This window comes from Eleutherodactylus coqui, chromosome 9 (assembly GCF_035609145.1).
Source record: "Eleutherodactylus coqui strain aEleCoq1 chromosome 9, aEleCoq1.hap1, whole genome shotgun sequence".
NCBI classification, from domain to species: domain Eukaryota; kingdom Metazoa; phylum Chordata; class Amphibia; order Anura; family Eleutherodactylidae; genus Eleutherodactylus; species Eleutherodactylus coqui.
The window spans coordinates 143,619,834-143,764,012 of NC_089845.1; the positions used below are offsets into that span (position 1 = coordinate 143,619,834).

Below are 144,179 nucleotides of genomic sequence, written 5' to 3' on the forward strand. Positions count from 1 at the left end.
ATCCGTTGCGGCAAAGCTGGGCGGAGCTAGCGATGTGGTGCAGAATTGACAGCTGCAGTATGTCAATTCTTTTTTTTTCCGTTGTGGCTCTTTGTAGGGAGAGAAAGCGGCAACGGAATGCCGGCGGCCGAACTGCTCCAAAACCCGCGGCAAAATGTAGCGGGTTTTGAAGCTGCGGCTCTTCCCTGGAAATCTTGCAGCTTTTTGGTGCGGCTAAGCCACGAGATTCCTGCAGAATTTCCGTCCTGTGGGAACCCAGCCTAAGGGAGATTTCATACGGCCAAAATAACTTCACTGGGACACAGCAGAATGTGCCGTTGTGGAATTCTGCACCCAAATCTGCAGGGTTAACTGGAACTGGGAGCCATTTTCTTTTTTTACTAAAATGCGCACGGCGACGGGCAGATTTCGGTGCAGAATTTACCGCAACTTGCAATACGGAAAATTCCGCCTGTGTGAAAGGTCCCTAAAAAGTGAGTCAAAATTGGTACCAAATGATGCGTTTTTTAAAATCTGGATTTATGCTTCAGATCTGCTGTGGACGCTGCGAAAACTCCACCCCATCTGGACATTCCCTAAGAACCTTTTTCACGAGAGATTCGCGCAAGTTCTGTCTGATTGCGGCATAGACAAAAGTAGCCCGAGAAAATGCGTCATTACCTTCCAGATTTTTATACACAGCATGTCTAATTTTTTGGGTGATATCGCCCATTCATTCCTACGGCTTCGTGAAAAAAAACGACATCAGGGCTCCTTCACACGGCGTATTTTTCACAGTATTTTGTGAACCAGGACATGCAAATCTTTCCATTATATTCCTCTTTATACGTTCCATTCCTGATTTTGGCTCAATACTGATGAAAAATACGCCAATGTGAAGCCACCCTCCCGCTCACAGGTGACGCGTGTGAAAGATTGCGGGTGGCGAAACGTGATTTATTTTTTCACAAAAGGTAATGAGTCTGCTAGAAAACTGAAGGTTTAAGAATGCAATATTGGTCCCAGTTTCTCAGATGGATATCACACTCGCCCATGCATATACAGGGTTCCCGTCCACAGGTGATCTTGCATTGCGTTACTCGCGGCAATAAGCCAACCGCAAGTAATGCAGTGCACACTTTCCATGGCGTTGCTATGGAAAACGCAGCCCCCTGCCCACGGGCGGAGAATCATAGCGATTCTCCTCTCACGGAACTCAAATCGCCGCATGCTGCCATTTGCCACAATTCTCAATGATGAGCCCATCTGTCAGCCAATTCTCTCCCCTGCTCCCCAATATCGCTAGCGATATCCTGCCTTGCCTGTGGACAGGGGGACTAAGGCCTCCCTCACACAGCAGTGCTGCGATTTCAATCGAGGCACTTTGCTGCGACTTTACTTTTGTTTTCGGGCACCAGCTCCATGCGGCTGACAGCTAGGTTTAGCATACCACATCATTGATGAGGTGCGCTAAGCGCAAAAAAATGAAGCCTCCTACAAACGCCTCCCATCGCTTCTGTGAATTAGCACTTTCAGGCGCGTTAGAGAATAGGTAAGTATTTCCTATTGTTTTCAATGGGAAACATCCCATCACACGGCTTGCGATGTGTTTCACTGTCCCATTGAGAACAATGGGCGCTGCGTACCGAGGAACGCGAAAAGATAGGACATGCCGCGATTTTTTTCCATCGCTGCAACACGGGAAGAAAAACGCTCATGCATATGACCCCATTCAATAGAATAGAGTTCATCTTCCCACGAGTTTTGTGCCTCCCCAAGGCCGCTTTCACACAGCTGAGAAAGTCGCGCAAATTTTGTGCGTTGTGAGATATGAACCCCATTCTTTTGAATGTGTGTTTTTTTTCCCCACATCGCATCATGGTGCTGGAAAAAAATCGCGGCACGTCCTATGTTTGTCAGAACTCATCGCCCATTTGTCTTCAATGGGGCCGACCACAACTTTACGCAGCGAGGCAAGTGCGATGCGGGGCTTTCCATTGAAAACAATGGGCTATGCCTGCGCACTGGGGGATTCAAACAAAAACACCTCACACCCCCGGGGAAATCGCATGTTGCAGAGCGCGATATTCACGGCCTGATATCGCGCTCACCTGTCTGAAATTATGGATGTTTTTCCATCCGATTTTCAGAACAAACTATTTTAGGTCTGCGTCACACGAATGTACTTCAATACGCAGCGAATAGAATACATTGATTTCAGTGGGATTGTTCACATAAACACGTTTTCCGTGCCTACATTCTTTGCGCAAACGAAAATGCAGCATGATCAATTTTCCTCTGCAATTGTGCAGGAAAGTAGCACATATTTAATGAACTTAATTGCCAATTTCAATGAATGGCAGCATGGTGGCGTGTTTCTTTGCACGCACAAATGCGCATGATTTTCACGTGCTAAAAGTACAGAGAAATACACACATCCGCCAGCAAATCCACAACGCCCAGAGCGCAAATGTACTTACCCTGTGTTACAGCAGCCTCACTTGTTCAACTAAAAATGTTTGCAGCATGCGCTATTTTTGTCTGATTCTCGGACAAAAATAGTACCTGTCAACGTGTGGCGCCCGTAGATCAGACAGCGCACGGACAGAAGGATGTCCACGTGAATGCCCCATCCAAGTGGTGCCTGAGGATCTCTGGAGCGATATTTTAATTGTCCATCTGCAAGTACACTGAAGATATGTATGGCTGCATTTACATGGGACTGATTTCCAGCAGAATGTCCATAGTGATCAGCCGTTGAATGCCTGCCTCCAAACTCCTGCGCAGAATTCGCCCCCTCATTGAGAGACTGCGATTCAATTGGCATGTCACGGATTTGAATTATGTGCCGAAAGGAAGTTCCGTCTTTTTGCGGGTTATTTCCGCAGCATGTCAATGAGATTTTCAAAAATCTCGTCCACTTTGCTGCTACTATAAATTCTGTGGCAATTCCGCTCCTTTTGAGCCCAGCACTAGGGCCCATTTACACGGCCGTAGGTGGTCTATGTGCGCCTGCCGACGCCATAAAAAAAGCACCCGAATGGCAAAGGGCCCAGCGCACATACGCCGAGGCCGCAATGCTGTGGGGCCTGGGAAGACATTCCCCCTTCCCTACCCCTTGCCAGCTCACCTCCTCTCTCCTTTCCTCCATCTGTTTGCAATGGGGGAGGCGGGAGCAGAGCTAAGCTTCCAGGCCCTTGTCTGCAGCCAGCAATGGGAGGTGCGGAGCTTAGCTCTTCCCCTGTACTGCCCAGTCTCATAGCAAACAGCATCAAGAGATGGAGAGGAGAAGAGAAGGGGGAGGGAGTTTAGCAGTCACGCTGCTAAACTCCCTTTCACCTCCGGCAGCTAGCATATTCTCCAATAGGGATCTTTGCAGCTGCCGCCCGTGTGAAAGATTGGGCGCTTTTACGCTGTGGAAATACGCCCCTGTGCACTGATGCATTGTAAGCCAATGCATCAGAGGGGCGGTGTATATCGGCCGGACATGAAAACCCGGCCGATATACGCCCGTCAGAATAAGCCCACAAAGTGAGCTTTCATACTAGCCTGAGGCTTTATTCACACAGCTGGTTTATCATGGTAATAAGACGCCGTGCTGGAAATTGTGAGCGTCTGAAGCATTGGATTACAATTAGAGATGAGCGAGCGTACTCGGAAAAACACTACTCGCTCGAGTAATGTGCTTTATCCGAGTATCGCTGTGCTCGTCCCTGAAAATTCGGGTGCCGCTGCGGCTGACAGGTGAGTCGCAGCGGGGAGCAGGGGAGAGCGGGCGGGAGAGAAGGAGAGAAAGATCTCCCCTCCGTTCCTCCCCGCTCTCCCCTGCAGCTCCCCGCTCCGTGCCGGCACCCGAATCTTCAGGGACGAGCACAGCGATACTCGGATAAAGCAAATTACTCGAGCGAGTAGTGCTTATCCGAGTACGCTCGCTCATCTCTAATTACAATGCATTTGCTCAGATTTTCAAATTGTCAATGGGACTTTCTAATGTTAAAATCGCAACGCACCAAAAATGCAAGTTGCCCCACAGCTATTAGGTTCTATTGAACCTAACAGCGCAATGCACATGGTGCGGATTTCCGCCCCGTGAAATAACCCGTAATCACCAGCAGCATGTTCTATTTGCCATGAGCATACAAGCAGACAGCTTCCATTCAACGGAAGCCACCCGTCACGCTATCTTCTGCTGTAGCACAGCGGAAGATAGCGTGAAACGCTTCCCGACCACCGACGCCCATGTCATATGATGCGGCCGGCACATCATGTGATGCTGCAGGCGTGTCACGTGACACTGCCAGAACGTCATGCGCGGCACAGGATGCAGGACGTCGGGCAGTGGATCCGGAGGTGAGTATGGGGTCTCTGGGGGAGCACTGTGACGGACTCTGCTGCGGAATTCCGCTTGCGGAGCCCGTCAAAGCTGTGGGCACTACGCCTTAGGCTGCATTCACACCTAGCTGATTACTGTGGCTTTTGTCACAGATCTGCAGCAGATTTCACTCTTTGAATTCAAACTGAAAAGTGAAATCTGTTGCAGATCCGCACCAAAGTCTGACGTGTGAACGCACCCAAGTTCAATGTAACAAAATGTGGCAAATGTATTAAAAGGCAGTTTCTGAGTTTGGCTCAAAAAATGCCTAAAAAGCTACAAAAATTCCAACTTCTTTCCTCTAAAAAAAAGTGTGCAATCACACTTGAACTCAGAAGGAGGGAACTGCTTTCTTGCAAACATGCTCACATCCACAATACCATCAAACCAGAGCAAAAAAAAGCTCAACACCAAGACTGTGCAGAAACTACACACTTTAATCCAGTGCTTCCAGCAGAATCGACCACCCACCTGAACACTTGCACATAAAGCACATGACAATCAAGAGGAGGGTAGAGCTCCATGCACTTTCCCCAGACTCCTCCTCCATAGCTGGGGTCTGCTTTGAAAGCCCCGCTCTCTGATCTGCTGCGATTACTGAGTGACAGACTCTGCTGGTGCGAGAAGCCACACAGCAGCGCAGAGTCCCTGGCACGAAGTCGCTGCACAGCCTTGCACTTGCTTCCCACACTCAGCAGTAAGTATTCACATACTTCTTTAATATTTTACTCTTCTCTGTACAGGACTAAGACTGTACTCTATACTCAGGAGCATGTGAAGGATTGCCACTTATCTATAGGCTTCATACTCCTATACTACATTAATTCTGCATTGCATGTGTGAAGTTTGCAATAGTTGAGAAAGTTTCTACAAAAGGTGCAAGGAAAGTATGCAGCCGGAATTCATTGAATTCTTGAAAGTTGTCTATAAACGGTTCTATTCCGAACAGCTAAATCTGTCCAGTCAGCATTTTGTGGTTGGGTTGTACAATGCAGCACTTGGCACTGCAGACTTTCTACTTCCAAGACAAGTATAAAAACTTAGATTGACCTAAAGCTGGTGTTACCCATGCCACAATAAAGATGCAGAAATGTCTATACTAAAATCATTTTTGCCATGGTGGCAGCGGATATCAAAACGATTTCTGTAATTTATGACCAAAAGATACAATTGCACAAGAGAATTGATATACATTGATCAGAAAAAAGTAAAACTACTGGTGTATATGCACTGCTGATTGTTATGTATGGTTCCTAGTTTGGAGAAAATATTGCATCTGACTAATCAGAAAATAAGTAATGTATGAAAGTTTTAGAGGCAATGCTAAAAGTACAAGTCAGGGACAGGTTTGAACTGGGGAATAAATCCCACTCTGCAAATCTGTTGCAGGCATTTCTGCTACTGCCCCATTTGTATGAATGGGGTTTGCAGAAATCTGAGCACATGCTGCAGATACAACCTCTTTCGGATGAATGGAACAGATTTTCCTGCCACAGAATTTCTGCTATGAATGTGAACATATTCTGAAATCCATCCCTGTGCCAATCTGTCAGTGTGACACAAGGAATACAATTCCTTGAACATTTCTCACTGGTACATTATGTCTTGGATATAGGCTTCTTGGATAATCATAAGTTTAATGTTTATTGAAAGTATTTGTCAACATGCCAAAGTGTATCAATCTATTAAAATAAACAGCCAGGAATAATGAAATGTTAATGAAATGTTGCAATAGAACAATTCATTGTTTTACAGATGTAGCAAGGGTGAATTTGTCAGGTATACAGAGCTGAGTTTGTTACTTGGCACAACATATTAGATATTTAGAAGCGTCATCTGTGGCTTTACATATGGCAGCATGAACACATACTGCATTGGCTGCCTTTTCACATGGTGGAAGCGCTGTGGGTATTCTGCAACAGAATACCCACAGCAATTCCACAAGAATGGTGCGAACTTGGCTTTGTTTTTACTCGTGGAACAACCGCACAATTCAGCATTTTTGGGCGCTTCTGTGCATATTTTACTGTATTTTTTTTCGCACGCATGCCCCGTGTATTTGCACTTGGAAAAAAACATGCAAGCATGCTCCCTTTGATTTCAATGAGAAATAAGTTTAATATGTGCTAATTTTGCACGCGCAAATGCGTTCATGGGAATCAACCCTACGGGTGCTTTCAGATGTCACTGATTTGCTGAGGGTTTTGTCACAGATTTAGGTGTAGATCTGCAGCAGATTTCACCGCTTTAATTTGAATTCAATTGTAAGGTTGAGATCTGCTTAATATCTGCAGCAATTCAGTTTTTATGGTGTCCTGATAAAAGAATTCAACTTATTGTAAACTGTGTTGTTAATTTTGATTGGCATTGAATGGGTTTAAAAAGCGAGTACGTGAGGATATATAAATAGTAAATCGCATTTAACCAGGAGAGCCCTGATGAAGGGGTAAGCTGAAACGTTGGGAATTCCTGCTGACCTGCAGAGGTCATGCTTTGATGGGTTATCTGTGGAGATTTAGAATGCTCTCATTTTTCTTGTATCCAGCGAGTGGCTTTTTTTTTTTTTTTGTATTGGTTTATTAATGAGTCTGCAGTATGTGAGTTGCTCCCTATTTGCATTTCCTGTGGTGCAGAGTATTTAATGAGCTGCTGTAAGAGCCTGTGGAGAGCTGGTGTAATTATGAGTATGCAGGGACAGCTCTGATTGACATCCTCACTGTGTGGCTATGGGGGGAGCGCACTGGGGTCTTGGGAGAGCGGAGTAGTATGTGAACTCACACCAGGATTAGCAGCAGTGTTCGGCGTGGGATTCAAGTCTCATCTGGTGGGATTATGTTATGTTTTGTTATAATATCTTCCCAACATTCAGGTAAGCAGCAAAGATGAACTTGTCAGTACAGTTGAGCTATACTTGTCCAACTATAGCTAAGCTAGCCAATGGCAGAAATCACTCACCCATTTAAGAGTCTACATAACTATTTTATGTTACTTTGTACGCTTTGATGTTTTCCTTTGGATCAGTTTTACTACTGGTTGACTCATATTCTTGGTTGCTTTCTTGGAAACGTTATTTCTACTTTCCATATTGAGTACTACAGGCTGATATAATTTGTCTTGTTGATTTTTATTTTTTGTTTTGTTTTTATACAGATAACATTTTGGGCATAGATACAAAAAAGTTAGATTGAAGTTCATTCTAAGAAGAGTTTTGTGAGCCTCTCATCATGGATTGTGCAGCACAAGAATGGCTCAGGCTGACAGTTTTGCTATTCATAGTTCAAACAGTTGCTACAATGTTCATTCCTAATGCCACCCAATTAGAGGGCCTCTTGGACAAATATATGGACGAGGATGGAGAGTGGTGGGTTGCCAAACAGAGGGGTAAAAGAGCCATTACTGATAGTGACATGAAGCTCATCCTGGATATACACAATAAACTGAGAGGTGAAGTTTACCCTCCGGCCTCCAATATGGAGTATATGGTAAGATATCTTTCCTTTTTTTAAGACCTTGAAAACCTATTGTTGTATAAAAAATGTGAAACAGTTGAGCATGACAACCAATTGGTAGGCAAATAGGACATGGAACAATGCCTCTACAGCACCACCTATTAGAAGACAGCATTCCTGCAAGAAAACGTCTTGTCTCATGACTGGGAATAGACATCCAAGCCAGAGTCTTCCTCAGAAGGAAGACCTAACCATGTGTGGTGCGCACCAGGGATGTGAGGGGTCGGTGGTAATGGCAGCGGTGGCTCCGTAGCTTTTCCTCACAACCGGCGGCACGTGACAGACTATAAAATAATATATGCCTTTAGCTTGGCATGACTTTAGTGCTACTCGTTGGTTGGGCCTGGTATGGTGGTAAAAATTATTAATTTGTTCATGATGCCAGCTCAAATACAGGCCTACACCTGTTCCAGGCAAAAATAAATTAAAAGGAAAACTAAAATAAAAACGGGGAATGGTCTTTTCACCTGGAGGGTGGTGTGATACTTCAGCGCAGGTGTTAATTGGTGAGAAGGGACTCCAGGAGACAGGATAAATGATAAAACAGTAAAACTATTTATTTGTAGATAGAGATCCTTAACTAGTTTATATTTTTCACCATGGACATTACTTCCTTTCTGGAGGTAGATAAATTTCGTATGATTATAGGAACCACATCTGTACACTATGCTTTTTCTTTCTGTTTCCTGCTCTTTTTTGACTCTGAATCACCCCTTATAGCTATTTCTCTTTCTTCCTGTCAATTCCTCTTTCTTCTAGCGTTTTCTTTCTAGACAAACTGTCTTGCCAGTTTCTTGCTCTCTTAAACACCTGTCTCTTTTTGTCAGTACTCACACCTCTGCCTTCTCACCGCACTGTATGTCTTTCTCTTTGCTTACTGTCTTCTCGCTGTCCTCTCTCTAACTGCCTGGCCTTTCTCTAACTGCCTTCTCTGTCCCTAGCAGGAATCAAATCCCCCAATCACAGGCCTGTTGCTGGGTGGTGAAATGCCCAACCAGAGTAGGACTACTGACAGCCAATTAGAAACGCTGCAGGCAAAATACATAGTGAGCAACAAACATACAATGAACATTTTAAAGGCATATACACACATTTTAAGTAAAAGTAACCACATTTAATTTTGTAGTGCCCATCTCTGGGCCATTGCACATGACAGCTTTCTCAGGGGTTTTTTCCTCTCATCAGTTTGCAGTTAGTTGCTGGGTGAGAGGCTATGACGTGGATCAGGAAGAGCACCTAGATGGTATGATGAGACTTGTAGGTGCTCTCTAAGGAGAAACGCTACCCTTTCTGACCCACATCATAGGCTAAAACCCCAAAACAGCCATGTACAGGCAAAACTGTTTTCAGAGTCCCATGAACATACTCTCCCATAGACTTGTATAGAACTTTGAAAAGAGTCAAATTTCCATGTTGTTTGCCCACTTCACCGGGTGAGAGCACTGGATCGCAGGAGCTAGTGAATATAAAAAATACCTCTCCCGACTCCGTCACATCCCCTAACAGCAACTCAACTTAGTTTATGGTGTTATGGGGATGTGAAAGGTTTCTTTTCAGTAATTACTTAAGATCTTGCCATATTATTGTTGTGTTTAATTCAGGATTTTGACCAGGCTAGCTTCGTAGCCATTGGATGATTGTATAACTGCATACATATATTCCAATGACCCTTCAGCTACAAATGATGCACAGGAGGTAAGATCCTCTTATATGGACACTTCTTGGTGCATAATGGATGGTTCCTTCAGTAAGGACAAGTTGCTGAAGACTTGTTCAAAAACCTCTTCACCACCTTGCTGGACTGTTGGTATGACCTTAATGCGGAAAGTTATGTGATTGTAGCCATATAAAACAGAGATCATGTTGTCCAACGAGTTCCATATCTCCCCGATTCATGTGATTGTAGCACATTATTACAAACTACAGTTTCCATCTTGTATTCTTTCATTCCATATTTGTGCAGTCTTTCTTATTGTGTAGTCAAGAACATTGACCTTACTGAAGCTAGAGAGACTCGCAGTTTTTCAGATGTTCACTGGGGATATTTCGTAGCTTCCTGGATGGATTTGTTGCTGCGACTTTGGACCACTCCTGGGTATATCATCTAGCATTGTGCCAAGTATTCTTCATGTATGTATGGCTTGTACTGTAGTTTGATGGTGTAGAGTAGAAGAGCAATATAAATGGCTTTGCAACTCTTTCCAGGTGGATATGTTTCATCTACTTTTCTCAAATCACTCCAGGAATGTTCTTCTGGCAGAATGTTATTTTAGAAGGTTTGTGGTGATTACTTCACTCTAATGGCACTTTATAGTGTGAGAGAGGAGTACCCAAGTGAAACCCACACAGCCATATTGAGAACATACAAACTCCATACAGATGTTGTGGTTGGTCATATCATCTGCAAGGCAACAATGCTAACCACTGAGCCATCATGTTGCCAATTTGCTAGATGACTTTCTTACATTTTTTTTTTTAAAACTGATTCAAGTTCCCTTTTTTGGAATCCTTTTGTGGTGACACACGGAGTCCCATTGTGGGGTTGTAGACACTCCTTGTGCTCCTCTATGGTGTTTCTGTGGCATACCATATTATCTTTTTGCTTCTAGAGGATACAACCTCCATTCCACTCAATTTGATGAAGCATCCTGGTATCTTTAAGCATATACAATTTGATATACAGTATGCCAATAGACTTTATTTGTGCATTATTTAGAGTGAACACCAACTTGCGTTTTTCTTGCGCGTTTTTTTTCACGACTGTCAATGGGACTTTCTAATGTTTAAAACGCATCGCAATTTGGTGCTTTGCAATTTTTGTGCGATGCGTTTTTTAACATTAGAAAGTCCCATTGATAATCGCGTGAAAAAAACGCGCAAGAAAAATGCAAGTGTGCAGGAGCCCTAACTCTGGCTAGTTAACATAGTAACATAGTACGTTAGGCTGAATGAAGATAATGTCCATCTGGTTCAGCTGGTTTCGACCCCCTAGTTAATCCAGAGGAAGGCAGTTATGCAATTTGTATCATAAAGTGCAGTGGTGGAAATACGGAGGCCAGGGGCGAATGGTGGAAGAAGCAAAGTATTATAGCTGATCTAAATTACAGTGTGAGTGTCATGTGAAACTAATCTAGAAATTCATTACATTGTCCTTCGTTCTGATAAATATTTGTCATTAAAGAGAATGTCCCATGATTAAATATTGCTGATACATGATTGTTATGGCACCCCCACATGTCCTTTTTGGTTTTCAGTCAGAATGTCTATCTACCGCGTTTCCCCGAAAATACGATCATGTCTTATATTAAATTTTGCCCCGAAAGAGGCACGGGATCTTATTATACTTACCTAGCAGACGCCGTCCAGGCCCCTCACGCTGGTCACTGCAGTTCTGGCATGCTTCCTTGCCATTCTCAGCCGTGTTTATAAACCCCGCCTCCATCAAGCGATTGCTCTAATTTGGCTGAGCCATGGCGCTCAAGAACCAGTCAATGCAGCGTTTGATGAACCAATCACAGCCATCGCTTGCTGGAGGCAGGGTTTACAAACCCCATTACCAGCAAGCAATCTTCTGTCGGCAACTGAGAATTGCAAGCAAGCCTGCTGGAACTGTGGAGACCAGCGGCAGGGATCAAGACAGCGTCTGCTAGATAGTGTATTGCTTTTTTTTTTATGTATTGAGCTAGGGCTTATTTTGGGGTAGGGCTTATTTGGGGGGAAACACAGTATTTTGTCCAGTCCTGATGAGAACAAGTTTCTTCTAGTACATGTCAGGGTCATCAGGTGGGCCAGGGGGAAGAAGACTGGTAATACTGCTATGCCTGGCCTAATTCCTCTCTCCCCTGGGTTTCATTAAGTCATAGCAGTCATATGTTGTGTCTCATGGTGTGAAAAGTGGCAGAGGTGGAGAGAATGCCACATTTATTGTGATAACGTGACCATTGGTTAGTCCAGCGGGAGGTCATAAGCTTTTATTCAAGCTCCGCTGTGGATAGGCCTTTTAATAAAAAAGACTGAAATACCCCTTTCAGGTCCATATTTCTGGTGGTTTATGGCAGTTAGAGGGTAATCACAGCATCCATAATGGTCTCTGATACTAAATGGATTAAAGCAACCCTTCGATCCTGGACAAACAAAGATGGCCAAAGCACTTCTCTGACTACCTGATGCATATTGTGTATTACTATGCATCATTAGTCCAATACACTACACGCTGCTCCTACTGGCCAGTGCTGCTCAGATGGGAAGCACTGATCAATCATAGTGCATTAGACAAATGATACAAACTTGGGGTTTATTCACACTACCGTATATTGGCCAGCCGATATATATGCTACCATCTGATACACAGGCTTGGCATATTTGCCGTCAGGTGGGGGGAGATGCCAGATGGCATATACTGCTGGTAGAGTCACTGTGCCCCCCCCCCCTTCCCTCCCCCTCGCCAGCTCACCTCCTCTCTCCTCCCCTTCGGCTGTTTGAAATGGGAGTGGGCGGGGGCAGAGCTAAGCTCCCACTCCTTGTTTGCAGCCAGCAATAAATTCATGGATGGGTGAGTGCTGCCTCTGATTGGCTGAGCACTTTGACCAATCAGAGGCAGCTCTCAGCTATTAAATGACAGCTGAGAGCTGCCTCTGATTGGTCACAGTGCTCAGCCAATCAGAGGCAGCCCTTTCCGCAGGCAGTGATTTTTAAATCCCCGCCTGCTGAAAAATCCTCAGAGTAGTGCAGGACAAGAGCTGGCTGGACGCGGCTGAGCCTTGGCAGCTACAGAGAGGTGAGTATAGATTTTTTTTTTTTTAATTCTTTACACATTTTTGAATTGATTTTCAGGGAAAGGCTTATATTTGAAGCCCTTCCCCCGAAAATCACTGCAGTGCTTGCCAGCAGCCCATTGCTTTATTGCCAGCAGCTGCATTGAATTCAATGGGAGAACAACGCTCTCCTCTGCGACAGCTGTAGCAAAGAATTTCTTCATCTCTGCGGGGAGTCCCATGGGACTCTCCGCGGAGATGAATAAATCCTCTGTCACAGCTGTAGCAGAGGATCACGATGTTCTCTGTATGTCAATGGACCCGCCACAGCTGCCACCGGCCCCATTGACCACAGCTGAAACTCCTGGATGTGCAAAAATCCAGGGGTTTCACATCCAAGGAATCCCCTCCTGCAGCTGTCACAGCCGTAGCAGGGGATAGCGGGCAGCATTCTTTTCGAGCAAAAAAACGCTGCTAGCAGAATTTTTTTTCCTCCGGTGCGCCCGCTTCGGTCACGCGAATCTTTGAACACTTAACTGATGCGTTCAAAAATATGTGCATCAAAACGCCCGTGTGACTGAGGCCTTAAAAGAGAACCTGTCAGCATTTATGTATCACTTTGAACCAATAACAGCGGTAGATTAATGTAGCATTTATCTTTCCAGCAATCTTTTAGCTATGCCCGTGGGTGCAAGCATGCATGAGAATTGAAACTTTGAAAAAGTCCTGCATGTAAATCAGGCAGAGCGATCTGGTGGGCAAGTTGGACCAATTTTGCTAGCTACATGTAAAACCAAAAGACCCGCCCCTCCAGCCTCCTCTAACTTGGATGACATAAACATCATCTATGCATTGCTGTGAAATCTCACACCTGCAGAATCGGCACATATGCAGATAATCTCCATTATTCATCATTATTACACAGAAGAGAGTTTATCTATGCGTCCACCGATATCTGTCCTCATGGCACAGGCACAAGGCTTTACAGTGATGTGAGGATGACTCTTATGTCCTCCACATCAGAGGAAGGTAGTGAGGTGAACTTTTTTGGTTTTACATATAGCTAGCAGAGATGGTCCAGCTCACCCTCCATGGCTAAAACACAGTTGGAAAGATAGATGATACATTAACCCACCACTGTTATTGGTTCATTGATAAAAATGCTGACCGGTTCCCTTTAGTACGGAAGGAAATAAAATGCCAGCGCTCTAGGCGAATGGTTAGTCGATGAAAAAATAAAGTTGACTTTCTTCATAGAGTAGTCCACTGTGCAATCAGACTCCTCTAAGATCCAGAATGGCCTGTAGTGAATCCAAGTAGATGTGCAGAAATCCAGTTTTATCTTTATTATTCTGAATCAGACAGAAACAAAACAATGAATAAAATAAGAAATCAGATTGGACTGGGGACCGTCACCGTAAGGTCCCCTGCACAGGGGCGGGCGGACACCGCATGCGGGATTCCCACAGTGGAGTTCTACCCGGTGACGCCCTCTTGCCTGTCCGGCGGCTTCTGCACACGCTGCAGATGTGCCGTCTGTCTCTGTCTCATATGCGCAGTAGCCGCCGGTGCTGGAGGAGTGACACGTTTCCCGCAATACTTCCACAGCGCTCACAGCAGAAGTGCCGTGGGACAAACGGCTTCCATTTACTTCAAGCCGCACAAATCGCAGTCGATTTCCGCTCGTTGAGATGAAATGGCGTTTTGCCATTGAAAACTGTGGGCTGTATTTGCTGCGGAGGCCCGCCGCAGACTCTGCCATGCAAATACGCCCGTGTGCAGGAGGCCTTAGTGGGGTAAGCAACACGTTTCAGAGATCCTGTGAATGTCCCTTTTATCAAGCTTTAGGGAGTATATACAGAGTGGGTTCTTTTATAGTAGATTTGGAAAGTAAAAAGAGGATTTTCCCGCCAAGTATGCACGCCCCTGGAGGTGGAGCAACCAGCAGGACACGCCCCTGTGACTAGAAAGTCATCCCGCTGGGGTGAAATAATTGCAATTTGCATGGGTACATCATGTGCATTGCTGCCACACACCTAGTAGTATTAAGGCCTTGTTCACATGGGCAACAAAGTCGCGTTATTTTGTTGCGCTGCTACAATGCTACAAATCGCATGTGTGAAAAGCCCATGCTTTCCTATGGGTTAATTCACACATGAGATGTTTTGCAGCATGCGACATCACGATACAAAAACCTTGCAGGTCCTGCGATATGCCCGAGACTCATGAGGTTTTGTAGCCTATGTTTCCCTATGGAGCCTTCCTTTGTTGCATTGCACAAAAACGGGATTTGTTTTTTTTTGTAGTGTGCGATGCAACTTTGACAGTAGGAAATCCTACTGTCAAAGCCTAACCTAAGCCCTAACTGCAGGGGAAAAAAAAACAAAATAACAGTATACATCCCCTTAGAAGCGCTGTCAGCTTGGCCACAGCTTTTCTCTGGGTCCCGTCACTGTTTCTCTTCATCATCTTCTGGCCGGGGATTGAAAAATCCCCACCTCCTGGAAGCGCTGGCTGTGATTAGCTAACGCTTAGCCAATCACAGTCAGCACTCGATGAACCAATCGCAGCCATTCATCAAGCGCTGGCTGTGACTGGCTAAGTGTCAAACAATCACAGCCAGCGTTTCCAGGAGGCAGGGATTTTTCAATCCCCGGCCAGAAGAGAAGTTTAGTGTCGGGAACCCAGGGAGAAGCCGCAGCGGAGCCAGCACTTGTAGGTGATGTATACTTTTTTTTTTTCTTCAGCTATGGCTTATTTTCGGGGGAAGGGCTGTATTTCAAGCACCCCTCTTCCCCCCCCCCCCCTCCAAAAAAAATTAAACAAATCCTTGCATGTGGTGCTACAAAGTCGCACAACTTTGTAGCACCACATGCGACTTTGTAGCGCTACAAAGTCGCGGTATTACCGAGAAAAACTGCAGTGATATCGCACGGACCAGCAATGCGATATCGCTGCGATTTTTCTTGCGGCAATGCTGTGTTGTCCGTGTGAAAGAAGGCATAAATAAAATGAAGTTCCAATGTGTGTACTTATCAAACAAGTGTGACGAAGGCTCTTGCACACAGCTGTGCAATTAACTTTTTTATATGGTGCATACATATTCCACAGCACTGTACAGAGGTTAGCGTCGCTTACAGCAGTCTCAATCCCCATTGGGACTCACAATTTGAATTTCAGACTAGCTTATTACAAATGATTCTGGAGTGTGTGGAAAGTGGAGTACTCAAGGACAATCTATGTAATCCATGTTGTTCTTGGTCAGGCATGAACCCATGACTGGAGTGAGGCAGAGCTGACCAGTGAGCTCCCACATTGGCTGTAAGGTATATACCAAAGTGTTACAGAGACGTAATAAAGACGTAATGTTAGATACATCTGTGTGCCACAATATGCTTGTAAGGGTTTTTGTACACTTTGTATATGCATGTTGTTGTGGCACACCGACTGCAATTGGGAAGTAGAGCTAGGAGGTTGTCTCAATGGCAGTGCTGGTTCATGTGATTATGCTTTCGACACATAGACCCTATCATTTGGCACCGAGTGCCTTCTTTCTATCACTGCTGGGTGTTGTCTGGCTAAAATCCCTCAGTGGGCCCAGTGTATAATGTACCCTATTTCATAACCCTGCTGTAACATCTATGGTGTATAAACTGATTGTCCGGCAGGGAAGGGTTTCCACCTAGCTATCCAATCAACCATAGTGTAAGTGTGTTTATTCCAGGCCTGCCTTTACATAGGCGCCAGTTATTCTCCTGCCTGAGATGTTTGGTGAAGCAATGAACTCCTGACGGCTAAGTAACTGTGGTTATTTGTTCTCTGTGGGGCTTTTTAACTTTTGCCTTATACTGTTATATACATAGATCTTTCCATCTGCATTAAACCTCTTTCCTATCCTGCATCCAGGGACAGACTATGCCCCTTAGGTTCCTGATGTTGAGCTACCCCTATTGAGGCAATTGCCCTGCTTCTAGGCATGTTCTGCCACACTAAATTTGGTTAGGGATAGTATTTTCCCTCGTCATCCTGACAGCATACACCTGGAGGTTGTCCGCTGGACACCTGTTGGGACAGGAAGCGGAAAATACAAAAGGTAACTCCCACCACCGGCTCACCAGTGTCTTCCTGTCCCTACAGGACAGTCCAAGCGGAGCCTCCAGGTGTATGCTGGAGGTAAAAGGAAGAAAGAAGACTCCCATGCAGCCTGTCCGCCCGTGGGGGGACGACTATCTGTTTGGGCTGGCAGGGCTTGTGCGGGTGAGACCCTATGAGGGGACCCTCACCCGCAGGATCTACCCAGCACTGTTCCCCCTGTGGGAAAATCCTCCCCCAGTACGCTGCCCAGTGGGGTAGTCGTACTGGTAGGAAGCAGCCCCAGTACCTGCAGGGCTCGGACGCCGGCGTCTCCAGCGGGGATCCACATCTAGACAGGTATGCCAGCGTGGATAGAGGCGCTCGGGTGCGGGTCCGGTCGGCGTGTGCGCAGCAGCGTCTCCACGTGTGTCCTAGTCGGCGGCGGCCCGGTGTATGCGACGTATCCCTTGGCTCCGGCGCGACGGCACTGACGTTACGCGGGGGGTGGGGCCTCGCTTAAAGGGGGCGTGTCGGCGCCAAATTTGAAAATTTAAAAGGCTGGATTCCTCTGCATGTCTCCTGTCTGCACCTTACTGAAGATGTCAGCCAGAGAGGACGCTGAAAGCAGCCTGCTGGTGAGTAGACCACTTTTGGGTCTGTACCAGGGGGGGGGGGAATTGAGAAAACAAGTATCAGGTGCTGGAAGTCCTTTTTGCTGTCTCCATCTCTTAGGACAGAGAGGCTCAAAAGGTTAGAGAGGCCAAAAAGCGAGTGCGCAAATGTCCGGTTTGCTTGCGGCGGCTAGAAGAGGGCCACACCAAGCCACTATGTGCGAACTGTACGGAGAAAGTGGTCCGTGAAGAGGGCTTCTCGGGCATGGCGGACATCCGATCCATGATCCGTGAGGAGATTGAAGCCTCTCTCTCATCTCTTTCTCTACCGCCCCCCACGAAAAGGGTAAGGCGGTCACGAATGGAAGAGTCGGACTCTGAGGAGGGACTCCTAGAAGATTCTCCCTCAGAATCCATGCCGCCCATGGAGGATGCAGGGAAGTATTTCTTTTTATCGGCGGACCTGGGTCAGCTGTTAACCGCGATCCGGCGCACCATGCAGGTGGAGGAAGAGGTGCCGCAGCAGCCATCCTTTCAGGATAGCCTGTTCCGGGGGCTCCTACCACAGCCAAAACCGTTGTTTCCAGTTAATGACATCTTAAAACAGCTGATCCTGACAGAGTGGAAGCAGGCAGATTAGAAATTCTTCCTGTCCAAGGAATTTAAGGATCGGATGGTCTTCACACCAGAAGATATCGAGTTCCTGGAAACCGTCCCTAAGGTAGATCTGGCGGTCACCAGGGTCTCAAAGAAAGCAGCCCTCCCCTTTGAGGACATTTCCCAACTGCGGGATCCACTAGATACCAGAGTGGATTCCGCAATGAAAAAGGCCTGGGAGACTGCGGCCCTGACCGTTAAAGCCAACATCACTGCCACATCTGTGGCGAGATCTATGACGGTCTGGTTGGACCAACTCCAGACGCTGATTGCTCAGAGGGGCTCTAGGGAAGACATCTCCAACTGCCTTCCCCTCCTCCAGCAGGCAACCAGCTTTCTGGCAGACTCCTCTATGGAGTCGGTGAGGTTCGGGGCCCGCTCAGCAGCCCTCTCGAACACAGCTAGGAGGGCTGTCTGGGTTAAGGCCTGGACAGGGGATAACGCTTCCAAGAACAGGCTCTGTTCCCTGCCCTTCCAAGGACACAGAATCTTTGGGCCTTCCTTGGATACACTCCTAGAGAAGGCATCGGATAAGAGCCAGGGACTACCGTCGGAGAAATCCTTCAAGCGGCCTCCCTCCTCCTACTGTCCTCCCTTTGTTCCATATAGAACATACAAGGGGAAAGGAAAAACCGGACGCTGGTCCTATCCCAAAGGCGGAAAGGGTGAGAATCCGCCTTCCAGGATCCTACAAGTAGGGGGTAGGCTGAGGGGGTTTGCCCTTAGATGGAGTGAGGTGACCTCCAATCCCTGGACCTTACGCCTAGTCTCGGAAGGTTATAAAATTGAATTTTCCTCCCCTCCTCCCCGGAGGTTCGTGGTCACCCCCTGCCAGTCACCTTCGTCTGCTCAGGCCCTCCAGTTGGGGGTGCAGGAGCTGTTGTCCCTAGGGGCCATCACTCGGGTTCCCGCAGAAGAACTGTTCAAGGGGTGCTACTCCCCCTTGTTCCTCGTCAAAAAACCTAACGGGTCCTATAGAACCATAATTAATCTGAAATTCCTGAATAAATCTATCTCCTATCAAAGATTTAAAATGGAATCGGTGCGGTCAGCAATCCCCTTAATTGCGCCAGATAGTGTTATGGCCACCGTGGACTTAAAGGACGCCTACTACCATGTCCCTATACACACAGATTCCCAGCAATTTCTGCCATTTGCCCTGGTGATAGATGGGTCTGTCTCTCACTTTCAATTTACGTGTCTGCCGTTCGGGATTTCCTCCGCACCCCGGGTGTTCTCCAAACTGGTGTTAGAGATGGTGGCGGCACTAAGGACTGACAAGGTGTTGATTGTCCCATACCTCGACGATTTCCTGATCATAGCAGGATCGGCTTCAGAACTCTGGTTCCAGGTCAACCTCACACTCCGTCTGTTCGAGTCATTAGGCTGGATCATCAACTCCGCTAAATCCAGTCTTCTGCCCGAGCAAAAGAAAAAATATCTGGGAGTGATTCTGGACTCACACCGCCAGTGCTCATCCCTTCCCCTAGAAAGGCAAAAAGCGATCCAGGACGAGTGTCGGGCACTTTCTCTAACCACCAAAGTCTCCCTTAGGAGAGGCATGAGGGTCCTCGGCCTCATGACATCTTGCATCGGGGTAGTCCCTTGGGCCCAGTTACATTGTAGAACTCTCCAAGACTTTATCCTAAGCAACTGGGATAAATCCCCCGCCTCCCTGGATCGGAGCGTCGTCCTTACCCACAAGATAAAGCCCTCCTTGGAGTGGTGGATGTCTATCTCTGGCCTTGCCAGAGCTACAGTTTGGTACCCCGCATCCCCAGTATCCATCTTTACTGACGCAAGTGCAACTGGCTGGGGGGCCCGCTTAGGCCGTCATTACGTCCAAGGGGGCTGGAACCAGGAGGAAACTACTCAATCCTCCAACTACAAAGAACTTTGCGCTGTCTGGAAGGCCATTCGGGGCTTCGAGACAGAGATCAGGGGTAGACACATTAAGATCTTTTCGGATAACATAACAACTGTGTCCCTCATTCGCCACCAGGGATCCACGTGGAACCCTCGACTCCAAGACCTGGCGGCGAAAGTTCTTGGGTGGATAGAGCAGCGGACACCTTCTGTCGCAGCGGACACCTTCCGTCACAGCGTACCACGTAAGGGGCCCAGAGAACTGCATGGCAGACCATCTCAGTCGCAGGAAGATAGACCCCGGGGAGTGGACTCTACATCCACACGCATTCCAGCTAATTATAGAAAGATGGGGGACACCAAAGGTGGACTTGTTCGCCTCCCGGGAGAACACCAAGTGTCCCCGGTTTTTCTCCAGGGGAGCAGACGGGGACTCCCTGGGAATAGACACACTATCCCAGGCTTGGGATTGGGACCTTGCATACGCCTTCCCACCTATCCCCCTGATTCCTCTGGTCCTAAGGAAAATTCAGGGGTCCCCAGGCTCCGTTATCCTGGTGGTCCCATTCTGGTCCAAGAGACCCTGGTTCCCGCTCCTAGCCGCTCTCTCGACACAGGATCCTCTACATCTGCCACAGAGAGACGACCTCCTTCAGCAGGGTCCCCTGATATGCCCAAAGGTCCGACAGTTCAGACTGGCGGCCTGGAAGCTGAGCGGGTAAAATACCTGAGCCAGGGCCTATCAGGGAGGGTGACCACTACTTTATGTGAGAGCCTCAAAAAATCCACCAGAAATATATACTCTAGGGTGTGGGATACCTTCTCTAGGTGGTTGGGGCATAGTATACATGACCTCCAACAGCCCGACATTAACAAGATATTGGAGTTCCTACAGGATGGATTGGACATGGGGCTAAGACCTGGTACCCTTAAGGTCCAGGTGGCCGCTCTTGGGGCCTTCTTTGACTTCCCCTTAGGCGACCATAGGCTAGTTAAGAAATTTCTGAAAGGGGCAGTTAGACTCCACCCCTTCATAAGGGAAACCATGCCCCCATGGGACCTGAACCTTGTTTTGCAGGCCCTCTGCGCACACCCCTTTGAGCCCCTGGAAGATCTATGAGTGAAGATCCTCACCTATAAGGTTGCCTTTCTTGTTGCCATCACATCCGCCAGACGGATCGGGGAGATCCAATCCCTCTCTATTAGGACCCCGTACATGACCACCTTCCCAGATAAAATAGAGTTCAGGCCTGACCCCTTTTTCCAACCGAAAGTTCTCACAGACTTCCACAGAGAACAGCGAATAGTACTTCCCTCCTTCTGCCAGGAACCCCGTAACACCACGGAGCAGAGGTTCCATAATCTAGATGTTAGACGGGCAGTCCTGAAGTATTTGGAGGTCACACATTCCTTCAGGAAGTCTAACAATCTCTTTATTCAATTTCAGGATCCACGCAGAGGAGGGGCCGCTACTAAGGACTCCTTAGCGCGTTGGGTCAGGAGGGCCATAGAAGAGGCATACAGATCCCAGGGGATCCCACTCCCGGGCGACGTTAGAGCCCATTCCACTAGGGCGGTCGCCTGTTCCTGGGCGGAGAGCCCAGGCGACAACCGACCAGATCTGCAGAGCTGCCACATGGTCGAGCACTCATACCTTCACTAAACACTATCGCCTAGACCTGGGGGCCAGCCGTGATATGGCCTTTGGGCGGAAGGTGCTACAGGCAGTGGTCCCTCCCTAAAGCCCTTGGTTGTTGGCACTTCTCCAGGTGTATGCTGTCAGGATGACGAGGGGAAGAAAGGAATTAGGTCCTACCTGTTAATTCCTTTTCTTGAAGTCATCCTGACAGCATAGGGGCTTTTCCCTCCCCTTGAGTTATTTTTACGTGAAGTAACGTATTGTACTATGGTTTCTGTATTAAAAATGATTGGTTAAGCAAAGCCGGGTCACTGTAGTTATTTGGTACACACTGGTGAGCCGGTGGTGGGGGTTACCTTTTGTATTTTCCGCTTCCTGTCCCAACAGGTGTCCAGTGGACAACCTCCAGGTGTATGCGGTCAGGATGACTTCAAGAAAAGGAATTAACAGGTAGGACCTAATTCCTGTCTTTTCCATACCTTTGTTTCTGTTACCGTTATATGCCCTATTTGGTGTTCCTCACGTTTTAGTGATATAATACATGTCCATATTGGTCCATTATGGACATTAATTAAGTCTTGGTCTGATGTATTTGGTGATGTCCATGGAGGATACCGTACTTGTGCCTTGCACAAATGTAACACATATAAGGAAATCATGCCTACGACCTGAAGGTTGCAAGTTCAATCCCCGCGTGATTCAGGTAGCCGGCTCAAAGTTGACTCAGCCTTCCATCCTTCCGAGGTCGGTAAAATGAGAACCCAGCTTGGTGGGGGGTAATAAATAATAATTACCTGAAAGCGCTGTGGAATAAGTTGGCGCTATACAAATAACAAGATTTTTTTTATTTATGGATCCATACAAGAAACTCCATACAAGTACCATTATTCTCCCTGCACTATAGGCAAGAATGATTGTTTTTGGAACACACACAGTACCCCTTTAAAATCGTAATGGAACTAGAGTAAGTATGCAAAGCTCATATGATAGATTACCGAATGGAACATCTCAAGGAAACCTACAGACAAAATCACAGTACTATAAAGAATTTTGCAAGTGCCATTTGAGCCAATTGGCACCAATTTTTCACATGTCCATAAAGCCTAATTCTCTCAAAGGAAAAGAAAACCCATCGAGAAAATATAAAATATCCTCTTCCCCTTTCATTTAGACTGCAAACAGACATTCCACTGATTCGGATATCTTCCAGCTGACATGTTCGAGACAAGAATTTAATTCCTCTTTAAATTTGGAGCATTTCAGTCGCCCCTCCAAGCTGTTAATGAATGAGAGAAGACGCGGACATGGATGAATTAACCATGGCATGTACATACACTGGTTAAAACCCATTTATTTGTCATCCTCCCCATTCGGTTACATTTTCCAGTAGATGCGTGTGGGTGGGACAGATGTTCAGCATTTGAAAGTTGTTTATGGCAATATTGAGGAGGGGAAAAAAATCTTAATTCTGCTCACTTGTTTAAAGTTTGGCTAAAAATGAGCAAATATGTGGAGTGTGGATAGAATTTCATTTCCTTAAAAAATGGTCCTGGGGACGTTCAGCCTTGGAGTCTTGTAATTCTATATCCCTTTTTTCATATGGTTTCTGGCTTTGTAATAAACTGAAGTAAAAATATTATGGTGGTATTTCCATGAATTGAGCGCAGAACAAAATATTGTGGCAGTATTTCCATGAAATGAGTTACGCCTCTGCTTACATTTTCATATGGCTAACAATCATTTATTATAACTAGTTTTGGCAACTGCTTTTTTTTTTTACCACTTTGTTCTCTGCCTATTGAATTCTTATCTTTGAGTCTTAGAGACCAATGCGTAGGTTTATTACATCACATTAAAAAAAGTTCATAGCTTTGTCAGCCTCTATTAACTCTCTACTTAAAAGGGTTTTCTACCGAAATACTATTGATGACCTGTCATCAATAGTCAATGGGTTGGGGTCACGGGCGATAGACCCCAGCCAATCAGCTGCCTGCGCCGCAATGACACAGAAGTTGGAGCGGAAGCCTCCACTTGTAATTGCAGGCACGGCTCTCATTGAAATCAATAAGAGCCTGCAGTTACAAGCGCCTGCCACTATAAGAGAGGTTTGCGCGGAGACCTCCACTCCCAATACACAGAGGTTGGAATGGAAGCCGCTGCGCCGACCTCCTTATAGTGGCCGGCACTAGTAATTGCAAGCGCGGTTCCCATTGATTTCAAGTGACAGACCGAACCTTTTAGGTAAGCATTTCCTTTTTTTTTTCTCTCAGGAAATGCAGTTAGGGCTAATTCTAGGGGTAGGGCTTAACCTTCTTGCAATAAAATCGTGCAAGTTTATTACACAATTTTATCGCGGGCAGCAGCGAAGCGATGCACAATTTTTCACAAGAAAAATGCATCACTAATGCTACAAAATCGCGGTAACACAGCTGCGATATTGCCCCAATTTTGTAGCATTGATATTGCTGACGCCCGTGTGAAAGAGGCCTAGCATATCTCCTGACCGGAAGAACCAGTATCAAAGGGATGTATGATGCTCTCAGTCTGCGTCAGGACACCCGCTGTCAGGCCTGGACACTCTTCCGTATTACAGACTCTAAATGGAGGCCAAAATTTGGCAATCACCTGCTTTATCATACAAGATACAGGTAACACTTTAAAACTACCATAATGCCTTGACAGCTCCAGACTTTCAGGGCATGCTGAAAGTTTTAGTACTATAAAAATCTCAACAGACGAAGGACCTATAGTTTGATAGAACCACAACTCCCAGCATGCCATGACGGTTGCAAACCCATGGCATGCTAGGAGTTGTAGTAGGTTGATCTCCTCCTAATCATCCCTCTTCCACTGGCATTATCTTTCACTCCCCTCCCTATATGTGATGCTGGAGGGGCTCCTGTCTTACTGCCATTGTAGACTGCCGATGAATTAGATGAAGGACCTGCGTTGGTCATGTGGCTTTAATGCACTGAGGAAGTTGGGGAGGGGGCGAGACATGCCTCCTGGGATCGCGGACTGGGTCGCAAAATTGGAACTGTTCCACTGAATCCGGGATGGTTGGGAGGTTTGATTTCACTGCTAGATAATTTTGATAAATGAGGCATTTTTGTCTCCTTTTGAAGTTCTTTCTCCACTATGCAGCAACACAGTTTCATGAAGCAAAATCCCAACTTCGCAATAGCTTGTGTAGTGTACAGAAGTTGTGCATACGTTCTGGAAGTTTCTGAATAATTTATGTAGTTTTGTGCTTATGTGTATTTTCACTGTCTTCTATGGGTATGAATATGATGTGTATTGCACCTTTGCAGCACTGAATGGGTTACTGTCTGGGTCATGTCTGGAAAAGTATCTATTTGTCTGTCATGTGACTTTATTTTATATATGCAGATGCAAAGTGCATGAAAGTGGTTCTTGTCCTGCATTCCCTGCGAAGAGAGTTAGTGAGTGTGAGCTAAGACTGGACTGGGCCTGTACCTAGACACCTTTTAGGCCTTATGTCCACAGGGAAAATCAGGTCAGCGCGGGTTTCTGCTGCGGATGCACTATAATTGTCTTTTTTTATGCAGAAGATCAGTTGAGATATGAGGTCTATGAGCTCCCGCACGCGTGATCCGCACTAAAATGGAGCATGTAACGTTTTTTGTTTTTTTTTCAGGTGCGTGAAATTCGCAAATCACTTAAAATACCATCTGCAGCTATTTAATTATCTGTAGGTGGTCAATGCTTTCCTATGGGATGCGGATTTGCATTTTTTTCACGCGCAGATTTGCTAAATCTAATTACCCAGTGGACACGATGCCTTAGTCTGAATACTAGAAGAGATGGAAGAGGCTGAACGGATACACTGTTAATACCGTTAGCCCCTTCTTCTTTCCCCATGTGGAGTGGAGTATATGGGGAGTGCCACAATAAGTGCGAGTTTCCCACTGTGCAGTATGAAGTTCAATTCTACAAAATTCTGTGAGATTGGACCAGTAGAGTGTTGGCGGAGTTGTTCAGGAGACTGTGTCTGGGACCAGAGAAGCAAAGATAACTAGGCCTGTGTAAGTCACTCTGTTTCCCATGTTTTCCTCCCTGTCGCATCACGTGTTCCTCTGCACTACTGTACTGCCGTTGGATGTAATGTGGACTGTAATTGTTGGAACTGTTATACATTGATTTTCAGTAAACGGCTTCTCTGACTATTACCGGTTTAGTTTTTAAACTTTGTCCTGTGTGTGCATACTTTTATTTGTTCCTCTGAGAGATCACCGTGGAGGAAGGAACGGTGGCGTCACCCATGACAAAAGGACTAGGGTAATCCACCAGTGGGTTTCCTTATTTAAAATGGCCTGCCCTCGCCCCTTGGACGTGTCCCTGGTTACCCTCTAGATGGGAGACGGTAGAGCCACCGTGGCAAGTGAACTACTCTGAATGTCTGATGTTGTGTCATGAACAGGATTATCGGTCCGTTTTTCACTTTGGTGAGCCTACAGTAACCGGCCTCGTATACCTTGACATGATAGGACAGGTCTTGTATTCCCATGTAGCCATTCTGTATCTTAACCTCTTCTAGTAAAATGTGGCTCCTCCACATTGGATTATGGATGTTCAGGTTGGATCACCTTTCCAGATCACTGGATTGGACGCAGTGGATCTAGTTGATGGCCACCCCATTTATCAGATTTTACTCTGCTGGATTTCTTCCTCCGGGGCTATGTGAGTACAGTGAATGATCTCCCAGATTTGCAAACCCGCATCATGACATGATTGCTATTCTAACATGTGTACATGTTGGAGAGAACATGGCAAGAAGTTGAGTCCAGACTAGATATTGTTTCTGCTACCAATTGGGCAAATGTACCAGTTTAGTAGTTTGTGCCAAAAAAATGTGAGTTCTTAGATTTCCTGTAGTTTCATTTTCCTACTGTTGATACATCCTGCTCTGCGAACTGATAAACGTTGAAGGTTTGACCAGAACAACTGTGTACCTTCAAGTCTTTTAGAACACACAGCTGTTTAAGGCCTCATGTCCACCGGCGGGATGATTCCACATGCCGGAGCCTGCAGCAGAATTCGACACTGCCTGTAGCCAGTGACCCTGCATACCTGCCTTTTTGTTTTCGGTACTGCGGATGTCTGCGGAAGTGCCAGATGGCATGCCGGGGGACATACGCAGTACAGTTTGGTGGAGGTTTTTTTTTTTTTTTTGGAACTCCTACTGGTGTAGAGAAAGTATTCAAAAATTATGTGGAAATTGAACTATTGTGCGGATTTTAAATGTGTAGTCTATCAATTTATGCTGCGGATTGGTTGTGGATTTGTTGAAAATTTTCCCCATTGAGTTGCATGGGGAAGTCAAAATTTGCAACAAATCCCAATTGTCGTGAATTTTGCTGCAGATGGTTCACAAGAAAATTCGGACGTACGGACACCTGTGTAAATTAAAACAAAAAGTTAAATACTGTGTGTATATATAATGTATATTATGAAAGATGTACTAATCTGCTCCCCACTGCTGACAGAGGTTTACCCGATCTTGCGCCGGTCTCCCTGGGCCTCCTGCAGTGAAGTATTGTGCAGCCATCACATTGGTTGAGATGTCAATGCACAAGACTCACACGAGTATTTCGAATGGGTTTATTCACAAGAGTGATTTTTTTTTTTATCTTTTACTCGCAGTGATGCTGCACGGAATGGGAGATCGCAGCACGTTCTGTAGGATCTTGAAAAAAATCGCATTGAAGTTGCATGCTATCCAATGTGATTTTTTTTTTTGTTTTTTGTTTTTTTCTCCATTGAAGTAAATGTGAAACACTTGAGATCTTTTCACTCATGTGAAAATCGCAATTTCACCGAAGCAATGCAATTTGTAAGCACAAACGCATCGTCTCATAGTGCAAAAAACACAGGTTGCCAAGTGTGATATCGTGTTTGCCCGTGTGAATGTAGCCGTTCAGCTTTTTTTTTTTTTTTCCTCCAGTCGAAGCCTGCCACTTCCTGTTATATTGACCTCCCTTCTGGAGAGATTGAAATGGTCTCCCGTTCATCACGCATCCACTCTCAGCTACAACCTTAAAGCGTATACCATCAACAAAATAGACAACAAATGGTTAACTTGCGCAACTACCCCCCACCTCCTTACATTTATATACCCTAGTGAACTTTCCAAACCCGCTCTAAACCAGAATTTTTCAAACTCCTTTATTTGCCAAATCCTGATGCCCTCTCACCAGCATTAAAGAGCAACCAACCGCCTTGACATCACTTTGAGTAGTGCCCAATAGGCTGAATTGCTAACTAACAAAGCCGTAGCATATTGCTGTCGGTCGAGTGTGCATGCCATTGTCAGATATTGGAGGGCGCACACTGTCTTACTTAATAGAGTCGAGAACTCGTTAGTGAGGCCCACCTCATAGTTGGAGAGCAGCTGGTCTAGACAGTTCAGCCACTTCCTTATGTATGCTATGCTGTAATTATGGAAAGTACACTAAAAAGCCTTCGTAAGAACTGCCATAAGGTTAAGGTAATAATGGTACCATATTTCATGTTATCCATGCGTTCATCTAATTTGGCACTGCAGATCAAGCATAGTATCATTTTTCTGACATCAGAACAGCATGCAATGAGGCAATAAGTTGGTGTAGTCCAATTAATTGATGTGATGGTACTGGAATGCGAATGATCTCAAACACATGTGAAACTGTAAAACTCATTAGATGAAAATGACGAGCCGGGAACAGTGCTACTAAAAGAAAAAAAACAAGGTTAAGGCCAGGGGCAGGAAAAAAAGTCATATACACGTCATGTTCTTTGGTAGAAGCTGGAAGATAATTACCAAAGCTTTTTAATATATCTAGAGCCTTACTTGAGGGGAAAAATGTATGAAATAGTTAACTTTTTTTCTTTAATCACAAGGTCACAGACAAAAAGACATGGAGGTCTAGAATGCCAAAGATGATCCTTACATCACAAGCTGTTAGTTTAGCACAGGGTTTTCCTTTTTAAAGGGGTTGTCCAGAGAAAAATTCAAAACTTGACAAATTCTCACCATGCTGTACAAACTTTTTTGCTAATGGGTGTTTCGCATTTCAGCAGTCATCTGCTCAAGTGTTTTTGGTTTCTCCGCATCACCGAAGGAAGCATTTTTGCTATTGAATGTTCTCCTGTCCTACAGACCAGAGACTTCTAAATATAATCTCATCCCCCTCTAATTTGGCAAGGGTGTGGATTTTGACTGTGTCTTGGATGTGGAAATGCTACAAAATTTGCAGCATTTCCACTATGTGTAAATTTACCTTGACAGAGGCAAGACTAACCAAGACAATCCCTTTAATAAACAGGTGTAATTGAAAATGTCATAATACACATCCAACTTCTCCTACAAGACTGTTTTATTTATTGCATTTTTAATCTGGGAATGAAATATTGATGATCTATGTTCAGGATAGGCCCTCAATAAGAGATTGATGGGGGACCGACAGCTGTTTTGTAGATGCCATTGTGCTGTGCTGGTGTACAGTGAAGAGGCCACAGTGCTCACTTAAATGCCATTGTACCTTCAAACCGCTACTGAGGTGCCCTCCCCCACCCACCAAAAAAATATGATATTGATAACTGATTTTGAGAATAGGTCACCAATGTTTTACTTCCAGAAAACCCATTTAACTAGCCATAAGAGTAACAATTAATTACAGGATCAGATAGCAAAAGTTGGTAAGAGGCTACTGTTGGCTACGCCCATCATTTTTAGCAAGTTATATGAGGGGGGTGTTAAGTCATTGGCTTTGACCACAAAAAAATTATATACAACAATAACATTTCAGTTATTCTGCATAGTCCCTTGAGATATCTGTGCAGTCCTGACAGCAGTGTTGCAACATCTTCAAACCATCCATATAGAATTCCTTTGGTTCGGCAACAGACCTGGAGTCAGCCGCTGCAATTGTGTCAGAAATGGAGGCAAATTTTGTTCCATGAAGGTGTTTCTTCCAATTTAGAAACTAGATCATATTCTGAGGATGCCAGATCAGGCAAATAAAACAATCCTGCTATCAAGTCCAAAACCGATCCCCTGTCCTTGAAGTGAAATCAGAGCCACTTCTTCCTTTTCCTTAGAGTTAAGGATGCAAAGTACAGTCCTGTCATTGAAACCACTTCAGGGATGAACAAGGACAGAAGACCTTTGTTGTAAGAAAGGAGGCTTTATTGGTTATGATAGTGAGCATATCACCTCCATTCATTGCAAACTTTGTTTTTTTGTTGAATGTAAATTATATGATTGGCGTTTTTTTTAAACCTGAACGTCAACCAGAATTGACATAATGTGCAATGTCTTCTGAGGACGTTGTTCTGCAATCAAGTGTGCATTATCTTATTTGTGTTTTTACCTATATTTATACCAATAGCAAATTCTGCAGGTTATAATCTTTCACATTGTGGTTTGATGTACACCCAGCTCTTTAGCAATGCTTTTATTGCCTTTTCCAGCTTCATGCATCTCTATAATATATCCTCTGAGGTCTTCTAAAAATTGTCTGCATTGAGGCATGGTTCACAGTTACCATTTTTTCCTGAAATGCACGTATTTGCCAGTAACCAGGCTTTATGTACCTTTATTTAATGGGCAAAGCACCTGTGAAAAGCACACTTCCAATCTCCTTTCCTTTTTAAAGGGACTCAGTGAGCTACTTTTGAGCCCTATAAACTAAGCCTATGAACTACGGATCCACAGAGTCTGATGATGTAAGTTTTATACCTGCCTTCCCCTCCGTTCCACCGGTGTCGGCACTCAAACCGGTTGCTGCAGTGCATTAAGTGGAATACTAAGTAGTCCTCCCTTTCAATGAGTGGCTAAACGTGAGTGATTCCTTCTAAACAAGTTGCCCCACAAAAAATATTTATAGTTATAATACATTTGGAAAGTTTATTCAGACCCTTTTTTCTATATTTTTTTCTTTCTTTTTTATGTTGTGACCTTGTGCAAATTTAAAAAAAATTCAAGTTTCTCCCTAGCATTCTGCACTTAATACCCCATAATAACAAGGTGAAAACAAAATGAGCAATATCTTTGTACAGTTTTAAAAAGTGAAACACTAACTGGGAAGTATTTACACTCATTAGTACGATACTTGAAATTTTGCTCTTTGGTGCCTCCCATTTCTCTTGATCATCTTTTGAGATGTTTCTACACCTTAACTGAAGTCCACCTGTGGTAACTTCAGTTGATTGGACATCATTTTAAAATACACACCCCTGTCTATATAAGTTCTCATAGCTCACAATGCATACCAAAGTCAAAGCTATGAGGAGGAAAGAACTGCCTATAGAGCTCAGACAGGAGTGTGTGAAACCACAGATGTGTAGAAGGCTACAAAAAAAATTCTCCTACACTGAAAGTTCACACGAGCAGATTATCCTCCAAATTTGTTAAGTGAAAGATGCTTGGTACAACGAGGACTCTTCCTAGAGCTGGATGACCAACGAAACGAAGTAATCGAGGAATGGGGGAAAGGGCCTTGGTATGAGAGGCTACTCTGACTGAGGTCCAAAGATCCTGTGTGCAGATGGGAGAAACTTCCAGATGGTCAACCATCACTGTAGCACTCCATCAATCTGAGTTTTATGGCAAAGTGGCTATAAAGAAGCCTCTCCTCAGTAAGAGACATGTGAATGCTCACCTAGGATTTGCCAAAAAGCATTTACAGGACTTAGACTAGAGAAATAAGATTGTCTGGTCTGATGAAACCAATACTGACCTTTTTGGCCTCTTTTCTAAGTATAATATCTGGAGGAAGCCAGGCACTGCACATCTGCCCAATACCATGCTTACAGTGAAGCATGGTCATTGCAGAATTCTGGGGAAGGGCGGGTAGTCAGTGGCTAGAACATCACAACTGGTCAGGGTTGGTGGAAAGCTGAGTGTCGCAAAGTACTGAGATATTCTTAGTGAAAACCTGATCCAGAGAGGAATGAACCTCTGACTCGGCAGAAGGTTGACCTTCCAACAAGACAATGACCCTAAACACTTAGCCAAAAAAACACAGGAGTGGCTTGGGGACAGCTCTTTGAATGTCTTTGAGTGGCCCAGTCAGAGCCCTGACACACATCCAAACGATCATTGCTGGAAAGACCTAAAAATGTCTGTCCACAGACAGTCCCCTATCCAATCTGAGGGCTTGAGAGGATCACCAGAGAAGAATGGCAGAAAATCCCCAAATCCAGGTGTGAAAACCTCATCACATCATATCCCAGAAGTCTGTAGGCTGTAATCGCTGCGAAAGGTCCTTCAGCCTAGCACAGGGTCTTATATCAATGCAAAATGTTAGTTATCATTTTTAGGAAATTTACAAAGATTTCTAACATTCCATTTTCCCTTTGTCATTATGGGGTATTAACTGCTGAAATATTGGGGAAAAAATTCACTTTTTCAGCCCATAATTAAAAACCTTTTTTTCCCCAATTACTCATATTAAAAGAAATGTATCCCCCCAGATATTCCCGGACGGATGTTAGAATAGCGTCACCTGCTGCTTTTATTCTGTGCCCACCTTGGTAAATGTTCCAAGGTGGTCAGACATTCTCAGACTTGCTACTCGCTCTACTTCCCTGCGAATGTGTAACGAGCAGCTGTTTCTGAAACTGCGGCGTCTTCTCGATTTTTTTGGCAGAAACCAAGCCGTCTCTGGGACCCCAAATGCAGCCAGTTGAATATACCATGGATCTCTCCACATACCCAGTGGAACAGATAGAGAAGAAAACTGAGCAGGTGGAACAATTACTGAGGTGGACACAGTGTATAAACAGCAGGGGTTTTTTTCTTCGGTGCAGATACAAAAGCTTATAATTTTATACTCTGGATTTACCGATACACTATTTTTTTTTTTTCATGTGACAACCCCTTTAATTGAACTTTCTTTCTTTTTTTTTTTTTTTTGCAAATTAGTTCTTGAAGTCCAATAACATTAGTGGTTCACTTACTCTTCTCCCTACATTGCTGATGGTTACTGAATGTGTTGAGCAAAAGACATTAACGGTAAAACTCTCTGCGTGTTATTAGTTTAGATTATATTTGTCTAGGATTGTTACTTGGATACCATTCAGACCATGTTTTATTAATATATCAATGCAGAAAACGAGGTAACTCCAAGGGGTTTGTTTACTTTATTATGCAACAGTACATGGATCAAACCTTTCCAAAGCTAATTTGCACATAAATATACTTTTGCAGTAAGAGAGGACAGGAAGAACCAACATGTAATGGATGCACCCCAGTGGAACTGACAGACTGTGGGGATTAAGCAAATAACTTTCATTCTTCATCAATACTGACTTGACTCTCCTAAGTAGTCCTTACACTGGGCCTGAGGACCTTGGTTGCACCAAAAAGACTACCATCATTGACCTATGTTATTGTGCTGCGAGGAGTCTTTAAGAGGCCTACGCCACCTATATTCAGGTGGTAGCTTTCATGGAATAAGGTGGAACAGAAAATTACAGGCCTGTGAGCCTGACTTCCATACCAGGAAAGCTCTTTGAGCAAATTATTAAGCAGCATGTATGTAAGTACTTGGATGAGAATGGTGTAGTTAAACAGAGTCAGCATGGGTTTGTAACAAGCAAGTCTTGCTAGACTAGGCTCATTTCCTTCTATAACAGAATCGTGGACTGGGTTGATTGCGGTGGATGTAGTATATCTTAACTTTAGTAAAGCATTTGACAAAGTGTCTTATTCTATCCTTGAAAAAAATAACAAAGGCAACTGCTAGGTGGATTCACAACTGGCTGACTGATTGCACCCAGAGTGGTCCTAAATATCTGCACATCCAAGTGGAAGAATATGGCAAATGGGGTCCCACAAGGCTCTGTCCTGGGCCTAGTGTTGTTCAGCATTTTTATAAATGATCTAGATGAGGGAATTGGATGGCAACTGATTATATTAGCTGACGTCACAAAGCTAAAAGTGATAGCTAACACTAGGGAAGAGAGAGAGGATTCAAAAAGATCTAATCAAGCTTGAACAGTGGGCAGCGACTAACAGAATGGTATTTAACAGGGAGAAATACAAAGTCCTACATCTGGGCAAGAAAAATGAAAAAAGCCAATACAGAATGGGAGGAATTGGGCTAAGCAGCACATGTGAAACAGACTTGCAAATACTAATATATCACAGATTGAACATGAGTCAACAGTATGATGCAGCAGTAAAAAAGGCTAACCTAATTCTGGGATATATTTAAAAAAGCATAGAGTCTAGATCACGTGAGGTAATTGTCTTCCTCTGCTCTTCCTTAGTCAGACCTCATCTGGAATACTGTGTCCAGTTCTGGTCACCCAAATTGTAAAAAAGACATCAACGAACGGGAACAAATTCAGAGAAAAGTTACCAGGAAGGTGAGCGGTCTGCAAACCATGCCCTATGCAAGCTAAATATTCCCAGATCCTCGAACCATTCCTCAAATAAGAAGGCTAAGGGGAGACTTAATAGATGTCTACAACTATCTGAAGGGCTGTTGCAGTGCAGAGGGATCAGCCCTATTCTCATTTGTACAAGGAAAGACTAAAAGCAATGGGATGAAACTGAAAGGGAGGAGACACAGATTAGATATTAGACAGTCAGGGTGATCAATGAGTGGAACTGGTTACCACGGGAGGTGGTAAGTTCTCCTTTAATGGAAGTGTTCAAACAAAGGCTGGACAGACCTCTGTCTGGGATGATTTAGTGATCCTGCACTGAGCAGGGGTATTGGACCAGATGACTTTGGAGGTCACATAACAACTCTACCATTCTACGATTCATAACATTTTTTACTCTGAGATTTTCGTGATGTTGGCCTTTTATTGTTGTAGCTTTCTCCATATTAGTTAATGTAGAAACCTGTGCCATAGCAATGACTAAGGCTAGGCTCATATGAATATATGCGCATGTGTATATTCTCATAGTGTACTATGCGTGCAGGTTCTGCATGCGTAATATGCTGTGCTAATCTGCTCCCGTGGGCTCCCATGTTGCTGCTCACACATATTGCGTGAAATATGTGTGCAAAAAAAAAAAAAAAAAATCACAGCATGTTCTATCTTGGCACTAGAGATGAGCGAACGCGTTCGTCCGAGCTTGATATTCGTGCGAATATTAGGGTGTTCGGGATGTTCGTTATTCGTGACGAACACCATGCGGTGTTCTGGTTACTTTCACTTCCTTCCCTGAGACGTTAGCGCGCTTTTCTGGCCAATTGAAAGACAGGGAAGGCATTACAACTTCCCCCTGCAACGTTTAAGCCCTATACCACCCCCCTGCTGTGAGTGGCTGGCGAGATCAGGTGTTCGCCTAATATAAAAGTCGGCCCCTCCCGCGGCTCGCCTCAGATGCGGTGTGAGTTAGATGAGGGACAGTGCTGTTTATACCGGAGCTGCTGTAGGGAAAGAATTGGTAGTTAGTGTAGGCTTCAAGACCCCCCAAAGGTCCTTATTAGGGCCACTGATAGCTGTGTGTTGGCTGCTGTTAGCAGTGGGATTTTTTTTTTTTTCTCAAAATCGCCTCTGCAGACCGTTGCACCTGGCATTAGGGACAGAAGTGCTGCATAGGCAGGGAGAGTGTTAGGAGTGAGTGTAGCCTTCAAGAACCTCAACGGTCCTTTCTAGGGCCATATTTATCCGTGTGCAGTACTGTCCAGGCTGCTGTTGGCTGTGCTGCATTTTTTTTGGGCTTCTCAAAATCGCCTCTGCAGAGCATTGCACCCTCCATTGATACTGCAGGGAAAGAATTGTATAGGCAGGGCCACAACACAGTTATTATTCATAGAATATACGCAGTGCTGCCTGTTGGTGGGAAAAAACTGAAAACAAATCTATTTGTCCAGCCTGTGTCCGTCCTTACGCCTGTGTAGACGTGTGAGCTGCGTGAAAAACATTGCTAAATCATACGCAGCCAGCTACGGTTTACTGCTGGGTTCGCCATTTGCTTTCCTTAATTGGGAAAAAAAATACCTGCTCTCCAAGAGTTATAATAACTCTGCTACCCTCACGTTCTGTGACACATAAGCAGGGACACAGCGCAGTTATTAAACTTCGCAGGTTCATTGAATATACGCAGTGCTGCCTGTTGGTGGGAAAAAACTGAAAAGAAATCTATTTGTCCAGCCTGTGTCCGTCCTTACGCCTGTGGAGACGTGTGAGCTGCGTGAAAAACATTGCTAAATCATACGCAGCCAGCTACGCTTTACTGCTGGCTTCGCCATTTGCTTTCCTTAATTGGGAAAAAAAATACCTGCTCTGCCACAGTTAATAACTCTGCTACCCTCACGTTCTGTGACACATAAGCAGGGACACAGCGCAGTTATTAAACTTAGATAATTCATTCACTAGAGGCAGTGGGGCCTTTCGTTTTCCAAAAAGGGCAAAAATTATATTTGGCCTGCAGTCTTGCGCCAATTTATTTCCTGCCTGGGAAATCTAATCACTGGTAATACAGCATGCTGAGGGGTAGGGGTAAGCCTAGAGGACGTGGACGTGGACGTGGCCGAGGACGCGGAGGGCCAAGTGAGGGTGTGGGCACAGGCCAAGCTCCTGATCCAGGTGTGTCGCAGCTGTCTGCTGCGCGATTAGGAGAGAGGCACGTTTCTGGCGTCCCCACATTCATCGCCCAATTAATGGGTCCACGCGGGAGACGGTTATTAGAAAATGAGCAGTGTGAGCAGGTCCTGTCCTGGATGGCAGAAAGTGCTTCGAGCAACCTATCGTCTACCCGCAGTTCTGCGCCGTCCACTGCTGCCAATCCGAATCCTCTGTCTGCTGCTCCTCCTTCCTCCCAGCCTCCTCACTCCACTACAATGACACCTGCTCAGGAGCGGGAACACTCCCAGGAACTGTTCTCGGGCCCCTGCTTAGATTGGGCAGCAGCGGTTCCTCTCCCACCAGAGGAGTTTATCGTCACTGATGCCCAACCATTCGAAAGTTCCCGGGGTCCGGGGGAAGAGGCTGGGGACTTCCGCCAACTGTCTCAACAACTTTCTGTGGGTGAGGAGGACGATGACGATCAGACACAGTTGTCTTGCAGTGAGGTAGTAGTAAGGGCAGTAAGTCCCAGGGAGCAGCGCACAGAGGATTCGGAGGAAGAGCAGCAGGACGATGAGGTGACTGACCCCACCTGGTGTGCAACGCTTACTCAGGAGGACAGGTCTTCAGAGGGGGAGTCAAGGGCATCAGCAGGGCAGGTTGCAAGAGGCAGTGCGGTGGCCAGGGCCAGGGGTAGAGGCAGGGCCAGACCGAATAATCCACCAAGTGTTTCCCAAAGCGCCCCCCCGCGCCATGCCACCCTGCAGAGGCCGAGGTGCTCTAAGGTCTGGCAGTTTTTCACAGAGACGCCTGACGACCGACGAACAGTGGTGTGCAACCTTTGTTGCGCAAAGCTCAGCCGGGGAGCCAACACCAACAGCCTCACCACCACCACCATGCGCAGACATATGATGGCCAAGCACCCCACAAGGTGGGACGAAGGCCGTTCACCGCCTCCGGTTTGCACCCCTGCCTCTCCCCCTGTGCCCCAACCTGCCACTGAGATGCAACCCCCCTCTCAGGACACAGGCACTACCGCCTCATGGCCTGCACCCACACCCTCATCTCCGCTGTCCTCGGCCCCATCCAGCAGTGTAGTTCAGCGCACCGTTCAGCCGTCGCTTGCGCAAGTGTTCGAGCGCAAGCGCAAGTACGCCGCCACGCACCCGCACGCTCAAACGTTAACCGTCCGCATCGCAAAATTCATCAGCCTTGAGATGCTGCCGTATAGGGTTGTGGAAACGGAGTCCTTCAAAAGTATCATGGAGGCGGCGGCCCCGCGCTACTCAGTTCCCAGTCGCCACTACTTTTCCCGATGTGCCGTCCCAGCCCTGCACGACCACGTCTCCCGCAACATTGTGCGCGCCCTCACCAACGCGGTTACTGCCACGGTCCACTTAACTACGGACACGTGGACAAGCACAGGCGGGCAGGGCCACTACATCTCCCTGACGGCACATTGGGTGAATTTAGTGGAGGCTGGGACAGAGTCAGAGCCTGGGACCGCTCACGTCCTACCCACCCCCAGAATTGCGGGCCCCAGCTCGGTGGTGGTATCTGCGGAGGTGTATGCTTCCTCCACTAAAGCACCCTCCTCCTCCTCCTCCTCCTCTGTCTCACAATCAAGATGTGTTAGCAGCAGCATGTCGCCAGCAGTCGGTGTCGCGCGGTGTGGCAGCACAGCGGTGGGCAAGCGTCAGCAGGCCGTGCTGAAACTACTCAGCTTAGGCGATAAGAGGCACACGGCCCACGAACTGCTGCAGGGTCTGACACAGCAGACCGACCGCTGGCTTGCGCCGCTGAGCCTCCAACCGGGCATGGTCGTGTGTGACAACGGCCGTAACCTGGTGGCGGCTCTGCAGCTCGGCAGCCTCACGCACGTGCCATGCCTGGCCCACGTCTTTAATTTGGTGGTTCAGCGGTTTCTGAAAAGCTACCCACGCTTGTCAGACCTGCTCGTAAAGGCGCGCCGGCTCTGCGCACATTTCCGCAAGTCCCACACGGACGCTGCCACCCTGCGCACCCTGCAACATCACTTTAAGCTGCCAGTGCACCGACTGCTGTGCGACGTGCCCACACGGTGGAACTCTACGCTCCACATGTTGGCCAGGCTCTATGAACAGCGTAGAGCTATAGTCGAATACCAACTCCAACATGGGCGGCGCAGTGGGAGTCAGCCTCCTCAATTCCTTTCAGAAGAGTGGGCCTGGTTGGCAGACATCTGCCATGTCCTTGGTAATTTTGAGGAGTCTACCCAGGTGGTGAGCGGCGATGCTACAATCATTAGCGTCACCATTCCTCTGCTATGCATCTTGAGAAATTCCCTGCAAACCATAAAGGCAGCTGCTTTGCGCTCGGAAACGGGGGCGGGGGAAGACAGTATGCCGCTGGATAGTCAGGGCACCCTCCTGTCTATTTCACAGCGCGTACAGGAGGAGGAGGAGGATGAGGAGGAGGGGGAAGAGACAGCTTGGCCCGCTGCTGACGGTACACCGGCTGATTGCCTGTCATCCTTTCAGCGTGTATGGCCTGAGGAGGAGGAGGAGGAGGAGGATCCTGAAAGTGATCTTCCTAGTGAAGACAGCCATGTGTTGCGTACAGGTACCCTGGCACACATGGCTGACTTCATGTTAGGATGCCTTTCTCGTGACCCTCGCGTTGCACGCATTCTGGCCACTACGGATTACTGGGTGTACACACTGCTCGATCCACGGTATAAGGAGAACCTGCCCACTCTGATTCCCGAAGAGGAAAGGGGTTCGAGAGTGTTGCTATACCACAGGACCCTTGCGGACAAGCTGATGGTAAAATTCCCAGCCGACAGCGCTAGTGGCAGAAGGCGCAGTTCCGAGGGCCATGTTGCAGGGGATGTGCGTAGATCGAGCAGCATGTACATCCCAGGCAGTGCAACAGTCTTTAAGGGCCTGGCCAGCTTTATGGCTCCCCACCAAGACTGTGTCACCGCTCCCCAGTCACGGCTGAGTCGGCGGGAGCACTGCAAAAGTATGGTGAGGGAGTACGTAGCGGATCGCACGACCATCCTTGGTGACGCCTCTGCCCCCTACAACTACTGGGTGTCGAAGCTGGACACGTGGCCTGAACTAGCCCTGTATGCCCTTGAGGTGCTTGCTTGTCCTGCGGCTAGCGTGTTGTCGGAGAGGGTGTTTAGTGCGGCTGGGGGAATCATCACCGATAAGCGTAGCCGCTTGTCAACCGACAGTGCCGACAGGCTAACACTCATCAAGATGAACAAAGGCTGGATTTCGCCAGACTTCTGTTCTCCACCAGCGGACAGCAGCGATACGTAAGCAATACGTAGGCTGCACCCGCGGATGGAAGCTACGTTCTCTCTCACCATCCAAAACGGGGACATTTGTGCTTCATCAATCTGTGTCTAATATTCCTCCTCCTCCTCCTCCTGCTCCTCCTCCTGAAACCTCACGTAATCACGCTGAACGGGCAATTTTTCTTAGGGCCACAAGGCTCACTCAAATAATTTTTCAGAACAATTTTTATAAGTTTCAATTAGCTTAAAAGCGTTGGAACTTTAACTTGAACCAATTTTTCGTTACACTGGGCTGCCTCCAGGCCTAGTTACCACTTAAGCCACATTAACCAAAGCGATTAATGGGTTTCACCTGCCCTCTTGGCTGGCCATGGCCAATTTTTGGGATGTACATTAGTACTGTTGATACAGCAATTTTTGTGGGCCCTCGCCTACAGTGTAATCAAATTAATTTTTAGCCCACCTGCATTACAGCTGACGTTACCTCAGCTGTGTTGGGCAATGCAATGGGATATTTCTATGTACCGCCGGTGGCTTCCTGGCACCCACCCAGGCAGTGGGTCCACAGGGAGTTAAACCTACATGTGTCCACTTGTAAAGAACCCCAGTCTGACTGGGGCATGCAGTGTGGGCCGAAGCCCACCTGTATTACGCACGACATTACTACCTCAGCTGTGTTGGGCAATGCAATGGGATATTTTTGTGTACCGCCGGTGGGTTCCAGGGAGCCACCCATGCTGTAGGTGCACACTGAGTTTTTAATACATCTGTACACTTCTAAAGAACCCGTCTGACTGGGGCATGCAGTGTGGGCCGAAGCCCACCTGTATTACGCACGACATTACTACCTCAGCTGTGTTGGGCAATGCAATGGGATATTTTTGTGTACCGCCGGTGGGTTCCAGGGAGCCACCCATGCTGTAGGTGCACACTGAGTTTTTAATACATCTGTACACTTCTAAAGAACCCGTCTGACTGGGGCATGCAGTGTGGGCCGAAGCCCACCTGTATTACGCACGACATTACTACCTCAGCTGTGTTGGGCAATGCAATGGGATATTTCTATGTACCGCCGGTGGCTTCCTGGCACCCACCCAGGCAGTGGGTCCACAGGGAGTTAAACCTACATGTGTCCACTTGTAAAGAACCCCAGTCTGACTGGGGCATGCAGTGTGGGCCGAAGCCCACCTGTATTACGCACGACATTACTACCTCAGCTGTGTTGGGCAATGCAATGGGATATTTCTATGTACCGCCGGTGGCTTCCTGGCACCCACCCAGGCAGTGGGTCCACAGGGAGTTAAACCTACATGTGTCCACTTGTAAAGAACCCCAGTCTGACTGGGGCATGCAGTGTGGGCCGAAGCCCACCTGTATTACGCACGACATTACTACCTCAGCTGTGTTGGGCAATGCAATGGGATATTTTTGTGTACCGCCGGTGGGTTCCAGGGAGCCACCCATGCTGTGGGTCGACAGGGACTTCACAATAGGGAGTTGTACCTGCCTGTGTCTATGAATTAAAAAGCCCGGTCTGACTGGGGCATGCAGACACCTTGACAGAATGAATAGTGTGTGGCACATAGGTTCCCCATTGCTATGCCCACGTGTGCAGCTCCTGATGGCGGTGGCACAGGATTCTATTTCTCATTGCTTCTGTACAGCATTGTGGGCTATCGCTCCGCCACTTTTAAAGAGGGTCGCTGCCTAGCCGTGCCAACCTCTGCAGTGTATGCCTGAGGTCCCTCGTCATGGCAGACGCAATTCTAAATAGACATGAGCGTGGTGTGGCATGAGGGCAGCTGAAGGCTGCGCAGGGACACTTTGGTGTGCGCTGTGGGGGGGAGGGGGTGCGGTTGGGCAGCATGTAACTCAGGAGAAGTGGCAGTGGAGTGTCATGCAGGCAGTGATTGTGCTTTGTTGGAGGTAGTGTGGTGCTTAGCAAAGGTATGCCATGCTAATGAGGGCTTTTCAGAAGTAAAAGTTGTTGGGAGGGGGGGGGGCCCACTCTTGCCGCTATTGTGGCTTAATAGTGGGACCTGTGAACTTAGGATGCAGCCCAACATGTAGCCCCTCGCCTGCCCTATCCGTCACTGTGTCATTCCCATCACTTTCCTGAATTGCCCAGATTTTCACACATGAAAACCTTAGCGAGCATCGGCGAAATACAAAAATGTTCTGGTCGCCCATTGACTTCAATGGGGTTCGTTGTTCGAAACGAACCCTCGAGCATCACGGGAAGTTCGTTACGAATAACGAACACCCGAACATTTTGGTGTTCGCTCATCTCTACTTGGCACGTATTACATGCACCATCCAAGCCAAGATAGTGCATGGGGACTGACATCACGCAGCAAGTACACAAGCCAATGAGTACTAGATGTGCGCATAACGCTGCAAATTACAACCGTGTGAGCCTGGCCTTTATAAGGCAGGTGTATTGTATATTTTTTGGAGGGGTTTAGTTGCATAGTATCAGTAGGATCTTATACAATCCTATTCACTGTAGTGCAACATCTGGCTGCTGCACCCAAACTGTCCCCTTAATATGTATTCGCTTGATTGGGAGATTCCGTGCATCCTATAGGTGATTGAGGTGTGTAGTAGTGTCATTCAGTGACCACAAAGGACCTTCAGAAGAGAAGACTCGGCCTTGACTTCACTCATAAATCTTTGTAGATAAATAAAATGAAGTTGCGAATCTCAACTGGATTTGGCTAAGTAAAGAAACATTTGAGGTCAGTGAAGATTGAAAGGCATTAGTATTAAAATAAACAGCTAAAAGGCCTGAAAAAATATAAAAAGATCACTACAGTAAATTAACGATTCTGAAAATAAAAACAAGGCTTCCTTCCTCCGGCTTAGATCCAGGGAGATGGCTGTAGACAGGATCCCATTCATTGCAGGAACATGTACAGTCATTGTTTCGGATGCTTGGTTCTGCAGCTTTTATATTTCTGTCTGTCAGTCTGCTACTAGAGCCTGAATCCGTTTAAAGAAACTACATTTGCTTCCAATGCGACTCGCACAGACAGAGCGCTCCACAGTACTTGTTTGGAATGGATACAGACCTCCCTTTGAAAGACTTTGGCTTGATTAATTATTCATAGCTTTTGTTCATTATTTTTGTCTGTTTGCTTTACTGGGTCCAGGGTGTCTTTTAAAGGGACAATTATAGACCGCAAACACATGGTGTATATTTTTGTTTTGCTTTGTGGCATTCAGAGTCAGAATTTGAACATTTGTAGCTTTTTCATGCAAAAAAAAAAAAGTCGCTTTCACATGAGTGTATTTTATACTTCCGTGTTTGGTCCGTAATACGGAGCTAATGTACATCTATGTATCTATTTGCATGGGTGTATTTTTCACGGCCCTTTTTTTTTTTTTTTTAAATAAGGGGAATGGAACATTACCTCTGCAGCGCCACCTACTGGATGGCAGCATTCCTTCAAATCAATGCTTAAAGGGGTTGTCCCGCGAAAGCAAGTGGGGTTATACACTTCTGTATGGCCATATTAATGCACTTTGTAATATACATCGTGCATTAAATATGAGCCATACAGAAGTTATTCACTTACCTGCTCCGTTGCTAGCGTCCTCGTCTCCATGGTGCCGTCTAATTTCAGCGTCTAATCGCCCGATTAGACGCGCTTGCGCAGTCCGGTCTTCTCCCTGGTGAATGGGGCCGCTCGTGCCGGAGAGCTGGTCCTCGTAGCTCCGCCCCGTCACGTGCCGATTTCCAGCCAATCAGGAGGCTGGAATCGGCAATGGACCGCACAGAGCCCACGGTGCACCATGGGAGAAGACCCGCGGTGCATCGTGGGGGGAAGATCCCGGCGGCCATCTTGCTAAGGTAAGGAAGAAGTCGCCGCAGCGCGGGGATTCGGGTAAGTACTAAACGGTTTTTTTTTTTAAACACATGCATTGGGTTTGTCTCGCGCCGAACGGGGGGCCTATTGAATAAAAAAAAAAAACGTTTCGGCGCGGGACAACCCCTTTAACCCTTTTATACAGGTCTGAGAAGCAATAATTGGGAATTGAAAACCAAGCCAGAATCCATACACAGACAGCTGTTTTTAGGGTGTTTGCCTCTCATCAGTGTCTAGTAGGTTTCTGGCTTGGCTAGTGAGGGGCCTATGATTTGGGTCATCACTAATTAAGGAGAGCACCTAAAAATGCAGAATGACCTATTTTTGTCAGTTTTTTTTTTTTTGCCTCTGTGTTTGGTATTATTTTCTTTTGGGCAAATACATATTTCTCATTTGACCGACCCAACAATGTGTCTGCCTGTATGAACAGTCTGCCCGAGCGAATGAGCGGACTCTGACATCATTCACTCGTTCAAACGAGAAATTAGCATGTCTAAACAGACCCTAAAGATACTTTTACATGGTCCTACAGTCGCCCAAATAATCACTCAATCGAACGATTATGAGCATCTGTCGGCCCCTGCCGTGAGCGAGAAGTCACTTAGTAGTCGCTAGTCGTTCCATTGACGTGGAAATGCTGCTGGATTTTCTTCTGCTTCATCTGAACGTACCCTTAGAGTCCAGCTAAAGTAAAATAGATCTGTAGATAATAAGCACTTTTCTGTGGTTGCTGGACATTGGAGTATTTCCTATTGATACACTGAGATTAGGCAAGACAAGATTTCTAATTTATAATCATGTAATTATGGGATGGAGTCGACAGTTGCTGACTCCCAATTTCTTCATGTCCAATTACAGAATTGTTGGTCTCCATTTGACTAATGAAAGTCCATAGTTTTGTCTGAATCTCATTTCTGGGGATGCAGATGGAAACCAAGGGACATTAAACTAAACATTGTGCTAATAGCCCCTTCGTGGCTACAAAAGCATTCCACAGAGGCACGCCATGCCATCTGGTTTGCACTTACTCTTTCCGTCATTTTGTCTTTGAAAGGACATTGGCAAAAGTATTTGACAAAGAAAAGCTGGCATACCGGTAGAGGTTGAAAGGGTTGCAATTGCTACCCAGCCCCTTAGCGAGTGACGGCCCACCGGCCTCCGTCATATGATGATCCAATCTACCACCACAGACCAGCTGTGGGTGATGCTCAGGGATAGGAGGGCTGTTACCTGGGACAGCCAGCAGCCAATTCCATGCTGCACACTAACCCAGTACTGCACAGTCCTCCCTATCACTGAGTCATCCCACCTGCTGTATATCCGTACACTGCCGTCAGTGATTGGTCCAGCGGGTGGTGGCTGAAAATGAGGAGGGGAGCGGACAATGCGGTGCAGTGTAACCAGGTATATGCAGTATATAATAATTATAGATGTATAGCTGGTATAAGTTATACTGTATAACTCATCTCAGCTGTATATGTATAACATGGGTATTTGCTGTATATATGTATATTAGAACGCTCCATATCACAATATACAGGGAGATGTATAATTTACACCAGCTGTACATTATCAAACTTCTAACGACTACTTGTCCGTCAAATTTGTGTGTGTGTGACAAGTGAGTCAGGGCTCTCTCACACTGTTGCAGGTGTTTTACGTGCGCCCGCCGGCTTAGCTTAGCTCTGTCACTGTCTCGCACCCTCCCATTGCAGGGGAGGAGAGAGGAGGAGAGAAGAGGGAGGAAGTTAAGCAGTCACTTTGCTAAACTCCCTCCCACCTCCCTTCTCCGGCTGCTGTTATTGGCTCCCATAGGAGCCCATGCAGCGGCCGACATATTCCGGTCTGAAAGATAGTTCCAGGACTATCTCTGCTGGCGCCTATATTGGCCCGACCGGGTGCTTTCACGCTGTGGGAATACAGTCATGTGATCTGATGCATTGGAATCCAATGCATCAGATCGTAGCGTATATCGGCAAGCCGTGAAAGCAGCGGCCAATATACGCTCGTGTGAAAGAGGCCTTACATGGAGAGCCTGACAGCACCTGTGATGTCAGTTACTGGCTCTTAGCTTGGCCCCCTGATCACATGACGGTGACGTCATCACAGGTCCTTTATCCTCCTTCTGCAGTGAATGAGAAACTATGGGCAGACAACATCCCCCACAAACCCACAAACCCCTAGAGCTTCGGTTGCTATGGATACAGCAGTATGCAGTCTGGCAGTTTTTATGTTGTGAGACAGCTGCACACCTGTGTGGAGACTCCAAAAAATGACACCTTATAAATGACCACATACATACCTGGCGCTGCATATTACCCAAAAACATTGAAGTATAGTTCTTCCCCATTATCTTTACATCTCATGAACATCTTATATTTTCATCTCAAGTGCTAATGCCGCCAACACCAGTCCAGCCTTCATCTAATCGTCAACCGTTGTCCAGTGTTGAAACAAACTGTCGCTGTCGTGCAAACATGTCACCACAGAGGGTTCACCAGCACCGTGAAGCTAATGCAGCTTACATGACATCGCGACAAGACAAGCCGCGATTTCACCTCAGCTACCAGCTAAAGTTTGTAAAACACATGCAGCTCATATGTGAAAGCTAAGAGCCAACATGTCTCCTCAGCGAGCTGCTGAAGTTCGTAAAACACGTGCAGCTCATATGCGAAAGCAACGTAGCAAGGCTGTGTGGGTGTGTGGGACGTGCATGTAGCAGAGCTGTGTGGCGAATTGCACCACCAGAAACACTGGTACTATAGTTTCCTGATAATTAGTATTTTAATTATATACAGGAGATGCCCAGGTTACACCAGCATGTTCCATATCACTATATACAGGAGATGTGTATACATCTCCCTTTTATATATAGTATTATGGACCATACTGGTGTAACCTGGGTATCTCCTTTATATAATTATGTATGTACAGGTGGTATAAAGTTAGAAATCTCCGTATATATAGTGATATGGACCATGCTGATATAACTTGGGTATCTCCTATATATGATTACATACTTAACACACAATTTAAAAATGCATGAGGCTTAGAAAACCCTAAAAAACCCATTCATTGTTTAAATCCACATGCAGTTTTTAACAGTCTATGCCGTTTCTTAAAAACTCATGTTTTTGAATACCACATGTAGTTTTTTTTTTTTTTTTTAAAGTTGTTCAAAAATGCAACAGAAAACAAGTTTTCACATAGTCCAGGAAATGAGTCATGTTTACAAAGCTTATGCCAAAGGGCTAGATCCTATATGTAAATTTGTTTTGCAGCTGTATGCAGCACTGTCTAGGTATGGGTACAGGTGGAGGGCGAGCTGAACTTTTGCACCCAGGCCCATGAATCTTGTAGCTATACCTTAGCAAAGAATGACTCAGTTCTGTATCTGTTGGCCTGTCCTCCAGTTACCTGACTTGAACTGAAAATTATGTTTTAGAATAAGATCAAGTAGAGGGTGAAGGATCAAAGCGGTCAACAATCTGCTACCAAGTACTCAGCATATATGGGAACTCTTTCAAGAATTTGCAAAAGTATGCCAGGTCGTTATCTAATGAAGCCAATTCAGAGACTCCCAAGAGTGTGCAAAAATGTTTATAATGCAAAGGCTGCTACCTTGAAGAATCTAGAATCTGAAATGGTTGTTACACTTTTTTTTTTCCATATTTTACAAAACAATATTTTTCTTGTTTTGTTCCTTACTAATACCTGCCATATTTCTATTGCCTTTTATGTTATATGTGATAGTCCGTCATTAATGTGTTTAAGCTGTATACTTTTTATTAAGTGGGAAAAAAAATACAAAATTTATTTTTTGGGTTATGGCATAGTTTTGGTCACTGCATTATCCTAGGATGGTGAAAATATAGATTTTTCTAGGAGTCAGAAACTAGTACTGCATACATGTTGAGGTAAAAAAGTATACATGTCATGATTACACAGGCACAGTCAATAAAAGCTTGTAAAACATAACTAACGTTTCAAAACCTAAAGGTAAGAAACACTATCTTTTCTCTTTAGGGAGAGCACCTAGACGGTGAGTGAGGAGACTTAAAGGCCGTTTACGCTCCTCTGGGAAATACGCAAATAAGGGAAATGAATCAATACCTCCACAGTGCCACCTATTGGAAGGCAGGTGGCAGGACTCCTCATAGGCCTCTCTCTAGCAAAGTCCGAATCCTACTGCACACTGATGAAGGGCAAAAACCTTGAAACAGCTGTGTCTGCATGGGCTCTGCCTTTGCTTTCAATTCTAGGTCATTGTTACAAGGTTTGTATAAGGAGTCTAACATTGACTTTTAGGTATTGCTGCCTTCCAATAGGTGGCACTGTGGAGGTATTGTTTTATCTCCCTTATTCGAAACATAAATGGATGTTAACTAACTAAGGGAATGTATAGGAAATAGTAGGTAACATAAGAGTCTTGAATGGATCAGCATTATAGACATTCGATGCAAACTTTTTTTCTCTTTTTAGATCCAGAGGAGCATTGTACTACAGAAGTGTAGCAATGTTTCAGGCCTCCATTTGTCATCCAGCTTTGATGTGATGCTGTGTAGTGGCTGCATGGCTCCTGAACCATGGTATACCAGATGATAGACTTTGGTCCAGGAGCCCTGCAGCCATTGCACTGTGCCGCATAACAGCTGGATAAAGGACAAAGCTCGAAATGTTGGTACACTTCTGTACTACCATGTTTTCTCGAAAATAAGACCCTATCTTATATTCATTTTTTCCCCCAAAAGAGGCACTGGGTCTTATAATGCTTACCTAGCAGGTTCGGTCCAAGTCCCTCCTACTGCTCTCCACATCTCAGACGCACTTCCTACAGTCCTCGGCCACTCATACAGCAACACTTCCTGCTTACAGGATTCATAGATCCTGCCTCCAGGAAGCAATGGTTGTGATTTGTTCTTCCACCACTGCTCAGCCTATCAATGCAGCACTGGATAAACCAAAAAACAGCCATCGCGTTGTAGAGGTGGGATTTATGAATTGTTTGAGCCGTGGCCAATCACAGCCATCGCAGCATTAAAAGAACCAATCACAGCCATCACCCTGAAGCAGCAGGAGGGACCTGGACCAACCTGGCTCAACCAAGCCTCTAGAGAGCAGCAGGAGGGACTTGGATCGAGCCTGCTAGGTAACGTATTCTTTTTTTTTTATAGTGTAACTAGGGCTTATCTTCAGGGTAGGGCTTATATTTCAAGCCTCCCCAAAAATTAGGCTAGGGCTGATTTTCGGGGAAACTAGGTACTGTGCTTCATTGGATCTAATAAGAAAATTGCATCAAAAGTCTGTAGTTCTGTTCCATTCAAGATTGTTATGTAAATATACCATCCCTTGGCAGTGGGAATAAGGATCAGCATCTCCTATACAGGTAAATGGGTGTGTTCTACTAGATATGGTAGTTGACTATACTTTTCAATTAAAAGGGACTCCACAAAAACACTATGCTGCGTGGGATACATTTTCATAAAATGCAGTAATGTCTGACTGCAAGCATAAGGTATAACATTGCAGACATCAGGGCCATAGATTTAGTATATGCAATATTTCGGGAGCTTTTCAAAATGCATGTATTCCGATCATATGTAACCATGTAACCGCATTAGATTTGTGACAAGGCACATTGTCTTGTTGGAAGTATTGCTGACCATTCCCAGATTATTTCCACATTGCTGGAAGCACATTGTCTAGGATATCAGGGAACACATCAGTGTTTATAGTTCTTGTCACTACAACCAGTGGACCAAGACCATGCCACAAAAAAATCCCCAGACCTTAACAGAACCTCCACTGTACTTAACTGTTGGCACAACACACTCGGGCAAAAAAGGTTCCCCAGACATCATCCCCATTCAGATGCCTCCATCTGATTTGAAAATGGATTAGCATTATTCGTGACTCCATAGAATGTTCTTACATTGCTCAACTGTCCAATAGTGATGCTCCCTACACCATTGTTGACAGGTGATGCATTGTGCTTCGTGATGAGCAGCTTGTGTGCAGAGGCATAATTTGTATATCCTTTAGCGTGTAGTTCCTATGAAAACAAAGATCTGGTACCGTGTTAGCCAGTAGAGCAAAATGTGATTGTTCCCAGCAAGAGAAATCACATAATCTTGTAGATATGATACCTTTTAGTTCAAAACGTTTATATTGGGACAGAGAAAGCAAGATACATAATGCATTCCACACTGTTTTACATTAAGGCTGGGTTCACATGGGGCGGATTCCCAGCGGAAATCTCGCGGTTTGGCCGCAGCGAAAAACGGCAAGGTTTTCGCCGGGTGAAGCACTGCTTCCAAACCCGTGGCACTTAGCCGCGGGTTTTGAAGCGGCCCGGCCGCTCGCTCTTCTGCTGCGGCCAGCGCTCCCATAGAGGAGAGCGCGGTCGCAGTGGAAGAAGAAGAAAAAAAATGAACATGTTGCGGCCGGCGAACCCGCGCCACAGCGTCGGCTTCTGCCGGCTTTGCCGCGGTGGATTTGCCGTCCCGTGTGGACGAGATTTCTGAGAAATCTCGTCCACATGGCTGGCTAATCCCGGGATTAGCCGCCGCAGCGAAATTCCAGACAGAATTTCCGCGGCAAATCCACCCCGTGTGAACCCAGCCTAATGGTACATATGCGCTTTACAATGCACTGACTAATACGCTCGTTACTAGCAATTCTCCACCCATAATTTTAAGGAGAAATTCTGCCCAACCACGAAGTAAAGAATCCAAGTGGGGGCAGGTGGACAGACATATAAAGGAGAGAGAAAAAGAAAAGAGAGAAAATGTAGAAGACGTTAAACAAAAGACGGTGCTCGTTAGAGCATGGGCGAGGTAGGTAGGGGCTGGGGTCGGGGTGCGAGTGAATAGGGGATGAGTCCTTGGCACAGTTATATGATACTACCAGCGAATACAATCATCCATATTGGGGGCCCCGAGACAGAGAGGAGAAAAAAAAACAAAAAACACTATACCAGTAAGTCAAGGAAGATGGTTCCACCCCTCCCAGGGAAAAGGAGCCCCCTCCCCGCCCCCACTCTTGAAGAGACACCGGGGGGCGGCTGGCCTATGTCATGATTGATCCCTGTTCGATATGATACCTTTTAATGGCCAGCAAAAATACATGAAGTAAACGAGAGCTTGTGAACCTCTCGGCTTCTTCTTCAGGCTGAAAATGGAATAGATCTATTCCATTTTAATAAGACCTGCTCCATTCTACTGATTGAGGTGTCAAAATACTTTTGGTTGGATGGTATATATTTTTTTTTGCATGCCACTATTATCAGTTCACAGAACAAATACCTGCCGGTACTAGACCTTACTGTTTTGCTGAGTCAGTCTATGCATGGCTGAGATATCAGCAAGTTATCCCAACCAATTTAAATTTTTTTTTTGTTTGTTCCTTTTTACTTTTACTTGGAAAATCTGTGCACTTAAAATGATTTATTTTTCCTGTGCCATGAATAAAACCTATTGGGTGGGGTTGGCAGCACACAAGGGGTTGAATATAAAGCCTGGCATGGTGTTTGTAATGTTTCTGCTGTGTAGCTCTGCTTTTTGTTGTGTAAATAATGTGTTTCATTTCAACTTAATAGCCAATGGTTTATCTTATAAATGGACAATGAGACAGCAAGTGGAAGCCAAGCTGTTAAATTTCTACAAAACCGGAGCCCTTGTTTTTACATCTCCAATTTAATGCAATTTAAGAGTGGACAGATACTTTTTCAGGTTACAGAAACTGCTGAAGAGGTGAGAAAAGTTTCTCAGAGGCCAAAAGGACAGGTCTGGTGTAAGGCACAAGGGCCAAAATAAGTATAAAACAAAATATAAAACCTCTTCCTGGATCTAGGGGGAAGAAAAAATCAGTGAGCGGGAAATTGCATAAGTCAAATATATTGGTGAAAGAACAAGAGGGTATACTTTTATTAGATGCTGCCTCTACAAGCAAAGTGGTAACACTGCATACACTATGTTATATGTTACTGTAATGTAACAGCTTGTCAGAGCCTCTCACAAAATCCTTTTCATAAAGCAGATGTTCCAGTAAATATAAAAGTATCAGGTTCTTTTGTATGTATGCCAACTTCCAACTTTTGGAAGAAGGCACAATAAATTTTTTTTTCAGATGGTAGAATATTCCCATAACAATGTCAAATATATTTTCTTGAGTTTCACCATAAGAAGAATTTTAATTCTAGGTGAGATAACATACATCTATATTTTTGGGAGGTGATTTGCTTAAAATTAAGGTAAGGATTCCTAAACGCACAAGGCTGTTTTTTTTGTGGGTTTTATTTATTTTTGTTCATAAACACCCGGGCACTTTTTTAAATTCAAAAAATACATTTTTTTCATACATTTTTTTAAATTCCCTTAGAGAATCCTATGGGAAATAACATGAAAACAAAATGCCACACCTAGAACATGCGGAGTCTTGTTTCAAAAAGTGGGCAGGCCCGTCGCATTTTCTCCACTCCCTGCTAGATTATAGCAAAAACGCTTTTCATCTTTTTTTCTCTTCATTTACTTCTAGATTTTCCATTTTTGTTTAATTATTGTTCAGCAAACAAATGATATCTGAGTGAAGACATTGCAGGATTTTATGAAGCTTGAACGATGATCGTTTAGTGTAAACAGCAGTCATTCAGTACTGACTGACCGCTGTGTTAAGTGAATGGAGAGGAGTAGGGGACAACAAGGAGTGAACTCTCCTCCAGCCTCCCTGCCCCACTGCTGGCCGCTCTGTCAGAGAGCCAGTGATACTCGCTCCTGTGATAGCATGGGAGCGAGTACATGCAGGGACCAGTGTCGGGCATCATTTGCCCGACATTCGTCCAGTGTAAATGGGCCTTAAGGCTCAATACTTATCAGAATCCCCTCGTATTAGGGAATATGTTTAGTTTTATAATCCAAATTCAAGTATATTTTATCTTCAGAATAAACATAAAATTGTTAAAAAAATAACTGAGCACAATCAGTAGGAACTTACCAGAATTGTGATTGCACAGGATAGAAAAAATACATTTGTGACCTCTTAACTCTACTGATCCCCTTATTTTGGTTAAATGTCTGACCACCAACTCTTTAGTCTGAAGACTTTGGCAATTGATGCCCAATTCACCTGCTGTACCCTGGAGTAGGATATTTTCATGAATTCATTCTAGTCATGCCTAGTTTTTCCAAATATTGAGCGGAAAGGAGCTATAAAAGCGTATTAGGTATTTTCAATAGTTATCTGTTCCATAACATTTCTCCGTACAAAGACTGAAAAGTGAAATAGAAGTAAAGTTTGCTCTAGTAACCACATTCTGTTCTGTAGTTTGCATTCCATAGAGGTTCTGTTTGTTTTCCCTTCTCTCTTTCCTTATAACTGTTGAGGCGCTGACAATGCCTATTGAGACAGTAGAAGGGTTTCTAATTTTGGAGCGCTCGGGAAGGCAGACAGTTCTAGTATACTTGGAGTGCAGTAGATACCATTGAGAACAATTTGTTACATACGAAAGTAGAGATTGCTGCTTCATACACTTGAATTTGGATTGTCATTTGCATGTCATTGAGTGTCCCTGTTTTGGATTCATTGTAGTAACATATTGTAAGAGCGAATATACACATAAAATTGGAGATCTATGTTCTTTGTGTTAAGTTGTTAAACATTCTTACAACCATCTATTACACTTTTCTTTTTAACTTAGTGGCGTATGCAGTAGAAAAAAAACTTGGTGCAAATACTCAACAAATCCATAGTCTCCTTTTTATATACCAAAACAGTGTTGGTATGCATCAACATACTGTGTGTGTTTCACTGTATAGGAAATGATTGTCTACCATGCTTTCCTATATAGGATATACAGTAAGAAATGTGTACTGGGCAATATACACTACCGTTCAAAAGTTTGGGGTCACCCAAACAATTTTGTGTTTTCCATGAAAAGTCACACTTATTCACCACCATGCGTTGTGAAATGAATAGAAAATAGAGTCAAGACATTGACAAGGTTAGAAATAATGATTTGTATTTGAAATAACATTGTTTTTACATCAAACTTTGCTTTCGTCAAAGAATCCTCCTTTTGCAGCAATTACAGCATTGCACACCTTTGACATTCTAGCTGCTAATTTGTTCAGGTAAGCTTGTGAAATTGCACCCCACGCTTCTAGAAGCATCTCCCACAAGTTGGATTGGTTGGATGGGCACTTCTGGCGTACCATACGGTCAAGCTGCTCCCACAACAGCTCAATGGGGTTCAGATCTGGTGACTGCGCTGGCCACTCCATTACCGATAGAATACCAGCTGCCTGCTTCTGCTGTAAATAGTTCTTGCACAATTTGGAGGTGTGTTTAGGGTCATTGTGCTGTTGTAGGATGAAATTGGTTCCAATCAAGCGCTGTGCACTGGGTATGGCATGGCGTTGCAAAATGGAGTGATAGCCTTCCTTATTCAGAATCCCTTTTACCCTGTACAAATCTCCCACCTTACCAGCACCAAAGCAACCCCAGACCATCACATTACCTCCACCATGCTTAACAGATGGCGTCAGGCATTCTTCCTGCATCTTTTCATTTGTTCTGCGTCTCACAAACGTTCTTCTTTGTGATCCAAACACCTCAAACTTGGATTCATCCGTCCACAACACTTTTTTCCAGTCTTCCTCTGTCCAATGTCTGTGTTCTTTTGCCCATCTTAATCTTTTTCTTTTATTGGCCAGTCTCAGATATGGCTTTTTCTTTGCCACTCTGCCCTGAAGCCCAAAATCCCGCAGCCGCCTCTTCACTGTAGATGTTGACACTGGTGTTTTGCGGGTACTATTTAATGAAGATGCCAGTTGGGTACCTGTGAGGCGTCTGTTTCTCAAACTAGAGACTCTAATGTGCTTATCTTCTTGCTTAGTTGTGCAACGCGGCCTCCCACTTCTTTTTCTACTCTGGTTAGAGCCTGTTTGTGCTGTCCTCTGAAGGGAGTAGTACACACCGTTGTAGGAAATCTTCAATTTCTTAGCAATTTCTCGCATGGAATAGCCTTCATTTCTAAGAACAAGAATAGACTGTCGAGTTTCAGATGAAAGTTCTCTTTTTCTGGCCATTTTGAGCGTTTAATTGACCCCACAAATGTGATGCTCCAGAAACTCAATCTGCTCACAGGAAGGTCAGTTTTGTAGCTTCTGTAACGAGCTAGACTGTTTTCAGATGTGTGAACATGATTGCACAAGGGTTTTCTAATCATCAATTAGCCTTCTGAGCCAATGAGCAAACACATTGTACCATTAGAACACTGGAGTGATAGTTGCTGGAAATGGGCCTCTATTCACCTTTGTAGATTTTGCACAAAAAAACAGACATTTGCAGCTAGAATAGTCATTTACCACATTAGCAATGTATAGAGTGCATTTGTTTAAAGTTAGGACTAGTTTAAAGTTATCTTCATTGAAAAGTGCAGTGCTTTTCCTTCAAAAATAAGGACATTTCAATGTGACCCCAAACTTTTGAACGGTAGTGTATGTTTACAAGTGAAGCCCATAGATGACACATGGCACTGTATGCCTATACACAGTGACATGCCTTCCAGACTTTTGCCAGAGGCATATGTTGGGATATATGTTTTACATATACTGTCAATGGAAACTAAAAACTAAGTGGGAAAAGAGTTAATTATTAGAGATGAGTGAGTATACTCGCTAAGGCACATTACTCGAGCGAGTAGGGCCGGCGCGGGTGACAGGTGAGTTGCGTGGCGGGGGGGAGAGGGGGAGAGAGAGATCTCCCCGCCGCCCCCCGCCGGCCCCGAATCTTTAGAGACAAGCGGGGAGATACTCGGCTAAGGCACTACTTGCTCGAGTAATGTGCCTTAGCGAGTATACTCGCTCATCTCTATTAATTATACCTGTTAGGGTGGCTTCACATTGGCCAATAATTCCTTGAGTAATTACTTAAAAGCGCGATTATGGATGACTGCCATTCCGTGTAAACAAGGGACCCAACAGGGCAAGTGAGTGGGAATCGCTCACATGTTTGAGTCACTTGGTTTTCAATGCACCTAATAACCAAGCGACTATTGGCCTGAATAAACACCCAGCCGTTCATCTATGACTGACTGACTGTTTACTCTGCATTGAGTTGGGTGGCCGGAGGAGATCTTTGGAGCACTTAGCCTCCATTAAATGAGTGATTATCACTCCTGTGTGAAAACACAGGAGTGATAACTGTTGGGAATGCTGTCGGGTACTTAAGCGCTTGACAACCTTCCTGTGTAAAGCCACCCTTACTCATTTATCTAGATGACAACTAAGATGGGCCACATTACAGTTACCATAGGTGTTATCAGTGGTTGGCATCTGCAATGTACCTTACACAAGCTCCCCAATGGCCCAGGATGGCACTGCTCAGGTGTCGTGTTCACCTATCTGGGTGGGCATTGGCTGTAACCTAGTAGAGTACAGCAGAGGGTAACCAAATAGAATCATTTTGATAAGAGAAACTATGGAGTCAAGCAAAACCTCATAATTCATGGTCAAAAATAAATTTTCAGCTGTTTGCGTGGAGCTCGACTTCTTATAGTAAAACATTCTAAAGCCTCTTACGTATATAAAATAAATAGGGCAAATATATTCGGAATAGATTTTGTCTTCCATGTATCATTTCAGCAAGAGTTACCAGGCTTCTTTTTTTTCTTCAAAGATCTGGGATGTAGAATTGGAACGATCTGCTGAAGCATGGGCTGGAACTTGCCTTTGGGAGCACGGTCCTGCAAATTTGCTTCCATCAATTGGGCAAAATTTGGGCGCCCACTGGGGAAGGTAAGAGAAATATCTATCAGTTTTCTTTTTCTTTTGAAAAAAAACTCCATATAGTATAAATGATTTTAAAAATTAAGCTGAAATTAATTCTTTATACTTTCTATAAAGATACAGGCCACCCACTTACCATGTCCAGGCTTGGTATGATGAAGTCAGAGATTATACTTTTCCATATCCACAAGAGTGTAACCCTTACTGTCCATTCAGGTGTTCCGGCCCTGTATGCACTCATTATACACAGGTATGATTTTCTCATCCCTAACTAATTAGTTCCCTTGTTACCATTCACTTTATCTGCAGAGTGTATGTCAACAGTGGAATCCTGTCCAATCAGTGCTTTAGCTTATGATATAAGAGTATGTAGGGGCACACCCTGTTAACAATGGAAATGGTAACGCTCCGTTTTAGTTTTATTCATACATTTCCAGGAGGAATAACAAGAAAACTACAATATGAAGATTTTTAAGAGAGGATGCTCGATAGTAGTTAGAATATGGAAATGTATCAATTCACTAAAACCAACATGTCAAGAGTCCTATGCAAATAATATTGATCAGAATGTAGCCTTACAGTACTTTTACATGGGGCAATTATCGCCCGAATTATCATTGGAAACAGTGAATTTGGGCAATTGGTTTCCCGTGTGCAGGTGGCTGCGTACAGGGCACTGAGTGCCAAATTGCTGTCAGAGGCACTTGGATTGTGTAAGCAGGAGTCACTCAATCTTTGAACGATTCCGGTTTATGGTGAATGGAGGAGGGTGGCTGGAATGACCCCCGGTCTGCTCCACCTCCATTCACTTGAATGACAATTGCTCCTGTGTAGAGCACAGAAGTGATAGTCGCTGGTATGGCTGCCGGGTACTAATGCGCCTAACAGTCATACCATGTAAAGAACCCATAGTCTTTAATTAATCACTAGAGATGAGCGAGTATACTCGCTAAGGCACATTACTCGAGCGAGTAGTGCCTTAGCCAAGTATCTCCCCCCTCGTCTCTAAAGATTCGGGTGACAGGATGCGCGGGTGACAGGTGAGTTGCGGTGGGGAGCAGGGGGGGGGGGGGGAGAGGGAGAGAGAGCTCTCCCCTCCGTTCCTCCCCACTCTCCCCCACCGGCCCCCGTATCTTTAGAGATGAGCGGGGAGATATTCGGCTAAGGCACTACTCGCTCGAGTAATGTGCCTTAGCGAGTATACTCGCTCATCTCTATTGCTCAAACATTTTTTTTATTCATTGAAACATTAAAAGTGATTGAATGAAGACATGAAATTATATAATTGGTGCTATTAAAGACTAATACCCCTTAAGTCACTGCATACAAACTTTTTCAGTGTATTCTGCATGCATCTTAGTTCATATGGTTCTTCATATTGGAGTGATCGCCTTTCCAGTCTATGCAGATATGAGTACTGAAACTATCGCAAGAAGCTCCCTCTACTGTGCACTACACATCTGTTATAGTAAGGGGAAGAATGAGACGGGTACATTTTCACCAGGCCTCCAAAGTTTAAATGTGGATAGTGACGATAATAAGAGCAGGTGTAAATGGAAAAGTTTTATTAAAACACTTTATTAGAACATCGGGTAAAGTCATTGTAATCAAGCAATTGTATGTAATCTTGTTTCAAACACGCTGCTTCATTCTAAGATTTAGGGTAGTTTCCGGTTTAAATAGAAAAAGAAAAAAGCCTTCAGTTTTTGCCGCAGTTTGTTTTTGTTCTTAATCCAAGGATAGAAGTGGATTCAAAAGGAACAGGAAATATAAAGGAAAGACATACTTTCCCTTCTTGCTGGATCCACTTCTGACTGCACATAAAAACACTGATGTAAAAATTGTGGCTTTAAAAAAATAATAATTCGGGAGCCTTCTTTCTTAGAAATCTTCATATTGTAGTTTTCTTGTTGTTCTTCCTGGAAATGTATGAATAAATCTAAAACTGAGCGTTCCCATTTCCCATTTCAACAGGGTGTGTACCTTAACCCCTTGAGTGGCGGGTTTCCTACCACCCCACCAGGGCAGGTTTTTTAAAATGGTCTAATCATTGAATTTCAACTAATTTTGCAGTTGCGTCTCAAGAGCCATAACTTTTTCATTTTTCCATTGACATTGCCATATAAGGGCTTGTTTTTTGCGGGACAAGTTGTGATTTTTTTAAACAGGGGGGAGGAAAAAAAGAAATGGGGAAAAAAGAAAAAAAGGGGCCATGCCATTAAGGGGTTAAATAATGTATTAACTTCCTTCTCTGGGTCATTACGACGCATGGATACCACATGTGTGATTGTATTTTTGATTTTTTGCAAAGTAAAGGGAGACAAGTGTTTTTATTATTTTTTAAATAATTTTTTAACTTTTTAATTTTTATTTTTAATTTTTATTTATTTATTTATTTTTTGTCCCTTTAGGGGACTTCCACAGGGACCCATCAGGACCCCCTGATCACATTCCGGGGGTCCAATGGTGACAGCCCTTTACATGCTGCAGTCACATAGACTGCCGCATGTAAAGGGTTAACACAGCAGAGATCGGAGGTTTTCTCTGATCTCTGCTGTAAGAGCTGGTACCTAGCTGTCCTCTGACAGCCAAGCACCAAGCTCTCCCTGCCACAGAGACCATCGGCTTGCTTCTGACAAGCCGATGGTCTCTATGGCAACCTGTAAACAAAGCAGGAGATTGCCGGCATATCGGCAATATCTTCTGCTGGTTTTTCAAAGCCCTTGCTTTGTTCTCTGTGGGTCTGTGCAGGCAGAGCACACTGTCACAGCTTGTGGCATTGTGCTCTGCAGCTCCCATAGTGATACATAGCCCGGAAATCTTCCAGGCTATGTCACTATGAGCAGTGAAGCTCGTCCCGGAAAATTTCCGGGCGTGCCACTCAAGGGGTTAAGGGTACATTTACATGTTGCACAGTTCCACAGTGGAAAATTAGCACCAAAATCCACATCAAATTGTGCATCAAAACCGTTGTCAATGTCCGCATTATTATTGCAGATTTTGACGCAGATGAGCAGCAGATTTTTTTTTTAATTGAAAGGATGAAATCTGCTATCTATCTGTGTCAAAATGCGCATCCAACGGCATGCACCAAAATCCGCACTCTAGTTGTATTTAAAATGACCCTCCAGTTATGAGGCAAAATTCTGTCCGGCGATTGGAGGGAGAGGGGGTTATATTACCTTCAGTTGCTTTTCTATGTTGGCCCTCCAATCTGATCATTCCTAGTAGTGTTTTTGGCCCTCGAAGCTGGCCGATGCAAGCTTCAGACTACCTAACCCACACAGTGCATTGATAGGATACTGGTATAGTACACCTGCTCTCTGACTGGGCAGAGCTGCTCATGTGATCAGCAGAGGCCAATCGGCGACAAGTGTGCACTAGGTAGTTAGAAAATTGCTGCAGGCATCTTGGTTGTTCGAAAACCGGGGCCAAAACTGTGGATCGGAGGGCCATCCCAGAGAACAGCAGCAGGAAATATAACCCCTCCTCCTCCTGTCCCTAGATAGAATTTTTTTTTCCTGCAACCAGAGGTTCGCTTTAACTTCTATAAGATCAACTTTTATGCTATATTCTCGAGTGTCATACTATACATCTAAAAACAAGAGCTTTAGCCTGTGTTCCAAGATGACTGTAAATGAGACATTTAAAATGACTTCCTTTGCATACTATCAGGGGCGTAACTAAAGGCTCTGGGGCCCTGATGCAAAACGTGAGCTGGGGCCTTCACTCTTTCTGTATCTGTACCTGTACCCATACCTAAACCATGCTGCACAGAGACATAACTTGAAGCTTCTGGGCCCCAAAGCAAAACCTGTAACAGGGCCTCCAACTATAATGCTTTATTCATAGTACTGGGCTCCCTGTATGGAGAAGAGAGACCTTATGGGCCCCCTAAGGCTCCTGGGCCCGGGTGCAACCGCATCCCCTGCACCCTCTATAGTTACGCCCCTGCATACTATATTATTGGTCTTGACATTTTGTGTTTTCTGTTTAGGTGGTTTGGGCAACAAGCAACAGGATTGGTTGTGCTTTAAACCTGTGTCATAACATGAATGTTTGGGGGCAAATATGGCCAAAAGCGATCTATCTAGTGTGCAATTACTCCCCAAAGTAAGTCCAACTAATTGTCATTTTGTACTATTTTATTAAGTGTTAATACAAAGTTTATCATATTGTTTCTTTTTCACCCTTTTAAAAGCCTGAAAAACTTACATTTATCTTAGAGAGGGGAACACACACTATAACAATTGTCAACATATCATTTTAGTAAGTAATTAAAGGTAATTAATGGTATTATTTATTTTCAAAGGGGAAATTGGTGGGGCCATGCTCCCTATAAACATGGCCGTCCTTGTTCAGCTTGCCCACCCAGCTATGGAGGAGGTTGCAGGAATAATCTCTGTTTCCGAGGTACAGTACACCTTATTTCGAGAGCTCGTAGGAGTGTGTCTTGCAAAGTATAATCCTTCCATGATTTATTTGCAATATTAAAAACAAATTCACTTTCAAACACCCCTTTACAGTCTGCATATACAGTAGATAATCTTTAGTTACGGCTTCTATTTTAGCCCAGAGCTGCATTCACAATTATCCGGACACCAGAGCTAAACATGTATTAGCTGAATCTGTGTCCATTTAGAGCTTACTTTGATTATTCTGTGGTGTGTAGAATACTTGATGTAGAGAACAATTACTATCCTGCTGCATTGTAAGATCTCTGCTATACTTCTAGGGATGTGTTAAGCGACCTTGTTGTTGACTGTCTCCAACACCAACCAGTAGAGTTGTAAATGTAGATCTGAACTGTAATACAGCTTCTGCAATTCAGGACAGCACAAAATAATAACTTATGATCGGGTTACCACCAATCAGTCTTGATTTTGGAGACGTGCAGCTGCTCCAGGAGGAAAAGGTGAAGAAGCTCTGCAGGGCTTCGGGATTTCCCCATAGCAGGGAGAGAGTGGAGCTATGGGGGATTTCCCCATAGCAGTGAGAGAGAGCAAAGCTAAGGAGGATTTTCCCATAGCAAGGAGAGACAAAGCGGGGCTATGGGTTAATCCCCCATAGCTTCACTCTCTCATCCTGCTATGGGGAAATCCATAGTCCTGTTCTCTCTTTCCCCACTATGGGGATCCCCAAAGGGATATCCCCATAGCATAGATAGAGGGGGAGGGGATAGAGGGATTCCCATAGCAAACCATAGAGTGGTAGGGCTAGGGAGGAGATCCCTCTAGTCCAACCCCTCCTACCATGCTCTCAGAGAAAACCCTGTAACCCCATCCCCTTCTCTCTCCCCGCTATAGGGAAATCCCTTGGGGATAGAGGGGAAAGGAGTCCCCTACTGCCCCCATTGCTTGGGAATTGCCCAGCAGTGGGGCAGGAGGATACCCCGTAGCTTACAGCATGGCATTTAAAAGGTACTGCCTAGAAGCACATTTTAAATGTCCCATTGTAAATTCCTGTTAGTCCCTGCGGGGATTAATGGAACCCTCGGGGAGTCCCCTCATCCCCAGGGGGACTAACAGGAGTTTATAGCGGGACATTTAAAATGTGCTTCTGGGCAGCACCTTTTAAATGCCCCGCTGTAAGCTGCGGTGAATCTATTCCGAGCGCAGGAGTTTCCATTAACTCCTGCTCCCATTGGAGTCAATGGAAACTCCTGCACTGTGCGCACCATAGATAGCCAATGTTAGGTGCACGCTGTTTTGTGCTACTACATTCTCTCATGTGAGCGCTTCTATGGGAACCCATTGGTTCTTTTAGAAGCGCTCTTTTTGAGCTCCCAAAAACAACGCTTGTCTGTCTGACTGAGCCCTAACTCCATTTGAAATGCTGAGTCTCCTTTCTGCCCGCCCCCCACCTACAGTTACCTCGATTTTATATACAATTTTATACTCTATTCCTTTGTGAAGGTGATTCTCCCAAATCGTAACATATGTAGGTAAGACCTCAGTGAATAAAATCTTTTATTCTATGTCCTAAAATATTGATCTCTTGTAAATCCCAAGACACTAATTATAAAATATTGACACATTGGTATGGGGTTCTAGCAACTCTACACACTATCTTTATAGATCATATTTCATAATCCATTTATATACTGCTAAACCATAACTTTTGGCATGCCAGTATATATCACACCACCAATTCTGCAGATTTCTTACCTAAATTTCAATAATTTTGTAATATCATGAAATCTGATGCTTCACTTTATGATGAATTACCATTTGTTTTATGTTCAAAAACACAAATAATATGTGAATCGCTTCATTGAATATGCAAAATATAAAAATAACCTGTAAGGTATTGTTTGTCGAGCTCGCTTGGCACTTCGTCATGGTTAATAATATTTACCTATTGCTGTGAAAGGGCCATGTATCTGGTATTTCTGGGTCTTCATACAGAATAATCCATATTTTGTAAGACCTTTCAGCACAGGAGTCATGGCTCCTGACACGAGGATTAATGGCCATCTTGATGTCCCCTGGAGAAATAGTTTGGTGGTCTCACCTCAGTCTCCAGTGAACCAGAGTCTTCTTTTTTTAAACCACAACTAGTAATTAGGTTGAGATTTACACAGTTGGCAGTCGTGTAGGGAAGATGCTTATTACTGGTCTGGCCATGCTTGTTCCTAGAGATCAAACAAGGTCACTTGAGTGTGTAGAATGTATTTCTGGGCTCATTCCCAACATACATTTCTTCACGCAACCTCAGCTATAACGCCTCTTTAAAATACACTATGAAGTGGGATATAGCCCTAACCAATATTGTGTATATGCTTTATATATAATGTAGGTATATGTTGTGTCTTGTGCGTATCCACATATTTGTTTATCCTTCAACAGATGGTTCAGATTTTCACTATCCTATTCCTGAGCCTGAAGAGGAAACCAATGAAATTGAGAGGCAACGTTCAAAGGCACTTGATACAACTTCACAGAGTAGAGCGAGGACTCATTCTCCGACAAGTTCCACTAGGACTGACAGCTATAATACAAATGAAGTGATCAGTACAGAACAAATGTGTGAGTTAAGCAGCCTAATGTTACTCCAGAAGGTCTGTTGCAAATTGTTGTCCTTCCCTCTTTCCCCCCCCCCCCCCCCCCCCCGCAACTCACCTGTCACCCGCTCCGGCCCCCGACTCTTTATAGACGAGCGGGGAGATACTCGGCTAAGGCACTACTCGCTCGAGTAATGTGCCTTAGCGAGTATACTCGCTCATCTCTAGTCACAACCCCTTTTCAGAACATGGGGCTAAGGACAGACTGTTGATTGCACCATGTCCTGCTTCAAGCTGATTTTGTCGGGGGAAGCTGTGACAACCAAGCATTTCCACTGTCAAGTAGTATTATATGACAGCAATTCAGATGAATGGCCATCCTGAAGTACAAGGATGGCACAAAGTCCGCCCTTGCAGAGCGACTCCCATTACAGACATAGGGGGTAGTTCCTAAGGAGGGAACCTCACTCTATGATATTCATGTGCCCTAATAGGACATATGAAGACGGGTTTTGTACTTTGCACATTCCCTTTAAACAATCATAATTGCATAATTTCATAATTTTTAATCAAAACATTAATTCTAAATAGCTTCCTCCACTTTATAGACATGGACTTTCTTGATAATAACTTTACAAGGTGCAAACTAAGTAAAAATGAGTGGTGGTTGCATTTGGTATCGTCATTTAACTGTTTACAACATTATATTTTTTATGTAAATTTGCAGCTCAGATCGTATCTTGTGAAGTCCGATTGAGGGATCAATGTAAAGGGACAACATGCAACAGGTAATTAAAGACCTGCCAGGGAGAATTACTTATTAAGTAACTGAAATGTTTCTGGTTATGTAAATACAAAGGTGTAAGCTCTCGTTCACATATACGCTCGAGGCTCTGCTTGGGGCCTCGGCAGCAGATCTGTCCTAAAGACTGGATGATGTAGTGCAGCTTGCTGTATTTCTTCTGACCAGGAAGATGCCCAAAGGCATGACCTGAGCTGTACAGAACCCATCATAGCCAATGAGGTCCATCTCGTGAGATTCAGTTCCATCATAAGACAAATGCTGCTTTCCGTTTTCCTGTTCCCATGACAGGATAGGAGAATGGAAAGCAAAATGAGCCTTGACTACTACAAATAAGGGAGATGGAATAAATCCTCCACAGTGCCACCTATTGAAAGGCAGCATTCCTTCAAGCCAAAGTCAGACTTTTTATACAAGCCTTGTTACAATGACCGGGAAATAAAAGCAAAGCCAGACTCCATGTACATACAGCTGTTTTAGGGTTTTTGCCCCTCATCAGTGTAAAGTAGGGGTCTGGCTTTGCTAGTGAGAGGCCTGGGACGGGGAATGAATGCCGCCTTTCAATAGGTGGCACTGTGGAGGATTTATTCCATCTCCCTTATTTGCATATTACCCAGAGGAGCTTGCGTGGCCATTTGAGTCTCCTCACTTAGTTTATAATATAGTTGCTCTCCCTAAGGAGAAAAGATAGCGTTTTTGACTACTACATTAATAGTGGTGTTGATTTATTACATAATTTTAAGTTTGATAGACTGAGCTAACGTTCTATAACATTTACTATTGTGTATATATATTTTTTACACTTGTATGTCTTAGGGTGCTTTCACGCCTGCACTGCAGATTCTGCTTTCCTGCTCTGTTCAGGAAGCAGGAAAGGGTAATCTCCTTGGCCAAATGGTTCCATCTGTGGAAAGAACTGAAGACAGCCAGGAGGACCCCATTCACTATGATGCGGTCTGCCTACTTTGCGCCTAGCTGCCTAGTTTTAGGACGAAAGAAAAACATCTGCAATGCAACCTCCAGCCAGGAGGCTCTCACACAGATGTAAAACCGGTCTTGATTAACAGTTAGTGGGTTAACGGTTCCAGAGAAAGTTTGAAAACCCATTGACATCTTTGATAAGGGAGTCCTTCAGACTTCTTAATGATTGATCTTTGCAAGTCCTGAGCATGATTGGTAGTGGCTGAATAACAGAATTACTAGTAGTGTACTGTATATATTGGTAGAAATTACACTGAACGATCACTGCATTAGGAACTGCTGACATCTTGTGATCGATCAAGTGGTAGTGTTTGTAGAGGTGAGCATCGGATGGCGCATCTGGTGTCTCAGCAACGATGTGCCACCAACTGATATAGCCGTGCAACAATGGAGAAGTTAGACAAATTTCCACAATGGCAATGCAGTGTACTTTGTGTCGACTGGGGTGCTATAGCTGAAGACTGATAAGGGTGCCCCTAAGGACCTGCATCATTACCAACACCTAGCATGGGCGCAGGGAAGACCTCAATGGACCTTGGACACATCAAAGGTCATCTGGAGTGACAAGTCCCATTTCCTGCAGAATGATTCAGATGGCTAGGTCCACATCTAGAGTAAACAGCATGCAGCCATATCCCATGGATGCATTGTTGGTGTTCAACAGGCCGGCGGTGTCATTGTCATGGTCTGGGGAGCATTTTTCAGGCATGCCCTAGAACCGTTGTCATCATACCACAATCATTGAATGGTGAACACTACAGGGACCTGTTAACTGACCGACTGCACCTATATCCTTAGGAAATCTTTCCTGACCACAGTGCCATCTTATAACAGAACAACACCCAATGCCATCAGCTCAGATCACTAGGGAGACTAGGGAGTGGTTGTGAATCTCTTCCCCAATGTCTGAAACCCTTGGTCGGCCAAAAAGGTGGGCGAACCCGTTATTGAGTAGGTGTTCCTAATGCAGTTCTCTCTCAGTGTGTGTATGAATAGGTATTTGTAATTGGGCAATATGGAAAAAGTTGGAAGTTGGGAAGGTAGCAGAAAAGACAGTGGGTCAAAATTAAAAACTATCCCAGCACGATCTACAATTATAAAGTATCTGATCTCCATTTTCTATATATTTTTCTGATATCTGACAACCTTTACTTTGGGATGTGGTTTACTTTGGCACCAACAGCATAAACCCAAATTACAAAGCTGACAGCATTTTCTGTTAGTTTGTTATAATACAACAACCAGATACTTGATTCGTATTCCGTGATACAGGAAAGATGTGTTCTCTTTCTTTTATGTAAAACGTATAAAATATTCAGTTTTTTAGGCTAAGTTCACATTAGTGTTTGCATTTCCGTTCTGCTGTGCCATCATAGGAACAGTAAAACGGAAAGGAAATGTTTCCATTTTCCAGCCTATAGAAATGTATTAAAATGGAAGGTCTTCAGTCCATGACTGTATTTTCCGTCTCCATTCCATTTTTATACACTGGAATAAAAGTGTAGACTGCTGTGCTTTCATTTCCAGTTAAGGAAGCTGAACACAGACGGATCCTTTCTTTATTGCGTTGTAGTCAATGGGAGACTGATAGAACGGCAAAGCTATTATTTTTTCATTTCCAGTTCAATGAATGTGGCTCAGTGGTTAGCACTGTTGCCTTGCAATACTGAGGTCCTAATCCCATCAAGAGCGACATCAACTTTGAAAAACTCCATACAGATGTCCGACTTGGTCAGATTTGAACCTAGATTTGAACTGGTGCCTTGCAGTGCTGGAGTTGTAGGTTCAAATCTGATCAAGGCTGACATCTGTATGGAGTTTTTCAAAGTTAATGTTTCCCCTGATGAAGTTTAAACCTAGGACCTCAGCATTGCAAGGCAACAGTGTTGACCACTGAGCAGGGGCGTAACTATAGAGGATGCAGGGGATGTGGTTGCACCCGGGCCCAGGAGCCTTAGAGGGCCCATAAGGCCTCTCTTCTCCATATAGGGAGCCCAGTACTATAAGTAAAGCATTATAGTTGTGGACCCTGTTACAGATTTTGCATCGGGGCCCGAGAGCTTCAAGTTACGCCGCTGCCACTGAGCCACATTTTATTGAAGAAAAAACCACACCAGCACGCAACAAACCATCTCATGTCAAGCGGGCTGTACGAGAAAATGGATTTGTTTTAAATGCTGAAAAACAAACTAAAGTGTCAAGCCTGTAATTAGTTTTTTGATTGATCAGTTTTATAAATCTGCCCAAAAAATTGAAGAAATTCTCTCAGTTTTGCTTTCGTTTTCTGATTTCTGTTTTTAGTAAATCTGGGCCGGTGGAAAATAGGCTAGTGTGAACAAACCCTTAGCTGAATTCAATTTATGCTGCTATTTGCTGTGGGCAAATTTGTATTTATCTATGCAGGTACTATAGTGCTTCAAATATTGGTCAAGCCTACGAGATGTCTAGTGAGAAATTAAATTTAAAAAAAAAAAAAAAAAAAACTAAAAAATGTACATGTTTTGGTACATTGCCTCATTTTTTATACTACAGTCTACATTTGTATTTTTAGATATGAATGCTCGGCTGGGTGTTTGGAGAGCAATTCCAAAGTAATTGGAAGTGTATTTTATGAAATGGTAAGTATCTCTTTTTTAAAAAACAATCCATATTAAAGTACAAACATTTAATCTATCGGGCTGTGACGCCTTACAGCACAACTTTCCAAAGTTGGCCAGTTTTATGCAAATAAAGCTTAACATTCATAATATTTTTTTTAAGGCGATGTACACCTATGTTTTTTTCTCATTAACTCAAACCAGAATGTGGTCAGTGGTGGATAAATAGAGGAGACAGTTGAAAATGTCTGTCTTGGCCAAAAAAATGTCCTCAAGTCTACGGTCAGCTGCATGTCTATAAGTGTCTTGTATGTCCAATGACAGGTGCAGTTATGAAACTGGATATCTAAGTGTATATCTACCTACACAGGATGAATGTGCTGCTGATTTTCCACAATGGGTTTCCATGCAGAAAATCTACAATGTACTACAATAGCAGCAAAGTGGATGAGATTTCAATCTCCTCCACACACAGCATAAAAAAATCATCAGGGAATCCATACAGAAATTGACGTCCAGATCCTAAATCTACAGAATGTCAATTTCTTTAGTGAATGAATTATTGCAGATTTCATAACTTTCAGTGAGCAGAGTAAAAACTGCAGCAAAGTCTGCATATAACGCATACATATTTTGCAGAGAATCTTCAATAAAATTTAATCCAGATTTCAGGGTGGATTTTTTTTTCTTTTTCTGCTGTATATTAGGTAGACCTAAGCTAAAGGCTTATTCACATGGCGATTGGCATCTTTACATGCGCCCACTGGCACCGTAAAAACGTATGAATGGTCGCACAAATCTAAATTAAGACAGCAAGGGCGCCTAGCCCGCAATGCCACTGGGCTGAGGCAGACAACTTAGTTCTGCTAAACTGTCTCTCCCCTTCCTTCCCCCTCGCTGTCTCTCTGCAAGGGAAGGAAGCTGAATAGAGCAAGAGCAAGTGTGCTAAGTTCCTGCTCCCTCTCCGCCCCTTGCTGCAGCCAGCAATGGAAGGGGGCGGAGCTTAGCCCCCCTCCCCCATTGCAAACAGTCGGCAAGGGGCGAAGAGGAGCAAGGGAGGGTGTGGGAGTTTAGCAGTCTTGCTGCTAAGCTCCCTCCCACCTCCCTTCTCCGGAAGCTGTCATAGGCTTCATAGGAGTCTATGCAGCCACCAGCGGTGTAAAAGCGCCCAGCCAAAAGGCACTATCTTGGCCTGCCGGGTGCTTTTACCCCATGGAAATACGCTCATGTGCATTAGTTTACAATGCATCAGAGGGGCAGCGTATATCGTCCGGGTGTGAAAGCACTGCCTATATACTCCTGTGTAAATCCAGCCTAAAACGTAAAATGCTTGTTTTCCTTGTATAAGACAAACTTCTTGTCCGTTTTCCTATAGTAAATAGCCACTGGAGGTTGTTGGAGGGTTTCCACATTTGGATAACCCCATTCTCATTTAGTAGTCTCCTTCCATAAATAGATTTTTTTCAGCTGTTGACATATCATCCTATTCCTGCAAATACCTAGAAGTCATGTGACTACATGTCATAGACCTACTAGGGGACGAGTTCAGTGCTAAACACCATAGCGTATTTTTAAATTAGTATGAATTGTTTTCTGTTGTTTAAACCTGGGGTGTGTCTTTTAGTCCAAAAAATACGTTAGTTTGGCAAGGGTTCAGTTACACAGTAAACTAGAAAATTGGGCAGCACATACTGAGAGCAGAAGTATGCAAAAATACTTGGTAGTTTAATTAAAGCACTTCCAGATACACAAAGTGAGACATGTCGGGCGTGAGTACTCTATTTTGCAAGTTATGTTCATGTAAGGTGCAGCTATGGTGGCATCCATGGATGCCACCAACACCTCTAACCCTGAAGTGATAATGACCACAATGGACCAACATGCTTACATACATATGAACTTATAACATCATCAAAACAAGTGTTATACCAAAACACAGGAATGGAAATGCTATCCCTAACCAACATTGGCTTGAAGGACCATGCCTAAAAGTAGGGGGATCATCCTGATAGTAATGCCCCCCCCCCCCCCCCCATGTCACAAACCTATATAACTTAGCTTGTCCCTAGATGGAGGATAAGGAAGGACATACAGCTGTTGGAAATGCCAATAGGGTTGGGGGAAAAGCACATGACAGACAGGAGCCCACAGCCACGCCAGACAGAGCAAATAGGACATGGTTCAGGCATCTGCAAAGACAAAGACAAAGGGATTAAGTGGTCTACACACCAACAGATGAACAGTATTTAGGCATGCACCAACGGACGGAGAGGATTCGGGTGTTCACACACTATTGGACAAAGGGGATTCAAACAGAACATATACCTCAGATTAACCATCAGATGGAGGAAACAAACAGAACTAGATTCAAGCATCCGACCACCATTAGAAAGGTGGAACAAACAAGAAAACTCAACCTTCCAGACACTATCGGATGGATGGCTTAAACAAGATGTGACTTTGCCCGTTTTTCTACTGCTGTCTATGTTTAGCCTAGAACCCATACAGAATACATGCAGACAGGAAAATAACAGGCATCCATGTGAGGGCGGGCCAGAATAAATATACATCCCTTATTGCTGATTGACTGGCTGGGGGAAATTCCTCCCTGTCAGCCATTCAGTCTATATACCACAGGAGATATTGAAGCATGGAAGAGAAGAGGGGGACATAACATACGGAGGTATTCCAAACAAACAACTCCTAAGGCAATTTCTGCAGTGACACACCAAGGAATTCCTGACAGACAACCTTTGCAGTGACAGGAGTACAATCTCAAAAACCTCCAGCATTAGGAAGGAACATAAATAGCATGAGCAGATTTGATGGTTGAACACTTCTCTCCAGTGCCTCCTGGTGACTAGACCAGTAAATAGGAATCAACGGTCGTGCTAGAATGCATGCTCCCAGTGCATAAAGGTGTTCAATATTACTGCAGCCGAACAGAGGTGAGCCGTTGCGGAGGAAACCACAGAAGTTTTCAAGATGGTCGTCATGGGTGGCACTGTGATCTCTCCCCAACAATGGCTGCAAAGGGCCTAGCTTTGTCGCGCACAGTGCAAATAGAACAGGTAGATGCAAGCGATGGAAATTAGTCCTAACAGTGTTATCAAATGACGTCAGTACCTTTTTTCAGTAGACTGTTGCTTGTCGTTAAATAAAGGAGTCCACAAACAAAAATAGTTTTCAAAACCAGAAGTACATAGTTTACTTTACTCACTGAATCCAGCTTTGATTTTCTAAGAACACAACAAGTTGACAGTTCAGACACAACACTTCTAGCAGGCTTCCTTCTGATTCATCTCCGTTACACACACACGTGTTCTTCTAGGAGGCACTTTCCTTCCCGATTCTAGGTGTCTTCAGTCCAAGTTATCTGATTAGATGAACCCTGGTGGTACACTCCTGACACTGTGGTTTTCACACAATTCCTGCCTTTCCTTGCTCGTTAGCTACTCTTCCCAGATGGTCCCGCTGGAAGTTATTACTCTGAGCTTCAGTCCATCTCAAAGGAAATATCTCACTGAGACAGCCCCATGGCAGAAGCAAAAGTGCCAGCAAGAGGCTCACATCCTCCTTCACCGACTACATCTCTGCACACTCTTCATTCTTCTCCCCTCTAGACTCCTCCTTCCCACTACTCCTAACTTCTCACGAGACAACACACGACTGACAAGTTAGGTGGGGCTGACTTGACACAACACCACTTCACATAGAACATATATACATAAAACAGTTTGCACAAGACAGACATACACCTACCCTAAAGACACCCCAACTGTGGGCCATTACACTATCACATCTGCTTGTACCATTTATGTCCCTTCCGAACACCCGGGATTTCTTGAGATTATTCATATGATAAAGGGCTCAGACCTAAAACATTACTCTGTGTACATCTGGAAGTGCTTTAATACACCCTACAAATAATTTTTTAAACTTTGCTCTGTGTGCGCTGTGCAATTTTCTACTATGGTCTAATATTCAAGTGATTGATGGTGTGATTTCTGGACTATGCATCACGCTCCTAAGTAAAGTGCTACCAACCTTGCTGTCTTTCAGTTAGGGCTTAGTCACACGGGTATTTTTTTGCGCCATTTGCAGATGTGTTTGCAATCCGTGTCTGTATATTTTAAATCCCCGCCTGCTGAATTCTACTGAAAGCAGTTCAGGAGAAGAGCTGGCTGGACTCGGCTGAGCCCCGGCAGCTGCAGAGAGGTGAGTATTGATTTCTTTTTTTTTAAACTCTTTTTTTAAGGATGGTTTTCAGGGAAGGGCTTATATTTGAAGCCCTTCCCCGAAAATTAATACAGCGCTTGGCGGCAGTCCATTGCTTTCAATGGAGCCAGTTGTATTGTCGGCTCCATTGAGTTTACCGGGAAAACATCGTTCTCCTCTGCCACAGCTGTAATACAGCTCTTTTTCAGCGTACCTACGCCCGTGTGACCGAGCCCTTTGCGTGGATAAACACTGCTAGCAGCGTTTTTCCGCCGTAATGCCGGCCTCTGTCACGCGATTTTTTTTTGAGTGCATCCGTTATGCGCACAGCAAATCGTTCGAAAAAACACCCATGTGACTAAGCCCATACACTGTAAGACTTAGTTTCTGCGTGAAAGTACATTGCTTTATTATTCCCCTTATTCTATTTTTTAACACAAAGTATGTAAACTAGTAGAGGTGTACATGGGGAAGAGAGCACTTAAGCAAATATCAAAATGGAGCCCTCTTGTATTGGTTTACATACTTTACACATTTTGAAGGGTTTGCTGCTTGTCTGCCCAAGCTTTATAAGAAAGAAAATGAGTTCTCCCATCTGAAGTGTTGTCCTGTGAATATTATGGGACTTTTATAAACTTGCACAAATTAGATTTTATGTAGGGGCTAGGGATTTTGATGTTTCACTTCTGGACAGTGTAGAGCGAACTTTGAAAAATTCAGTTTGGCCAGTTCACTGAAATTCACCAAAAAGATTACTTTGGTCTGAGTTAATCTGAACCAAACCATAATTTCAGGAGTACTCCTAAAGACTGGTGTATAACGCAGGGAGAGTATACAAACTCTATGCAGGTGTTGTCCTTGGTCAGATTTGAACCTAGGAGTCCTAGGTGACAATGCTAAGCACTGAGCCACAGGAGGACCACAACCACCTTCTAAGTGGGCTTAGTCAGGATGAACCATCCAAAATTCATTCTCTCTGTAAACTGAACTTTTAGCAAAGTTTAACCTGAACCAGGGGCTCAACTGGTTTGGTTCGATCAACACTACCTATGGGTCAAACTGTACAGCAAAATGATATTGCTTTAATGGATAAAAAAGGCTAAGTTAGGGGGTTGAAATAAAATGTAAAACACAGATATTAACATATTGTATGGCAAAGTTGACTGAGAATATCCTTTTAATTACCAGCAATCAAGTATTTGTAGAGCAGCCATACATGCTGGTGTAATGGATAATGAAGGTGGATGGGTGGACGTTACACGACAAGGGAGAAGAAATTACTTTATAAAATCTTACAGGAATGGAGTCCAGTCAATTGGGTGAGTTCCCCTACAAATGTTTCCACCTACCAATAAGCATGTAGTCTATGTTTTTGTTCACGTCTGGCATACTCCTATAAAGTAAGTAACTTTTTTGAAATTTAAGAACATTATAGTAACTTTATCTATAAATGTGACTGGCTTATAAGGAAATGATTTCAGTAGGAATCCATGGTGCTGCTGTCCAGGAGACCAAGAATTGGGCTTTATGGATGATTTTAGGCATTTTTGTTCATCCATTGGCTATACTGTAATGGCAAATGATTTCCAAGTTAGTCCAACCTTTCTACAATATGATGGCGTTAGAAATTAGTCTGACAAGGATTTTCATATAAGGGTGGTTTAACATGGGGGATTTATCATGCTAAAAATGGTGGAAAAAAAAATTGCAAATTTTGTCGCAAGCCCTACCTGTGCAAAAAATGTATGACTTTACAAAATTGATGCTACTCATGCCAGTTTTAAGAAAAGTGGGTGGGGATTATTGGGAAGGGATGGGGCTGCTCCAGCCGAGGAGATTTGTGTATATAATTTACCCCAGAAGCTGTGCCTAATATTTGAAGAGGTTTGAGCCACAAAAAATGTGTGTGATTAGATTTCGAAGAGTAACTGTTGGGAGTGCAAAAGTAAGAAGGGCACCTGGACTCAGGTACCAGAAATACCTCTGGCTCCTTAAGCAGACAACCGTATCTTCAATGGCACCTGCTAGATGAGTGGCCCTGTCAGGAGGCTATTACATGAGTGCTGATAACACAATTTAATTCAAATTGACAGACTACACTTGGACTTGGAAGTTTAGCAGAGCAGTTGGCTCGAATTCCCAAGCCCTAATGGCTGCTACAACTGACAGTGTACGAGTGCCCTTAACAGGTTTGCATTGATGTCCAGGGACCTCAAGTTCCTCCTGTCATAAGATGTTTTGAACTGTGTGGAGGAAGTTAAAGAGACATTAACCCTTTGCAATCCAATATTGGATTCAGAGTTTCCTAGGGGGCTTTCTCATTCTGCCATTATACAATGGCGCCGTCAGCTGGCTAGAGCCAGTACTGCGGTATGGTACATACTGGAGAGGCCCCTCGACAACAGAGCGGCCAGTAATATACAGTAGGAATACCCTGCCGGACGTCTTCTGACATCGGAGCTGTACAGACTTCAATCAGAATGTCTTCAGACATCAGACAATGGATTGGAAAGGGTTGAGCCTAGAAATAAATGAATGAGCAGGATACATCTGAGGAACTAAGTTTCACTTCTACTATGGTCTTCCATGTACAATGCCACAGTTGTATTTCTAGTTTGTTTTGCCATCATTTGCTGCACCAACAGTAAAATAATCTTTGTCCTGGAAAATATCTGTAAATTCTAAATTTCTGAATTTCTTCTTCCACCAGCAAATATCAATCTGCGAATTCCTTTACCATCTCTAAAGTATCATGTGAGTATCTTCATTTGGTGTGAAGTGAACCAATGTTGTGTTCAATTAAACAAAATAAGTACAGTACAATGAATATATATATATAATTTGTTTATATATTGTTTATGTAGTTCAGGCTGTGACATGTGAGACAACGGTAGAACAATTATGTCCATTTCAAGCTCCAACTTCACACTGTCCAAGGTGAGATATACAGTAGTGTTATTTCATACATACCCTTAAAGGGGTATTCTGGTTACTAAATATTTTTCCAAGTTTTCACCCATCCCATTTGCCTCACTTCCATTCACCTGAGGACTGCAGCTTGACTAGTTCCGTCAGCACTCCATTGGATGCAACCTTGCTAAGGTCGAATTGGGTAGGAGCTGTGGTCTTCCAGTGGATGGAAATGGAGCAAACAAGACCCCTGTTTTTGGGATTGGTTAGTAATTAGGGATGAGCGAACGTGTCCGTTACGGACACATCCGCACCCGGACACCGGCTTTGCCGAACACTGCAGTGTTCGCGCGTAAGTGTCCGGGTGCCGCCAGGGGGCGGGGAGATGCGCGGCGGCGCGGGCGGCAGTAGCGGGGAACAGGGGGGAGCCCTCTCTCTCTCCCTCTCCCCCCCACTCCCCGCCGCACCCCCCCGCGCTGCCACGGCGGCCCCCGAACTTTTTCGCCCGAACACTGAAGTGTTCGCAAAGTTCGGTGTTCGGGCGAAAAAGGGGCGGAGCCGAACGTGTTCGCTCATCTCTATTAGTAATCCTAGCTGTTGATTTGTCACCAATCCTTCAGTTTTCATCCATCTAGTGGATGAGTGAAAACTCAAAAAAAAAATAGTAACCGAAATACCCATTTTAAATGAATTTTTAATTATTAGAACTATACAAGTATGGTTGGATTTTTTTTATTTTAATATTGATATGTATATTTGAAATACTTTACCAGGTGTATAGCTCAGCAGGTAAAAATAACTTGCTCATGCACATGTGTTATATGGCCTCTTAATGTAGCACCCTTAAAGGGGATGTTTGAAACTTTTTGGACTTTTGCTATGGATAACCTATTATCAGGATAGGTCATCAATATGTCACAGGACAATACATAGTGAACGGAAGCTCGCGCAACAGAAGTTTACCAATCCAATTTCCTTAGTGCAGATTCTATCTCCTGCAGTAGGCCTGCATGCTAACTACTACTGACCCACTATGGCATGCACCCCCAAAGTCTTAGCTGAGGCTGGCCTCACTTACCGATTTGATCCACATGAGTTGCTGCTTTTACTGATCCAAGCTATCCTGCAGCAATTGGTTGGGGTCAGAAGTGCTATTTCCTATTCCTCTCTATGCCTCTCTGCTATCATCAGGTGATCCTGCTCTCTTCCGAACTCGAACTCGGGCAGTGCCAACCACCGTTTCTTCAGGCTCAGTCTTGTGCCACCTCTGCTCCACACTCTCTCTCTTTCTGGCCTATTCTCCACAATCCCTGTGGTATTGGCTTTCAGCACTGTCTATACTGACAGCGGTGTCGACAATCAGCTGAATGGCAAGGATCTGAAGCTGACCCCCCCATCGATCAACTATTGATTGATCATCAATAGTAAAAGTCCCAAAAATTCTAAATAACCCCTTTAAAAACCTGTGTCAGAATGCTTCAGAATTCAGATATTTTAATATTGTTATGTTCATACAGAATCCATAAGAAAAATGATGTCATGTTGTTCTAGGAAACACTGTGGAGGTAGACTATGGTAGCTCACATTGAGATTCTGTGTTCATGAGGCCTACATACTAGTAATCTTTACAGTCTAAAGTAATATATAAATTCTGCATTAAGCTATTTAATATACAGTCATGCTAACGTGTGTCTCTGACAAGACCCAGCAAAATATTCATTTTGTATTTTCCTGGACAAAATACAAAGCAAATAAAATTGGGTTATAAGCAGGAGTGGACTGGCCGATAAAGGTACAAATGGGCCCAGATTCTGACACAGAAATTGGCCTTAGGGTACGTTCACACATTGCTGATTTGCTGCAGATTTTGTTTTGCGGATCTACAGTAGGTTTCATCCTTTCAATTTAATTCAAATTGAAGGTGTGAAATCTGCTGCAGATCTGCACTAAAATGCACTACAAAATCTGCAACAAATCCACAACGTATGAGCAAACTTTAAAGGAGTTTTCTAAGATTTAAAAAAAAAATAAAAAAAAAAAAATAGGCAGATGGCAGGTAACTATCTAAAACAAGCCCCCCCTCTCAGGATAGGTCTCTTTAATAGTTGATCGGATGGGGTCTGCCGCTAGGGACTTCGACGAATCAGCTGAACGGGTGCAATCTGTGTTATTGCGGCACTGACAGAGGTCCGTGTAGTGTCTGGTGCTTGTAACCGCAGGCACGGCTCTCATTGATATCAATGGCAGCTGTGCCTACAGTTACAAGCACTGGCCACTATAAGGAGCTCTGAGCAAAGGCTTTCACTCTGACCTCTGCGTATTTGGAGTGGAAGTCTCTGCACCGACCTCCCATGTAGTGCCCAGCACTTGTAACTGCAGGCACAGCTCGCATTGATTTCAATGAGAGCTGTGCCTGCAGTTACAAGCGCCGGCCACTCTACGGAGGCTTCCTCTTCGACCTCTGTGTTATTGCGGCACTGACAGCATGTGCCCGCTCGGCTGATTGGTCGGAGTCCCGAGCCACAGACCCCAGCCGATCAACTATGGATGACCTATCCTGATGATAGGCCATCCGTAGTAGTCTACCTGGAAAACCCCTTATAAGTCTGTTTTACATGGCTGTAACACTGCTGCATTTTATTAAAGTGTGCAAAATCCCAACCCCACTGCTGGTCTTTTGGAGACCCCCATGTATATTAGATTACTGATGGGTTAGTACTAGAAATGAGCGAGCACGCTCGGATAAATCAGTTACTCAAGCGAGCATCGCTCTTCTCGAGTAACTGCAGGCTCGGTGGGGGTGTAGTGGGGGGGAGAGGGAGAGAGATCTCTCTCTCCCACCGACCCCCCGCTAACACCCGCCCCTCCCTGCTCACCCCCGCCGCGCCCCCCCACCCCCCATCCCCGAGTCTGCTCGGACCAGTAAGCAGTTACTCGAGAAGAGCGATGCTTGCTCCAGTAACTGCTTTATCCGAGCGTGCTCGCTCATCTCTAGTTAGGACAAGGTTTGTACAATATTCATGGGCGCCTTTTTAGGTGAGATTGCATCTGCAAAACCTTTTACTTTGATCCGTTTTGTTTATAGTTTCGACATCAAATTTGCAGATAATTGTGTGAAAGATGAATTTGGCACTCAAACGAAAATATTCTCAAAGGCAAAAACCTGTCAAAGTCCCATCCATCCATTTGCCCTTCTATCTCTGTAAATAATCCATGAATGCCTTTGTGGCATAGTGGAGGAGATCCAAACTTTCTACTAGATGGAATCTGAAACTGTGTTATTTGTTATGATTATATGTCTGCTGGAATCTCCTCCTACGCGCAGGTTATTTTATGTGTTCTGTTTTCCTGTTCTCCATTGAATGAAGTTTCAAATTAAGCAATCTGATCTACACTGCAGCTCTTTTGCTGGCATCCGTTGACTTTAGAACTATGTATTACGCTAGTGGTTCCCGTCTCAGATCTGCTCGTAGTAAATTGACATGTTGCCTTTTGAATGAGAAAGGGCTTAAATACACACTTGCAATTTAAGGACGGTTGTGTCCTTACAGAGGAAATCCAGAGCCATTTAAATTCTGCTTTTTATTTGCAATTTCCAGTATTCTCATCCTTTCACTACAGTGTAGCTGGTAGAGATGAGTGAGCCTGCTCTTTTAGGACAATTACTCGATCGAGCATCGCTTTTTTTCGAGTAACTGCCTAACTGGGCGAAAAGATTCGGGGGGCGCCGGGGGTGAGTGGTGGGGTTGTGGTGGGGAGTGGGGGGAGAGAGAGAGCTCCCCCCTGCTATCCCCCGCTCCACCTCGCCGCCCCCCTCCCCGGCGCCCCCTGAATCTTTTCGCCCGAGTAGGCAGTTACTCGAAAAAAGCGATGCTTGATCAAGTAATTGTCCTAAACGAGCAGGCTCACTCATCTCTAGTAGCTGGTACTTTAATATTCACTGTGAACATGTCAGTGGTGGCTTTTGCAAAAAACAAGCCCTCAAATAAATCTACCCACAAATCTAGACCAGTAACTGGAAAGCGATAATAGATGTTTTTAGTAGGTCGCTTTCTCGTAATAAAGGCCTAAGTAATTGAAATAAGCATTATTTTTTTTCAAAACGGTGAAGAAATCTAACATTTTCTACAAGATGTGCATAGAGGCTTTTTTATTAAAATGATATATCCTACATGAGGACTGGTGTGTTTAGCAACAAAATGGTAAACTGACATTCGGAATTAAATATATTAACCCTTTCCAATCCACTGTCTGACGTCTAAAGACATTCTGATTGAAGGCTGTACAGCTTCCGATGCCGAAAGACGTCCAGCAGGGTATTCTTACTGTATATTACTGGCCGCTCTGTTGTCAGGGGCCTCTCCAGCATGTCCCAAACCACAGTACTGGCTCTAGCCAGCAGATGGTGCCATTGTATAATGGCGGAATGAGAGAGCCCCCTAGGAAACCCTGAATCCAAAATTGGATCGCAAAGGGTTAAAGCAGCTGTACCAAGATATAAGGTTATTTTCTACCCACAGGATAGGGGATAAGTTTATGATTGGTGGTAGTCCCAAAGGTTTCCAAATGAATGGATTATAGGTCGAACAAACACTCCACTGCTTCATTTATTTCAATGCGAGTGCCTGAAATTGCCACGTATGAGCGCTCAGCAATCTCCAGTGCTGTAATTGAAATGAAAAAAGCCGCCCTGCATGTGCGACGGCTGGTTCATTCATGCTTCCGTTCACTCTTGTGATTGCTTTGGATCCCAGCAATCGGACTCCAATCATACAGTTATCCCCTATCTTCTGCGTAGGGAATAACTTTATAATGTGACAAAACTCCTTTCAAATAAATTCGCTTACAATATTTTAATTAAAATAACATTTTTATTTTACAAAACATAACTCAATTCAGATAAAAGTTAATAAAATTGAAAGCCTAGTTTTTTATGCATCCTAGGTAATGATTATTAGGGCTGCCACACACTTGCGTTTTTTTTAAAACCGTTTTAATAAAAATGCATTGCAAGTTTGTGCTCTGCGATTTTTGTGCGATGCGTTTTTAAGATTAGAAAGTCCCTTTGACATTTGCGTTTAAAAAACACAAGTGTGTGGTCAGCCCTTAGAGGGATTTTCTTCATGTGAACTGGTATTGAGCTATACATTCACTTGAGTCAACATTTTGCATGTCAAACTAGACTTTTCATTTCATTTCCAATACAGTGCAGGGTTACCTTTATGCCACTTTTAAACATTGCAGACATGTAACAAATGTTTGGTGTAAATTTCCCTTTCTTCTCCAAACAACCCAGATCACCATGATGACTTCTCTTGACAACTGCAGTGCTTGCTTGTGAGTCATCTTTAGCCGCTTGCTTCTGTAGTCCTCACCAACCTCTATAGCTACACACACATTTAGATTCCAGATTAGACCTCTGAATCCAGAGCTCAGACCAGACCCACAAATACATGCAGGGCCATAATCATACCCCAGAAAGAATTCAAGCCAAATTCACTAAACAAATACAGACCCCCCTAAAGACATACAGAACAGACTCTCTAAATACACCCTTAAATATATACTTTCTAGATGCAGACTCCCCAAGACTTGCTAAACTAATACAGGCCCTATACACTTGCACAGCAGCTCATACTATCATCCTCTGTGGAGCCTCCTTGCTGCTCTTTCCTATTGCTCCAAGACTTGCACAAATATGGTCAATTTACCTTATTTCTGTAGGTTCTGCACACACATGTGCCAGGGGTCATTGCACAAAGACATTTTGTCACTTTTTTGCCACTATTCACAGCAAAAACCACAACATAACTGCAATGTGCATCAAATTTGGCACTTTGGCCAGTCATGAGAGCATAAGGCCCTGGGCAGCGACCCAAACCACACATATTCTAATCCGCCACTCTGAATCCATCCTTACTTTTTGGCTGCCTCCATAAGTATGCATACAGTAAAAACTGAAATCTACTTTGGTTTTCTGCATTGTATTGACAGTAGCCATAGCCTCGCTCTTCTGTGAATAGGACACTGACCCTCAGCTTCTTGATCAACTCAGAGAAATTATCTAGCTCCCATCAACTCCTAAACTGAAACCTTTAGTAGCAAAATACATTTTTTAGTCACTGAATTTAAATACTCATATAATTACGATTATAATAAAACAATACTTACTATACTGTACTACCCACATATCCAGTGTAGCATATAATCCAAATCTCTGCTATCCAGAGAATAGTCATTCTAGTAATCATCTACACATCTAGAATGAAGTGCCTCCAGTATCATATATACAATTCCATAGTATTCACATAGAAAGCCTTTACAGAATAAGAGAAGGGCTTATTCAACAACTTGTAGCCATGAATGGAGTCATGTGACCAAAGATCACTTTTTAGCCCTGGTTCAAAGTTTAAATGGGTCACAGTGTGAGTCATGACCTGCAACAACTTGCAGGTAGCAAGAGATGTGATGCTGGTGGATTCTTTTGCGACCTGCAGTTATGGCAACCTGTGACATGCATCGTAACCCTATTGACCTCAATGTGAGTGCAACTTCACAGCCTAATAACTACGTTCAAAGCTTGCCCCATTAACAGGAGCCATGCCCAATTGCAGTCAGACAACCGACTGCCAACACACTAACAGTCATATGCCCCTCACCCACCGTAGTAGTAGCAGCAGCCAGGCACGCCAACCCCACCATCTCAATAGTAGTAGCAGCAGCAGCCAGGCAGCCTTCCCTCAGTGGCAGGATCCACTGACAAAAGTAACTTACATAGCCATAGGCAGGGCTTGAGGGGAACACAGCAGGTTGGGCAGCATGCATGTTGCTCCCTGTTCAGCTCCTTCCTGGTAACATAATAACAGTGTGTAGCATCGGGAGGCTAGTTTTCTTTCAGACATAGTTAAAGATCCACCTTTAGTCTTTGTCTACTACAGTTGTGCAGCACAGCTGCTACAATCATCGCAAGTGGCGACAAGACTGAAAAGTCTTGTTGCCATTTGCAAAATGTTTGGCGCATTGGCGACCATCTTGATCACCAACTGGAGCCTTGCAGCTAAGAGTCTCAGATAAAAATAAGGTGCTATCACTAGTCCTGGCCTTGGTGCAAAGGGTGAGCTAAGTTTGGTCCATGTTGGTGACTCTTGATGGCAACTGTTCTCTTGAGGTGCAGTGGAATGTCTATAGCTATAATTGATGTCATTCTGATGCAGCCTGTTTTCGGCAGCCCAAAACTAAACATTTGCCATACTTATTATAAGAAAAAGGCTAAAATTTAACTTGCTGCCATTGACAAGGTTTTTATAATATGCTATAATCATGCAATAATGTTCGATTTGCTTTCTTCAGGGTGTACTGTCCACGGAATTGTGCCCAAGCTAGCCCATATTATGCTCGAGTTTTTGGAACCCGTATTTATTCTGATGTAAGTATTCTAGTTTTTAAGTATCATACACAAGAAATAAAACCGTAGTATTTGTCCCATAGTCATATTATGAATATTTGATCAAATCCACATTGGTCAGCTGATGTGGAAGTATCTAAACAGATTTTCTTTATTGTTTGTTCATATAATGATGGCAAATTTTATATATATAGATAGAGATAGATAGATATATCCCTTTGCTAGATTACAGACTGAACTTTATGGACACGTCTTTTTTTCAGCCATACAAATTATGTTGTAATATTACTGCCTAGAGACAAGTGATGTAAGGACCTTGGTATGGTAACTTTAAGCACAAAATTTATGAATCTTGAAAGTTAACTCTTTCCAATCCACCGTCTGACGTCTTCATACATTCTGATTGAAGCTTGTACAGCTCCAATGTCAGAAGATGTCCAACAGGGTATTCTTACTGTCTATTGCCAGCCACTACACTGTCTGAGCCTCTCTGGTGCACACACACTGGCTTCAGCCAGCAGATGGCTCCGTTGTATAACAACCAAAAGAGAAAGCCTTTTAGGAAACCCTAAATCCAAAATTGGCCTGGAAAGGGTTAAAGGCAGGAATTTTAAGTTATTGACGTTGACAAAACTTTTAATTTTCCTGCCTTCTTAGTCACCTTTATTGTCTATGCATTTGGAGAATGGATACTCCTCCATCAGGACACTTTGTGTTTTCTCTCCCTTCTGATCCCTCAAAGTAGAGCAAAGTATTGTGGCTCTTAATCAGGTTTCCCCACTTTTTCTAATGTTCTGCTGCCTGTGAAGAGAGGGTTCATTCTGCCATTGGGGGAGAGGAATAAGGCATTGAAACTTATACCTTCGCTCGGTCCTAGAGGAGACAAAAGGGCTACTTCTTAGATATACAGACCTTCACCTTCTGAGGTTTTATAACCGATGACCTAACATCTAGCTAGGGCAGCAGTAGTTGATCAACAGGGGTACACCGCTTGGGATCCTCGCTGATCTTCTGACTGTCAGTGCAGCAAGGCCAGATAACATCATTGCTGGAAGTGTCATAGCGGTTTCAATTCCATTGAAATCAGTTGCATCACTGCGCCTATAATAAACTTCCCGCTCCTTGTTATTGTCAGGTCCAGATGTTCAGTCCTGTCTGTAAGGAAAAGCAGGAAGAGTAATAGGAGGCAGCACTCCCATTGATTTCCATGGGAGTAAAGCTGATTAGTACACTTCCCCTCCTGACCACTGATGACAATGTCCAGCCCCGCTGCATTGACTGCGGGCAAGGCGATCAGCTAATCACCGGGGATCTTGAGTGGCAGGCCCCTGTGAATCAACTTCTGATGACCTTACTAGAGTATAGGTCATTAGTTGTAAAAGCCTGGAATACCCCTTTAATCATTACACATATTTCACCGTTGGGAACCAATAGAGTAGTAAAACGTAACTTTTATTATAAATATACGTGACAAACAAAACAATAATCATAAAAACACAACAATATAGGTTGTGTGTAAGTGCGGGATACTGTACTAGATACTGTTATGCTCAAAAGGAGAGAGTCCGTTGATTTAACTATTAGTGACTTCTAGACTCAATATATTATAATGACAAAGTCTACTATAATGTGTGTGTTTCCACTTGCGAATACACAAGATCCCTTGGGAATAATTCCTTTGTCATATCCTGTAGTTGATACTTGACAAGTAGAAAGAGTCAAACTAAGGTCCCAGTTTCCTGAATACAGAGCACACTCATAGATACGCGTAATCTTAGATATATGCGCGTTATTTATCATAAACCTATAAGTGCGTTCATTCTTATATTAATTCTCTCCCTCTATAAACCAGGGGGGATTTATGAGTGGAGAGGGTTATAAAAGATCTTTCACTTATATTATAGATAAAGCATATCAGCAAGTATGCATATCAATGTGTAATATATGCGTTATCTTCCCTTAGATAATGGGTGCTTGTTGGTGATATATAATACACCTATTCTTATGTAAATTCTCTCCTTTGGTAAATGAAGATCTATGAGTGGAGAGAGTTATGTAGGATCCTACATCTATTATAGATAAGGCATATCAGCAAGTGAGCATATCATTGCGTGGTATATGCGTTATCTTGCCTTTAGTTATGGGTGCTTGTTGGCAATGTATAATGCACCTCTTTGTATTCAGAAGAACAAAGGACGAGGATGTTTTGTAGATATTAGATTCCCATTTAATATCATAGCAAGGGGGAAATCATATCTGTCTACAAACATTCATTGACAGAGCAATTGAATTTGATGAATAATCATTCAATTCTCTGATCTTTCAAACGGAGCTCTTTTTAAATAGTGGATCAATATAGATCTTGAATCAATTTCTGTCTGTGAATTGATGAGTGCATTGAGTGTTGTCATGCACTCAACAGGCTAATCTTCCTACTTAGATCGCCTAGCTGTGGGCTAGGCTTGATGCTGATCAGATTAGGAGATAGCTAACAAACTAATCTTCCTAGGTGAATTATTTGGCTGCAAGCTCAAACTGATATTGATCACACTAGGAGATAGTAAACGTCCAACAACGCGTTTCTACTGCTAAATGATGGTTAGCAGCGTCATCAGGATGGACATTGACATGTAAACACAGTCAAAGAACTGTTCAGCACAGTGGCTTTCAGACAAATGAGCAACAGCCACTGTGGGAAGATTATAGGCATAGTACAACTATCGTATGATAAATGGCGCGCGTGCGAGCGTCGACAGTTATGCCCCCCCACGGAGATCGTTTGATTTCCATCATTGCCACCAATTCTCTCACTTCCCAATGTCGTAGAAACATGAAATTTGGCACAAGCATTGATTATGTCATAAATAGGAAAAGTTAATGGGTCCCAACTCGATTATTCAATTCTAAGCGCCAAAGAATTAGCATCCAAATTTTACGTATGGAATCTAATTCTCTCACTTCCCAATGTCATAGAAATTTGAAATTTAGAACGAGCATTGATTATGTCATAATTAGGAAAAGATAATGGGTCCCAACTCGATTATTCGATTCTAAGCGCAAAAGAATTAGCGTCCAAATTTTACGTATGGAATCTAATTCTCTCACTTCCCAATGTCATAGAAATTTGAAATTTAGAACGAGCATTGATTATGTCATAATTAGGAAAAGATAATGGGTCCCAACTCGATTATTCGATTCTAAGCGCAAAAGAATTAGCGTCCAAATTTTACGTACGGAATCTAATTTTCTCACTTCCTAATTTCATGGGAACATGAAATTTGGCACGAGCATTGATTATGTCATAAATAGCAAACGTTTAAGGGTCCCAGCTCGATTATTCAATTCTAAGCACCAAAGAATTAGCGTTCAAATTTGACGTACAGAATCTAATTTTCTCCCTTTCCAATGTCATAGAAACTTGAAATTTGGAACGAGCATTGATTATGTCATAATTAGGAAAATATAATGGGTCCCAACTCGATTATTCAATTCTAAGTGCAAAAGAATTAGCGTCCAAATTTTACGTACGGAATCTAATTTTATCGCTTCCCAATGTCATAGAAACTTAAAATTTGGCATGAGCATTGATTATGTCATAAATAGGAAAAGTTAATGGGTCCCAAATCAATTATTCAATTCTAAGCGCCAAAGAATTAGCGTCCAAATTTTACATACGGAATGTAATTTTCTCGCTTCCCAATGTCATAGAAACTTGAAATTTGGCATGAGCATTGATTATGTCATAAATAGGAAAAGTTAATGGGTCCCAACTCAATTATTCAATTCTAAGCGCCAAAGAATTAGCGTCCAAATTTTACGTACGGAATCTAATTTTATCGCTTCCCAATGTCATAGAAACTTAAAATTTGGCATGAGCATTGATTATGTCATAAATAGGAAAAGTTAATGGGTCCCAACTCAATTATTCAATTCTAAGCGCCAAAGAATTAGCGTCCAAATTTTACGTACGGAATGTAATTTTCTCACTTCCTGATGTCATCTATTTATATAAAAAGGAATGTATGTCTGTCTGTCCTTTTTGCGCTACTACACCATTCATCTAATCGCCATGAAACTTTGGGAAGTTGTTGAGTACACTCCTGGGAAGATTAATGACATAGTACACCTATCCTGCGAGCATCGTCGACAGTTATGCCCCCCAGACAAAGATGGTTTGATTTCCATCTCAAGCACAAAAGCAAAAGGCATTACGAGCAGCGGAATGCGTGTTCAACTACAAAATGATTAGAGATGAGCGAGCACCAAAATGCTCGGGTGCTCGTTACTCGGGACGAAATTTTCGCGATGCTCGAGGGTTCGTTTCGAGTAACAAACCCCATTGAAGTCAATGGGCGACCCGAGCATTTTTGTATATCGCCGATGCTCGCTAAGGTTTCCATTTGTGAAAATCTGGGCAATTCAAGAAAGTGATGGGAACGACACAGCAACGGATAGGGCAGGCGAGGGGCTACATGTTGGGCTGCATCTCAAGTTCCCAGGTCCCACTATTAAGCCACAATAGCGGCAAGAGTGCCCCCCCTCCCAACAACTTTTACTTCTGAAAAGCCCTCATTAGCAATGCATACCTTAGCTAAGCACCACACTACCTCCAACAAAGCACAATCACTGCCTGCATGACACTCCGCTGCCACTTCTCCTGGCTTACATGCTGCCCAACCCCCCCCCCCCCCTGCATGACCCAGTGTCCACAGCGCACACCAAATTGTCCCTGCGCAGCCTTCAGCTGCCCTCATGCCACACCACCCTTATGTCTATTTATAAGTGCGTCTGCCATGAGGAGGAACCGCAGGCACACACTGCAGAGGGTTGGCACGGCTAGGCAGCGACCCTCTTTAGCCCACAATGCTGTACAGAAGCAATGAGAAATATAATCCTGTGCCACCGACATCAGGAGCTGCACACGTGGGCATAGCAATGGGGAACCTATGTGCCACACACTATTCATTCTGTCAAGGTGTCTGCATGCCCCAGTCAGACCGCGGTTTTTTATAAATAGTCACAGGCAGGTACAACTCCGCAATGGGAATTCCGTGTTCACCCACAGCATGGGTGGCTCCCTGGAACCCACCGGCTGTACATAAATGTATCCCATTGCAGTGCCCATCACAGCTGAGGTAACGTCCGATTAAATGCAGGTGGGCTTCAGCCCACACTGCATGCCCCAGTCAGACTGGGGTTCTTTAGAAGTGGACACATGCAGTTACAACTCCGTGTGGACCGACAGCATGGGTGGGTGCCAGGAAGCCACCGGCGGTACATAAATATATCCCATTGCATTGCCCATCACAGCTGAGGTAATGTCATGTTTAATGCAGGTGGGCTTCGGCCCACACTGCATGCCCCAGTCAGACTGGGGTTCTTTAGAAGTGGACACATGCAGTTACAACTCCGTGTGGACCGACAGCATGGGTGGCTCCCTGGAACCCACCGGCTGTACATAAATGTATCCCATTGCAGTGCCCATCACAGCTGAGGTAACGTCCGATTTAAATGCAGGTGGGCTTCGGCCCACACTGCATGCCCCAGTCAGACTGGGGTTCTTTAGAAGTGGACACATGCAGTTACAACTCCGTGTGCACCGACAGCATGGGTGGGTGCCAGGAAGCCACCGGCGGTACATAAATATATCCCATTGCATTGCCCATCACAGCTGAGGTAATGTCATGTTTAATGCAGGTGGGCTTCGGCCCACACTGCATGCCCCAGTCAGACTGGGGTTCTTTAGAAGTGGACACATGCAGTTACAACTCCGTGTGGACCGACAGCATGGGTGGCTCCCTGGAACCCACCGGCTGTACATAAATGTATCCCATTGCAGTGCCTATCACAGCTGATGTAACGTCAGCTTTAATGCAGGTGGGCAAAAAATTAATTGGATTACACTGTAGGCGAGGGCCCCAAAAAATTGGTGTACCAACAGTACTAATGTACATCAGAAAAATTGCCCATGCCCAACCAAGAGGGCAGGTGAAACCCATTAATCGCTTTGGTTAATGTGGCTTAATTTGTAACTAGGCCTGGAGGCAGCCCAGTTAAAATAAAAATTGGTTCAGGTGCAAGTTTCAACGCTTTAATGAGCATTGAAATGTATAAAAATTGTTTACAAAAATTATATGACTGAGCCTTGTGGGCCTAAGAAAAATTGCCCGTTCGGCGTGATTACGTCAGGTTTCAGGAGGAGGAGCAGGAGGAAGAGGATGAATATTATACACAGATTGATGAAGCTAAAAGGTCCACGTTTTTGATGGTGATAAAGAACAATGCTTCCATCCGCGGGTGCAGCCTACGTATTGTTTAGGTATCGCTGCTGTCCGCTGGTGGAGAAGAGAAGTCTGGGGAAATCCAGGCTTTGTTCATCTTGATGAGTGTTAGCCTATCGGCATTGTCGGTTGACAGGCGGGTACGCTTATCTGTGATGATTCCCCCAGCCGCACTAAACACCCTCTCTGACAAGACGCTAGCCGCAGGACAAGCAAGCACCTCCAGGGCATACAGCGCGAGTTCAGGCCACGTGTCTAGCTTCGACACCCAGTAGTTGTAGGGGGCAGAGGCGTCACGGAGGACGGTCGTGCGATCGGCTACATACTCCCTCACCATCCTTTTACAGTGCTCCCGCCGACTCAGCCTTGACTGGGGAGCGGTGACACAGTCTTGCTCGGGAGCCAGAAAGCTATCAAAGGCCTTAGAGAGTGTTCCCCTGCCTGTGCTGTACATGCTGCCTGATCTCTGCGCCTCCCCTGCTACCTGGCCCTCGGAACTGCGCCTTCGGCCACTAGCGCTGTCTGATGGGAATTTTACCATCAGTTTGTCCGCCAGGGTCCTGTGGTATAGCATCACTCTCGAACCCCTTTCCTCTTTGGGTATGAGAGTGGAAAGGTTCTCCTTATACCGTAGGTCGAGCAGTGTGTACACCCAGTAATCCGTAGTGGCCAGAATGCGTGTAATGCGAGGGTCACGAGAAAGTCATCCTAACATGAAGTCAGCCATGTGTGCCAGGGTACCTGTACGCAACACATGGCTGTCCTCACTAGGAAGATCACTTTCAGGATCCTCCTCCTCCTCCTCCGGCCATACACGCTGAAAGGATGACAGGCAAGCAGCATGGGTACCCTCAGCAGTGGGCCAAGCTGTCTCTTCCCCCTCCTCCTCATGCTCCTCCTCCTCCTCCTCATCGCGCTGAGATATAGACAGGAGGGTGCCCTGACTATCCAGCGACATACTGTCTTCCCCCGCCTCTGTTTCCGAGCGCAAAGCGTCTGCCTTTATGCTTTGCAGGGAAATTCTCAAGAGGCATAGCAGAGGAATGGTGACGCTAATGATTGCAGCATCGTCGTTCACCATCTGGGTAGACTCCTCAAAGTTTCCAAGGACCTGGCAGATGTCTGCCAACCAGGCCCACTCTTCTGTAAAGAATTGAGGAGGCTGACTCCCACTGTGCCGCCCATGTTGGAGTTGGTATTCCACTATAGCTCTACGCTGCTCATAGAGCCTGGCCAACATGTGGAGCGTAGAGTTCCACCGTGTGGGCACGTCGCACAGCAGTCTGTGCACTGGCAGATGAAACCGATGTTACAGGGTGCGCAGGGTGGCAGCGTCCGTGTGGGACTTGCGGAAATGTGCGCAGAGCCGGCGCACCTTTCCAAGCAGGTCTGACAAGCGTGGGTAGCTTTTCAGAAAGCGCTGAGCAACCAAATTAAAGACGTGGGCCAGGCATGGCACGTGCGTGAGGCTGCCGAGCTGCAGAGCCGCCACCAGGTTACGGCCGTTGTCACACACGACCATGTTGGAGGCTCAGCGGCGCAGCAGTTCGTGGGCCGTGTGCCTCTTCTCTCCTAAGCTGAGTAGTTTCAGCACGGCCTGCTGACGCTTGCCCACCGCTGTGCTGCCACGACGCGCGACACCGACTGCTGGCGACGTGCTGCTGCTGACACATCTTGATTGCGAGACAGAGGTTGCGGAGGAGGAGGAGGGTGGTTTAATGGAGGAAGCATACACCGCCGCAGATACCACCACCGAGCTGGGGCCCGCAATTCTGGGGGTGGGTAGGACGTGAGCGGTCCCAGGCTCTGACTCTGTCCCAGCCTCCACTAAATTCACCCAATGTGCCGTCAGGGAGATATAGTGGCCCTGCCCGCCTGTAAGCGCGTTGGTGAGGGCGCGTACAATGTTGCGGGAGACGTGGTCGTGCAGGGCTGGGACGGCACATCGGGAAAAGTAGTGGCGACTGGGAACTGAGTAGCGCGGGGCCGCCGCCGCCATCATACCTTTGAAAGCCTCCATTTTCACAATCCTATACGGCAGCAACTCCAGGCTGATAAATTTGGCTATGTGCACGTTTAACGCTTGAGCGTGCGGGTGTGTGGCGACGTGCTTGCGCTCCAACACTTGCGCTAGCGACGGCTGGACGGTGCGCTGAGAGACATTGGTGGATGGGGCCGAGCACAGCGGAGGTGAGGGTGTGGGTGCAGGCCAGGAGATGGTAGTGCCTGTGTCCTGAGAGGGGGGTTGGATCTCAGTGGCAGGTTGGGGCACAGGGGGAGAGGCAGCGGTGCAAACCGGAGGCGGTGAATGGCCTTCGTCCCACCTTGTGGGGTGCTTGGCCATCATATGTCTGCGCATGCTGGTGGTGGTGAGGCTGGTGGTGGTGGCTCCCCGGCTGATCTTGGCGCGACAAAGGTTGCACACCACTGTTCGTCGGTCGTCTGCACTCTGTGAAAAACTGCCAGACCTTTGAGCACCTCGGCCTCTGCAGGGTGGCATGGCGCGAGGGGGCACTTTGGGAAACAGTTGGTGGATTATTCGGTCTGGCCCTGCCTCTACCCCTGGCCACCGCACTGCCTCTTCCAACCTGCCCTGCTGCTGCACTTGCCTCCCCCTCTGAAGACCTGTCCTCAGTAGGCTTAGCAAACCAGGTGGGGTCAGTCACCTCATCGTCCTGCTGCTCTTCCTCCGAATCTTCTGTGCGCTCCTCCCTCGGACTTACTGCAATTACTACTACCTGAGTGATAGACAACTGCGTCTCATCGTCATCGTCCTCCTCACCCACTGAAAGCTCTTGAGACAGTTGCCGGAAGTCCCCAGCCTCATCCCCCGGACCCCGGGAACTTTCCAAAGGTTGGGCGTCGGTCACGACAAACTCCTCCAGTGGGAGAGGATTCGGAACCATTGCTGCCCATTCTGGGCAGGGGCCCGAGAACAGTTCCTGGGAGTCTGCCTGCTCCTCAGAATGTGTCATTGTAATGGAGTGAGGAGGCTGGGAGGAAGGAGGAGCAGCAGCCAGAGGATTCAGAGTTGCAGCAGTGGACGGCGCAGAATTCTGGGTGGTCGATAGATTGCTGGATGCACTTTCTGCCATCCACGACAGGACCTGCTCACACTGCTCATTTTCTAATAAAGGTCTACCGCGTGGACCCATTAATTGTGAGATGAATGTGGGGACGCCAGAAACGTGCCTCGCTCCTAATCCCGCAGCAGTCGGCTGTGATACACCTGGATCAGGAGCTCGGCCTGTGCCCACACCCTGACTTGGGCCTCCATGTCCTCGCCCGCGTCCACGTCCTCTAGGCCTACCCCTACCCCTCAGCATGCTGTATTACCAGTAGGGCAGAAACAGAACGCTGTAATTAAATGTGCCACTTATTGGCCTGTGGTTGGAGGCTGACTTCCCTTACGGAACGCACAGCAGATCCAGGAAACAATTTTGCGCCAGCCTGCTGTAACGCTTAGCTGCGTATTAATTAGGACTACCACCCCCCAGCAGATAGATAATGTAGGCAGCGTATAATATTATGTATACTGTTTCCCTCTGGCGGGATGACGGCGCTGATGTAACAGAGACAGCAGATCCAGGAAACAATTTTGCGCAAGCCTGCTGTAACGCTTAGCTGCATATTAATTAGGACTACTACCCCCAGCAGATAGATACTGTACGCAGTGTATAATATTATGTATACTGTTTCCCTCTGGCGGGATGACGGCGCTGATGTAACAGAGACAGCAGATCCAGGAAACAATTTTGCGCAAGCCTGCTGTAACGCTTAGCTGCGTATTAATTAGGACTACTACCCCCAGCAGATACTGTAGGCAGCGTATAATATTATGTATACTGTTTCCCTCTGGTGGGATGACGGCACTGATGTAGCAGAGACAGCAGATCCAGGAAACAATTTTGCGCCAGCTTGCTGTAACGCTTAGCTGCATATTAATTAGGACTACTACCCCCAGTAGACACACAGTAAACTGAAGACGGTCACAGGCAGCCCAAATAAAGTATTTTTCCCCAATTTTTTGGAAAAAGCCCACTTCCTATATAGCCTGAATATCTCTTTCCCTGCCTCACCAGTACTGGCCCTATACTCTGTACAATGACTGCAGACTAAGGACGCAATGCTCTGCACGGCCGATATACAAAAAAAAAATAAAAATGTGCAACACTGCAAAAAGCAGCCTCAACAGTACTGCACACGGTCAGATGTGGCCCTAAGAAGCACTGTTGGGGTTCTTGAAGCCTAAAATCACTCCTAACGCTCTCCCTATAGCAGCTCCGGCATCAGCAGCACTTTCCCTGATCTCTGTCAGAATGCATCTGTGGCGAGCCGCGGGAGGGGCCGATTTATATACTCGGGTGACACCTGATCTCGCCAGCCACTCACTGCAGGGGGGTGGTATAGGGCTTGAACGTCGCAGGGGGAAGTTGTAATGCCTTCCCTGTCTTTCTATTGGCCAGAAAAGCGCGCTAACGTCTCAGAGATGAAAGTGAAAGTAACTCGAACATCGCGTGGTGCTCGCCTCTAGTAACGAGCATCTCGAACACGCTAATACTCGAACGAGTATCAAGCTCGGACGAGTACGTTTGCTCATCTCTAAAAATGATGCATCCTCCGAACGTTTCGCAAGACAATTGCTGGATATTGAGAATGCTGAGGTAAAATGAAAGCTGTGCTGTGATTGGTTGCAATTTCTTATGCTGCTGAGGTAACATGAAAGCTGTGCTGTAATTGGTTGCTATTAGAGATGAGCGAGCGTACTCGGAAAAGCACTACTCGCTCGAGTAATTTGCTTTATCCGAGTATCGCTGTGCTTCAGGGACGAGCACAGCGATACTCGGATAAAGCAAATTACTTGAGCGAGTAGTGCTTTTCCGAGTACACTCGCTCATCTCTAGTTTCTATATATTATACTGCTGAGGTAACATGAAAGCTGCTGTGCTGCGATTGGTTGTTATATATTATACCGCTGAGGTAACTTGAAAGCTGCGCTGTGATTGGTTGTTATCTAGATATATAAAAACGAGTGTATGTATGTATGTCTGTCTTCGCGGCAACGCACGACGGGTACGCCAGTATCTATCTATATATATAAAATTGAATGTATGTCTGTGTGCGTGTCTGTCTGTCTGTTTGTCCTTTATGCGCTACTACACCATTCATCCGATCGCCATGAAACTTTGGGAAGTTGTTGAGTACACTCCTGGGAAGATTATAGGCATAGTACAAATATTCTATGATAAATGGCGCGTGCGCGAGCGTCATCGACGGTTACGACCCCCCACGTAGATCGTTCGATTTCCATCATTGCCACTAATTCTCTCACTTCCCGATGTCGTAGAAACATGAAATTTGGCACGAGCATTGACTATGTCATAAATAGGAAAAGGTAATGGGTCCCAACTCGATTATTCAATTCAATGCGCAAAAGAATTAGCGTCCAAATTTTACGTACGGAATCTAATTTTCTCGCTTTCCAATGTCATAAAAACTCGAAATTTGGCACGAGCATTGATTATGTCATAAATAGGAAAAGTTAATAGGTCCCAACTCGATTATTCAATTTTAAGCGCAAAAGAATTAGCGTCCAAATTTTACGTACGGAATCTAATTTTCTCGCTTCCCAATGTCATAGAAACTTGAAATTTGGCACGAGCATTGATTATGTCATAAATAGGAAAAGTTAATAGGTCCCAACTCGATTATTCAATTCTATGCGCAAAAGCGTGCGGAATGTAATTTTCTCACTTTCCAATGTCATAGAAACGGGAAATTTGGCACGAACATTGATTATGTCATAAATAGGAAAAGCTAATGGGTCCCAACTCCATTATTCAATTCTATGCGCAAAAGAATTAGCGTCCAAATTTTACGTACGGAATGTTATTTTCTCACTTTCCGGTGTCATAGAAACGGGAAACCACTGAGGTAACATAAAAAAGCTGCGCTGTGATTGGTTGTTATCTAGATATATAAAACGAATGTATGAATGTCTGTCTGTCTGTCTTCGCAGCAACGCGCGACGGGTAAGCTAGTTTATAATAAAAGTTACGTTTTACTACTCTATTGGTTCCCTACGGTGAAATATATTCAACCTACGGGAACTTATTTGCCTTGGTGATACCCCCTTTAATCATTACACAGTCAAGCCATCTTTTATCATACCCTATCTGTTCTAAGACAAGGTACCTAATCTCTAATGCATCTTGGCGCTGAAAAGACTTGAGAACTTGTACTGTATTAAAACTCTATGGATTATAAATCTGGTAAAAAGCCTGATCTATTAATATTTTCATGTATAACAGCATGTCCAATACCCACAGTGGCTTTGCCTTGTAGCAAGATATGACGACACATACCTCAACCGTTTTCATACCTTGTGGATATAACCCGATTTCCGTAATAGTTACGTATATTTTAATAATGTATCAAAGGATGGAAAGTTAGATAAACTGCATGCTTAGCACTCTTTTATTCACCGCTGTCTTTTCAGGTCAGGTATAAAAACCATAATTGGATAAATTAAAATATTTAGGTTTTGCAGGAGAACTGGTGAGTGAATGCCTTCCTGGCACAGAGTATAAAGGTCTGTTTTGACAGTTAAGTGCCGTGGTCTTAGAATATCTTTGACAGCTTTATAAGAGATTACTGTCTAAAACACCTGCTGTGCTCTAATAACAGGCTGTCCAAGTAAAAGTGCACTCTAATGATATTTGATACACGTTCCAGTCCTCTAAGGATTTTGGGACGGGGCATATGAACACCCACCAGAAGGCTTTCCCTTAATGATTCACAGTCTGAGACGGCCCACATATCAGCTTCATGTCACAGGTCAGCCTAAGACATGTGGGTCTGGATATGTAAAAATTATGTAATAATATGTATTCAGAAATATACCCAGCCAGTTACAGTAAAAATGCACATTCTACTGAAACAATGTAAACCAAGCACTCGGTCCCCCTCAGTTCACTATTAGAGATGAGCGAGCATACTCGCTAAGGACAATTACTCGATCGAGCATTGCCCTTAGTGAGTACCTGCCCGCTTGGAAGAAAAGGTTCGGCTGCCGGCGGGCGGGGAGGAACGAAGTGGAGATCTCTCTCTCCCTCTCTCCCCCCCGCTCCCCCCTGCTCACTGCTGCAACTCACCTGTCACCCGCGCCGGCAGCCGAATCTTTTCTTCCGAGCGGGGAGATATTCGCTAAGGACAATGCTCGATCGAGTTATTGTCCTTAGCGAGTATGCTCGCTCATCTCTATTCATTGTACTTGTGTTTACAAATGTGCCTAATTTTTACTGTTACACATAATAACTAAAGGCATTCGATGCACAAACAAGCGGTAAAAAGAATTATTCTACAGACCAAGGCTATTAAAAGTTGTTTTTTTTTTTCTATTTTTTGATAACTCACGGGCTATGTACTCCTTTACAAACAAATCACCAACACAGAAGGGGCTTCTTTACTGTAAGAGCAGTGAGACTGTGGAACTCTCTGCCTGAGGACGAGATGATGGCAAAATCCATGGAGGAGTTTAAGAGGGGACTAGATGTCTTTTTAGAGTGTTATATTACAGGATATAGACATTAGGTGACCAGCGGGGTTGATGATCTCAAATGTTGATCCAGGGATTACTCTGGCTGTCATTATGGAGTCAGAAAGGAATTTTTTCCCATAAAATGAGCTAAATGGCTGCTTGTTTTTTTTTTTTTTTTTGCCTTTCTCTGGACCAACAATGGGGGGTGAGGGGCTGAACTAGATGGACATTGTCTTCATTCAGCCTAACATACTATGTATGCCTAATATACTAACATACTATGTTACTATGTTAAATAGTTCCAATAAATGTAAAATAAGGGAATTAAATAATTTACCAAAAAAAGTATTGATTTAAATAAATCCGTTTTGTGCCTGCAGCTCCTATGCAGACCTGTATGTCCTAGTGGTTGCAGACTACCAGTGTTGGCCTTAGGTTAGTTGGCACCATATGTAGTTTTTTTGGCACTCCCCACTGTGAAAAAATCAGTATACATTACACTGGTAGGCAGTCTTGTGAATAAATACTGTACCAGAACCAAGCTCATAGCATAAATACAGCACCAGAACCAAGCTCAGTGTTGTAAATACAACACTAGAACCAACCCCAGTACATAAATGCAATGCCAGAACCAAGCTTTTAACATAAATTCAGCAGCAACATAGTAGCATACTAACATCAGAACAATAAATACTGTACCAGAACCAAGCTCGAATCATAAACACAGCATCAGAACTAAACTCCTAACATAAATGCAGCAAAAATAAATAAATCCCTGTACGTACATTGGATCATCAAAATAATGGCAGCATCTTGGATTGATATTAAACACGTATGTGTTTGCATTATTTTGATAAACCCTCATAGATACAATACCAGAACTAAGCTTACAACACAAATACAGTAGCATAACTGAGGGATTGTTTTGTGTACTGCTGATGGGTTGACAGTGGCACTTCAATACATCAGAGGGGAGGAAACAGAGCCAGGAGGAGGATGGTTCATGTAGCTCCACAAATGTTGATGCAAAGAAGATCATCTACCTGGGTGGACATGGAGGGGAGGAGGGGGAACAATCGCCTCAGCTTACTTTCCCTATTGCTGCCCCCTATAAGCTGGTGGTCGTCACCCTGTAGCTAAGACAGGTTCTGCAGATACAAACATTTCTCTCTCTCTGTCTCTCTATTGCGTTCTCTCTCTGTCTCTCTATTGCACTCTCTCTGTCTCTCTATTGCGCTCTCTCACTTTGTCTCTCTCTTGTACTCTCTCTCACTCTGTCTCTATCGCACTCTCTCTCTGTCTGTCTCTCTATCGCAGTCTCTCTCTGTAGAGTAATTGTTCCAAAAAGGGAAGTCCCATATTGGAGGATACACTAATAGTACCCTTTATACAGTATATATTATTTGTCAGGGATAAATGCAAATGTGAGCAAAAGCCTTTTGAAGAGAAGTCACTGAACCTGGCATATACAAATCTCCTCTGATATATATGAACACCCTAAAACTAATACTTTGGTGATGTATCCTTTGACTATAACAGCATTTAGTCAGCATGGCACATCTTGACTTGGCAATTTTTGCCCGCTCTACCTTGCAAAAATACTCCAATTTTGTCAGATTATGAGGACGTTCCGTGTGCACTGCCCTCTTTGGGTCAACTCACAGATTTTTAATGGGATTCAGACCTGGACTCTGACTGGGCCATTCCTAAACTTGTATCTTCTTTCTAGCAAAGCCATTCTTTTGTTGATTTATAGTTCTGCTTTGGGCCATGGTCTTGCTGAGAGGTGAAACTCCTCTCCATCTTCAGCTTTTTAGCAGAGACCTGAAGGTTTTGGGCCAAAATGGACTAATATTTGGAACTGTTCATAATTCCCTCCACCTTGATCAAAGCCCCAATTCCAGCAGCAGTAAAACCGCCCCAAATCATAATTCTGCCTGTACCATACATCACTGTGGGTATGGTGTCCTTTTGGTGATACACGGTGTTGGATTTGTGCCAAACCTACTTTTTGGAATTATGGCCAAAAAGTTTAACCTTGGTCTCATTGGATCATAATACTTTCTCCCACATACCTTTGGCAGACCTGATGTAGGTTTTGGCAAAGCATAACAAAGCTTGGATGTTTTTCTTTGTTAGAAAAGGCTTCCATTTTGCCACCCTACCCCACAGTCCAGACAGATGAAGAATACGGGAGATGGTTGTCACATGCACTACACAACCAGTACTTGCCATAAATCCCTGCAGCTCCTTTAATGTTGCTGTGGGCCTCTTGGCAGCCTCCTAGACCAATTTTCTTCTGGTCTTTTCATCAATTTCTGATGGACGTCCCGTTCTTGGTAATGTCACTGTTGTGCCCAATGTAATTCACTTTTTCATGGCCATCTTCACTGTGTTCCATGGTATATGTAATGCCTTGGGAATTCTTTGGTCCTCTTCTTCTGACTGATGCTTTTCGATAATCAGATCCCTATGATGTGTTGTAAGTTTATTTAAAGACCAACTAAGAAAATGTGAGAAAATCCTACTAGAAGAGCTAAACGTTTATATGGGGAAAATCAAAATCACTGTAAATAATGGTAGCCGAGTACTATTTTTTAACATGAGTTTAACCCTTTCCAACCCACTGTCTGACTACTTCCTACATTCTGATTGAAGCCTGTACAGCTCCAATGTCAGAAGACGTCCGACAGGGTATTCTCACCGTCTATTGCCAGCCACTCTGCTGTCGGAGCTTCTCTGGAGCACACATACTGGCTTTAGCCAGCAGATGGCACCATTGTATAACAGCAAAAAGAGAAAGCCTTTTAGGAAACCCTGAATCCAAAATTGGATCGGAAAGGGTGAAATGTGATTGGCTAATTCCGAACAACCGCATCCTCAAACATTAGAGGGTGTTCACACTTATGCGACCAAATTATTTTAGTTTTTTTTTCCACCCCGAATGATTTCAGTTTGTTTTCCAATCAAATTGTACAGTTATGGGTCACATTGAAAGTGGAAATAAATCTGAAATGAATGGCACTGCTGGCAGCAACTAATGCAGTTGTTTCTATAATTTTCTATACGACATCTGAAAAAATGGGATCTGATCAGCTCCACTTTCTGTGTTTTAGTTTTACATAAAATTGGAAAGTCTCTCAATAAAGGTTTCTTAGGAACTACAAGTATGCAGAAAGGCTATACATCTGGACAATAAACACAGCAACACAAGCCTTCTATTGCTTGTCAAGTGCAGACAGTAGCAGTTTTCTAAGTGTACTGTATACCACAATGTTCTGTATGACTATTTGTAATTGAGAGTCCATGGCTTCTCACCAAAAGGAAATATTTTACCAAAGTCTAAACCAGTGCAAATACAAAGAATGGAATCTTGTTGACTTTGGCAACAGAGCAAAAGTTTACATCCAATCCACTGTATGTTCTGAAATGTTATACTGTACAGAACAAAGAATGTCTTCCCTCTTCTCTTTTGTAATGTGTAACAGAATATTAGTGAATGTTATAAGTTGGGCATTACATAGCATTGTTATAATGTGGAAACTGTGCTTCTTATTTCTATTTGCTCTCTTTCAAAGATATCAAGTATCTGCAAGGCGGCCCTTCACGCTGGTGTAGTCCGTAATCACCAAGGAGGCTATATCGATGTTATGCCAATTGATAAAAAGAAACACTATTTTGGATCATCCCAAAATGGAGTTACTTCAGAGAGGTAACGTTTATACACACTACTGTATATCTGTTTCAAGCAATTAACCTCCATGTATGTAATTAAATATTAAACGAGCTGTCTGTGTTAGATATATTCGAATTTCAGAAAAATTTTAAGATAATCAAGGAGGGATTTACCATTTACTACCATTAGATGGAGAACGTCTACAAAAACATCTTCAGAGTAGAGAACCTAGCATGTCCGTGAATTACATGGATTCAAATGGGGAAAAAAATGACCCTAGGGTGTATCAGGGCTTACCACTACCAATAGAACAATTTGTCTATGGGCAAAAAAGCTCTTGCATTAACTCCTTCAAGATTGGCATGAGATTATGCCGAATACGCCACCAATTGCTACTGAATGATGAACGCAAAGTCTCAAATAACGTAATGAGACCATTAGGGAAATAACAGGCTCAGTGCTGCAGACAGGAGTCTAAAGTAGCTGGTCAGGAAGCCGATGCTAAAGTATCAAATTTAGCCCCCATAAATTCAAGTGGCATCCGCTGTTACAACAGAGACCAGGACCACAGCGGGGATGGAGCACTGGGTCCTCACAGCGGAGGAGGGGAAACTGCTCACTTTGTTTTACTACAGTGAGGCTACCTACACATGGCGCTATCGGGCCCGATTATCGCGCTTGTCAACCTGTGTTTTGTCCGTGGATGTGAGCTGACTTTTGGCAAAATCACCTTGCATCCCTTCTGTGAAATTCCAATCGTCTCATGCGAGTTTCACACGATAGTGGATTGGAAGTGCGTCCCATTGATTTCAATGTGAAACCTCACATCACACGGCATGCAAGAATGTATCTAAGGTCCCATTGAAATCAATGGGTGATGCGTTCCGACGAACACGAAAAAATAGAACACACAGCAATTTTTTTTTCTTTTACCTGGCTTCATCACAGTGAGGGAAGACCTCTCTCATGTCTTTAACTCCATTCAAAAGAATGGAGTTCATATTCGCAGGGGTTTTGTGAGTCTTGCAACGCACTAAACTCTCGCGTGAAGGTAAGCCTGAGGTATGGGCAGTTGTTTGTGAAGGCTTGCACACTGCAAAGCTATTGTTGTGATTTTGTTACCCACAGAATGAAAATAGTGACTAGAGGGGTACTATTTTTTGGGAAAGATATGCAGATTAGCTCTTCTCACAGAAAGAAGGAAAATGGTCTCTCTAATATTATCTATTGGAAGGTAGCTATCCTAGAAGTCAAATAATGAGAATTGCAACACGACTAAGGGTATAAGCCTGATGTCAGAGCTCTAAGGAACTCCATACAGTGTATCACTGTCTGCTCAGGATTATATATGTGAAGTTGTGTACTCAAATCACTGACACATGACACAACCAGTATCATCCAACAATGATGCTATTCTGCCTTTATTAATATCCTCACGGTGCAAATGTACCCTACATTACGTATCATCAGAAATACACACTCCCCTGTAATCATAACAACTCATGATTGGCTCTAGGTGGTAATGGCTTAACATATATTAACGCCTTAAGGTGTGTTACTACTAGATACGTGATTTCTAGGAAACCGAAACTTAAGGAGAATAGGCTCACTCTGTATTCATTCTAACAGCTCCTCTCCACTATCTCAGGACATTCCTAAGCCAGGAAAGGACATGGGGAAGTATGAGCCTACATCTAATACATACAGAAACATGTTAACCATTTATATGCTAGCTATTCACTAAGAAGGCATATATAATATATATATACTCATTGTTGTGGCTCAGTCTGATTAAATAGAAAAGAAAGAAAAGAGAGAGCGCATGTTTCTAATATCTAGCTGATATACCCGGCCTCGCCCAAGTTACTTTGATACAGGTGTTTACGTGTTTGCACAGAAACTTTTATGATGTTAAGGTTACTTTAGAGGAATAAAATATGTATACACATAGATGAGCATTAGATTCTCCTCAGGCTGCATGTACTGATGTCCCTCTGCAGAATATGCCACCCCTCCCACCCACCTCATTTAGGGCCTAAAGAATGCTCGCGCCAAGTTTCACGCTTGTACAACACCGAGAAGTTACATTACATAGGGGTGCACTTACTTTTGCACTTAGCACTTAGCACTATTGCAATCAAGTTAAAATTTATCCCATCTGTATTTATGTTATGAACTTGTTGTACTTGTGTACAGAGTTTAGTTCTAGTGCTATATTTGTTTTTTCAATTCCAATAAGGTTATTACTAGAGATGAGCGAACGTACTCGGTAAGGGCGATTTCGCAATCGAGCACCGCGATTTTCGAGTACTTCACTACTCGGGTGAAAAGTACTCGGGTGCGCTGTGGGGCGGGGGGTTGCAGAGGGGAGTGGGGGGTAGCAGCGGGGAACAGGGGGGAGCCCTCTCTCTCTCCCTCTCCCCCCCACTCCCCGCTGCAACTCCCCGCTCACCCACAGCGCCCCCGAGTACTTTTCACCCGAGTAGTGAAGTACTCGAAAATCGCGGTGCTCGATTGCGAAATCGTCCTTACCGAGTACGTTCGCTCATCTCTAGTAATAACCTTATTGGAATTGAAAAAACAAATATAGCACTAGAACTAAACTCTGTACACAAGTACAACAAGTTCATAACATAAATACAGATGGGATAAATTTTAACCTGATTGCAATAGCAGGACACAGAAAGTTATCTTAACCCATTAAAAAGCTATTGTTCTCTTATCTTAACACAACAAAACCCCATTGTAAAGTGATTCAAAGTGTAAATAAACCTCTCTGACAGCAAGGCACTCCATAATATCAAGTCACATTAAGAATCAAGCTAAAAAAAATCATTTGTACAGCACCAGAACCAAACTCATAACATAACACAAACCAACTGCAGTACATTGATACAATACCAGAACCAAGCTCATAACATAAATATACTAGTAGAACTAAGCACATGTGTTACGAGGATGTTGATGGGCTGACAGTGGCACCTCGGAACATCTGAGAAGAAGAGACATAATCAGAATGAGGATGATTCATATCGCTTCACAAGACACTGCCACATGGAGGAAGATCATCTGGCTAGGGTACATAAGGGGGAACCATCGCGAGTATGAAGACCTTGCCCACCGAATTCTTAGATTTCCGCTTCTTGTAGCCTTGGCAATATGAAATGCAGGGGGCCTTGGGTCTTGAGGTTTATAGTAGTCCTAGATGAAGTTTCAAGTCTTGAGTGAAGGAAAGCTTTAAATACTTAAAGGGGTTATCCAAGATTAGAAAGAAAGTCCTGCTACATTTTCCAGAAACTGCACCACTTTTGTCCACATCTGATGTTGCAGATCTATTGATTTTATTAACATTAATTACCATATATACTTGAGTATAAGCCGAGACAATAAGTTTCCCCACAAAAAACTTATTGACTCGAGTATAAGCCGAGCTATACTCGGGTATATACTAGGTAAAAAAAACCCTCCATACTCACCTCCCAGTCGGTGTATGTGCGACAAGCTGCTTGAATTCTCCCCGTTGTCATCCTCCGCCATCTTCTCTGCTTGGCTCTGTCAGTGCTGTGTAAGTAAGCGCTGTGATTGGATTGAGCGCCAGCCAATCACAGCTGGCGCTCGATCCGATCACAGTGCTAACTTACACAGCACTGACGGCGGGGATTTGAAAGCCAAGCAGGGAGAATTCTAAAGCAGCTTGATTGGCTGTGAATGATCGAGCACTGGCTCTGCTTTGGCTGACGCTCGATCCAATCACAGCTCTTACTTACACAGCGCTGACGTTGGGGGATGACAGAGCCGAGCAAAGAGAATGGTGGGGGATGACAGCGGAGAGAATTCAAGCAGCCTGCCGCACCACCGCTGGAGACAGGCGCTGGCTGGGAGATGAGTATGGAGTTCTTTTTTTAAGCCGTGCCTGACTTGAGTATAAGCCGAGGGGGGCTTTTTCAGCACAAAAAAATGTGCTGAAAAACTAGGCTTATACTCGAGTATATACAGTAATTGGGATACACCAAAATAGCAGACAGCGCCTGTGGACGTGAGAAGCACTTCTATTTAGTATGTGATGTCCTTCTTGTCACTTTGTCATTTGTTCAATTTTATAAAGAAGAAAATGATGTATACGGACAGATACAACGATGCATATAACATATTACACAAATATATATTGTGTTTGCAGCAAGCAGAATAAACTGACCATTGTTATTTCTTAACTTGTGTAACTGATGGTATTTAGTGAACTCAGGAGAAGCTGTGGTACCATAACTGCTTGTCTCCTGTAATCCCATAAATCATACCCTAACAAGCTGCTTACAGGTCAGACCAGCTCTGTGATTTTATTCCTTTGCTGTGTATAATGTAATATTTGGTAAAATACCTTCTACTAAGAATCTAAAACTGCTTCACCATAGGCACGCAATGGGAGAAACAGTAATTACATGCTGCAGCTCACAATCTCCGTTTACACCGGGATTCCTAAAATTATTCTAAGCGGATCAGATAAGCCATAATTCTCCATATTTATAAACTGCTAGTTAGAATACATTAACAACTGATGCAGCATTTTCTTCTAAGCATTTAAAGAGAAAACGCCATAGAAGAACATTTTATGTACAATCGTAATCCCTTCTCCATACAAATGGGAGCTGAGGGAATGTCTTGGGTTAAGCCGCCTGCACACGAAACGATTTGCATTGCGGAATTAAAGAGGCTATCTAATAAAGACACAGCCTATCTAATATATTAACCTTATGTGGTACAGTTTATCAAAACAACTCTGCCCTCGTAGGACGACTACTGCACCAATCACAGTGCAGCTTTCATTTTACTTTAGCAGTATAAGAAATGAAAGCTGCACTGTGATTACTTGCTATGCACAACAAAGTCAAATTTTCTTTTGGATAGGTTTCATTAGAGTGTAGTTCTGGGCTACTTTTCCAAGGTCCACACTGTAGATGCTATGGCGATGATGAGCGAGTGTGAGGCTTAGCATGTAGTTACATAATGCATACACATGAGGAAGAGCTGTTTTGATAAGAAACCACATCACATCAGGCTAAGGAATACATAGGATGTAGCACAACATGCTATACCTCATACTCATCATCACCATAGCATCTACAACAAACTTCATATCTCACATCCTCTGCATCCACACAAGTCGTGCAAAGCTACCTCTCTCTATCTAGAACACAAGCCAGCATTGTTAAATATACGCTGGTTCATCATTCAACTGCTGAGGTTCCATGATGAGGGTTTCACGAACTAGCAAAATCTCGATTTTAATAAATTCCATACTTAAGTCTAGTGAAATCGCAGTATGTGGTCAAATGTATAATAGTGAAGAGGATCGCCGAGCTGCTCAAGCAGCGAGAATAAGACAATGAAGGGACCTCCACGTTGGTTTCCCTGGGTATCTCTTGTATTCGAAATAGCTGATCCTTTGCATTAAAACTATTATTCCTAATTCCAATTAATAATTTTCCTGAGCATGGATAGAAAAAAAGGGAAAAAAAATATATATATACACCCACTACAGTCGCTGCCCTGGGACAAGCTTTCTACTCATTGAGGCATAAATATGTTATATGGAGGGTAATCCCCTTCTCAGGACCACCCTCTGTAGGCCAATACTATTGGATCCAACATGTGCCTGCTTTATGAGCAGTCATTCTTTGAATGGTCACCATGTAATGCTATGTTTTTCCTACAGTGGCCAGAAAGGTATAGCCAGACATAGCTTCCCTCAGTGATTACTGTTAGAGAAGCCCAGAAATTGATGGATCTCCTCTCAATATTTTAATAGAAAAATGTAATGTCTTGATCACTGGGCCAGCACCTAAAATAAAATGTTTTCCAAAAGTAACAGGAAATACCTCTTGAGCTGTCATGCAATTATCCTAAATATGCATGCAATTATGCTAAATATGCAATGATATATTTAAAGGCAGCTATGCTCTATATTACTGCATAGATAGTCACATTTGCCATTCAGTTGTGTAAAAAAACTCTGAGTGGAAGCTTAGTTCTTTTTCTATTTTAAGGCAGAGTAAGAGAAGGGGTATTATTAATATCGGGATTAAAGCCCAGAAGCTCCTACAGATGTATCAGCCTTAGTGCATGCTGCATTAGCACACTACTCTATTAATGAGTCACGACTCAGTGCGGCTATGCCAACTGCAGAGCACTGCCATTCACTATGAATGGCAGCAGCCACTCTACACAATTAGCTTAGCACAGCTGCAAGGCAGTCTGCACTACAGATGTAGAGCTCCAAAATTCCGTGTTGGAGCTGCTACATTTGTATGTTTTGCAAATAAGAAAGATGGAACAATACCTCTGCAGCGCCACCTATTGGTGATGACAGCGTTCCTTCAAATCAATGTCAGACCCTCTATACAGTATTTTATAACAATGATTAGGAATTGGAAACCAGGCCAGAAAACCATACACAGACTGCTGTTTCGGTGTTTTTGCCCCTCATCAGTGTGCAGTAGGTTTCTGGCTTAGCTAGTGAGAAGCCTGTAATGTGAGTCAAGAGAGGTGTCCTCTCTCCTTAAGAAGAGCACCCAAAAAGTGTGTGGAGACACCTAAGGGGTAAGTGGGTCGGGGGATGGCATCATATCTCCCCAAGGGGAGCACCCAGAAGGGGTGTGAAAAGACACCTGAAAAGTGAGTGAGCAGGCTTGTACGGCCATGCACGCTCCTCTTGGTTAATTTATGCAAATAAGAAAGATGGAACAATACTTCTGCAGCACCACCTATTGGATGGAAGCATTCCTTTAAATCAATGTCAGGCCCTTTTAAACAGTTTTTTATGACAATGATTGGAAATAGGAAACCAAGCCAGAAATCCATACACAGACAGCTGTTTTGGGGGGTTTTGCCCCTAATCAGTGAGTAGTAGTAGGTTTCTGGCTTCTACGTCTTCTCACTGAGCTACTGGTGTTCCTGGATAGCTACTTTGCTGAACCTACCGACTAGTTCCCTGCTTTTTGGTATTCTTTCCCTTCATTTCCTATGTAGCCCTGCTCTTCGACTTCCTTTATAAGCCTATCACTAGTTCTTTCTTCTTGCCAGATTGTAGAATGAGGCAACAAGCTAGGCTAGAGGCAGGAAGCGCAAACTGTTTTTACTTAGAAAACTTGGACTGCTACTTGACTATGCTTGCTTTATTAACAACAACCATCCATATTGTTTCAGCCACTGAACTCTAAACCTGTTTCCAAACCTTGACAACGAACCTAAGATGACAAGTACTCGTATTGATTGTTGACGAACATGGCCGTTAGCAAATATATTGTTTCTGTACTTCTATCACTTTTGTTTATCGATGTGGAAATCCAGCTTGTAGCTACTTTAATGTCATATTAGTCTGTGTCCGTACTATGGTCATGTTTTCCATGGAACCATGAGCGGTATGATGAATCAATTTTCAAAGTGAGGCCTAAGTCACACGGGCGTTTTTTCCCGCGATTTGGGGATCGCATAACCGATGCGCATCCGGAAATCACGTGACTGGGGCCGACGATTCGCTGAAAAATCTGCACCTAGCAGTGTTTTCAGCTAAACGGCCCAGCGCTGCCCACTATCCTCTGCCACAGCTGTGGCACAGCTGCGGCAGAGGAGAACGATGTTCGGCCATTGAATTCAATGGAGCCGGCAATACAGCCGGCTCCATTGAAAGCAATGGGCTGCCAGCAAGCGCTGGATGAATTTTCGGGGAAGGGCTTAAAAAATAAGCCATACCCTGAAAACCATCCTGATAATGTGTAAAAATCAAAAAAAAGTATACTCACCTTTTTCCTGCAGCCGGAGTTCAGCCGCGTCCAGCCGGCAGTTCTCCTGAACTGCTCTCTGTACTATTCAGCAGACGGGGATTTAAAATTTCCGCCTGCTGAATGGGCTGCCTCTGATTGGTCACAGCCCTCACCAATTAGAGGCAGCTCTCACTCACCCATTCATGAATTCATGAATGGGTGAGTGAGTGCTGCCTCTGATTGGCTGAGCGCAGGGACCAATCAGAGGCAGTTCTCAGCTATTGAATGTATTGCCGCCTCCATTGAATTCAATGGGCAAACATCGTTCTCCTCTGCCACAGCTGTTACAGCTGTGGCAGAGGAGAACGATCTTTAGTATATGTTCTCAATGCAAGCGCGTCTGCATATCAGACCAAAAAACGCCCGTGTGACCGAGCCCTGAGGCTAATAAATTATGCTTGATCCCACTAATTTATTGACATTCAATGTTTCTTTGTTTCCTTACCTCTACGTTTGTACTTGTTTTGCAGTTTACATAACCCATTGGGAAGCAAGGCATTTAGAATATTTGCTGTTGTCTGAGATGGAAGAGGAAAGCACAGAGAAAGTTCGGAAGCCCAAAAGAACGTCTTAAGCATTGTATAAACGTGTAATATTGTACAGTCCATAATACCTATAAGATCATTTGTGGATCATAGTAAAACGAGGCTGTATTCATAAGAGTAGTAACTATTTAGAATTTTATTAATTCCTGCTGTATCTGACTCCTCGGCATTCAGTGCTATAGTATATGGATCCACTGTTCTAGTCAGAATTATGTCTTCATATTGTAAAATGATCTGTTCCTTTAGAATGGGGCTGTCTAAACCACAAAAGAAACAAAAAAAAATTAAAATACCGAGGTAAGGAATAGACCATGCCACATTTTAAGGGAACACACAAAAAAGTTATTCTACATTTCTAACATTGTATTTGACTGAGGGAATAGCCGCTTTTAAACCCCTTAATATAAATATATGAAGGTTATTTGCCATCTGGAGGAGGAAATCTAAACTTCCACTGTGTTTAGAGAATTCCTGATTGATCATAAAGGAGCTTGGAAAAATAAGTATTCCTGGACTAAATGAACATTTAAGGGGATCTTCGGGACTTATTGTTGGACCAGTGGGGACCCCTTAAGCGATTCCCGCCAATCATCAAAGTAAAGGGGATGTGATGCTCCTTACTTATTTATATAGGCACGGTGGCTTATCCATATGGACAGCTGTGTCTTGTCCCATTCAAGTGAAAAATTGTAAATAATCAATGAAATGCGGTGCTCGCAGATGGGCCGCAGCCACGTCACTGTGTTGACCAGTGGGAATGCCAGAGCTCAGGCCACTGCCACTCAAACCTTGGTGATTGACTGAATGTTTAAGTTCCAGAGAACCACTTTATCTTTTTAATATAATCTACTGTTACAATTCAATCTGAAAGAGCACCATGGTGGGGATCAATACACACATATAATATAATGTTCAAATAGTTTCTTGTTTTATTTTCAAAATGCAAGAATTAACAAAAAATGACTGTTTTGATGGAAACCTCCAGGTAGTAATTCAACATGCACCTTGTAAACCTTGATCTCCTGTGAAAAATGCTCAGTCTGTGAGAAGTGTTAAGGGGGTTATTCAGTTGTAAATAGAGATGAGCGAACGTGTTCGGCTCCGCCCCTTTTCGCCCGGACACCGAACTTCGCGAGGAATTCCGTGTTCGGGCGAAAAAAGTTCGGGGGTCGCCGTGGCAGCGCGGGGGGTTGCGGCGGGGAGTGGGGGGGGAGAGGGAGAGAGAGAGGGCTCCCCCCTGTTCCCCGCTGCTGCCGCCCGCGCCGCCGCGCCTCTCCCCGCCCCCCGGCGCCCCCCGAATACTTACGCGCGAACACGGAAGTCCTCGGAAAAGCCGGTGTTCGGGTGCGTAAGTGTTCGTTAAGAACACGTTCGCTCATCTCTAGTTGTAAACTAATTGATGGCCCATCCTCAGGACAGACCATCAGCAATAGATCAGTGGTGGGATCCGCCACCTGGAATCCCCAACAATCAGCTGTTTGCTGGGCTGGTGTGCTCATGCACTGAGATGATTTCTGCAGCTTTCTTCTCTCTTCAGTGGTCAAGCTTGGCATTGCAGCTCTTTCTTATTGACTTCAATGGGTACTGTGCCTGTAATACCAAACCTGGCCACTATAGTGGGAACAGAGCTGTCTGCTTCCTTTGGAAATCAACTCGGTGCACAAGTGTACCAGCCTGGCGAATGGCTAATATGCATGGGTCCTGGATCTACTATTGATGGCCTATACTGTGAATAGGCCATCAATAGTTTACAACTGGAAAAGCACTAAGAATTTGCTAAAGTGAATTTGGTGTTGTAAGCAACTCTATTATGTTAGAGCATCTGATAACGAGGGCTGAATGGCACCCATCAAATGTTTGGATCAGAGAACAAAACATAACTAGCTTTCCTGTCATGTTCCTTTCTCTAAGACCCTTCCTTACCATGCAGACTTGTGACATGGCCATAAGACTACTTGATCTGCCTATTTTACAAAATAAACAGGGCTTTGCTGGTCTTTAAAAGTATTATGTGAAGCTCTCATGATTATAGTTTCCTGGTTAACGCCTAAGACGACAATATAATGGTGCAATTCTGGCCAGCAGTTGAGCTTTGTTTCTGCAGCAATAAGCCAACGTCCTGGTGGCAGGTACTCTTAAGTCCACAAGTCATTATGTGATATCCCATCAGTACAGTATAGTTCAAAGTGGCATCATTTTCAGGACATAATGTTGATTTTTTTTCTAGTATACAATGTTTCATTTGGTTTGGGATTTTTTCCTTTTAGTTTTTGTGGTTCTGCAGCAGTTTTTCCCGTTCACTATAATGGTGAAGAGTGCAACATTAACAAAAGCATTGAAAAGTCATGGCCTTTGCTTTCAATAGAAGTCATGCCAGAAATATTTCCTGAGACTGCTTATTCAAGTAACAGAACACAGTGTTATCAGTTTTTACATAATTTTATTGTTTTTTTTACCAATTTCATGGTGGTACGGCTTCTTTCCACTCCACTACCATTCTTTAAACCATGCATTAAACTTTAGACTTCTGTGTTTAGGCTTACTTTTTGTTTTCTTGTTCCCTTCAGCTTCCTTCCTGTATCTAATATACATAAGTATGCAGTAGAGATGAGCGAATCTACTCAGTTCGGGTGTTTTTGAACTCGAGCACCACTTTTTCCGAGTAACTCCCTACTCGGACGAAAAGCTTCAGGGGGCGCCGGGGGTGAGCGGGGGTTGCAGAGGGGAGTGGGGGGGGGGGGGAGAGAGCTCCCCCACCCTGTTCCCCACTGCTACCCCCCGCTCCACCACGCTGCCCAGCGCCCCGCCCCCTGAATCTTTTCGTCCAAGTAGTGAGTTACTCAGAAAAAGCGGCGCTCGAGTTCAAAAACACCCGAACCGAGTAGGTTCGCTCATCTCTAGTAGGCAGTTATATATCCCGCGCTCTAAAGATCATTTAGAAATTGCAAAATGTATCCCATTTTAATAGGGTTTTTAAGTTTACAAAAATCACTTTCAAATATCCTATGAGGGCATTTTGAGTTAATAAAAGGCATCATCTATATCAGGACACTATCTACTAGCCAGAGTGGAGTGTGGCTACAAAGAAATATTTCTTTTTGGAAGACCCAAATCATTCAAACATTATACTGACAGCAAACTGATTTTGATGGGAAATGTGTAATATTTAATTTCCCACTCAGGTGTTCCCACTGGAAATTTGAACACTTGCTTCTGAGATTCCAAACACCTTTCCGCTCATTGCTGAAGGCTCCAGTAACGAATTGGTGTGATCAGTTTTATCCTTCTATCAAAAGAGGATTATTCAAAGAGGAAGAATGCTTTAAAGGGGTTCTGTCACTAAAAAAGAAAAATTCTATAATTATCTATTCCTCGCCCATCAGTCTACTTACCAAATCTTCACCTCCCTTATCTTCTCCTGACTCCTGCAGTCAAGGGGGTCACTTCACCTCCAGCTGCCTGATTCTTCTCCTTCCTGTGAGGTTACGTACATTTGGTTGGCAGTCTTCTGCCTGCCAACCAATGAACGTTACGTCACAGCTCACAGGTCAGCAGGGGGACTGCCTATCTTCTTCAGAGATTGTTAAAGAGAGCTGTCTCTGAAATAAATTACAATTGCTTCCTAGGCAGTAAAGCTACAGCACAAGGATGTGACCTTCGCTGACCCAGCCGGAAGGAATTTGAGATATGCAGCCCTCATAACAAGCTGGGTCCAGTCTGCAGTGAGCTGACCTGGGGCAGTGGAGAAGCTCAACCAGGAGAAGATGTGATAAGGAGACAGACAGGGAAGGGATAGGTAAGTTTTTAGATTTTTTTTTTTTTTTTAATGACAAAACCCCTTTAAGTAAAATTCCCACCTCTTTGCCACCTGTATGCCAAGTCCCTTTGAAAAGCTAAAATTCTCTTTGAATATTTGTTTAAATATCTTAATCCTCAAGCCTATTTTCTGTATGTTTCTAAGAGTAATCCCTTCTCACCAGAGGACCCATATTGAGTTTCAACCCACAGTACCATGCATTTCTCATAAAACTGTTGTATATGTTAACATATCTTATACAAAGTCTTCATCCGTTACTAAAATGTCTCAGTGCAGGTTTTATGCTGAATTAGATGATCCATTATCTTTCATACCTTGTGATTGAAAATGTTAAATGTTCAAATCAGTCATAGAGGAACGACTTTATAGATTTATCTCGCTGTGATTTGGGATTTTTTTTCTGCTGCTTTTTGGGCCTGCTGACATTTTAGATCAGCTGTTTGACCTCCATATCTGTACAGTGCCCGATATGTGTCCATGTTTCCTCACAAACCATTCCAGAATAGTGTTGAGGAAACTAAACCAGTAGAACTCTGTTTCAGATCGAACGTTGCTAAACGTTTAGTGTGACCCTAACCAGAAACAAGCCTTTAGGAAAGTTCTTCCTGGAAACAGGGTATGACTGATTCAGTTCACTTTGGTATACAACACTGTCTAAGAGCCATAAAAGCCCTGTATAACACTATCCGAGTCTTAAACATGACTTTTATGGCTCTTGGACCGTGTTCTACACCAGTTTTAGGGGTATTGGTGAACTTGCGGTTCGGATCATATTAATTCGGACAGAACCAAACTTTTACCTAAAGTTTGGTGTACCAGATGAGCTAAACTTTTCAAAAGTTTGCTTGTCACTAGTCTAGAAGTTCCAAACTTTGGACCAGAACTAGTTTCAACAAGGGGAGATGGAAATTCCAAGTTTCAGTGAAATATGCTTTAATTAATAAATAGTTGCCCCACAGTGAGAGTTCATCTTTAATTTTAATAATCCCATGATTTTTTTTAAAGGGGTTGGTGCACTAAAAGATCATAGACAAGATTCCCCACTTTGGTCCCTTTCTCCGAACCAGAGCAGAAAGCTGTTAACAGAGTCATCTCTTTTAATCTGGTGGTCCTGGACCATCTGTGCCTTACCTATATGGCCATTTATTTGTATGGTTGGCATGTAATATTGCGTAGTCTGCAGTGCCCGTTTTATGGAAGGTGTATGGCAGAACCCAACCTCAGAAATCACCATGGGTTTCTGAAGTCAGACCAACAACGAATATCAAAAATGGGGTTGTCAAGATGAGACAACCCAATTAAAATCTGTATACATTATATTTGCAGTGGATCATTTATTGCTGCTATTTCTTATAAAACAATATTTTTTGTTGAGAAATTATATGTAGGGTTTATATTGTGTAAATATTGTGCATATTTGAGTAGGATTGTTACTTTTGTTATATATTTTTATGGTGAATTTTACTCTATAAAAAGTTTGGAACTTTTTTTGGTGTTTTTTTTTTATAGCCTGGCGAATGTTCCTGCAGGCCAGGAAGTGTACAGCAAAGTAGTTTATAATGCAATTAACATGCATTAACTTTTATTACACTCTGTCCATTTTTCTTTGGAAAATGCTAATTCTCAGTGTTATTACCACATGTTGGTATAAAGATGTCGCTTCTAAAACCTGTTTATATAAGAAAAAGATGTCTTCTAAAGGTTAAATATGTTGCAGCTGGAATTGTGTTTTTGTAGTGCAGTTAGATACAACTTGTTATCTTCACAACATTGTTTTTGCCAACTCTGTATTAGTCACATTCTTGTAATTAAACATGCTTCTGTTTGTATTTTCTATAGAGATAATATAATAAATATATATATTGTAAGAAGTAATGTATGGATTTTCATTCTCTCTAAGTCTACGAAAGGTTTATGAAATGACGAAACCTAACATTTGGTCCATCAGAGATTTTATTTATAAATAGATGAGGATGGATGGTGTGATTTTCATGGCTGTTTTGCCCACTAAATAAAGGCATACAAGGCCTGGTTTCTGACAAATCTATTCTTTCCAGGAAAGAATGGTTCGTGTGAACCATGTTGGGATGGCAAAATACCTGCAGGAGACTCTAAGAACTGCAAAACCATCTGATCATCTATCCACTATTAAAAAAGTGAGCAAGAAGGGTGTTAATGAAAGAACTTCACAAAGTTAGCTGCTGCTGCCGAAAATAATATTGGGGCCCATTTAAAGTTTTTCCCAAGACCACCTGAATGTTCCACAATGCTTCTGGGGAAATGTTCTGTGGACATATAGGACAAAAGTGGAACTTTCTGGTATTAATGCACAACACTATGTTTGAAGGGAAAACAAACATACATCAAACTTAGAAACTCATCCCAACAAAGCAATATATCGGATGGGTTGCAAGCCTTCAGGTTATACCACAACATCTCAATAGAGTTAAGGGCAGATCTCTGACTTGGTCAGATGTAATGTTGTTATACACAGGAGACCTATAGGCTTTAATTTCTTAATGTCAAATGAAAGCGGTCTTGTGATTGGTTGCTACGGGCAAGATCTTCTATTAGACTGCTTTGACAAGAATGTTGCACCGAGCTAATTACCTGTGGCTCACCTTTTACAACAACCTTCATGCCTATATCCTTTACATCCACAAAGCTACCTCTTTAAATCAAGCACAGAAGTCTAGATCATAAAATGACATCTTTTCATCAATCATCTGCTGAACAAGGGGTGTAGTTAGAGTTCAGAGCGGGAAACTAATCAGTGACCTTCTATGCTGAGGGGGAGGAGAAGAGAGAAAGTGCGGGTGCAAGACCGTAAGTGAAGGAGGAGTTAGGGGGAGAGTCTGCTAAGAAGGTCATCGTCGTAGGATGTGTAGGAGGAGGTCATCAGAACAAGCTGCAACAACACGTGTTTTGTTCAGCAGGGAAGCTAAGATTCATTGGCTACCTAGCCTGACAGCAGTGAGGATGAGATAATCTGGGACCCAATCGACTTAAACAGTGAGTTACACAAAACCTGGTGAAGTCAAAGCCAGGAATAGTCAAAAGGTCCACAAAAATCTTCATTCTTAAAACTGCATCAATAACTTTCCAGTAAGCCCATCAGATAATTAGGCTGTGGGAACTTCTACTGTGTCACCTCTAGTCGTATAGAGAGAGTGTTAAAGAGAGGACTGTGTTTGTTCCGGATTCAACTGTATTACACCATGTTATCTACTGCAAGAATAATTGCTCTGCTCAAGACTGCCATTGTTGTATCTTGTTATTCCTTAAAAGCTTCAGTAAATTGTGCACTTCCTGTCTACTATTGAAAAGCTACCAGGACTCGTGTCAGGTTATTTTGCACCATTGACTCTTACAGTTCTGGGTGAAGTGCTGGCGTCACGTAACAAACCACCATTCATTATAAAGAATAGATCTGTTATTTTGTGCCACTATGCGGCAACTGAGCAGGACGTCTTTGCCACATTGTTGGGAGAGATTGCAGAGCCACCACTGACATTCATCTTGCAATCTCCATAGTTTAACCTTCTTTGGCACGCCTGGCTCGGGCCCTGCAAGCACACCTACTCTTCATGATCTGAGTGAGTGAGGCAATTGAACAGCATGATCAATAACCTATGAATGAGAGCAAAAGAGCCAGGGCAACATGAAACTAAATTCAAAAGGACAAGGGAACAGCCAGAGCATCAAAAACCTGAGCAAGGCCTCCTGCAGCAGGACCCTACCCTGTACCCGGCCAGTGACCTCTGACTAGATTCTTCTTTATCTGTACTGCGAGAGCACTGGCCGGCGCTAGTCGATGACACGCATCCCGCGACCCTTCTGCAATGCTTACTGCAGAAGGGCCGTGGGACGGATGGCTTCCATTGACTTCATTGGAAGCTGTTGGTGCGGAAAACTGCACAGAATGTGCAGGAAACAGCGGGTCTAGAAGGCTATGAGTCGCTGGCCCCAAATTCCGCAAATCAAATCCGCCTGTGTGCAGGAGCCCCAAGGCTCGGCATACCAGCTAGTGTTTTTTATATTTCAAATAACCCTTTGACAATCAACACTTAATTGTGTACTGAGAGTAATGGGACTATTAACATTCTGTTTTTTTGCCTTCACCTACAGAAAAAAGATATTCCTCCCCTTATCTATTATGTGCCTTGGCTTGTCCCTTATTAATCCTAACGCAATGACAACCTTCTTGTTGAAATCTGTTACAAATGTGATTGTAATCTGATTTAAAAAAAAATATATAATCTATACATATACATTTTGCTCTAAGGGCTTATAACCACATGTGTATGCGGAAAACGCTGGGTAGTGTTTTACCGTCGTGGCAGCCGGCAGTGAGTCGGCTATCGCCGCATATGGCTGCGCACTACGCATGACAATGTATCTCACACCCTGTCATGTGCAGTTTGACTCCCTGCTCTGTGTCATAGCAGTGTTGTATATGCAACACCACCAATACGCCATGTATTGTGTATGTACAGCATTGAATACTTTACGCATAGTGAACCATTGGGCTGTACGTGCACAATACACGGTTAAATAGAGCATGCCGCAATGTTTTTCACGTGCATATTACACGCAATGTGTATATGCTAATGTGAATGAATCAATGTACTTTCATTGAAGCTTGTGGGAATGAGTCCTAACAAATTCGCCATGCCCAGCCATTTAATTTTTTTTTATAGTGTGAAAACTCCTTTGAATGAAAAATAATTCGTTTTCAGCCAAAATTTGATAACTGACTGTATAAACTCCCTCAAATCTTGAGAGTAAGATGTATATTTCTGAAGGTATTCTGTAAAACATGTACTGCAAATGTCCAAAATGCATAGACATTAGAGATGAGCAAATCTACTCGGCCACGCCCCTTTTCCCCCCGAGCGCCGCGAATTTCGAGTACTTCCGTACTTGGGTGAAAAGATTCGGGGGGCGCCGTGGGTGAGTGAGGGGGTTGCAGCGGGGAGTGGGGGGGGGGGAGAGGGAGAGAGAGAGGGCTCCCCACTGTTCCCCGCTGCTACCCCCCCGCTCCGCCACGCCTCCCCCCGCCCCCCGGCGCCCCCCGAATCTTTTCACCCGAGTACGGAAGTACTCGAAAATCGCGGTGCTCCATCGAGTAATTACTCGAAACGAGTATATTCGCTCATCTCTAATAGACCTTTTCCTGCCATGTTCCTTCCATTGTTTTAGATGCATTAAGAAACTCGATGGCTTTAGGAAGATCCTTTCTGTGCTAGGCATTTCCTCTTGTTCAATACTTTATTGTAGCCATTTAAATCTGGTTTACACACAGAGGCTGAAATTTTATGTTCGTCGTAGAAAGAATCAAATTAAAGGAAACCAAAGCAGAAAGGACTTTTTTGAGCATCTGTTACTTATTTTTAGTTAGCAGATCATTACTTTTTGTAGCAGGCATTTTCAGGGGAATGGCAGAACATCTAAAATAGATTTTTGGTTGCATGCTGTGCAGGGCACTTCAACAGAGCTGGCATGTTTTACACATAGCTTATCCCGTAGCCTCAATTCACTATGCAGCACAAAGACATGTATTGTGAACATTTTGTGCATTATTGCTGAGTAAGTATTATTTCCATCCTGGCAGAAAAATGTGATTTCCTAAGCTTAGCTCGCAAATAGAAATACTGTAAACCTGTTCCCGATAAATGGGACATGTAGTGTGAGAAGTTTTTAAAGATCTTCAATTCTAAAGCATGACTTTTATCTCAAGGCCTCCCCTAAACCGATATCTACATATGATTACTTTTCCCCTCTGAGGCCACCAGTACAAGGGCGGATTCGTATTTACCTCCAGGTAAATTTGTTGATTCAGCTTAGTTGCAATTCTAGGGCATAGAATAACAAGATTTAATAAGAGTTACTCATAAGTCATGTTCCCATACATGAAGGCCCCAGTTGGAGTTGGATAATGGTGCATTAAGTGAGTTGTGTATGAATGACAATGTGCCTTTATCTGAAGCATTATGCAGACAGTATCACTCAAAGACATAAGATTGATCTGGAGTATGGTTTCTCCAGCAGGCTTTTGGGGTATTTTGTCGCTTCCAAATTGAGTATCGTGTGCACACATCATCGAACCAGAATCAGACACCAATGTTGGTCTAAAACTGGGAGAGTCTCTACCATGTGTAGAGGCTCAGGCTTTTTATTATAACACATGACAACCGCCCTTCAATGGGCGTGCAACAGATTACATCCGTAACATATAAGATTCTCATTTGTCGGATCATACAGAATCCCCCACCTCTCTGCCCACCCCCTCCAAGTGTTGAGGTGGTATGGACTTCGTCCTCTAGCTGAAGTCATCTCCGTGTAGTGATGACTCATTGTTTACCTAGCTTCAGGATGAGGAGTGGAAGGGGGCTAGACAAACACTCAGTATTAAACACAGGATATAAGGATATACACGACACTATGGCCCTTAACTCTTAGAAGCTGGTTGTGCAACTTGTGTAACTTCTATGTACTTAACTAACATTAGATCAGACATCCATTGTCTAGCAAATACTATGATTAGATTGTGTGTGTGTCCTTTATACTCCTGAGCTAAAAGTCATTACAATAGCAAAATACATTTGGGTTATATTAAACGATAGACATTTTATAAATAATCATCATGTCTATCACAATCCCCCCTTAAAATGTCTATCCTCTAATTTTCTATCTAATTTTCACAGTTTTCTGCGCATGAGCCTATAACTGGAGCGCGTTGAAGGTTCGTTTTAGGGTCTTCAAGGGGGTGTAGGACTTGTCCACTCCTTCTGGGGATGCATCCAGCAAACTCATGGTGGGAGCGGCTTTTCCAGCATCAGTTTCACAGGTCTCTCTGACACAGGGGATAACACAGCAGACTAGAACAGAAAAGGTAACCATCAGTTCACATACAACAGCGACGCCCGTCTGTGCCAGGATCCTTTACCACCCGCTCATCCATGGCGAGTGCTGGTCCCAAAAGTTAGCTCTTTTTAGTTAGTGCGGTCAGCTTCTTAATGACAACTGCGTCTTTACCCGCGGGTCACGTGTCGTCTAGGATGTAGGTATGACAAGTCTCCCCTATCATCTTTCAGACACTCCCCTTTTTAGCTAAAGTCGTCTCTAAGGCTATTCTATTTTTAAAAAAAGTCATAGTCGAGGTAGGTCCTATTGGTCGACTAGTCCCTATAAGGCGTCTCTAGTATAATTTATAAACCACTGCTAATTATAATAAACATAATTAATCCAGTCAACATTTATTTACCCTAATGATCAGGAAAATGGACTCGAATCTAGTTTTAACTTGGTCTCTAATTTTTAAAACTTGTCAGGTACCCCATATTCACAGTTTACCTCGTTCATGAGCTTCTTTGCGGTTACCTACTTGTTTACCTTGGTAACAGGGTCGGCCTCCAACCTGCAAAGATATCAACAACAACAAGCACGTAGTCATACTTCCCAACAAGTGGGAGCTGAACGTAGTCAATTTGCAATCCCTGAAATGGGTAGAGTGGTCCCGGCAAGTGTGATGTGGCAAATTTACTTCTGCCCTGACTTACCCATGGCATAGATCATGCTAAACCGGACAAATGATGCAGCAGCTACAGAGAACCCAGAAGTCGCCCAACCTCTTTCAAGCGTCGTCGTCATTACTGCTTTACTAGGTGGGTCTTTGCGTCCATCAGCTGGGCCATCATGGGATACAGGAACTGTGGTGGGCAAGTGCTGTTGACTGTTCACCACACGCTGTCCTGTTTCTGCTGCTCCCATATTAGTCCATTTATTCTTTCCTTCCTTGCTGGCTGGTAACTGTAAAAGTCTTTAGCATATCAAAGTCCAAATTTTTGTCAATGTCCAAAGTTTTTTACCACTGACTCATGCTGTCAGTATCTTTCTTCTTTCTTCCACGGCTTGAGGGCCGCTGCCTTTGCTATGCTGTCAGCGAGGGTGTCGTCTCTCGCCTCTCCAGTGTAGGAATCGGTGCGAACTCTCAACTTTGTCAGGTAGAAGTAGGGCCTCCATGCGACTCTGTACAGCTGCACCATTCTCAATTGGTTGTCCTGCTAAGGTAAAAACTGTCTGGCCTTCCATATTGGGCCGTAATCATGAGCTATGCCAAATGCATACCAGGAGTCAGTGTAAAGGGTTGCCGGTCTTACCTCTCGCCACTCTACACGCCTCAGTGAGGGCCTTCCATTCCGCTTATTGTACTGTGACATGCGGAGGCAGAGCTTCTGCTTCTAGGACATCTTGTTGTGTGACCACTGCATATCCGATGTGGAGTCATCAATCCTCACCCTGGTACCATCTGCAAAAAGCTCAACATATGCATTATCAACAGGGGTTCTGGTAACTGTTTGCATATCTGCAGTTTCTTACTGTATTAGTACTAAATAATCGTGCTGATGTTCTATTTCACATGGCTCGGAATCTTGTAGCACAAAATCATTTATTTTATTTTATTTTTTTTTTTCAAACCCAATAGCTGATCTACAACACCTAGATCATCTATGACCCAGATCACCTATGCCTCCCCCCTTTTGAACCGCAATACTCAATGGAAAAAGAGTCATTGCGTTCAAACTAGGAAACCAAGAGGCACAAAAACAAGCACTTTGTAGGTCAAGGTGACATTGTATGCAGCGAAGTCTGAGCGAAAATCTCCTTAAAAAAAATTTTTTTTTCTTTTTTTTTTTCCCTTTCAGGTCGCAGTTAGTATTTTTTAACACAAGGGGGCGCCACACAATTCAAATTTTACGTCACCCAGTGTAATAGTATTTCAGGGTATGGCCAGCGTTTAGCTTTTACTCTCCTGTCGGAATATAATTATAGCTTCAGTGTAAACTGACACTAGAATATACAAAAGACTTAAAGAAAAACTAAAGAATACGGATGAATTAACATCCTACTCTGGGCAATTCAGTCCCTCTTTCTTCACATAAAAAGTAAAATTACTTCACCAAATTGCATGAAAAAGTTTGCTGGGTGACTATAGTGAAATTATTCCATCTGTAGGAGCCTTCCATAACATCATCTGTCTGAGTATCAATTGGAGAAGCGGGCAGTGGAAAACAGAGCCCCTGGGAACATGAGAGAGCGTCCCCTGTCATGTATTCCCGGCCTCTGCCCCCCATGCATCAACTCCAATCTTCCATACACTATAAACCAGCTTAGTCATCTACTATGTCCCAAGCTGCATCTTCATGAAGGTTTGTTTCCCTGAACTTATCACACATCCAAAGTGGCCACATCTTGGAGCGTAACAAAGTCTGGTCAAACAAAACCTTACTTCAGACAATCATGATGTTAGCACTGGATACAGTGGCATTGGGAAATATAGGCTTCCCAAATGCAGCAAAATGGCCGCCAGAGGCAGAAAGGGGCGGGGCTACAAATCTCCCAAGTGAGGCAAAATGGCTGCCGGGGGAACGGGCGGGGCCAGGGGCAGCAGCACTTCCAGGTGAGGCAAGATGGCCGCTGGAGGAGGAAGGGGCGGGGCCAGGTCCTGTCCCGGATGGGGAGGGACCGGAAGTAACATCACACACCCTGAAAGTGAGCACATGGGGGGGGGGAAGTAACTTCAGGGTGGGGGCAGGCCTCACTACATTTTCTGCAGAGTCACACTATGTTGGATTGTAAACATTGCAAGCGCGGCCGCCATTACAGGGAGGGGCTGTAGTCAACACAAAGACATTACATTGTTCATAAGCAATACACATACCCCCCCCTACATGCTTTCCCCTCTTCAATCTCTTAACTACATTATACCTCCTTCTAGCAATCTAAAAACACATTTCTTTCTGCTAGGCTTCCTGCTCATCTTCTGAAAACTTTCTACAATCTATCTTATCTGTCTATAACCTGGCATTTCTTTCTGCAACTTTTCCTGATCCTTTCCCATTGTTCAGTAACCAAATCACAAGCTCTATGACCTTTGTCCTTGCTCACTTTGCTCCCCATTCTCTAAACAACCTGCGTCTATGCCTGAACCTTCTCAATCTGCTCAACTTTATGCTACCTGCTTATTCTATTCTATTCAAAGTTTCTGGACACAATAGTGTTTCTCTTGTAAAATCTGCTTTCTTCAAATCCTTCCCATATAACCTCTTTCCCACTCAGAATTATAATGCACATTAATTCTACAAAACACAGGGAACGACAAAGTAAACAGAAAGGGTTAATTGGAAAAAGCTTTCAGTTCACTCTTATCCGCAGCCCTCCCCCCAACAATAAACACTGCACATTCTTTCTAGAATACCAGACAGACGGGATTACTGGAGAATACCCACAACGGCTCAAGGTATATATATATCTCATCTACCTTTTTTAACAACCCACCGTCTAGTAATCCCCAAGAGCACTCCTTGTACACGATCTAGACAGGACATTTAGCTATACACAGAGACTGACGATTATTTTCAATGACCAAAACCTCAATAATATTCTGGAGAAATCAGCCGTCACAAAGCACGACTATACTTCATACGTATATACCTTTCCACATATGAGAACATAACACGCTCAATCATAAAGTTAAGTATACGTATCATAAATCTTCCTAACCTCACACTAGTTTTACCTAGGAGCACGTGTCACTGGCGTGTTCCCTCAGACTTAAACAGCCGAGTCCGCCCTCCCGACACATTAACCCTCACAGAATTTATCTCTTGGTCTTGTATACACAATTTTTAACCGTCTCAGACATAACAGACACAACAGCATACAAAATACCCCTAGACAGGTAACAAGGTGATTTTTCGAGTGGACAGACCTGTCTTTCAGTGAAGGTCCAGTCTGGATCAGGAACAGGCAGAAAAGCAGTCAGAACCCAGCTTTGACACAGGTAGATAAAGCAATCTTACCGTGTTCTGTAGATTTTCGGGCCCCTGAGTTCTGCGTGCCATCTGCCGATCTCTGTACGTTCCAGGCTGTGACCTCACAGATCCACTCGCTCACCCAGGGACTCCACTGATCTGGAGTATGGTTTCTCCAGCAGGCTTTTGGGGTATTTTGTCGCTTCCAAATTGAGTATCGTGTGCACACATCATCGAACCAGAATCAGACACCAATGTTGGTCTAAAACTGGGAGAGTCTCTACCATGTGTAGAGGCTCAGGCTTTTTATTATAACACATGACAACCGCCCTTCAATGGGCGTGCAACAGATTACATCAGTAACATATAAGATTCTCATTTGTCGGATCATACAGAATCCCCCACCTCTCTGCCCACCCCCTCCAAGTGTTGAGGTGGTATGGACTTCGTCCTCTAGCTGAAGTCATCTCCGTGTAGTGATGACTCATTGTTTACCTAGCTTCAGGATGAGGAGTGGAAGGGGGCTAGACAAACACTCAGTATTAAACACAGGATATAAGGATATACACGACACTATGGCCCTTAACTCTTAGAAGCTGGTTGTGCAACTTGTGTAACTTCTATGTACTTAACTAACATTAGATCAGACATCCATTGTCTAGCAAATACTATGATTAGATTGTGTGTGTGTCCTTTATACTCCTGAGCTAAAAGTCATTACAATAGCAAAATACATTTGGGTTATATTAAACGATAGACATTTTATAAATAATCATCATGTCTATCACAAGATCTAGCCTAGTCTGAGAATTTAGAAGAGAGCTGAGAAAATGAAAGATTTAATGTGCCAGTAATTCCTCTTCAGGTGAGCGGTGATATTATGAACAAAAGTAGGTCCATGTCATCAATTGTCCCCATAGAAGAAAATTATTTCAAAGTTTGATTTTAGCATTTTTCTACCATGAAAATAACATAACCCAGACCCAGTGGAAAAAGAGAATTAGAAAAACAGCATGCTGTAGGTAATATTCATATTGTGTATAGAGCTAACATTGCAGCATATAGTAAGGTAGCTTAGCTTGGCAGTTACAGTATATAAGGTACACATAAATGCATGTAAAGAAGCAGGAAAGACAAGAGCAGATTCTATGGCAATCCATTGAGGTGAGTTAGATGTATAGTGCAACCACCTGGGCTAGCTGGGCAGCAAGATCACATTTAGTAATGTTTGGGACTAATAGCCATCATGCTGAATTTAGGAGTCGAGACTTGTATTACAGATTCTGAGTCCTCTGTTCAAGGTATTTTGTCAATCTCAGGCCTCAATGTTTAGCCGCCAGCCTACCATAAGGGCTGGTGCTGCTGCCTTTTTTTGTTTTCTGTTCCTGTTGGAATTGGGGTAGGGATTTACTTGGAGCTTAGACATAGAAAAGCCAACGATGATAGGATCGTCTATCCCTCACCTGAAGTTCTGACTAGTCTAGTTGATCTAACCTAGGATCATTTCAAGCAATTTATAACCGCACTAGGTCCAGTCTATAGGATTTAAGTTGCTTTTGAAAGGTGAGTATACAATTTTTTTTTATTTTAACACATTTTAGGATGCATTGCAGGGAAGGGCTTATATATTTAAGCCCTTACCGACAATTCATCCCGGGCTCGCCTGCAGCACATTGCTTTAAATGAAGGCGGCTCTATTGCCGTCTCCATTGAATGCAATGCGCTGGACAGCTCCGGCCCGTTTCTAATGAAACGCGGCTAGGAGCTGATTTTCGGGCGATTTGTGGGCGACTTGCGCGCACCGGTCACGCGATTTGCGGATGCGCATCCGTCATGCGATCCGCAAATCGCGCGAAAAAACGCCAGTCTGACTAAGGCCTTACAGTGAAATTTATCTTAGTCATCCAGGTGTTCCTCCTGCCTCTGTGAATCAGGCCTCAATGTTAACTTATATTCTACAATCATTTCACGTTTTACCTGTTTTGAATGTTTGCACTTTTTCAGCCAAATATCCTTTAATTCTTCAATGTTTCCTTAATAAAAAAAAATGAAGCAATTTTGAAAGTCCAGTTTCATAAAAAAGATGTCTACATTTACAAACTCCAAAAAACCCTGAATAGTCATGTGTTGTTCTATCCCCACAGCCCCTTTTTCATGTTAACAGACAGACAACTATCCTGCATAGAAATGTATGGTAGAGTAGCTGACTGACTGGCTTTTACTTATACACATAGGTGGTTTGAATCAGGACTTGTTTGAGTTCTCTAGTCATATAAACACATAGCTCTGCATCATAGCTGTGAACAAAAAAATGCTAGAACGTTATTAAATAACGCTGTATTTCTAATTAAGAATTGGATCTAAAAGTCAAGCAGGAAAATTTATCACCCCCAAATTACGTGTAAAGGTCCTAAGGCACTTCTCTGGTGGAATTGGTAGACTTTCTTAGTGGGACCTTTGATCCATTCTGTTGATTATTGCTCAGCAGTGGGATATTTACAGGAAGGATAAATCAACTGCCAGTATGTCAAATAAAGTTATTATATTATGTAGTCTAAAAGGACTGGACAAAGACTCTTAAAGAGTAGATTCACTTTAACAAAAAACTGATAAGGCAAACAAAGATAGGTCATTTTGTTAGCCTATATCTACGTAGCTCGGTGGAATTCCAGACTACAAAGACCAGTTGCTGTTCAGCAACTGACTGTTTTTTTCTTTTCATCTCTTGCCAAGGAAAGACACTGCTGGAGAAACAGGAGCATTAAAGGGGTTGTCCCGCGAAACAAAGTGGGGGTATACACTTCTGTATGGCCATATTAATGCACTTTGTAATATACATCGTGCATTAAATATGAGCCATACAGAAGTTATTCACTTACCTGTTCCGTTGCTAGCGTCCTCGTCTCCATGGTGCCGTCTAATCTTCAGCATCTAATCGCCGGATTAGACGCGCTTGCGCAGTCCGGTCTTCTTCTTTTCTTAATGGGGCCACTCGTGCCGGAGAGCGGCTCCTCGTAGCTCCGCCCCGTCACGTGCCGATTCCAGCCAATCAGGAGGCTGGAATCAGCAATGGACCGCACAGAAGACCTGCGGTCCACCGAGGGTGAAGATCCCGGCGGCCATCTTCACCAGGTAAGTAAGAAGTCACCGGAGCGCGGGGATTCAGGTAAGCACTATCCGGTTTTCTTTTTTAACCCCTGCATCGGGTTTGTCTCGCGCCGAACGGGGGGGGCTATTGAAAAAAAAAAACCCGTTTCGGCGCGGGACAACCCCTTTAATAAAACTTTATCATGCATTTACTTTCTTTGGAAATCACCAACTATTTATGAAACATCATTTAACCCTTTGCAATCCATTTTTGGATTCAGGGTTTCCTAGGGGGCTTTCTCTTTCTGCCATTATACAATGGTGCCATCTGCTGGGTAGAGCCAGTACTGCAGTATATGGCATGCCGTAGAGGCTCCCGACAACACAGAGGCCAGTAATTTACAATAAGAATACCCTGCCGGACGTCCTCCCACATTGTAGCTGTACAGCCTTCAATCAGAATGTCTTTGGACATCAGACAATGGATTGGAAAGGGTTAAAACATTTACCTCCCGATGTTAGGAGGTAAGTATAACTGTGCCGCCTTGTGAGCCTGCAATTCTGTACTCTAACTACTGCAGAACCCTAGAAGCCTTGCCCACAAAGCTCATCTTAAACAAACACAAAAAAGGAACTTATCCCTGTAATGTAAGGTGCTGTAAGACCTGCTCACATGTACTGACCAATGACAAGATACAACACACAGCAGTACTATAAGATCCCTGGGACATCCACATGTTCAACGTCTGTTGTGTACCTGATCCTGTGTAGTAAATGTCCCGTTGGGGGACTTTATGTTGAAGAAACGAAACAAAAGCTGGAAACGAGGATGAGATCTCATCACCACACAATTAAAGAAAGAAAGACAGAATTACTTGTGGCAGAGCAATATTCTAGTCACGGATACCACATAGAACCTATGAAAGTTACTATATTAAAAGCCAACTTCAAATCTCAACATCATAGAAGAATTTGTGAGTACAAGTTTATAACCATCTTTGAAACTTTCAACACAGACCTAAATATTTCAAGAGGGTTCATATGTGACTGGAGATGAGGAGAAATCTATAGCACAGATAACACACAGGCCTGGTGACCCCCTAACACCAATTTAGTGACCATAAAACTTTCACATACCTTATCAGTGGACCAATTCAGTATTTACTCCTCTACTCATTCTGTTCTGGTATAAGTGCAAATTAATCACGCCATGTCTGTGCCAATCAATTCTACAAGATTATTTGGTTTCTCTTGCTGAGAACAATCACATGAAACAAACTCATTACACTGTTTAAAGGGATTATGTCATTAAAAAAGAAATTACCATCTGAGCATGGGGTAAAACAAAAAAAGACAGCACCCTCACCTGTCTTCAGCTGCTTGGGACACAGCCGAGTGGCTCTCACGGTCAAGGGAGAACTCAAATATTTGAAGGAATTTCCATTCATGAATATGCTATATGATAGATATCAGTGTCTGAAGGCTAATTGTAGGCATGCTTAAACTTTACTAACTTTGATGGCTAATTTGCCACTTCCTGTATGGAAGTTCAAAGTCTTTTACATGGCCTGACTATTGGATACAAATGTTCGTATGAACGTTTATTTAGCTGATTATTGGGCCGCGTAAATGGGACAACGATCAGCCAACAAACGGATAAACACTCATTCTTAGGCTCAACAGATTGTTTAAATGGGCATAAAAAGGATCACTGATTGGTTGAACATCCAACCCGTGTAAACAGGTTGATGGGCAACCAACCAATTATAGTAGTTATAATATGGAGATGAACTATTGTATTAATGATTGTTCATTACTACATATGATCGACCTGTGTAAATATAATTAATGAGTGCTGACCAGCATGCTCATTGTCGCTCAACACTCATTAGCATGGGCAGATGAATATTTGTGTTATCTGAACTTTTATAATGAGGCTTTATTCACATGGGTGTTTTTGCCGTGAAAAAACACCGGACGAAAACCATGACCATCTGAAGCATTGGATTGCAATGCATTTGTTCAGATGGGCAATTTTTGGGAGCATAAAAAAAGTCCATCTGGAAAAAATAGTGTATATGGTGTGCATTCCAGCTGTCTGTTTTTACACTGACCAGAAAAGATAGGTCTGGACTAATCTTTGGCTGGAATACGTTAGCCGATCCCATAGACTCCTATGGGAGCTTATGGGAGCTGCTGGAAATGGGAGGTGGGAAGGAGTTTAGCAACAGCTCTGATAAACTCCCTGTCTCTTCCATCCCCCTCTCTGCCCTTAGCTGGCTGCTGGCAAAGAGAAAGGGCAAGGTGGGAGATTAGCACACTAGCTCCCACCCTGTCCTGCCCCCTTTCCTTGCCAGCAGCCAGCAAGGGTAAGAGAGGGGGCGAGACTTTAACAAGCTAGCTTCCGCTCCGCCCCCTCCCATTGCTGGCAGCCAGCAAGGAGCGGAGAGGATGAGAGACAGGGGAGGGAGTTTAGCAGAGTTAAACTCTCTCTCCCCACCTGATGGTATTCCGAACTGTGGCATATTTGCGCTAGAGCCCCAGCCATCTGAACGGATGACAAAACGAGAGATGCAGCCGTGACTTGGTCATGGCTGCCTCTCGTACATGCGATTTCTGGACACGATGCGGACACGATGCATGCGACCGTAAATCGCATCGCCCATGTGAAGGAGCCCTTAAACTGATATTCCACCAACATATCTGCAAATTTTAGCTGATTAATCCAGCAAATAAAGCTCTGTATTCATCCTTTTAATGCAAATTTGTACAAAAAAAAAGAAGTATTAGTTGTTTTTGAGTTGTTCCCATGGAGGACATAATGTTCTTTAATTTCGGATTTAAGTTTTGATAAAAGCATGTATTGGGTACCTTACATTGTTAGCCAACATGACCATGAAAAAAAAACGTATTTATGTTTTTATTGTCATAAAGATCACTTTTTGCACAAAAACGTGAAAAAAATATTTAAAATATAAAGAATGAAAATATCTAATAAAAATTAAATGATATTCAGCATTACTCCTTTAATTCCTGTGTTGTATTAGATTATGTAAACTATTTCTGTTCCTGGAAAAATATCTAGCAAGCTTCGGTCAACTAGGGTCACTTGGAAATATGCAGTTTCTGCAATATAAACAGAAACTTTACAAGTATGTCTGATCTAAAGGCCCTTTTACACGGAATGATTATCATTAGAAAAATTGATAAAATGAGCAAAAATGAACGATAATCATACAGTGTACCAATCTAATAGTACAAATATCACTGAAGATCCTTCTAAAATATATCTTTTTTTTGTAGTATAATATAAAAGGAAAGGCCAAAGGAAGCACCAACCGAGGTGAACCCCAGACAATATGCTAACGAACAAATAAGCCTACAGACAAAGGTGGTAGGCGGTTAGATCTCAAGGAGCCGGTTCATAATCAGCAAGGTAATAGAACATCCCATTCTGATCGGAATCCTGGAGAAAAGGAGTCAAAGCAAATGCCAAGGGGGAATAATAAGGAAGCTCTCAACCACACAAATGCATCTATTCGGACCCTTGTGGAAAGGACCTACCTTGTGTCAAAGACAGGAATATATATATAAACCGCCAAACACCCAAAAAATTCTAGATGAATATTGGTGTGGCGTAGAGTGTTAAGGCAGCAGAAATGCAGTCCTAAGGACTCGCTCATAACCTGAAGGTTACGAGTTCAATCCCTGCATGGTTCAGGTAGTGGGCTCAAGGTTGACTCAATGTTCCCTCTTTATGAGGTCGGTAAAATGAGTACCCAGCTTGGTTGGGGCGTAATAAATAAAATTACCTGAAAGCGCTGTGGAGTAAGTTGGCGCTATATAACAGTATTTATTCATTTTTTATTTGATGTTTCATTAAAATAGTACAGTGGAAAAGACTAAAGGAAAAAGGTGGCATAAAGCAAAGGGAAAACCCTAACTGTTTCAATAAACCAGGATTGTGAACCAAAATGTTGGATCAGCCCACTTAACCCGGGCACTGACAAACTAATACCAGCTACGCAGTCTAGATGAAGAAATATTTCCCTCCTGTTTTGGTCTACAGCACCCAGTACCTATAATCTGAACCCTGCTCAATGTGTTTGCTCTCAAAAAGATTCCAAGATTCATCAGGAGCAATATAAGTTAGCCAATTTGAAAAATTAAAGAAAATAACAAAAATAATGAAAAACTATGCCAGTTTTGATGGTAATCTGGTGGCAAAGATGGGGATGCATGCTCTGAGGACTCCATCCATGTACCTTTAAAGCCAGCCATGGATGCTTCTCACATAAGAGGCTTCGTCCCCTTATCCAATCACAGTGACTCTAACAGTCCAGGACCTCCAACAGGTCTGACCTCATTGAGGGAAAGCCCACAGGAGTGAGCCGCCTAGAGCAATGACGCAGAACAAACCCATAGTCTGGTGACGTGAACCGCTGGGACCACGCTTGTGCTTATGCCCAGAGAAACCTATATGGGGGGGGGCTGATGTCAAACAACGAACATCCTGCATAGCACATTGTGCATGTACAATGCCGATAGCTCAATAACTGTGGTGATCCAGGACTGCAGACAACAAATATGAACCCAGATATCAGTAATAGAAATAACACACCAAAATAGAAGAGATCAATGCTTAATCAGCCACTTATAACCACCAAATATTACTCTTTACAAAAAAGAGGAAGATACATGGGTCAAAAGAAAGGGAGGCAATACAAAAAGAAAATTCCAGAGCTTCAGAGCACTTGTGGGAGTGGTGCTCAAGAAATTAAAACCTAAGTTTTGGGTGGCAGTTAATATTAAAACTCTGGACAAATATATGTATAATCCCCTCTCCCCTACCCCTACCAAGCACACCTAACAGACTCCCCTAATAGTGGTATGTATCTAGAACATATTCTCGTTAAGATCCTCTCTGTGTCCTTACATGAACTTAACACAATTCAGAATTCAGGCTCTTCTCCAGCTAAGGACCACTTTGCCTTTGCTTTTTAAAGGGGATTTACAATCAGAAAATGCTGTATTTCTTAAATCAGGCTTAAATTAACAATATATATTCTAAACATTTTCATTTCTTTTGCTATCAACATTAAAACATTCAAGTTTTCCCACTGGCCCCTAGAGCACCAAGATCAATCAAAAAGTATTTCCTCTGTGCCTATAACTTTGTATCTATTCGAGCGACTTTAAATGGCTAAAACAATGTGATCTAGGTGGCTTAACTCTACTAATATACATTTTTAACGGCTGTGTACATGTACCCTAAGGCTGGCTTCACATGGCTGTGACGGGCTCGGCCGCAGAATTACGCGGCGGAGCCCGTCACGGCTCCCCCCAGAGACCCCAATACTTACCTCTGGATCCGGCGTCCTGGGTCCCGCATGACGCTTCGGCGCGCAAGCGCAATAGAGCGCGTGACGCGTCGGCCGCATCATATGACATGCCCACAGCGTTACATGACGCGCCGCCGCATCATATGACGTGGCTGGCGGTAGGCGGGGAAGCGGTTTCATGCTATCTTCCGCTGTGTTACAGTGGAAGATAGCATGATGGACGGCTTCCATTGACTGCAATGGAAGCCGTCTGCGCGTACACCCACGGCAAATAGAGCATGCCGCGGGTGATTACGGGTGATTTTATGGTGCGGAATTCCGTGGTGGAATTCCTCATCGTAAGCATTGTGCTATTAGGTTCAACAGAACCTAATAGCTGCGGGCAACGCAGCGGAAATCCGTCCGTGGGAAGGAGCCCTAACTCTGATTCATTTTCTCTGCCATAAAGCATGCACACCCCACTGTACTGTCTATAATGGTGATGCAGGAAAAAAGTATGTCTCCCTCCCATCTGACCGCCCAAGGTAGGTTGTAAAAATAAAAAATAAAATAAATAATAGCTGAAAGATTAAAATAATAGCAACAAATTATTTCTATTTTACATACTTTTTTATGTATCAGTTCATCTTTTATTAACATTTTCAAAAACATGTTATAAAACAACACAAATGGAGCCCGTATTCTATAGTAAGAGGTTTTTATTAGAGATGAGCGAACACCAAAATGTTCGGGTGTTCGTTATTCGTAACGAACTTCCCGTGATGCTCGAGGGTTCGTTTCGAACAACGAACCCCATTGAAGTCAATGGGCGACCAGAACATTTTTGTATTTCGCCGATGCTCGCTAAGGTTTTCATGTGTGAAAATCTGGGCAATTCAGGAAAGTGATGGGAATGACACAGTGACGGATAGGGCAGGCGAGGGGCTACATGTTGGGCTGCATCTCAAGTTCACAGGTCCCACTATTAAGCCACAATACCGGCAAGAGTGGGCCCCCCCCCTCCCAAAAACTTTTACTTCTGAAAAGCGCTCATTAGCATGGCATACCTTTGCTAAGCACCACACTACCTCCAACAAAGCACAATCACTGCCTGCATGACACTCCACTGCCACTTCTCCTGAGTTACATGCTGCCCAACCGCACCCCCTCCCCCCCACAGCGCACACCAAACTGTCCCTGCGCAGCCTTCAGCTGCCCTCATGCCACACCACCCTCATGTCTATTTAGAAGTGCGTCTGCCACGACGAGGGACCGCAGGCACACACTGCACAGGGTTGGCACGGCTAGGTAGCGACCCTCTTTAATAGGGGCGGGGCGATAGCCCACAATGCTGTACAGAAGCAATGAGAAATACAATCCTGTGCCACCGCCATCAGGAGCTGCACACGTGGGCATAGCAATGGGGAACCTATGTGCCACACACTATTCATTCTGTCAAGGTGTCTGCATGCCCCAGTCAGACTGGTTATATGCACCTTAACAGTAACCGCGTTGGTGGTAATGTGGTGGTGACTGCGGACCTAGTACCACGGTTGTATTTTGTTGGTTTTCGGAATGTGGCCAGGATTAAGTGGGCCGTGGCGGGGGGATGGTGGGGGGGCTCTCTTGTAGTGTCGGTAAAGGTGAAATTCTTGGACTGCCGCCAGACGAACCAATGCAAAGGCATTTGCCAACAATGTTTTCCCTGTTGGAGGAGGAGGGGGATGTTTTTGAGGCACTACGTGTCCTCTCCACGTGTCCGTGGTTATATGCACCTTAACAGTAACCGCGTTGGTGGTAATGTGGTGGTGACTGCGGACCTAGTACCACGGTTGTATTTTGTTGGTTTTCGGAATGTGGCCAGGATTAAGTGGGCCGTGGCGGGGGGATGGTGGGGGGGCTCTCTTGTAGTGTCGGTAAAGGTGAAATTCTTGGACTGCCACCAGACGAACCAATGCAAAGGCATTTGCCAACAATGTTTTCCCTGTTGGAGGAGGAGGGGGATGTTTTTGAGCCACTACGTGTCCTCTCCACGTGTCCGTGGTTATATGCACCTTAACAGTAACCGCGTTGGTGGTAATGTGGTGGTGACTGCGGACCTAGTACCACGGTTGTATATTGTTGGTTTTCGGAATGTGGCCAGGATTAAGTGGGCCGTGGCGGGGGGGTGGTGGGGGGGCTCTCTTGTAGTGTCGGTAAAGGTGAAATTCTTGGACTGCCACCAGACGAACCAATGCAAAGGCATTTGCCAACAATGTTTTCCCTGTTGGAGGAGGAGGGGGATGTTTTTGAGGCACTACGTGTCCTCTCCACGTGTCCGTGGTTATATGCACCTTAACAGTAACCGCGTTGGTGGTAATGTGGTGGTGACTGCGGACCTAGTACCACGGTTGTATTTTGTTGGTTTTCGGAATGTGGCCAGGATTAAGTGGGCCGTGGCGGGGGGATGGTGGGGGGGCTCTCTTGTAGTGTCGGTAAAGGTGAAATTCTTGGACTGCCACCAGACGAACCAATGCAAAGGCATTTGCCAACAATGTTTTCCCTGTTGGAGGAGGAGGGGGATGTTTTTGAGGCACTACGTGTCCTCTCCACGTGTCCGTTCCATGTAAGCAATAGTAGCACTCAAGACAGGCCCCAGTAACAATTCTGAAGCAGCAGTATAGCGGGAGCGCAGTCTTCGTTCCATGTAAGCAATAGTAGCACTCAAGACAGGCCCCAGTAACAATTCTGAAGCAGCAGTATAGCGGGAGCGCAGTCTTCGTTCCATGTAAGCAATAGTAGCACTCAAGACAGGCCCCAGTAACAATTCTGAAGCAGCAGTATAGCGGGAGCGCAGTCTTCGTTCCATGTAAGCAATAGTAGCACTCAAGACAGGCCCCAGTAACAATTCTGAAGCAGCAGTATAGCGGGAGCGCAGTCTTCGTTCCATTTCAGTAGCCTTAGTATAGCCAAGGCACAAGTGACATTTATGTAGCTAAACTGTAGGCCAACCCCACACACCTTTCTGTACCATGAGTGCAGGCGAAGAACATAGAAATTACTATGATTACACTGTAGGTGAGGGCCCCAAAAAATTGGTGTACCAACAGTACTAATGTACCTCAGTAAAAATTGGCCATGCCCAACCAAGATGGCAGGTGAATCGCTTTGGTTAATGTGGCTTAAGTGGTAACTAGGCCTGGAGGCAGCCCAGTGTAACGAAAAATTGGTTCAAGTTAAAGTTCCAACGCTTTGAAGCTAATTGAAACTTATAAAAATTGTTCTGAAAAATTATTTGAGTGAGCCTTGTGGCCCTAAGAAAAATTGCCCGTTCAGCGTGATTACGTGAGGTTTCAGGAGGAGGAGTAGGAGGAGGAGGAGGAGGAATATTAGACACAGATTGATGAAGCACAAATGTCCCCGTTTTGGATGGTGAGAGAGAACGTAGCTTCCATCCGCGGGTGCAGCCTACGTATTGCTTACGTATCGCTGCTGTCCGCTGGTGGAGAACAGAAGTCTGGCGAAATCCAGCCTTTGTTCATCTTGATGAGTGTTAGCCTGTCGGCACTGTCGGTTGACAAGCGGCTACGCTTATCGGTGATGATTCCCCCAGCCGCACTAAACACCCTCTCCGACAAGACGCTAGCCGCAGGACAAGCAAGCACCTCAAGGGCATACAGGGCTAGTTCAGGCCACGTGTCCAGCTTCGACACCCAGTAGTTGTAGGGGGCAGAGGCGTCACCAAGGATGGTCGTGCGATCCGCTACGTACTCCCTCACCATCCTTTTACAGTGCTCCCGCCGACTCAGCCGTGACTGGGGAGCGGTGACACAGTCTTGGTGGGGAGCCATAAAGCTGGCCAGGCCCTTAAAGACTGTTGCACTGCCTGGGATGTACATGCTGCTCGATCTACGCACATCCCCTGCTACCTTGCCCTCGGTACTGCGCCTTCTGCCACTAGCGCTGTCGGCTGGGAATTTTACCATCAGCTTGTCCGCAAGGGTCCTGTGGTATAGCAACACTCTCGAACCCCTTTCCTCTTCGGGAATCAGAGTGGGCAGGTTCTCCTTATACCGTGGATCGAGCAGTGTGTACACCCAGTAATCCGTCGTGGCCAGAATGCGTGCAACGCGAGGGTCACGAGAAAGGCATCCTAACATGAAGTCAGCCATGTGTGCCAGGGTACCTGTACGCAACACATGGCTGTCTTCACTAGGAAGATCACTATCAGGATCCTCCTCCTCCTCCTCCTCCTCCTCCTCCTCCTCCTCAGGCCATACACGCTGAAAGGATGACAGGCAATCAGCCGGTGTACCGTCAGCAGCGGGCCAAGCTGTCTCTTCCCCCTCCTCCTCATCCTCCTCATGCTCCTCCTCCTCCTCCTGTACGCGCTGAGAAATAGACAGGAGGGTGCCCTGACTATCCAGCGGCATACTGTCTTCCCCCGCCCCCGTTTCCGAGCGCAAAGCAGCTGCCTTTATGGTTTGCAGGGAATTTCTCAAGATGCATAGCAGAGGAATGGTGACGCTAATGATTGTAGCATCGCCGCTCACCACCTGGGTAGACTCCTCAAAATTACCAAGGACATGGCAGATGTCTGCCAACCAGGCCCACTCTTCTGAAAGGAATTGAGGAGGCTGACTCCCACTGCGCCGCCCATGTTGGAGTTGGTATTCGACTATAGCTCTACGCTGTTCATAGAGCCTGGCCAACATGTGGAGCGTAGAGTTCCACCGTGTGGGCACGTCGCACAGCAGTCGGTGCACTGGCAGCTTAAAGTGATGTTGCAGGGTGCGCAGGGTGGCAGCGTCCGTGTGGGACTTGCGGAAATGTGCGCAGAGCCGGCGCGCCTTTACGAGCAGGTCTGACAAGCGTGGGTAGCTTTTCAGAAACCGCTGAACCACCAAATTAAAGACGTGGGCCAGGCATGGCACGTGCGTGAGGCTGCCGAGCTGCAGAGCCGCCACCAGGTTACGGCCGTTGTCACACACGACCATGCCCGGTTGGAGGCTCAGCGGCGCAAGCCAGCGGTCGGTCTGCTGTGTCAGACCCTGCAGCAGTTCGTGGGCCGTGTGCCTCTTATCGCCTAAGCTGAGTAGTTTCAGCACGGCCTGCTGACGCTTGCCCACCGCTGTGCTGCCACACCGCGCGACACCGACTGCTGGCGACATGCTGCTGCTAACACATCTTGATTGTGAGACAGAGGAGGAGGAGGAGGAGGAGGGTGCTTTAGTGGAGGAAGCATACACCTCCGCAGATACCAGCACCGAGCTGGGGCCCGCAATTCTGGGGGTGGGTAGGATGTGAGCGGTCCCAGGCTCTGACTCTGTCCCAGCCTCCACTAAATTCACCCAATGTGCCGTCAGGGAGATGTAGTGGCCCTGCCCGCCTGTGCTTGTCCACGTGTCCGTAGTTAAGTGGACCGTGGCAGTAACCGCGTTGGTGAGGGCGCGCACAATGTTGCGGGAGACGTGGTCGTGCAGGGCTGGGACGGCACATCGGGAAAAGTAGTGGCGACTGGGAACTGAGTAGCGCGGGGCCGCCGCCTCCATGATACTTTTGAAGGACTCCGTTTCCACAACCCTATACGGCAGCATCTCAAGGCTGATGAATTTTGCGATGCGGACGGTTAACGTTTGAGCGTGCGGGTGCGTGGCGGCGTACTTGCGCTTGCGCTCGAACACTTGCGCAAGCGACGGCTGAACGGTGCGCTGAACTACACTGCTGGATGGGGCCGAGGACAGCGGAGATGAGGGTGTGGGTGCAGGCCATGAGGCGGTAGTGCCTGTGTCCTGAGAGGGGGGTTGCATCTCAGTGGCAGGTTTGGGCACAGGGGGAGAGGCAGGGGTGCAAACCGGAGGCGGTGAACGGCCTTTGTCCCACCTTGCGGGGTGCTTGGCCATCATATGTCTGCGCATGGTGGTGGTGGTGAGGCTGTTGGTGTTGGCTCCCCGGCTGAGCTTTGCGCGACAAAGGTTGCACACCACTGTTCGTCGGTCGTCAGGCGTCTCTGTGAAAAACTGCCAGACCTTAGAGCACCTCGGCCTCCGCAGGGTGGCATGGCGCGAGGGGGCGCTTTGGGAAACACTTGGTGGATTATTCGGTCTGGCCCTGCCTCTACCCCTGGCCACTGCACTGCCTCTTGCAACCTGCCCTGCTGATGCCCTTGACTCCCCCTCTGAAGACCTGTCCTCCTGAGTAAGCGTTGCACACCAGGTGGGGTCAGTCACCTCATCGTCCTGCTGCTCTTCCTCCGAATCCTCTGTGCGCTGCTCCCTGGGACTTACTGCCCTTACTACTACCTCACTGCAAGACAACTGTGTCTGATCGTCATCGTCCTCCTCACCCACAGAAAGTTGTTGAGACAGTTGGCGGAAGTCCCCAGCCTCTTCCCCCGGACCCCGGGAACTTTCGAATGGTTGGGCATCAGTGACGATAAACTCCTCTGGTGGGAGAGGAACCGCTGCTGCCCAATCTAAGCAGGGGCCCGAGAACAGTTCCTGGGAGTGTTCCCGCTCCTGAGCAGGTGTCATTGTAGTGGAGTGAGGAGGCTGGGAGGAAGGAGGAGCAGCAGACAGAGGATTCGGATTGGCAGCAGTGGACGGCGCAGAACTGCGGGTAGACGATAGGTTGCTCGAAGCACTTTCTGCCATCCAGGACAGGACCTGCTCACACTGCTCATTTTCTAATAACCGTCTCCCGCGTGGACCCATTAATTGGGCGATGAATGTGGGGACGCCAGAAACGTGCCTCTCTCCTAATCGCGCAGCAGTCGGCTGCGACACACCTGGATCAGGAGCTTGGCCTGTGCCCACACCCTGACTTGGCCCTCCGCGTCCTCGGCCGCGTCCACGTCCTCTAGGCCTACCCCTACCCCTCAGCATGCTGTATTACCAGTGATTTGATTTCACAGGCAGGAAATAAATTGGCGCAAGACTGCAGGCCAAATATAATTTTTGCCCTTTTTGGAAAACGAAAGGCCCCACTGCCTCTAGTGAATGAATTATCTAAGTTTAATAACTGTGCTGTGTCCCTGCTTATGTGTCACAGAACGTGAGGGTAGCAGAGTTATTAACTGTGGCAGAGCAGGTATTTTTTTTCCCAATTAAGGAAAGCAAATGGCGAACCCAGCAGTAAAGCGTAGCTGGGTGCGTATGATTTAGCAATGTTTTTCACGCAGCTCACACGTCTCCACAGGCGTAAGGACGGACACAGGCTGGACAAATAGATTTGTTTTCAGTTTTTTCCCACCAACAGGCAGCACTGCGTATATTCAATGAACCTGAGAAGTTTAATAACTGTGCTGTGTCCCTGCTTATGTGTCACAGAACGTGAGGGTAGCAGAGTTATTAACTGTGGCAGAGCAGGTATTTTTTTTCCCAATTAAGGAAAGCAAATGGCGAACCCAGCAGTAAAGCGTAGCTGGGTGCGTATGATTTAGCAATGTTTTTCACGCAGCTCACACGTCTCCACAGGCGTAAGGACGGACACAGGCTGGACAAATAGATTTGTTTTCAGTTTTTTCCCACCAACAGGCAGCACTGCGTATATTCAGTGAACCTGAGAAGTTTAATAACTGTGCTGTGTCCCTGCTTATGTGTCACAGAACGTGAGGGTAGCAGAGTTATTAACTGTGGCAGAGCAGGTATTTTTTTTCCCAATTAAGGAAAGCAAATGGCGAACCCAGCAGTAAAGCGTAGCTGGCTGCGTATGATTTAGCAATGTTTTTCACGCAGCTCACACGTCTCCACAGGCGTAAGGACGGACAGAGGCTGGACAAATAGATTTGTTTTCAGTTTTTTCCCACCAACAGGCAGCACTGCGTATATTCAATGAACCTGAGAAGTTTAATAACTGTGCTGTGTCCCTGCTTATGTGTCACAGAACGTGAGGGTAGCAGAGTTATTATAACTCTTGGAGAGCAGGTATTTTTTTTCCCAATTAAGGAAAGCAAATGGCGAAGCCAGCAGTAAAGCGTAGCTGGCTGCGTATGATTTAGCAATGTTGTTCACGCAGCTCACACGTGTCCACAGCCCTTAGGACGGACAGAGGCTGGACAAATAGATTTGTTTTCAGTTTTTTCCCACCAAAAGGCAGCACTGCGTATATTCTATGAATAATAACTGTGTTGTGGCCCTGCCTATACAATTCTTTCCCTGCAGTATCAATGGAGGGTGGAATGCTCTGCAGAGGCGATTTTGAGAAGCCCAAAAAAAATGCAGCACAGCTAAAAGCAGCCTGGACAGTACTGCACACGGATAAATATGGCCCTAGAAAGGACCGTTGAGGTTCTTGAAGGCTACACTCACTCCTAACACTCTCCCTGCCTATGCAGCACTTCTGTCCCTAATGCCAGGTGCAACGCTCTGCAGAGCCGATTTTGAGAAGAAAAAAAAATCCCACTGCTAACAGCAGCCAACACACAGCTATCAGTGGCCCTAATAAGGACCTTTGGGGGTCTTGAAGCCTACACTAACTACCAATTCTTTCCCTACAGCAGCTCCGGTACAAACAGCACTGTCCCTCATCTAACTCACACCGCATCTGAGGCGAGCCGCGGGAGGGGCCGACTTTTATATTAGGCGAACACCTGATCTCGCCAGCCACTCACAGCAGGGGGGTGGTATAGGGCTTAAACGTTGCAGGGGGAAGTTGTAATGCCTTCCCTGTCTTTCAATTGGCCAGAAAAGCGCGCTAACGTCTCAGGGAAGGAAGTGAAAGTAACCAGAACACCGCATGGTGTTCGTCACGAATAACGAACATCCCGAACACCCTAATATTCGCACGAATATCAAGCTCGGACGAACGCGTTCGCTCATCTCTAGTTTTTATCCTATCCTGCAATACCAAAACTTGCAGTTGACTGTGCTAATAACAATCGAAGCTTCATGTATTCTATGTTTTATAGTCAAAGAATGAGACAATAGGGCTACAAGGGAATATCACTTGATTTGTTCATTCTTGAAAGATAAATGCACCTTATTACAAATCTTTACTGTCTGAGAAATCCAACATAAACATTCAATGGTTTGCAGATATGCTGACCAGCGATACACCGGAGAGTTATACATTCTGGAAATTCTTTTCTAATGTTAATTGTGTGGTCTACAGTGTAAGTACTTCAGGCCATCTGTTTGAAATTATGACAGGAAGCTACATTTGCCAACATCAACAAAAACGGAACCGGCTAAAGTTTGAGAAGAATTCAGTAATCAGAACTATGGTATAATTTTTCAGTTCTCCCTCACTGTGTTAGTAATGTGTTTATATGGGGCCTCATGTATGTCTTTTGTGGAATATTTGTGTTATGTCCATGAACAGAACCTTCACCAGAATGGGTCTTCTAACTCCGTTTGCCTTCAGCTCTGAGATTGCAGCACAGTACCGCCATCACCAATCTGCTGAAGGCTGCAAAATGACACATTTACAAGGAGGAAATAGCCAATGGGGACTTAAACAGGCATTTTATGTTTATAGGACAATGGCATTTGAAGTCTGATTGGTTGCTATGGATAAAAAGAGAACACTTATCAATTATGAATCAAACGTAACGGCATAAAATATACCAGGATTTTACGGCAGATCGAACCTGTGTAGGTGCACGGAGGTGTTGAGATGCGCTTAATATATGAAGAAGTGTGCATCTTTTGGTATATTAGGAGCATTATGTGCCATAGGAAATAATATAACGACTGGTGCTTGAAATGCTGGGCTTAAAGGGTGTCTGAGTTATATTTCTCTTTTAAAAGTCAGTTCTCCATGCAGTAAAATAACTAACTGGCATATACTCATAGAATCATAGAAGAATCATAGAATGGTAGAGTTGGAATGGACCTCCAGGATCATCGGGTCCAACCCCCTGCTCAGTGCAAGATTCACGAAATCATCCCAGACAGATGTCTGTCCTGCCTCTGTTTGAACACTTCCATCAAAGGAGAACTCACCACCTCCCATGGCAACCTGTTCCACTCATTGATCACCCTCACTGTCAGAAAGTTTTTCCTAATATCTAATCTGTCTCCTCCCTTTCAGTTTCATCCCATTGCTTCTAGTCTTTCCTTCTGCAAATGAGAGTAGGCACTGTGAAAGCCCTTCAGATAGATACTCACCTATCCCCCAACCCCTTCCTGGTGTCCTGCAGTGCAGATCAGTCCTCCGCTGCTTTGTTTATTTTCAGGCTGCAATCCTGCCTAGTCTACGAATTGTCACAGGCACTACAGCCAACTACAAAGCTCAGCAATCAGTTGGCTATAGCGCCTCTCATGTGCCATGAACAGGCTAGGGCAGCCTATAAAGGTGATGTCAGACGAGAGACCCGAAGCGGCACTGCAGGACATACCTCAGAGTAAGGAGAGGTGAGTATATGCTAGTTGATTGGCTTTTAGTGCACGGTGAACAGATTTTTAATCAAAAAACATAACTCAGAGTATCCCTTTAAGACCAGCCTTTCATATGTCAGTCTTAGTATTATTTCCTCTGACATATGATGTTTCTGTTTGCAGTATTATTTTAATATTAGTTATATATCTTAATGATGACATTAATCTATTTTTCACTGTAATGAAAGCATAGAATTATAATGTGTATTGGACAATAATGTTGTAAGCTGTGGTCGTTTTGTGTACACAGCCCTCATATACACAGGTAAAATGAGTCGTGTAGGCTCAGTTATACCAAAGGCAAACAATGGTATAATACTTTTTCCTTTACAAGAACTGGCCAAAATTTTCCTAATGGAAACGGTGAAGTGGAGTGGCCAGTACAAATTTTTGTGTGCCATGAAACATCACAGAAAGTAATAAAGCTAATTTTAAAAGCAGAAAGTTGATATTAGAGAATATGCCAATGGAAAAGATTCATAAAAAAGGCCCTCAGTCAAATAAATGATAAAACAATTAGAAACAGACAGAAGGAAAACCTTGTTCGAGTTTTGCTTCTGTTTGTTCAACATCTGATTACTTCAACAGGCCATTACAGGTTAGAAATAGTTCCATTCAGGACTTACAAGCTTAAAATGAGGCTTCGTTTTATGAAAAACATTTAAAAAATATATAAATGAATAATTTTTAATTAAAAAGAAACATCACAAAATAATTTAATGGAAACAAATACAAACAGGACCGCAACCGTTTTAGTCTTTTACACAAAACGGCAACAAAATGGTTCAATGTAACAGAAAATTGAATATTTCCAAATTAAACCCCTATGTTGAAGCATAAACTCTATTAAAGTCAATGGGAGAGAGAGAGAGAGAGAGGGGGAGAGAACACGAACCAAGAAAAAAAAAAAACAGCTCGGGACCCGGCGTCCCACATACAAAAATGCTTGAGTCTCCCATTGTAGTCAATGAGGTTCGTTACCCGAGTAGAGCTCTTGAATTTTACAAAAAGCTCGACTCGAATAACACGGACCCGAGCATTTGGGTGCTCGCTCATCTCTAGTTACTAGTAATTAGTAGAAAATTGTAGTATCAGTGTTTAGGGCACAATGCGCCTCACAGTTGTGCTACATGGTGCATCCATTATGATTCACAGACATCACACACACAGCTCTACTACATGCATTCTAATTCCCACACATGACACACACAGAGCTCATGGATACAGTGATCAGCCACTGGTCATGTGATCCCTGACTTCACCCACACAGGTGATCACATGATGGTAACATCATCACAGGTCCTGGAAGCTGCTGTCGGCTTATTCAGTATATAGTACTTTCTACCAAATTCCAGACTGGCTTCTCCCATAGGAGTGACATCACCGCAGGTCCTTCAGCCTGCTGGATCTCTGTGGCAGCGGTAGATCGGTGTCTCCTTTTAGGACCACTGAGTTGTGTCTTCTGAGATAATAACGGCTTAGTTGTAATTTCATTTTGTTATTTTTGTCCTCCCATTCCAAGATCCCTTACTCTGTTCTTTTTTTCTGTCGGTAAGGCTCTGTGTTTTATATATACTGTTGGACCTGCGATGATGTCACCAGGGGGCTGAGTGATGACGTCACCAGGGGTGGAGCATGAGAAGTACACCCAAACATACATATATACATTCAAATGGACAAGTGGTTGTTAGTAGTTTGATTATGGGCTGTAGTGGTAGCATGATGTGGCTATGGACAGTAATGTGCAAAAGTTTTAAGCTGGTGTGGAAAAAATCCTACAAAGTAAGAATGCATTTCAAAAATAGAAGTGTTCGTTTATATAACAAAATGCAAAGTGAATGAATAAAACAGAAATCTAAATCAAATCAATATTCGGTGTGATCACCTTTTGCTTTGAAAACAGCATGCTCATCTATGTACAGGGATTTTGTAGGATTATGGTCAGATGTATGATTAATCAATTTTACCAAACAGGTGATAATGATCATCATATATGTAGGTTGAAACACAATCATTTACAGAAAAATAAACAACTGTGTAGTAGGCTTAAGGCCCCTTTACGCAGGACGAGTGTCGTGCAAACGATGCCCACCACTCGTCCCTCTGTTTCCTCGCTCCAGTGCTCCTGCACGGGAGCTAGCAGAGCTGGCTGCTTCATGGAAAGGCCAGCAGAGGGGTGGGGCAGTGCAGGAGATTTCTCTCACTCCCCCGCCCATCTCAATTGAGATAACACAGCGGCTGTTTACTACTGAACCGCAGCTGTTTAAACTGCACGATAAGCGATTAGCTTCATCGCTCATCTTGTATGCTGCATAAACGATCAGCAATGAAGCTCATCGCTCATCGTGCAGTTCAAACAGCGGACAATCAGTAGCGAACAGCTGCTTTGTTATCTCAATTGAGAGGGGCGGGGGAGCGAGAGGAGAGAAATCTCCTGCACTGCCCCACCCCCCTGATGACTGCTCTATGAACCAGCCAGCTCTGCTAGCTCCCGTGCAGGAGCACGGGAGTGGGGAAACTCAAGGACGAGTGTCAGGCATCGTTTGCACGACACTCGTCCTGCATAAAAGGGCCTTTACTCTTCAACATTTTTTTCCCCGTGTGCCTGCGTGTTACTGCAGGTAGCAGACGGCCGAACCTGAAGACGGACGTCTCTCTGCAGCGCCGGAGGAAAGAACATGTGACCGGCTTCATTGCCCTAAGGAGCAGTAAATGTTGAGCAAACTCTTGACAAGTTTGGTTCAGCAGCTTCGCTGAACTTTGGCAAAAAGTTTGGTGCAGTCCGAATTAGTTTGAACCAAACCAGAATTTCTCCAATACCCCTAAAACTGGTGTAAAAACTTGCAATAGATATAGTCATTATATAAAGAAAGATGATTATTATGCAACTACCCACAGAAACAGAACATACAAGCTCCATGCAGCTATTGACTTTTGTCAGATTTAAACCTAGGACTCCATAATTTAAAGGCAACAGTGGTAACCACTAAGCCACTGTGTTTACTGTGTCTTCTTCTTCCTCCTCTTCCTCCAAGAGAGAAGAGGTGGAAAGAGGAGGAGAAAGAAGG

The 144,179-nt window shown here is 44.3% G+C and overlaps 1 protein-coding gene across 1 annotated transcript; it reads left to right on the plus strand.

Moving 5' to 3' along the window:
* The first annotated feature begins 4,960 nt into the window (after window positions 1-4,960).
* CRISPLD1 (cysteine rich secretory protein LCCL domain containing 1) lies at window positions 4,961-108,826 on the plus strand. Its single transcript, XM_066578594.1, has 15 exons — window positions 4,961-5,048; window positions 7,502-7,833; window positions 55,827-55,945; window positions 56,054-56,186; window positions 59,934-60,049; window positions 60,249-60,349; window positions 62,785-62,964; window positions 63,667-63,727; window positions 67,274-67,340; window positions 72,726-72,856; window positions 74,248-74,291; window positions 74,402-74,474; window positions 81,798-81,873; window positions 99,252-99,385; window positions 107,637-108,826. The coding sequence occupies exons 2-15, from the start codon at window positions 7,576-7,578 to the stop codon at window positions 107,686-107,688; spliced, it is 1,545 nt and encodes a 514-aa protein (XP_066434691.1). The 5' UTR covers window positions 4,961-5,048; window positions 7,502-7,575; the 3' UTR covers window positions 107,689-108,826.
* The last annotated feature ends 35,353 nt before the right edge of the window (window positions 108,827-144,179 follow it).

Excerpts from the sequence above, each read along its gene's own strand:
- CRISPLD1 (XM_066578594.1), top strand. The coding sequence starts at position 7,576 with ATGGATTGTGCAGCACAAGAATGGCTCAGGCTGACAGTTTTGCTATTC. Across the intron at positions 56,187-59,933 it reads TATGCACTCATTATACACAG|GTGGTTTGGGCAACAAGCAA; the intron begins GTATGATTTTCT and ends TTTTCTGTTTAG. Across the intron at positions 60,050-60,248 it reads GTGTGCAATTACTCCCCAAA|GGGAAATTGGTGGGGCCATG; the intron begins GTAAGTCCAACT and ends TTATTTTCAAAG.